We start from the raw sequence: 143,541 nt of genomic DNA on the forward strand, positions 1-143,541 counted from the left end.
GGAGCCAACGTAACCCAAGTTGCCAAGGGACGGCCCCGCACGGTGCTCTAGGTTGGACCAACACTCAGAGGAGCACTGGCCCGGGGGGGGTAAAATAAGATGACCCTTGAGTCTGCGAAACCCAAGGGAAAAGGCTAGGAGGCAAATGGTAAAACCAAGGTTGGGCATTGCTGGAGAAGTTTTATTCAAGGCAGACTGTCAAGGGGTTCCCATTATAACCCAACCGCGTAAGGAACGCAAAATCCGGGAACATAACACCGATATGAGGGAAACTAGGGCGGCAAGAGTGGAACAAAACACTAGGCAAGAGGCCGAGCCTTCCACGCTTTACCAAGTATATAGATGCATTAATATAACTTAGCAATATAATGATATCCCAACAAGTAAATAAATGTTCCAACAAGGAACGACCTCCAATCTTCACCTGCAACTAGCAATGCTATAAGAGGGGCTGAGCAAAGCGGTAACATAGCCAATCAACGGTTTGCTAGGACAATGGTGGGTTAGAGGTTTGACATGGCAATTTTGGAGGCTTGCAAGCAAGTGGTAGGCATCGTAGCAACGGCATAGCAAAAGAGCGAGCAAACTAGCATAGCAAAGATAGTAGTGATTTCGAGGGTATGATCATCTTGCCTGCACACTTGTCAGAGTTGACTGGATCCTCAAGAGCAAACTCAATGGGCTCCTCGTTAATGAACTCGTCTCCCGCTCTACCCAAACAAGACAAACAAGCAACAAGGATACAATCAACCACGTGCAAACTCAAACAACATGATGCAAAGATGATATGCTATGCGGGATGCAAAATGCAAGATATGACAGGAAATGCATGAACCTGGCCTCAACTTGGAATTCCAAGGGTGCCACTGGAAAGATGAGATGAAATTGCTTGAAAACGATATAAAGAACGCCGGAATCGGAGTTACGGTTTGGAAATGGCAAGCGATTCAAAAATGACACCGGTCTGCGATTTACAGCAAGTAGGCATCTAAATGCAATGAAATGAACATGCTACAGCACCCAAACAAGACAACAAAATACATGGCAGGGAATAATTCAAGATGCTTAACAAAAGCCTAGCACTGAGCTACAGCCAATTCATCCGTTAGGAGGTTCAAACAAGCATGGCAAAAACGCAAATGGTAAAACAGATCTCAGACTTAGTGAAATTAACACTTGTCTGGAATTTCAGATCATATAGCCCTCTTCGGAGCAACAAAACAACATGCTACAGTACCTGAACATGACAAAGAAAGACATGACATGGAGCTACTCAACAAGATTAACAAAAGTCCCTTAGTGACCTTGAGCCAAAAGGGATCACAAAATATACTAACAAGCACACGAACATAGCAAAAACATAATCAGTTTTCAGACTTAGTGAAAACTGGGACATGCTGAAACATAACTCACGAAGGCATGTTTACGAGCTCGATGCACTCACCACGGTGCAAGTCATGGCAAGACAAGCATACATCCATTAAGAAGGCACAAAAATTTAGAGACATGGCAAGAACAAAGGCATAGCATGCACGGATCAACTACAATAGCATCGGCAAAATGGCAAACAAGTTGACGATCTGCCCAGATTCACAACGAAGCAAAAGTAGAGCTCGATTGACTCAAGCTAGGGTGCTCCATAATTGCAAAAAAAGACATGGATGGATAGAGAATAACAATATTAACAAAACTCCTTTACTGATCATCCTCAAAAGAGGCACGGATCACTAGGAAACAGCAAGAACATATGACATCATGAACTAAATAATCCCAGACTTAGTGAAAACTACTAAGTCCCTGAAAACAGATTTACCGGGTGCCTCACTTTGCAAGCTTGCACAAGTCACCACACACATCCTAAAAATGCATGGGTTGCACCTCTCGAAAGATAACAAGATGCTTAACAAAACATATGAAGGACTCACAGGCATATCATGCACACAACAATCATGGCAAAAATGACAAAAGTCTAAGATGAACTAGCAGATCTGACAAATAACTCACGAAGCCTCCTACTAGCAGCATTTCGAGCATCAAGATGAACTCAAATGAAAATTATGCAATGGAATGAAATGATGTACTCGTCGAGACGAACATTTTGATATACTATATGTCCAAATCGGAGCTACGGATGCAGAGATATCACAGGTCAAAGATTGCATAAAAAATTAGGGTTCGGAGGGAAAAGTCAACCGTCAAATTTCGGATCTCAGATCTGCATGCTTCCCGAGGCTCGCCGGCACGCACTGTTCACCAGAGCACGGAAGTCGAGGAGGGAGAGGCCGGGGGCGGCGAGGCCGGGCGGTGCGGCGGCGGGGCCGGACGGCGGCGAGGACGGAGTGGAGCGGGGCGGCGCGGCGCCCGGGCAGCAGCGGCGAGGCGGCGGAGATGCGGGGCGGCGGCGGCCGGTGGCGGCAAGGGGCGGCGGCGAGGCGGCGGGGCCGGCGGACAGCGTCGGGGAAGAGAGAGGTGGCGGGCGGCGCGGATCTGGCCCGGTGGCGGCGAGGGGCGGGCCTCCCGCGGGCTCGCTGGGCCGCGCGGAGGAGGAGGTCGGCGGGGACACGTGGCGCCTCCCGGTTGGCCGCGGTCGCCGACGGACGTGTCCGGCGCGCGGGGATCTCTTTTTTTAGGGTTTCAGAGAGGGAGAGAGATTCGAAAACGGGGGGGGCTATTTATAGGCATAAGTGGAGCTAGGAGAGTCCAAATGAGGTGCGGTTTTCGGCCACGCGATCGTGATCGAACGCTCTAGATGATGGAGCAGAGTTTGGTGGGTTTTGGGCCAAGTTGGAGGGGTGTTGGGCTGCAACACACACGAGGCCTTTTTCGGTCCCTCGGTTAACCGTTGGAGTACCAAACGAAGTCCAAATGGTACGAAACTTGACAGGCGGTCTACCGGTAGTAAACCAAGGCCGCTTGGCAAGTGTCGGTCCAATCCGGAAATGTTTAATCCCCACACACAAAAGAAAGCTAGAAATGATCACCGAAGGAGAACGAAGCGCCGGAATGCAAAACGGACAACGGGGAAAATGCTCGAATGCATGAGACGAACACGTATGCAAATGCAATGCACATGATGACATGATATGAGATGCATGACAACGACAACAACACACGGAGACAAAGACCCGAACCCGAGGAAATAAATATAACTTAACGCCGGAAACGGCAAGAGTTGGAGTACAAATTGGGAAAGTTACATGCGGGGTGTTACCCGAGGGCTCCTTTGTGGAGACCTTGAAGGGGTGGCAGTCAGGGTGGTTTTACATCACCGAGCCACGCGATCCGAAGTGGATCACAGCCCCTGAATTCCGATCCGGACCCCCTACGCGGCTCACGTCCTGGAAGGAGACGAGCTTGTCGTGGGGCGACGAAGAAGAGTTAACCGGACTGCAAAAATGCATCCAGTCCCTGGTGAACAAGCAGCTCAAGCTTGTTAACATAATCCAGGTCATGCTCGTCCACCGGATCCTTCCGTGTCAAGAACGGGACTTCAATTTGTGGGAGTTCAACCCGGCGCAGCACCGCACTCTGAGCAGGCTCTTCGACATGACGTATGAAGATGTCTGGAGGGGGCTAACCAAAGGCGCCAAGGCTCCCACATCCGCCTCCGAAGACCGCGGATTCAGCTCGCAGCGTCCTGCTGGCGAGGTAAGATATTTCCATCCTTTACAGGATGTTAAGTTTTTTCATAGTTTGACTCTATGCGGGATCTAAACTCCCTCACCTTTGACAGGATTGGCGGGAGAAGTCCGGACAGATTAACTGTCCGGCTCCCTTGCCCGAAGACCCAGCCCCTGCTCTCCTAGAGAAGCTGTTGGTTCCGGTACCTTATGTGGTGCCGGAGAAGAAGTCCAAGAAGAAGAAGGCCAAGAAGAAGAAGGCCGCGGGGACTTGAAAGAGTTCCCGGCATATGGTGGTGTCGGACTCGTCGTCCGACGAGTCCGAGACGCACTCCTCACGTGAAAACGAGGAGGAGGAGGAAGAAACCTCTCCCCCTCCAGCGGGGGGAGGAGAAAAGAGGAAGGCTGCCCCAGTAGGGGAAGCCGAGGGGTCCAAGAAGAGGAAAACCCCTTCGCCGGACTACGTCCCCGATGCCGACGAGGACGAAGAGGAGTGGCCGGACAGGGCCAAGCGTCCGCCGAGATCATAAGTGTTCGGATACCAGAGTAACTCGTGATATTCCTTTTGTTGCACAGCTTTCCCTAATGTCGAATATAATCATGCAGTCCGCCCAAGGACGGGCTCGAGGAGTCGTCAAGCGGCTCCCTGGATTCATCGGACGTGAATTCAGTTCCGCCCGCTGCTTCCCCCTGTGCTGCGGATGACGATGAAGTGGCGTCGCGACAAGCTCCGGGGCAAGAGGAGGTGGTCCAGGAGGAGCCGCGAGGCGACCTCCCAGACTCCAGGAGTGAAGGGGACAAGACCCCCCTGGGCTCCAAGTATGGCTTTAAGCCGGACACTACGCCGGAATCATCAACGGTTCCGGACCGCGATAGGCGAACTCCTGCCAAGAGGAGCAAGCCTACTGCGCCGGCGTCCTCCGTCCAACCGGAGGCGCCGGACAATCTGTTGGAGGAGCTTAAGGGCACCTCCATCGACGAGGAGCACCGTGCCATCATGAGTACGGTGGTCCAGAAGGTTCGGTCTGCCAAAAGCGGACTGACTGAAGCTTGTGCTAGCCTTCTAACAGGCTTCGAGGTAACTAAAAATATGTAAAAATATTACCGTATAGACAGTAGCCCCTGATGCTCTGTTTGGTGTTCGGAAAGAAAAGCCGAATAGAGGATCTATTAAATATCGCAGGAGTCTAACTAAAAAGGAGTCAATATACGTATGCAGGCTTCGCTGCTGGCCACCGCCGCACTGACTGCGGAGGTGGGTGCCCTGAAGCAGGGCCTCGAGCGGACCGAGCAAGAGCTCGGCCTTGCCAAACGGCAGCTCGAGGAGAAAGAAGGTAAGAGATACTTTATAGAAAAAAATGCCTATAGGAAGGCGCAATTGCAAAAAATGACAGGAGTATACTGCTTATTGTAGGGGCCACAACTGAGGTGGCGAACCTCAAGCAGGCGCTGTCTGAGGCCGAGAAGAAAGCGGCCACGGAGCGCGCCGAGCGGGAGAAATTTTACGCACAGGTCGGCGAGGTGCGGCAAGAGCTTCAGGTTCTCATGCAAAAACATGAGAGTTTGGAGCTCGACTCGAAGACGCGAGCGTCCGAGCTTGCTGCGGCCCTTAAAACTGCCAAATCTGCCCAGGCCGAAGCCCAGAAGGCCCTCCAGGAATTGGATGCGGTGAAAAAGATAGCGGCGGGTAAGGCATTCTATATGCAAAGCAGACATATAAAAGTAAATTACTTGTTACTTACCCGAATCCGGAGCTCTCCAGGGGCATTCGCAGATCTTCCCCGCAGCGTATCCGATGCCGCCGCATTCTACTGAGCCGAGGAAGGCAGCTCGACGGAGAAGGTGTTCTGGTCTCAGTACGCTGAGGCCGGACACCCTGTGCCCTTGAGCGACCAGCTGAAGCAGCTGGTCGAGCTCCACAAGGCGGCCGAACAGGCCCTGAATGGCTTCATAGTTCGGCTGTGGCCTGGAGAGGCCCTGCTTGGGAGCTACTTCGGACTGGTGCGGCGGCTGGTGGAGGCTTGTCCAAGGCTCGAGGTCATCAAGCGTTCCGTCTGCATCGAAGGTGCCTGTAGGGCCCTTGCCCGTGCAAAGGTGCACTGGGGTAAGCTGGACGGTGAGAAGCTTGTGAAGGACGGGCCGCCGCCGGGGAAGGAGCATCGCAAGCCCGAGAACTATTACAAGGATGTTCTTGCTGGTGCCCGCCTTGTGGCGGATGAATGTACCAAGGATGTAATTTTTGAATGAACTCGCTCGTGTTATCCTGTGCGCTGAAAACTTGTTCATATGCGCTAAGCAATGCTTGAATTTAAAATATTACTTTCTGCGTGGCCGTTTATCAAAAAATTGAGAGATGGCCAGTCGTCGGCTTCTGCCCCCATGCCACTAGTGCTGGGGTGTTCGGGATAAACCTGAGCGCTCTTTTTCCCATGATTGGGTCCGTCGAGGGAGGTGGTCAGCACAACAAACAAGGCAATCAGACTATAATGCTTGAACACTCTCACTTAGCCATAGAACTCTATAATTTTAAATTTCGGTGAAGCCCCTAGTACTCGAAAGACCGAGTTCGGGGCGCTATCCATGCCTTGGCCAGACAAAGCCGGTTCCTCACTCGAAGCGTCATAAGCCTTTAAGGACTCAAAAAACCTCTCGAACAGCGACCGGTCTCTCACCTCATCATGACAGTCAGTTTTAGCTTTCTCCACTGAGGTGCTCGGCCCAGCTCAGCTGGGGCACAATCGCAATGGTTCTCCTAGTGCTACCTTAGGCGATATAGCGAAACGTAAGGCACCAAAACATAGGAGCCGGGCAAACCCAACTATTGACCCAAATCATGATTCGGAGCCGATGCATATAGTGCTATAAGTTCGGGGTGCTGCACTTGTGAAAGTGGACGGACTTCTCACGCCATATTGATGGGTACTAAAGCCCCTGGCGTATTTTGCCGTACCACAGTGTACGGATGCCGCATGTTATTAATAAACATATATATAAAAATAGGGTAATGCAAAAAATAGACAAAAAGCTATGCATTGTTTATAGAAAGGCTGCTATGAAAGCGGAACGATACAAATAGTGCGATAAGAAAAATAAATTGGACTATTTAACATGTCCTGGCCAGGGGCAGGCCGCGGAATTGTATTAAATAACAGGTATACTGCTCGCAATAGAGACCACCTGGGAGTTCCATAATGCGGCGTGGCTTGTCTGCTTCCCTGGATCTTGCATCGTTTGTGCGGCAGTTGAATTGACGAACGGGTCGTCCGAAGTATGGAGTCCTGAGAGTAAGAGAAAAAAAGAAGGAATCCGGCAGCCCCTGATGCGGTTTAAGCCATATTTTGGGCGTGCCGTGATAGTGCCCCTTCCCCTGTGCCCATGGTATTTCAAGAGCGTAGTTATGTACGTGAAGCGCTGGTTTCGCTATATCGCGAGGGCTAGGGTTGGGGCTGCATTGATACGCTAGCTCGGAACGTGCCAGGCGGTCTTGTTGTAGGGTACTCCGGGCGCGCTTGACAGTGTCCGGCTTTTTGAAGGCCGAACTGGAGAATTGCCTAGAGAGGCTACTTTGTACTTCTGCTGCGAGTGCTGCCATGTGCTCCTCCGTTCAGAGGGAGCGTTCAGTGTTCCCATTGACCGTGATTACTCCTCTAGGGCCTGGCATCTTGAGCTTGAGGTATGCATAGTGCGGTACCGCGTTGAATTTTGCGAATGCGGTTCGCCCGAGCAGTGCGTGATAGCCATTGCGGAACGGGACTATGTCAAAGATTAACTCCTCGCTTTGGAAGTTATCCGGAGATCTGAAGACCACTTCCAGTGTGACTGAGCCTGTACAGTTGGCTTCTACACCTGGTATGACGCCTTTAAAGGTCGTTTTGGTGGGTTTGATCCTCGAGGGATCTATGCCCATCTTTCGCACTGTATCCTGGTAAATCAGGTTCAAGCTGCTGCCGCCGTCCATGAGGACTCTTGTGAGATGAAATCCATCAATGATTGGGTCTAGAACCAATGCGGCGAAGCCGCCGTGACGGGTGCTAGTGGGGTGGTCCCTTCGATCAAAGGTGATCGGGCAGGAGGACCATGGGTTGAACTTTGGGGCGACCAGCTCCATCGCATATACGGCCCGTAACGCACGCTTCCGCTCCCTTTTGGGGATGTGGGTTGCGTATATCATGTTCACCGTCCGCACTTGTGGGGGGAATCCCTTTTGTCCACTGTTGTTCGGCGGCCTGGGCTCCTCCTCGTCGTCGCTATGCAGCCCCTTGTCTTCGTTTTCGGCTCTTAACTTGCTTGCCTGCTTGAACACCCAACAATCCCTGTTGGTGTGATTGGCTGGCTTTTCGGGGGTGCCATGTATCTGGCACAAACGGTCGAGTATTCGGTCCAAACTGGACGGGCCATGAGTTTTTCTTTTGAATGGCTGTTTCCGTTGACCGGATTTGTAGCCTCGGAATCCTGCATTAACTGTCGTATCCTCGTTGCTGTCGCTGTTAACGTGGCGCTTTTGTTTGTTCCGACGCGACCTGTCACTTTTGTCCTTGGTATTCAAATTACCAGTGTTCTTGGTTAAGTTGTTACTGCGAGCTAGCCAGCTGTCTTCTCCCGCGCAAAAGCGGGTCATGAGTGTCGTGAGGGCTACCATAGATTTCGGCTTTTCCTGTCCCAGGTGCCGGGCCAGCCACTCGTCACGGATATTATGCTTGAAGGCTGCTAAGGCCTCTGCATCCGGACAGTCGACTATCTAGTTTTTCTTTGTTAGGAACCGTGTCCAGAATTGCCTGGCCAATTCTTCTGGCTGCTGAATTATGTGGCTTAGGTCATCGGCGTCCGGTGGTCGCACGTAAGTGCCCTGGAAGTTGTCAAGGAATGCGGGTTCCAGGTCCTCCCAAGAACTGATTGAGTTTGCTGGCAAGCTGTTAAGCCAATGCCGGGTCGGTCCCTTAAGTTTGAGTGGGAGGTATTTGATGGCGTGTAGATCATCGCCGCGGGCCATGTGGATATGAAGGCGATAATCCTCGATCCATACTGCAGGATCTATTGTGCCATCGTACGATTCGATGTTTACGGGTTTGAAGCCCTCAAGGATTTTATGATCCATTACTTCATCTGTGAAGCATAGTGGGTGTGCGGCGCCTCTGTATTGGGCTATATCACGACACAACTCGAAGGAGCTTTGTCTGTTGAGTTCGGCCCGGCCGGATTCATTGTGTCCGGAGTGACGATCACCGTCACGTGCCGTGGGGCGCCTGCGCGATCCGTAGATCGATCTTGTTTGCCTTGCCTTGTCCTCCAGGATGTCGCGCAGGTCGGGTGCATTTTCCCGTGCCTTAGTATGCTTAACGCGGTGTCGGGGCATGGCTTGAGTGGAGGGCCAAGAGGCCTCTCTGTCGCGGCCACGAGGTGGCCGGTCGGCCATGTCATGCGCTGGTGATGTAGGTGCTTCCTCCTCTAGTCGGGGTAGCAGCCTGCGCTTTGGGTAACTCTTGGAGGGGCGTTCGAGTTCATACTCTTCAGCCGCAAGGACTTCAGTCCATCTGTCAGCTAGCAAATCCTGATCAGCTCTAAGCTGTTGCCGCTTTTTCTTGAGGCTGCTTGCCGTGGCCATGAGCCTGCGTTTAAAATGCTCCTGTTCGGCAAGATCCTCTGGCACGACGAACTCGTCGTCGTCGAGGCTTGCCTCGTCTTCGGAGGGAGGCGTATAATTATCGTCCTCAACCTCTTGGTCCGCCGCCCTCTCGTGAGGGCTGGCTTCTCTGTCCTCTTGTGCCGAATTTTGCTGGAGGGGGTGTTCTTCGGCGCTGTCCGGAGTAGTATTATCTCCCGTGCCGGAACCACAGTTTTTGCTTTGGCAGGATTTAGAGCGGCGCCGCAGACGCCGGCGCTTGGGCTGTTTCTTAGAGGTATCGTCCACCGCTGTTCCATCGCCATCTCCATCCTTTGGAGTGTCCACCATATATATGTCATATGACGAGGTGGCCTTCCAACGCCCTACAGGTGCTGGTTCTTGTTCGTATCCTGCATCGTCGTCCATGCCGTCGATGTCTTCGGAGTCGAAGTCAAGCATGTCGGTTAAGTCGTCGACAGTGGCTACGAAGTGGGTGGTGGGTGGGTTTTGAATTTCTTCATCGTCCGTATCCCATCCTTGCCGACCGTAGTCCGGCCAGGGCTCTCCTGATAAAGAGAGAGACTTTAGAGAATTCAGGATGTCGCCGAAGGGCGAGTGCTGAAAGATGTCCGCGGCGGTGAACTCCATTATCGGCGCCCAATCGAATTCGATCGGCGGGGGCGCGGGGGGCTCAGAGTTTGGAGAGGAATCCGGCTCCTCGGAGTCACGGGTCATGCGGAGTGCGGGGCTGGAGTCCGGCTCGATCGCCTCTGAGATCGCAGCCCCTGAGGCAGCGTCCAACCGCTGATCCTCGATTGGCGCAGAGGGCTCCGAATCAATGGTCAGAACCGATGCGTGTGCGGCCTCCAAGGCGTTGTTCGGCGGCAGAGCTATATCATGCCCATCGAGACAGTGCGGCACGCTTGGCTGTGGCTCGAATCCGTCGAAGATCAAGTCCCCGCGGATGTTAGCCGTGTAGTTTAGGCTTCCAAACCTGACCTGATGGCCAGGGGCGTAACTTTCGATCTGCTCAAGGTGACCAAGCGAGTTGGCCCGCAGTGCGAAGCCGCCGAAGACGAAGATCTGTCCGGGGAGAAAAGTCTCACCCTAGACTGCATCGTGGTTGATGATCGAAGAAGCCATCGGGCCTGAAAGCGACGACACAGAGGAACTCTCAATGAAAGCACCAATGTCGGTGTCAAAACCGGCGGATCTCGGGTAGGGGGTCCCGAACTGTGCGTCTAGGCCGGATAGTAACAGGAGACAAGGGACACAATGTTTTACCCAGGTTCGGGCCCTCTTGATAGAGGTAAAACCCTACGTCCTGCTTGATTAATATTGATGATATGGGTAGTACAAGAGTAGATCTACCACGAGATCAAGGAGGCTAAACCCTAAAAGCTAGCCTATGGTATGATTGTTGTATGATGAAGTTGTCCTACGGACTAAAACCCTCCGGTTTATATAGACACCAGAGAGGGTTAGGGTTACACAAAGTCGGTTACAATGGTAGGAGATCTTGAATATCCGCATCGCCAAGCTTGCCTTCCACGCCAAGGAAAGTCCCATCCAGACACGGGACGGGGTCTTCAATCTTGTATCTTCATAGTCCTGGAGTTCGGCTGAAGGTATAGTCCGGCTACCCGAACACCCCCTAATCCAGGACTCCCTCACACACCATTACATTGTGGTGTTCCGGGTGGCGTGAGTTGCGAAACTATTTCGCATTGTTTCAAATGAAGACCAAACTCATAACTCAAATATTCTCCTCCACGATCAGATCATAGAAACTTTATTTTCTTGTTACGATGATTTTCAACTTCACTCTGAAATTCTTTGAACTTTTCAAACGTTTTAGACTTATGTTTCATTAAGTAGATATACCCATATATGCTTAAATCATCTGTGAAGGTGAGAAAATAACGATATCCGCCACGAGCCTCAACATTCATCGGACCACATACATCTGTATGTATGATCTCCAACAAATCTGTTGCTCTCTCCATAGTACCGGAGAACGGCATTTTAGTCATCTTGCCCATGAGGCACGGTTCGCAAGTACCAAGTGATTCATAATCAAGTGGTTCCAAAAGTCCATCAGTATGGAGTTTCTTCATGCGCTTTACACCGATATGACCTAAACGGCAGTGCCACAAATAAGTTGCACTATCATTATCAACTCTGCATCTTTTGGCCTCAATATTATGAATATGTGTATCACTACTATCGAGATTCAACAAAAATAGACTACTCTTCAAGGGTGCATGACCATAAAAGATATTACTAATATAAATAGAACAACCATTATTCTCTGATTTAAATGAATAACCGTCTCGCATCAAACAAGATCCAGATATAATGTTCATGCTCAACGCTGGCATCAAATAACAATTATTTAGGTCTAATACTAATCCCGAAGGTAGATGTAGAGGTAGCGTGCCGACTGCAATCACATCGACTTTGGAACCATTTCCCACGCGCATCGTCACCTTGTCCTCAGCCAATCTCCACTTAATCCGTAGCCCCTGTTTCGAGTTGCAAATATTAGCAACAGAACCAGTATCAAATACCCAGGTGCTACTGCGAGCATTAGTAAGGTACACATCAATAACATGTATATCACATATACCTTTGTTCACCTTGCCATCCTTCTTATCCGCCAAATACTTGGGGCAGTTCCGCTTCCAGTGACCAGTCTGCTTGTAGTAGAAGCACTCAGTCTCAGGCTTAGGTCCAGACTTGGGTTTCTTCTCCTGAGCAGAAACTTGCTTGCTGTTCTTCTTGAAGTTCCCCTTCTTCTTCCATTTGCCCTTTTTCTTGAAACTGGTGGTCTTATTGACCATCAACACTTGATGCTCCTTCTTGATTTCTACCTCCGCAGCCTTTAGCATTGCGGAGAGCTCAGGAATTGTCTTATCCATCCCTTGCATATTATAGTTCATCACGAAGCTCTTGTAGCTTGGTGGCAGTGATTGGAGAATTCTGTCAATGACGCTATCATCCGGAAGATTAACTCCCAGTTGAATCAAGTGATTGCAGTACCCAGACATCTTGAGTATATGCTCACTAACAGAACTATTCTCCTCCATCTTGCAGCTGTAGAACTTATTGGAGACTTCATATCTCTCAATCCGGGCATTCTTTTGAAATATCAACTTCAACTCCTGGAACATCTCATATGCTCCATGGTGTTCAAAACATCGTTGAAGTCCCGGTTCTACGCCGTAAAGCATGGCACACTAAACTATCGAGTAGTCATCAACACATGACTGCCAGGCATTCACAATGTCTGCAGTTGCTGGTGTAGGTGGTACACCTAGCGGTGCTTCCAGGATGTAACTTTTCTGTGCAGCAATGAGGATAATCCTCAAGTTACGGACCCAGTCCGTGTAATTGCTACCATCATCTTTCAACTTTGCTTTCTCAAGGAACGCATTAAAATTCAATGGAACAACAGCACGGGCCATCTATCTACAATCAACATAGACAAGCAAGATACTATCAGGTACTAAGTTCATGATAAATTTAAGTTCAATTAATCATATTACTTAAGAACTCCCACTTAGATAGACATCCCTCTAATCCTCTAAGTGATCACGTGATCCATATCAACTAAACCATGTCCGATCATCACGTGAGATGGAGTAGTTTCAACGGTGAACATCACTATGTTGATCATATCTACTATATGATTCACGCTCGACCTTTCGGTCTCCCTGTTCCGAGGCCATATCTATTATATGCTAGGCTCGTCAAGTTTAACCTGAGTATTCCGCATGTGCAACTGTTTTGCACCCATTGTATTTGAACGTAGAGCCTGTCACACCCGATCATCACGTGGTGTCTCAGCACGAAGAACTTTCGCGACGGTGCATACTCAGGGAGAACACTTATACTTTGATAATTTAGTGAGGGATCATCTTATAATGCTACCATCAATCAAAGCAAGATAAGATGCATAAAAGATAAACATCACATAAATCAATATAAGTGATATGATATGGCCATCATCATCTTGTGCTTGTGATCTCCATCTCCGAAGCACCTGTCATGATCACCATCGTCACCGGCGCGACACCTTGATCTCCATCGTAGTATCATTGTCGTCTCACCAATCTTATGCTTCTACGACTATCGCTACCGCTTAGCGATAAAGTAAAGCATTACAGGGCGATTACATTGCATACAATAAAGCGACAACCATATGGCTCCTGCCAGTTGCCGATAACTCGGTTACAAAAGATGATCATCTCATAAAATAAAATTTAGCATCATGTCTTGACCATATCACATCACAACATGCCCTGCAAAAACAAGTTAGATGTCCTCTACTTTGTTTGTTGCAAATTTTACGTGGCTGCTATGGGCTTAGCAAGAACCGGTCTTACCTACGCATCAAAACCACAATGATAGTTTCTCAAGTTGGTGCTGTTTTAACCTTCGGAAGGACCGGGCGTAGACACACTCGGTTCAACTAAAGTTGGAGAAACTGACACCTGCCAGCCACCTGTGTGCAAAGCACGTCGGTAGAACCAGTCTCGCGTAAGCGTACGCGTAATGTCGGTCCGGGCCGCTTCATCCAACAATACCGCCGAACCAAAGTATGACATGTTGGTAAGCAGTATGACTTATATAGCCCACAACTCACTTGTGTTCTACTCGTGCATATGACATCTACGCATAAAACCTGGCTCGGATGCCACTATTGGGGGACGTAGTAATTTCAAAAAAAAATCCTACGCACACGCAAGATCATGGTGATGCATAGCAATGAGAGGGGAGAGTGTTGTCCACGTACCCTCATAGACAGAAAGCGGAAGCGTTAGCACAATGCGGTTGATGTAGTCGTACGTCTTCACGATCCGACCGATCAAGTACCGGACACACGACACCTATGAGTTCAGCACACATTCAGCCTGATGACGTCCCTCGAACTCTGATCCAGCCGAGTGTTGAGGGAGAGTTTTGTTAGCACGACGGCATGGTGACGATGATGATGTTCTACCGACACAGGGCTTCGCCTAAGCACCGCTACAGTATTATCGAGGTGGACTATGGTGGAGGGGGGCACCGCACACGTCTAAAAGATCAACTGATCAATTGTTGTGTCTCTAGGGTGCCTCCCTGCCCCGTATATAAAGGAGCAAGGGGGGTGCGGTCGGCCAGGAGAGAGGGCGCTCCAGGAGGAGTCCTACTCCCGATGGGAGTAGGACTCCCCCCTTTCCTAATTGGATTAGGACTTGGGAGGGGGAAAGAGGAGGGAGAGAGGAAGGAAGGGGTGCGCCGCCCCCTCTCCTTGTCCTATTCGGACTAGGGGGAGGGTGTGCGGCCCAGCCCTGGCCGCCTCTCCTCTTCTCCGTAAAGGCCCACTAAGGCCCATTAACCTCCCGGGGGGTTCCGGTAACCTCCCGGTACTCCCGTAAAATCCTGATTTCACCCGGAACACTTCCGATATCCAAACATAGGCTTCCAATATATCAATCTTCATGTCTCGACCATTTCGAGACTCCTCGTCATGTCCATGGTCACATCTGGGACTCCAAACCACCTTTGGTACATCAAAACATATAAACTCATAATATAAATGTCATCGAAACGTTAAGCGTGCGGACCCTACGGGTTCGAGAACTATGTAGACATGACCGAGACACGTCTCCGGTCAATAACCAATAGCGGAACATGGATGCTCATATTGGCTCCCACATATTCTACGAAGATCTTTATCGGTCAGACCGCATAACTACATACGTTGTTCCCTTTGTCATCGGTATGTTACTTGCCTGAGATTCGATCGTTGGTATCTGAATACCTAGTTCAATCTCGTTACCGGCAAGTATCTTTACTCGTTCTGTAATGCATCATTCCGCAACAAACTCATTAGTTGCAATGCTTGCAAGGCTTAAGTGATGTGCATTACCGAGAGGGCCCAGAGATACCTCTCCGACAATCGGAGTGACAAATCCTAATCTCAAAATACGCCAACCCAACAAGTACCTTCGGAGACACCTGTAGAGCACCTTTATAATCACACAGTTACATTGTGAAGTTTGGTAGCACACAAAGTGTTCCTCCGGTAAACGGGAGTTGCATAATCTCATAGTCATAGGAACATGTATAAGTCATGAAGAAAGCAATAGCAAGATACTAAACGATCGGGTGCTAAGCTAACGGAATGGGTCAAGTCAATCACATCATTCTCCTAATGATGTGATCCCGTTAATCAAATGACAACCCATGTCAATGGCTAGGAAACTTAACCATCTTTGATCAACGAGCCAGCCAAGTAGAGGCATACTAGTGACATACTATTTGTCTATGTATTCACACATGTATTATGTTTCCATTTAATACAATTCTAGCATGAATAATAAACATTTATCATGATATAAGGAAATAAATAATAACTTTATTATTGCCTCTAGGGCATATTTCCTTTAGATGTTACTAAGGAAGCAGGTGTTGTCTTGTATGGTCACACTCTCCGGACCTATTCCAACATCTGTTGCAGGGTATTCGGGATGGATACTGGTGTACTAACGCCAACACCTTCTCCCTGGTTCATTATTGAAAGTCTTGGAGGAAACTCGTTCTTCCTTGGACAAAACTATCCAATGATGGTGGAAGGCGATCCAGCTGCTGTTGACACAACATTACTACCATTTATGACAAGCAAATGTATCTATACCTCGGACATTACTATGCTTCCCTACCGTCCCAATATGGGTATTGAAATAGGCCGCTTCAGCCTGGATGATCAGTCCTGTGTTGGTCTCGAGATTGACAGTTGCTGGCCCTTCCCAGAGAATCACTTCTGGTTCAAAGCAAGTGTTTCCAACACCGACGAGTGGTTGAGCTGAAGTTCATTTCATCGCTTTGTTATTTGTTGTGTGAGAAAAACTTTACTAGAATTTTTTGTTGGAAATGATCTATAATCTAACGTGTATCCTCGTTGTCATTGTGGGTTGATGACTTGTTGTATGTAATCAATGGTACATTTGCATATGCGTCCATGAACTCACGGCTGCTAGTGGTGTCCATATGAACAGTGCTAGTGATTTTAGTTGCAAAAATTAGATAGTGCTAGTGATTTCTAGCTGCATATTTTGACAAATCGCAGTGTTACAAGGTTGACAAATGGCAATGTTACTAGATAAACAAATGTCCGTCTTTCCAGTTTGAGAAATGGCAAGATACCCAAAATGGCAGATATGCAAATCTTACCCAATTGTTTGTACGTGGTTGCACCCGGGCATGCAAAACAACCGTTTGCGTTGAAGGGATGCAGAAATCCTGTTCGGCACATTTTCCCTTGGCTTCCTGGGGAAGCTGTTGGTTTGCATACGGGTGTTCTAACTAAAATGTTTGCGATGAGTTTTATATTTAAAAACCGTTGACGTTTTTTTCAAAATAAAATTGTTTGATAAGTCCGTACATTAAGAGAAAAACGCAAGTTCGTTCAAATCATATCTTTCATTCAGTCACACTGCGAATTTATATTCATATGATCGAGAATTCGAGATACAGTATTAAACCCCAAAAAAACTATTTCCGGCAGCGACGGTCCTCCGTGACGCCGTTGTTGAAGTCTTCAAGGCAGCACAAAATGTTCTTCACTTGTAAATCAAACATCATGTCGTCGCGCAATCGATGGGCGGGGCGCGGGAGGACGGCAACTGGCGCCGCTGAGAGGTAGCGGTCGATGGCAGCGTCCCATGCTCCTGAGGGGGGCGCACGGGCACGGGCACGGGCGTGGCAGTTGCAGCCAACCGCATGGGGACCGGCGCCGCGGTAGGTGGAGAGGTGCACACAGGTGCCGTGGATGCAGCCAAACGCACGGGGGCTGGCGGCATGATGGGTGGAGGGACGCGCACGGGCACGGGCGCTGGCGCTGGCATGTACACGAGCTCGTGCGGATCCGCGGAGACCTCGTTGACGCCCGCGGCTTCCAGCTCAGCGATAGTGCTCGGCGACCAGCCCGTGAATGCTACGGGGATGGTCGCTAGCACGGGCGTGTGGATGGGAGCTGGGACGGGAATGGGGGCAGCAACCGCCGTGGCCAGCTCGTTCTGGGCCATGTCCATGAGGCCCCATTCCTCCTTATATTCTATCTCCTCCGGCTCGGAGTCGACTTCACCAAACTTGAAGACTAGTGGCAGATGATCATTCTGCGCCATGGCGGTGGAGGTCTGCGGGGGGGAGGGGAATGGGAGGTGAATGGTAAGGCCGCCCGTATTAAATAGCGGCTCGGGCGCCATTAATGGAGAGGAAGGCGGGTGGCCATGGAAGTCAAAGGGCTCGCTTCCCAGTGAGCCTGCGCAGCGTAAACCACGCTCGCTTCCCGGTGAGCCTACGCATTGGAGGACGGCTTGCACGCCTCTCAGTTAGCCTGCGCACCGGACTGCGCTCGCACGCCTCCTGTTCAGTCAAGGTCAAGCAGCTGCCCGCACGGCACCTTCTACAACCATTGAAACGAAGACATGTGGCGTCACGTGAATGGTTAACAGAACGCACACGTTTTGAATTATACAAACGTTTGAGATATTAAGTGGCAGCTATTTTTTCAAAATGCCTTTGTTGGCTGTCATTATTCGAGTGCGCCTTCTCTCAAGATGGACACGAAAAATACCACATCATGTCGGGCGCCATTCCATGATAGCATGTCAAGTTTCATGAATTTCAGACGAGTTTTGGATTTACTAGAATTAAAAACCAGACATCTCAATGTTTTGTCGGCAATCAACGGTGCCCTGGTGTTTGAAATTCATTCCCATTTATTGCATGGGACCTAAGCATGCACCCAAGGACACAGATTCAACCAATTTATATGCACTGGAGCATGTGCATGTAGTTCAAATTTTAATTATGCACATAAATGCATTGAAAACTCAGTTAATGCATAAAAATGTCCAAAAGAACCCCGAAAAATCACAAAAATTGACACAACACTCCTGTTGTTCTATGTTGACACGAGAAAATTTTGGAAGCAATAAGAGGCAGTGGATATCGTTTCATCCCCAAGGGTGGGATGTCCCCTATCGAAACCATGATGCTTGTTGTGAGAAGCTCTGGTTTGTGAGAAGCATATACCCAAACCTGCCCCAAATGGGACAAAAATTTTACCACGGCATGTTGATGCCGCTCCATGAAAGCATGCCAAGTTTCATGAATTTCAGACAAGTTTTGGATTTACTAGAATTTAAAAACAAGGCATCTCAATGTTTTGCTGGCAATCAACGGTGCCCTGGTGTTTGAAATTCATTCCCATTTCTTGCATGGGACCTAAGCATGCACCCAAGGACACATATTTCATTTTTCAACCAATTTATATGCACTAGAGCATGTGCATGTAGTTCAAATTTGAATTATGCACATAAATGCATTGAAAACTCAGTTAATGCATAAAAATGTCCAAACGAACCCCGAAAAATCCCAAAAATTGACACAACACTCCTGTTGTTCTATGCTGACACGAGAAAATTTTTGAAAGCAATAAGAGGCAATGGATATCGTTTCGTCCCCAAAGGTGGGACGTTCCCTACCGAAACCATCGTGCTTGTTGTGAGAAGCTCTGGTTTGTGAGAAGCATATACCCGAACCTGCCCCAAATGGGACAAATCTTTTAACACGGCATGTTAATGCCGCTCCATGATAGCATGCCAAGTTTCATGAATTTCAGACAAGTTTTGAATTTACTAGAATTTAAAAATGAGGCATCTCAATGTTTTGCCGGCAATCAACGTTGCCTGGTGTTTGAAATTCATTCCCACTTCTTGAATGGGACCTAAGCATGCACCCAAGGACACAGATTTGATTTTTCAACTAATTTATATGCACTAGAGCATGTGCATGAAGTTCAAATTTTAATTATGCACATAAATGCATTGAAAACTTAGTTAATGCATAAAAATGTCCAAATGAACCACGAACAAAAATTGACACAACACTCCTGTTGTTCTGTGTTGACACGAGAAAAATTTTGAAAGCAATAAGGGGCAACAGATATCGTCCCGTCACCAAAGGTGGTACGTTCCCTATCGAAACCATCATGCTTGTTGTGAGAAGCTTATACCCCAACCTACCCCAAATGGGACAAAATTTTCACCACGGCATGTTCATGCAGCTCCATGATAGCATGCCAAGTTTCATGAATTTCAGACGAGTTTTGGATTTACTAGAATTTAAAAACCAAACATCTCAACGTTTTGCCGGCAATCAACAGTGCCATGGTTTTTGAATTTCATTCCCATCTCTTGCATGGGACCTAGAAATTCACCAAAGGACACACATGTGATTTGTCAACCAACTTCGGTGCATTGGAGCATGTGCTTGTAGTTCAAATTTGAATTATGCACATAAAATGCCTAGAAAACCAGTTAATGCATAAATATGTCCAAACAAACCCCGAAAAATCCCAAAAATTGACACAACACTCCTATTGTTCTATGTTGACATGAGAAATTTTTTGAAAGCAGTAAGAGGCAACGGATATCGTTTCGTCCCCAAAGGTGGGACGTTCCCTACCAAAACCATCATGCTTGTTGTGAGAAGCTCTGGTTTGTGAGAAGCATATACCCGAACCTGCCCCAAATGGGACAATTTTTTTAACACAGCATGTTAATGCCGCTCCATGATAGCATGCCAAGTTTCATGAATTTCAGATGAGTTTTGGATTTACTAGAATTTAAAAACCAGACATCTCAACGTTTTACTGGCAATCAACAATGCCATGGTGTTTGAAATTCATTCCCATCTCTTGCATGGGACCTAGAAATTCACCCAAGGACACACATGTGATTTTTCAACCAACTTTGGTGTATTGGAGCATGTGCTTGTAGTTCAAATTTGAATTATGCACATAAAATACCTAGAAAACCCAGTTAATGTATAAAAAGGCCAAACGAACCCCGGAAAATTCCTAGATTGAACACAACACTCCTGTTGTTCTATGTTGACACTAGAAATTTTCGGAAAGCAATAAGAAGCAACGGATATCGTCTCGTTCCCAAAGGTGGTACGTTCCCTATCAAAACCATCATGCTTGTTGTGAGAAGCTTATACCCAAACCTGCCCCAAATGGGGCAAAAGTTTCACCACGGCGTGTTGATGCCGCTCCATGATAGCATGCCAAGTTTCATGAATTTCAAACGAGTTTTGGGTTTACTAGAATTTAAAAACCAGGCATCTCAACATTTTGCCGGCAATCAACAGCGCCTGGTGTTTGAAATTCACTCCAATCTCTTGCATGAGACCTAGAAATTCACCCAAGGACACACATGTAATTTTTCAACCAACTTTGGTGCATTGGAGCATGTGGTTGTAGTTCAAATTTGAATTATGCACATAAAATGCCTAGAAAACCCAGTTTATGTATAAAAAAGACCAAACAAACCCCGGAAAATTCATTCCCATTTCTTCCATGGGACCTAAGCATGCACTGAAGGACACAGATTTGATTTTTCAACCAATTTGTATGCACCGGAGCATGTGCGTGTAGTTTAATTTTGAATTATGCACATGAAATGGCTAGAAAATCAGTTTAATGTATGAAATGTCCAAACGAACCTTGAATAATTCCAATTCTTTTATGACACACATACAGTTGCATGTTCACTTCAGATAAAAGGTCTAACAATTCAAACACCATCCATTGCCGTTGTGACCCCATTATGTAATTCAAATCAAGATGAAAAATCAAGTAGATCACACACAGTTTATTATCAGCAATCGTGTGAGATGTACTACAAAATATCTTGGAGCATCGTCGGTGTATAGTATGCCTATGGCTTACGCGAGAAGGTGCGTCGGCTATAGTCCACAGCCGGCGTGTCAAGCACACTAACTCGCTCCCCCAAAACTCTCGCCTCTGCGTCCCTCTCTGCTTCAGTCCCTTGATTCAAATTTTCAGTAGCCCCGGCATTTTACTCTCGCCTCTGCATTCCTCGCAATCTCAAAAATATTTGCTCGCCCTTGATCCAAATTTTCAGTAGCCCCGCCTTGTTACTCCCGCCTAGTAAAATTTTCAGTTGCCGTAGTATTTCCTCAAACACAACCTTCGCTCACACAAACACACACAACCCTCGAAACCATTGGTAGGTCGCCGCCATCGCCGGCACCTCCATCCTCAACCTCTGCCTATGTGCCGGGGAGCTCGAGTAGGCAATGGCCAAAAGGAGGTTTATCACGGCCTTTTCGCCCAACGCCGGCGAGGTGGCCGCCAAGGTGTCCCCTCTGTCCTCCGAGGACCCGATCTGCCCGCCGCCTTGCCCCTACGCCGGTGCGAGGACTTCCCCATCCTCCCCCGGACCCGGCAACCGACGAAGTCCTACCTCGGGGTCCGGCAGCGGCGGTGGGGGACGTGGGTCGCCGAGATTACAGATCGAGAGACCCACACCCGCCGGTGGCTCAGTAGCTTCCACATGGCCGAGCTCGCGGCCATGGAGTACGACCGCTGGCAGGTCCGCTACCACGGCGCGGCGGCTAGGCTCAATTTCCCCTTCAGCACACATCCGGTCCACCTCGTTCCGCCGGAGCTAGGGGTGGTGAGCTCAGCTATGGCGCGGGAGGACCGCGAGGCATGGGAGCGTCTCGAGGCCGAGGACGCCGACAAGGCCTACATGCAAGAGCTCCACCGGAAGCACCCGGAGCTCGTGGAGGCGGAACAGGTGATCTTTGCCAGCGCGGAGGGCGGCGAGGTTATTGTGCTCTCCTCCGATGATGAGGTCGAAGGCGGCAAGGACAACGGCGCGGAGGGCGGCGAGGTTATCCAGCTCTCCTCTGATGGCGAGGTCGAAGGCGGCAGCGGCGCGGAGGGCGTCGAGGTGGGCTCCCAGGACGAGGAGATCGACGTCGACGAGTGGAGGGGTGCCTTCCACAACGACCCCGACGACAGTACTTGACCGGACCCAGCTCGTGGCACACCGTACATGACGAGGAAGGATTTGCTCGACCTCTACTTCGACCGAAAGTAATTTAGCTTAGTTTAAATTTATGTTTTATTGTTCGGTATTGGAAAACTATCTATGTTTATGTTTGAATGCATGCTACTTTTGGTTGAACCTGCTTTGAACTTGATCAAATTGAAGTTTACAACCTTAAGTTTAGGGGATCGACTAGAAAAGGCCAAAAATTGCTGGAGTATATATATATCCACTAAGGGTTTTAGTCCTTTAACTTTTTAAGGATCGCCTAGAGATGTCCTTATGACTTGTTTATTTCAGTTCTTCACAATGTGATGCTCTCTATATGTGCAACTATTTGCTATGCAGTTCAATTTCATCAATAACAGTTTCAACAATACCACTATGAATTACAATATTTGGTTGCTGTTAAGGATATTGAAGTTAATGTGCCTTTTCGTTTTCAATTGTTGTTTAGCAACATGCATTGTACCGAATGACTAAATATGCAATCCCAGGCTACATAGCAACAAGGAAGAGTGTTACCTTAATGTTCTGATGATGTCTAGATATACATGTAATAAAATCTAATATAATGGGATGGATAGAATGTTGTACTACATCATTTTTCAATTGTTGTTTAGCTTCTAATATTAACTTGGTGCTTTTAGGTACATATATCATTGCCAAAGATCCACACTTCGACCCTTTCTGCGCATGGCGCAATGAGATATTCATGAACCAGAATCAAGTGAGGAAACTGATAAAGATTGTTACTAAAATGGGTCAAAAGATGTCAATTGAACTATTTGTTTACACTTTATGCAAGACAACAGTGAACTGCAGGATGGTAAGTAAGAACCCTGTAGCCTTCTTTTTACTGCCCGTAATGAGTTCTGTTAGATGACAATATCTGAATCTTTTTTATTTTGCAGTGCATCCTGAAGCAGTTTACTCAATATTACCCCTCAAACTACATGATTGGCGGTCGGCCATCACAAGGGGTTGGACTAGAGTCCTGCATGCCTTCTGCATCCAGGAGAGCACAATAGGGCCATTCCGCTTCACCTTGTTTAGCAACTGAAATGTCTGTCGCCTCTTTCTTTACCATCTGTAATAGTACAAGTATAGAACCCTGGTACATCATTCTTTATTTGACGCTTCTATAATTCTTAAACATATGTACCTGTGAATCGAATAATGCATTGGTTGCTTGAACCTGATGGATATGAATAAAGCTATAGCCTACTTTCAAGTTTAAATTAGGTACAATTTTAAATAGCAACAATTAAATTCGGGCAAAATTATGTTGTGCAGGTCATTACGGCACACACGGTTGGTAAAACACAAACGTTTGCGATATACACCATAATTCGAGACGGTTCACAGAGAGGAAACGTGTGCAAGCATGCACACAGTTGCCGTTCGCAAATCATGTGTGATGTCAGACACTATCACATACGGTGCCGGAAAACTAAATGTGTGTGATTGTCTACCTATCGTACACGGTTTATAATCATGAACTGTTTGTGATGTGCCAGGCATCGTAAATCTCTCATGCCTAGAATCTGCCTGGAAAGCTCCCGTGCCTAGAATCTGCCTGGTTTTAGGCAGAACCACAAAACTCCGACTGCGATGGCAATGCGAGCATAGACGAGTAGCAAGTATGAAGCATTTGGGATATTCGAGATATCGAAAACAGTTATACAGGGACAACTGTATGCATCAAGGCTCCCTATCCCCGACGGTTTCTCGGTCGTGTGGGAAGGACCCCCTATCGCCAACACTCACTTGGAGACGGTTCCATATGCCGTTGCGAAAAGGGGTTAAAAATCGTTTGTTTAGGACCGACGCGCACCAGTGAAGCGTGACAGAAAAAAATCGTTCGGCCCAAAATGTCACAGATGTGTCCTTTTTTTTGTAGTGAAGTAGGGACTTATTTTTGAGAAAGATCTTTAGATACTTACAATGGAGAAGGAGTAGGGGCGGGGGTATGCTACCTCTTGAGCATGCTTTGGTTTTCCCTTGAAGAGGAAAGGGTGATGCAGCAAAGTAGCGTAAGTATTTCCCTCATTTTTTGAGAACCAATGTATCAGTCCAGTAGGAGACTACATGCAAGTCACCTAGTACCTACACAAACAATCAAGAACCTTGCAACCAACGTGATAAAGGGGTTGTCAATCCCTTTGTCAATCCCTTCACAGCCACATGCAAAAGTGAGATCTGGTAAAGATAATAAGATAAATATTTTGGTATTTTTGTTATATAGATTGAAAAGTAAAGATTGCAAAATAAATAGTAAAGTAGAATTACAGATCGGAAACTTATATGATGTAAGTAGACCCGGGGGCCATAGGTCTCACTAGTGGCTTCTCTCAAGATAGCATATATTATGGTGGGTGAACAAATTACTGCAGAGCAATTGATAGAAAAGCACATAGTTATGAGAATATCTAGGCATGATCATGAACATAGGCATCACGTCCGTGTCAAGTAGACCGAAACGATTATGCATCTACTACTATTACTCCAGACATCGAGCGCTATCCAGCATGCATCTAGAGTATTAAGTTCATAAGAACAGAGTAACGCATTAGGCAAGATGACATGATGTAGAGGGATAAACTCAAGCAATATGATATAAACCCCATCTTTTTATCCTCGATGGCAACAATACAATACGTGTCGGTTCCCTTTCTGTCACTGGGATCGAGCACCGCAAGATTGAACCCAAAGCTAAGCACTTCTCCCATTGCAAGAAAGATCAATCTAGTAGGCCAAACCAAACTGATAATTCGAAGAGACTTGCAAAGATATCAAATCATGCATATAAGAATTCAGAGAAGAAAATATTGTTCATAGATAATCTTGATCATAAACCCACAATTTATCGGATCTCGACAAACACATCACAAAAAGGATTACATCGAATAGATCTCCAAGAACATCGAGGAGAACTTTGTATTGAGAACCAAAGAGAGAGAAGAAGCCATCTAGCTAATAACTATGGACCCGAAGGTCTGTGGTAAACTACTTACACATCATCGGAGAGGCCATGGTGTCGATGTACAAGCCCTCCGTGATCGAATCCCCCTCCGGCAGATCGCCGGAAAAGGCCCCAAGATGGGATCTCACGGGTACAAAAGGTTATGGCGGTGTAAAAGTGGTTTTGTGGCTCCCTGGATGTTTTCAGGGTATAAGAGTATATATAGGAGAAAGAAGTAGGTCGGTGGAGCTCCGTGGGGCCCATGAGGGTGAGGGGCGTGCCTACCCCCCTGGGCGTGCCACCCTACCTCGTGGCCGCCTCGTTGCTTCCTTGACCTCCACTCTAAATCTCCTGGATTGCGTTTGTTCCAAAAAAGATCCTCGCGAAGGTTTCGTTCTGTTGGATTCCGTTTGATATTCCTTTTCTGCGAAACACTAAAATAGGCACAAAAAAATAGCAATTTGCACCGGGCCTTCAGCTAATAGGTTAGTCCCAAAAATAATATAAAAGTGCATAACAAAGCCCATTAAACATCCAAAATAGATAATGTAATAGCATGGAATAATCAAAAATTATAGATACGTTGGAGACGTATCAGGGTAGTCGGCTGTATAGCCACTTCCGAGTCGTCAAGGCCCGCCTGATAAAATACTCCATCACCGAACTCTATGTATATATCCGGATCCTCGCAAAAGTCAGGGTCTTCATCGCGGTTGTGATCCTCTGGCTGTGGGGCAGGACAGTAAATGTCCTCGATCATCTTCCTCTATGACTGTTTTATGACAACAAAGAACAACTTGATTAGCATGCTGTGAAAACAGTAAAGCAACACGGATAATCAAAATCTTACCCATTCAATGGGGTTGTACATGAAATAACCTTCTCGGCAGTTTAAGAGGAGGAAGTCTTCTTTTTCACCCTTATACAGATCGGCCAAGACCATGGCCAGTTCGGCCGGGGTATCCGGACCCTTGCGTCTGTAACATGATGTGTCGTCTTCTCTTTTGTGGCACCATAAAGGAGTTACTATGGACTGGAGAGGCTGGATACATCTTTTTATTGCATGGTCATGACTTCGATTATCGAGAGCTCGGTATGAGCTAATAATCTGACCTTGCTGACCAACCTTTTTATTTCCGCACTGTCTTCCTCCTTGGGACTTCAGTGACGCCAGTTGAGGCATTTCTTTAGAAGAGCGCTGGAAAATTTAGGGAGGCCGCGCTGAACTGGGTCCGGCAGTGGGACATCATCGATATAAAACCACTCCAAAGACCACTCTGGGTATACCTCTTTGGGAGTTCCAATAGGGTAGCTTGATCCGGATATACGCCATACTTCGGCGCCGCCCACTTCAAATATAGAACCTCCTCGATGGCGGGGAACGAGGCAAAAGAACTTTCTCCATAGTTCGAAATGGGCCTCGCAGCCCAGAAACAGTTCGCGGAGAGCAACGAACCCTGAGATGTGCAGAATCGAACCTGGGGTGAGGTTGTGCAGCTGGATGCCGTAAAATTCCAATAGACCCATGAGAAAGGGATGGATTAGAAATCCTAAGCCCCGCAAAAGGAATGGAACGAAGCACACCCTCTCCTCCTTATTGCTCCTCCTTATTGGGATTGGGGAAATTTCCAGCCGGCACGTCGTTGCCAATTGAGGCTAATCCTGCTCGTACAGAGACTAGATCTGCGAGGGGGAGATATCCCTGCGTCTGGAGTCGACTCAACTGAAGATGAGACACTGAGCAGCTCTACCAATCACCCTATTGAGGGCCATGGGGGCGCTGGCCATGTTTTGAAGCTTTTTCATGGCTAGTCTTGGTGTTTTTCTGCACGATGTGGATGGCACTTGGGGAATCTGACCTCTTTATATAGGCACCATCCCTGTGTGGCCGGGCGTGTTCTTTTTGATAAAAAAATATTATGGACCGTTCGCATTTGCCCAGTGCATGGAAATCGAGGCGATAGGGGACGAGTCATAAAGGAGGAACGGGGAAGCCGGGGACAAAGTATTATCCTCCCAATATATAATGAAGAACCAACCTTGCAAAAGCTGAAGACATAAGCCGGATACTGCATCGACATTTGAAGGCCGGTTCGGGGGTTACTGAGAGAGTCCTGGATTAGGGGGTCCTCGGGTGTCCGGGCTATTCGATATGGGTCGGACTGATAGGCCGTGAAGATACAAAGCAGAAGGCTTTCCCCCGTGTCCGGTTAGGACTCTCCTGTGCGTGGATGACAAGATTGGTGTCCAGATATGTAATTTCCTTCCTCCACAAACCGACTTTGTACAACCCTATGCCCCTCCAGTGTATATATAAACCAGAGAGTTTTAGTCCGTAGAGGCTATCAGAATTCTCATAGGCTAGACAATTAGGATTTAGCCATTACGATCTCGAGGTAGATCAACTCTTTTAACACCTACATAGTCAAAAAAACTCTTGTAACCCATATACTCATCAAATACAATCAAGCAGGACGTAGGGTTTTACCTCCATTAAGAGGGCCCAAACCTGGGTAAACATCGTGTCCCCCTTGTCCCTTGTTACCCTCGATCCTCAGATGCACAGTTCGGGGCCCCCTACCCAAGATCGGCTAGTTTTGACACCGACAGCGAGTACTTGTCACCCTTGTGGTAGGTCAACCTCTCTTCTCAAAACCGTGATACAGATTCCCGAACCGGGTTAACACTTAACCCAAGTTGAATGGAAATGCTTATCGAATCTGATCACTCGAGAGGGCCTAGAGAATATCTCTCCTTATCGGAGGGGCAAATCCCATCTTCGTCAACCATGTCTCGTGGCATGTCTCACAACTCACCCAAAAGCTACCTTTATAACTACCTAGTTATGAAGTAGCATTTGATAGACCCTAAGTGAGTCGATCCTCATCTCGATAACATGTGAGGACCTCAGGTCTATGACATGGCATATAGATTGTACTTGATACTAACATATGAAAATATCTCGTTGCGTCTCAAAGTGGGTCTATCCAACTCGGTGATCTCCATCCCTGAGTCCATACTATCAGCTCAGCAACTCTATGCCCATGACTTCTAAAACATAGTCATCAACCGAATCATATACTAGTCAAAGGGTATGTGTCCGCATAACTTTATCAACTAGGGACTATTAGAACAATCATCATATAATATATAGTTTCCCAAACAAGACACGTACTTATTGATACATATCATATTGATGTTCAAGGACAATACAAATGGCTCATGAATACATCAGGAAATATCATCATCATAGATTGCCTCTGGGGCATATCACCAACATTTTAATTATCTTGCAAATACTTGGTAGGGCCACTAACGTATTGCACATCCTCTCATGGGTTTTGATAACTCAGGGTCACTACTTAGGGAAAAGGCAGGAAACTTTTTTGCTATCCAAACTGGATCTTAAAGGGTGTCAAGGATTTTACTGTCACCTCAAATTACCTCAACATCCCAACCTTTACCATGATGCTTTGTGGCCATACAAGGCGGAAAATGTTGAGTGGGGCCCCTTCACAACATTCACGAAGGCTATTAAATCAAACATTCAATAGAGAATCACGTATCCTTATAAGCATTCAACACATATACATATGAAGGTTCATCCATATCCCTGAGAACTAAGGGAATTACTCACACTTAGAGATAGCCAACATCCTATGAATAGTTGTGACAAACATGGATGATAAATCAGAGTAAAACACGTAGGGATCCACTAGGGTTTAGTATTAAAACAGAGTGGAGATGGAATGGTGAGGAGGATTATGATTGTAATGGTTGATGTCGACGTTTCCTTCCATGAGATGATGGCAATGGTTGAACTCTCCTTGTCGATTCCCCCGTTGGATACCTTTCGAAGGCTAGGGTTCTACGTTCTGGAGTGGTTTCTGGCAGCTGTGGGATCTGATCCATGATTTCATTGCACGGGGACGATATATTGGACTAGGTGGTGGCGGCGATGTCTAGTACAATCGCTGGTATGAGGGTGTGTGGTCGTACTGTACATCATCAAGCGTGTTGGACTCCTTTCTGAAGCATCTCTTGCCTCTCCCAATTGCTTCATTCTTTATGGTAGTATTACATCACGTTAATTGACATGATTTTATCGGCATATATTGGCATTCTTTCTTTATACCCCCAAACACTTCCGTGAGTGGCATCCTGGCGAAAACAGACAAAAAGAGGTTCGTGAACGAAGTAAAATCTGGTAAAGCCTGCTACTAAAGCACAAAAAGGTAAAAATAACTTGTTTTTTGGAATCATGATGCACATGAGCCAAATTATCCCCGTGCGAATGGGGTGTCCAGAAGGTTGCATGCTACCCCATGCGCACGAGGTCCAAAGAGCTGATCACCAGCCCGTGCGCATGGGGTCCAGCGACCAGCAACTTTTGGGCACACACACCCTCCTTAGGCACACCGAGAGAACACGACGTGGATGGGTGTAAGGCACTTTCTTGGTGGTAGGTGTAGGAGGGCTCATTCCCACACTGTCATTCTCCCACCTTTACCCCTCTTGATAGTGTGGTTGTCCTATGACTCAAATCAAACCAAATAAAACCTTCGAGTTACCGAAAAATCACAACTTTGATAATTTTGAAATAGGGGATCAATAATCCATCATAAACATCAAGGAACCAATGACCTGATATAAACCTTAGCAACTATCATTATTTCCACTTAGCACATTGTCATCACAACAAAATACCATTAAGAGATAAATGCACCTTCAACAACTGCTTTCCTTCCTTTCCTGTATGCAACTTTATTCTCATTCACATGCAATATATATTCATTTTTGCATGGAAAAATATACTAATTTTTGTATGTAAAAATGTTTTTGCAATCACAGAAACCAGGGAGTAGATCCTCATTCACATGGAAAATTTCACACATTTTCACCATTTTCTATCTCCACATGCTCATTTTTTGGTGTTGGTTTAGATGGGGGTGTTTGCTATAATGTGGGAGGATAAATTCATGCCAAATTGTCTCCCATATTCATGGTAATTTTTCCATGTTCAAATGCTTATTTTTCTTCCAAATTCCACTACCCCCTATCATCTTGTTGACATGCCTATGACGGACCTATATCTATAAATACAGTATGCTCCCTAATTTTGAAGCTCTCTCATTCAATTGAGATGTTTAATTTTGGATTTGGTTCACGATTTTGATTGAGGTTATTTTCAATTTGGTCCATGGTTTTTATTCAACCGAGGTATTCATTTTCTCTAATTTTTGAGCTCTCTCATTCAATTGAGGTGTTCAATTTGCAGGTTTGGTTCACGATTTTGACTGTGTAAATGATTTTGATTGAGGTTATTTTGAATTTGGTTCATAGTTTTTACTCAAATGAGGTGTGCAATTTCGGATCTGGTTCACAATTTTACTGGGTCAATGATTATGATTGAGGTGTCCAATTTTCAATTTGGTTCATGATTTTGATCAATTCAATGATTTCTCATATCAATTGGCAACAACCGGCCTATAAAAACACATGAGCCCCGCGCACCCTCTCATCACCTGGCAAGAAAGAATCATCAACATATGACATTGTAGCACTAATATAGTACATGTGGTCGCCACCGTAAGAAACTTCTCCACATACATGTGGGTTTATTAGCAGATAACACATAACCACTCCTCTAGAAAGGGCCCACCAAAACACCGCATTATAAAAAAATAAGACATGCAACATCATCCCTCTCACGTGCAAAACCCAATAAAACATTTATGAAATCCCTACAACACTAATGGCACAGCAAAGTGCACACAACTCTTTTAGTGCATTACCAATTCTCATGGAAAAAATTCCCCTACCATGCATGAATTGCCCCATGGTTTTGTTTATGGAAAATCACCTTCTTTTCTTAACATGGCAAATCTAGCCTAATTTAGAGCTCTAGTTCCCCTCTAATTCCACTTGGGATTGATGGAAATTGAGAGGGGGTGGGATGTGGGGAAGGTTTTGGGTGTAGATTATTACCTCAATTTTCGTGATCCACTAGTTGACCCCCCCCCTCCACCCTCAATTCGAGCGCTTTGGTCAATTTTTCCATGGCGACTCAAGAGTGGAGTAAGAACCGAGGGGGTGGAGGACCAGATCGCAAGGGAGGGAGGAGGGGTATTTTTGTTCGCTGGGATCCCCCAACTAGCGTGATAGATCATTCGCTCAGATAATCAATAGAAGCTGCGTTTTTTTACGAACAGTAGCGAGCGCTACGTTTCATTCATGAAGAAGAAGACCACATAGCCCAAAAATCACCAGGGAAGCAAGATTAGATGAACATGTCACACTGAAAAGAAAGAAAATAACATGAGATCTACAAGGATGCAAAGAGTCGCCGGTCGCAATCACAAATCTAATGAATCAAGCAGAGGCTTGAGCTTGGCCGTCTGGTGGCCACCCGACAAACATCCTCAAGGAGAAGTGCTGACAGGGAACACGGGGATCCGAGATAGTTCGTGGTCTCGCTAGCCGGGCTTCATATGTGAGCATCAGCCTCTTCCGCAAAGCTGGTCGATCAATAAGACCATAGCGCACAAGAAACAGAAGAACACCTCCGAGCCGCTAGTTCCCACAGCCGAAAACCTGCTCCAAGACGAGGGCCTCAAGATGTGCACGACACACGGTGCCACCATCATTCGATCCGAAAAGCAACCAGATCGAGGGTTGCCCCTGGAGCATTTGATAAGGAACACGACATAGCCCTTGATGACGCCTTCAGGAGGGCGACGGTTAGGGGTGGATTAACGAGTTTCTTGGCTCGTTAAGCTCGTGCTCGTTAAGCTTAATGAGCAAAAGATCATGCTCGCCTCTATTCATTAAAAGCTCATTAAGCTTGTGAATGCTCGTCAACAGACTACAATATGTGTTAGGCCAACTCCACCGCGCGACCCTATCCTGTCCGGCCCTGTCCGTTTGGGGTAAAACGGACAAACGAGGCGGCCCAGCGTGCGGGAGCGAACGGACTTTTGTCTGTTTTGTGTCCGCTTTTGACCCATCCGCGGCCCAAGTTTGCGCCGCTTTTGGGGTGAAACGGACACCACGCGGATGGGCGGGTCGTCTGCGTGTGTCCTCCCCTGGCCCGCCCGTCGGTGGCACAGGGCGGGCCTTTTTCTATCCGCCCCCCTCCCTCCCTCCGGCCGCACCCCCTCCACTCTTCCCCACTCTTCCACTCACTGCAGTTCGGACGCGAGCTCGCCCAGCCCCTTCCCCTCGGCGCCACCGAGCTACCCAACCACGGCCACCTGGTGTGCGCACCCGCCGGCCGGATTTGGGGTGGATCCGGTCGGTCTTGAGCTCGGTCGGCTGTGGGAGGTGTTGAGGCATATCTCTCTCGAGGTAGTTTTGGTGATTGATGACAACATGTTTGTGGACTAATCATGTGCGTTGAGTAGTTCACAGATTCATCCTTGGCACGAGATGTTTTCTTCCCTTCGGAGTGTCATTCAAGACGGTGTAGCTCTTTCGCTTCTCTTTTGGTGGACTAGTTGCATCCGTACTATCAAGAGGAGGTCCGCTGGGGTATTGCATGGGTGGAATCAACACGTACACTTCAGCTTCTCACCCTCCGAGCTCTTCCACTTCATAGAAGAGATCTCTCCTCTTTTCTATGTCCTGTCTGGGTTCCAGCGGTTGTACCGCGCAACCCAGCAGTAGTACCGCTGAGGAGCCACAAGTGACAGTACCGCTCTGCAACGGTAGTACCGCCCGTGACTCCACAGTAGTAGTACCGCTGGGGTGCCTGGCACCACCGCCTCGTCCCCAGCCTCTTTGGAGAGATCCTTTCTCTCTCTCTCTTCTGTGTCCCAGCGATAGTACCGCACTACCAGCGGTAGTACCGCCGAAGGGTCACAAGCGGCAGTACCGCTCCGCAGCGGTAGTACCTGTCGGCGTTCTGGGAACGGGGGTCCCCAGACTTGCTGCCTGCGGCCTATGGCGTGGCTCAAAGGGGGGCCCAGCACGGACCATCTTCATCAACACAGACCCAAGACCCTCGCGAGGGGCCAAGCCTCACGGGGCGGACGACACGGAGCTTCCTCAGGCACGGCCTCACCAGGCTGGCTCGCGAGGAGGCGGAGAGATCAAGGCGGGGTACCTCACGAGGTGCCCGTGATGCAAGCCATGACGACCAAGGGCGCCAGGCGGGCGCCAGCCCGTGCAGTGTCCTCCTTTCCCCTTTTGTGCAAAGGGGGCAAGCGCAGCCGCGGAGTACCGAGGCATCAGGCAAAGGTTGCCGTTTCGGTGCAACAAGACCAAGACCAGGAGGACCGCAAGATGGAGGTCATCGTGGAGCCCAAGACGGCGTCACCACCAGAGCTTTGTGCAGGCGAGGACCAACTTTAGTCAGGATGAGTGTACTAGATGTTCCCCTTCAAAATGGCCAATTTTTGGCGCCCTTCCCGCTCAATATTTGGGAAGAGGCCCAGGGCCATTGCCTATAAATAGGACCAGCCACCCACAAGGATCGGGGTTCGGGTTTGAGGTAAAAAGGAAGGTTAGAGACAGAGATCGAGGATCAAGGATCGGATCGAAATCAGAGAGAGAGAAGGGTGACTGAACTCCTCCTAGCAGTTCGTCCCCCTCCAGCAAAGAGCAGACCCTCGCGAGGTTGTTCTTCCTTGTATTGTTCATCATCATTAGCCCAAGAGGCAATCCACCACACCACACACTGGAGTAGGGTATTACACCACAACGGTGGCCTGAACCAGTATAAACCCTGCGTCTCTTGTGTCATTCTTTCCATAGCTTAGATCTTAGAGAGGCGGAGGGGTGCAGGTAGGTAAGAGGCGAAATCTCCGCGCGTACCCCAGTGTTCGAACCTCAAGGGTCTGCCGGAACCCGAAATCCGACATTTGGCGCGCCAGGTAGGGGTGCACCGGAATTCGTCTTCCACCACCCCGTTCTCCTCCGACCATCGCGCCCATGTCTGACGCTCGTCGGGCCCGCGCCGAGCGCCGGGCCACTCTCGCTTCCCGCGTCGCCCAGACGGCTCCTGTCGGTGGGCGTCCTCGTCGTTCGCCGTCACCTGCCGTCAACGCCGCCACCGGCCCGGCGGGGGGACGAGCAGCAAGCATCGTCTCAGCATCCGTCAGTGCGGCAAGACGGCCGCACCGCTACTCCCTCGCTCACCCCAGCTGGTTCTTCGTCCCGCGCGCCCCGCGCACCCATGGAGGCTCGAGCTGCGCTCATCGCGGCAAACGAGCTCCTGCGCTACCGTCCCGTCGACGACGTCTATGAAGAATGGCTTGACCGCGTCGCCGAGCTCGTCCGCGCCACAGGGGGCTCTCATGCACCGTCCGTTCTGCTGCACTGCACCCCGCCCCGCGCGGGCGACGAGGCTCCGGCGGCGCCCCGGCCGCCTCCTCCTCAAGAAGGCGCCATGGCTCCAAGGCGCGTGGCCCCTGGGCGGAACCCGCTCCATCAGGTGCCAGCGCGGCAAGAGCAGAGCTGCCAAGAAGTCCCTCGCCCGCAAGAAGCTGCCCGGGCGCTCCCTGCTCCAGCACGTCGCGACCATGCTCCTGCTCCCGCACGCCAAGACCCCGCGCCGCTCCCAGCTGCAATGCGTGGGGACATGCAAGACCAAGCTCTCCGTCACCCAAGGCCTCCCATGGCCATAGCAGGCTGTCGTGCCTTCACCACCGAGCTACGCAGCGTCGCGTGGCCCGGCAAGTTCAAGCCAGACCTGCCTCCTCGTTACGACGGCACGGCCGACCCTGCGGAGTTCCTCCAGCTCTATGAGCTGGGCATCGAAGCTGCCAACAGAGACGAGAAAGTCATGGCGAACTGGTTTGCCATGGCGCTCAAGGACGGGGCCCGCACCTGGCTCCTGAACCTGGCCCCAGGCACGATCTCCTCTTGGGACGAGATGCGCACCCGCTTCATCACCAACTTCCAAGGTACTCGCGACCGGCCACCCGCCGTGAGCGACATGCGTCGCATCAAGCAACAACCCGGGGAGACCTTGCAGAAGTACATCCAGCGCTTCAACAACGCACGCCTCAAGATTCCCAAGGTGACTGAGGAGGCCATCATCTCAGCCTTCTCTGACGGCGTGCGCGATGTTAAGATGAAGGAGGAGCTGGCGATGCATGAAGACCTGTGCACTTCCTTGGAGCTGTTCAACTGGGCAACCAAGTGCGCCAGGTCTGAGGAAGGGCGTCTCTCCCTCCTCAAGCTGCCTGCCGCAGACCCAGAAGAGAAGAAGCCCAAGGCCAAGGATGTGAAGCGCAAGGGGGCTGCCGTGCTCGCGGCAGAACCAGACACCAAGCGGGGCAGAGATCTCCCGAACCTCCCAAGGGCAGTCAATACTGTGTGTACCACGACCTCCACACCCACAACACCAACGAGTGTCAAGAGATCCGAGCCATGCGAGAAGGAAGGATCGGCCGTCGCCCCGACCGCGGTGACCGGGGCTACGGTCGAGGAGGAGGAAGGAACGCAGGACGCTGGGAAGACCATGGCCCGCGCCAAGGGTGGCGCGATCAACCTCACGAGGATCGCTGGCAAGATCCGCCTTGCGAGGGAGACTGGAGGGATCAGCCTCGCGAGGATCGCCCGCAAGGCAACACAGGCCTCCCTCCGCTGCCGCCGCAGCCAAGGAGGAACGAGGATCGCCACCAGGACGAGGGGGCCGGGGGCTTCCAGGAGCCGCGCGCGATCACCTGCATCCTAGGCGGGGCTCAAGCCCCAGCCTCTCAACGCATCTTCAAGCAGTTCGCCCGCGAAGTGAATGCAGTCCTCCCCAAGCTCGAAGCCACGCGCCCTCTCAGGCGGTCGGCGTGCGCCATCACGTTCAGCTCAGCAGATCAGCTCAAGTGTGCGGCTACAGCCGGAGTCCTCCCGATGCTTTGTTCCCCAATCATCAGCAACATGGTGGTCACCAGGACCCTCATCGATGGCGGGGCAGGGCTCAACATCCTGTCCATGGAAACATTCAACAATCTCCAAGTGCCCTACAGCCAGCTTCAGCCAACCAAGCCTTTCTCCGGAGTCACCGACGGCTCCACGGTCCCGATTGGGCAGGTCCGCCTCCCTGTCACCTTCGGGGCACGAGATAACTACCGCACCGAGCTCATCGACTTCGACGTCGCTCACATTCGCCTGTCGTACAACGCCATCCTTGGGTATCCAGCGCTGGCCAAGTTCATGGACGTAACTCACCACGGCTACAACGTCCTCAAGATGCCAGGAAGTGGTGGAGTCATCACGGTGCCCTGTGAAGAGAAGGACGCGGTGTGTTCCCTGGGGCGAGCCTTTCAGGCCGCGTCACTAGAAGACTCGGATCACGGAAGCAGGAGGCTTCCCGAGACCGCCCCCAAGAAGAAGGCATCGTCTGGCCCGGCCCCTCAAGAGGCAGGCCCCTCTGGGCCCGTGCCTGCCCAGGGGGAACCTCCTTCCATCGCATAGGAAAGCGCGCCCGGGGCCCTCCTCAGGCAGGGCTCGGGGGCTCTCCCCTGGAGGGCCACCGACCTGGCTAGGGTCACGAGGGAGGCTCTTGGGCACCACATGGAGGCGTGTTTCGAAGCACGTTTCCCTCAAGAAGGAGTAAGGCAAGGAGAACCAGACCTTCAGGAGTTCGTCAGCAAGGCCATTCAGGAGCTACAGGAGTCAAGAGTCATGAAAGGCGGCGGCCGCCTACCAGCAGTGGCTCCCCATCCGGGCGAGGATGGTGGGCTGCGCGTCTGCATCGACATACCAGGGCTCAATCAAGTCGCCTCTCTGGAGCGCCTTTGGCCCTCGTGAGTGGGGCGCTGCGGAGGTCCACCCTATAGCTACGTTCGCATGCCTTACGGCTTACCGAACGCGGCTGCCACGTACCGGCGCCTCATGAGGGGCATCATGGAGGCACAAGAGGCAAGGCGTTCCACAGCCCTGGCGGAGATGGAGATGGTCCGCGAGGAGCCACCAGCGCCTCCGGAGCCTCCCGAGGCCCCTAGGCCTGGGGGCTCGTGAGGATCGGCTTCCGCAGCCCACCAGGTCTGCTACACCAACAGTCCTTCATCCTCAACATCATCAGGTGACATCTTACAAGTTTCATTTCCAGCTGGGAGCGCCCCCCCCCCAGGGCTGCATTATTCCCAGGCCGCGTGGGTCCGTCCCTGCGGCATGTATCCCTTTTATTTCATGTTGTTAGCTTACCTTGTTGGGGGCGCCCCTCAGGCTGCATCATCCCCAAGTCGCTCGGGCCTGACCCAGTGATGTCCGCCTTCCCAGCATCTATTTGAATGAATCCACTCCTTCGCGGCTAATGAGTTTGACCTAGTTTCCCGCTCAACTGACGCCAACTGACGGAACTGCTCCCAAACGGCACGACGCTTGCGCATGGGTCCATCCCTGCAACGCCGACAAACCTGAATGGCTGAGCTCTGGCCGCAACAGCCCCGCATGGCGCCACCTCGTCAAGCCTACAGTGCCTCATCGCCCCTCGGAAGCAACCAACGGCTGACTATCAATTGTCACGGCAACCCCTCGTTCTTTCTATGATGGGTTTACAGGATCTCCTAAAGGAGCCGCGTCAGGCGAGGCCCTTGTGGTGTCTCCTTCACTCTCATCTGCGCGAACCGCTTGCACGTTAAAGGGGGGTGCCTGAGCATTGCGACTCAGGGATCCTGCTGGCTCTCCAGCCCTCACCCTCTGGCCTTGTCCACGGCATCGCGACCTGGCATACCAGCGACGGCTGAGACTCGCTCGAGGGCCGGGACCCAAGGACGTAGAGCAGAAAGGGGAGAAAAGGCGAGAGGGGAGGGACATGCGAGGACCTCGCCGAGCAGCCTCACGCCTGCCGATGCACGGACCCGACGACACACCAAAGAGCGACCCCTGATTCTCGAGATAAGTCACCACCCGGAAGCGCCAGCTACCGTGGCACCATCCCCGCACCTAATGCAATCTCGTGTTAGCGATGCCGCTCTCCTTTCTCACTGAACGACGGCTGCTTGGGTGCCAAAGGGGACCTCCTGAGCATCGCGACTTAGGGGCTCTTACCGGACTCCGAGTCGCTCACCTCCTGGCCTTGACCACGACATCGCGACCTGGCATACCAGCGATGGCTGAAGCCGCCTTGGGACTGGGACCTGTCGGCGTAGAGCACCAAGCCCTCGTGAGGTTCAAAAGGGAGAACTGAGCTAAGACGGAATGAGCAACTCGCACAATTCTACGACAAGGGTTATATTAACAGAACAGGATCACATGCACCTTACAAGCCCCCACGGGACGCGTCTTTGATTCCTCGCAGGGAACAGATCCTAAAAGGACGCTAACTACGCGCGACCCTGCAAAAGACGCCATCATCAACAGTGGGCCGTCAAGCACCGGCGCCAACCCCATCCAGATCAGAGGCGGCGACGGCCTGACGAGCCCGCCCTGCTCCAGGAGCAGCGCCGGCTCGGGGGCTCGTAGCTATCGTTGCTCGTCTCCGGAGTCGCGAAGAGCTCGCCGGAGTCGCTGGAACCTCCGACGCCTCCGCCGCCTGAGGAGCCGCCAAGGGAGCAGTCAGCGGGCCCAGTCCTCGCCGCAGCAGGGTCCCGGCCACCTCTCCCGGGGCAGCACTCCAGCCGACGCCCGTTCGCATCGAAGACCTTGAAGAACATCACCGAAGCACCATCGTACTCCAAGTGGATCGTGAAGGCGCCACTTGTCCTGCAAACCCGGGCGACTTCGCTCCAGCCTCGAGTCATGAAGACCTCGCCCGGGGCGACGACCGCGACCTCTGCCTCGGTCGCGAGGGTGCTGCAACCGGCGTGCTGCAGCCAAAGCTCCAGGAGTTCTCCCTGCGGGATGATGGAGGCGAAGAAGGGAGGAAGGCGAATCCAAGACTGAGGAGGCATGGCGGCGTGGAGCACGAACTCTCAGGAGGAGCCCTCGGTGTGGACCCCAGGGGGGACGATGCACACTTTCGTGACCCGTCGGCGCCGACGGCGGCGCTGCCCGTGGCGATCAGCATCAACTCCTTCAGGGCCCTCAATGTGGGCATACAAGGGAAGCGGGAACCCTGGCGGTGCCCGCTCGCACCAGGGCCTCGACACCACCTGATGGGCCCCCTCGTCCGGGCCGCGGAGGGCGAGCCGTTTCTTCAGCGGGAGCGGGTCTGGTTCCTCTCGGGGAGCCTTTCCCTTCTCTGCCGTCGAGAACCGGCGGATCGGAGCCATCGCACCAAGACGGAGCAAGGACCGGGAAGAAGGAGAAGAAAGAAGGGATGGACTGGAAGGGCGTACGCCATTCCGTACTTATGGCCGGCGAAGGCCAACCGCCGACCTCCACGATCGCAGGTAATCATGACCCGCTTTGCATGCAGGGGCTTGTCCAATCCGTGCAGTTGCCGAGGCGCCATGGGGAAGTGGAGACGCCCACGTCCAATCAACGGCCACGCAGCGCCCAAGACCGCAGGCTGTTAGGGCCCGTGGTGCTTCGCTCTTGCCCTTCCGCCTCCCTGCACGGCCAAGTCCGGGCGCGCCTTGGGCCCGGGGGCTACTATCGGCGTTCTGGGAACGGGGGTCCCCAGACTTGCCTGCCTGCGTCCTATGGCATGGCTCAAAGGGGGGCCCAGCACGGCCCATCTTCATCAACACAGACCCAAGACCCTCGCGAGGGGCCAAGCCTCGCGGGGCGGACAACACAGAGCTTCCTCAGGCACGGCCTCACCAGGCTGGCTCGCGAGGAGGCGGAGAGATAAAGGCGGGGTACCTCACGAGGTGCCCGTGACGCAAGCCATGACGACCAAGGGCGCCAGGCGGGCGCCAGCCCGCATAGTGTCCTCCTTTCCCCTTTTGTGCAAAGGGGGCAAGCGCAGCCGCGGAGTACCGAGGCATCAGGTAAAGGTTGCCGTTTCGGTGCAACAAGACCAAGACCAGGAGGACTGGAAGACGGAGGTCATCGTGGAGCCCAAGACGGCGTCACCACTAGAGCTTTGTGCAGGCGAGGACCAACTTTAGTCAGGATAAGTGTACTAGATGTTTCCCTTCAAAATGGCCAATTGTTGGCGCCCTTCCCGCTCAATATTTGGGAAGAGGACCAGGGCCATTGCCTATAAATAGGACCAGCCACCCACAAGGATCGGGGTTCGGGTTCGAGGTAAAAAGGAAGGTTAGAGACAGAGATCAAGGATCAAGGATCGGATCGAAATCAGAGAGAGAGAAGGGTGACTGAACTCCTCCTAGCAGTTCGTCCCCTCCAGCAAAGAGCAGACCCTCGCGAGGCTGTTCTTCCTTGTATTGTTCATCATCATCAGCCCAAGAGGCAATCCACCACACCACACACTGGAGTAGGGTATTACACCACAACGGTGGCCCGAACCAGTATAAACCCTGCGTCTCTTGTGTCGTTCTTTCCATAGCTTAGATCTTAGCGAGGCGGAGGGGTGCAGGTAGGTAAGAGGCGAAATCTCCGCGCGCACCCCAGTGTTCGAACCTCAAGGGTCTGCCGGAACCCGAAATCCGACAGTACTGCCTGTGACCCCGCTGATGTACTACCGCTGGGCTGTCTGGCTCCTACCGCCTCGACTTGAGGGCTCTTTTTCTCGTGTCGGGTTTTGCGGCACTAGTTGCGGTTGTAGGGACGGTAGTACCGTTTTGGAGCGGTAGTACCGCCCTTACCATCGCGGTAGTACCGCGTTGGGTCCAGATCCCTGCTGCTCTTCTCTGAGCGGCAGTACCGCTCGCTGGAGCGGCAGTACCGCCCCCGTTAGCGGTACTACCGCCCTGTGCGGGGCTGTGGTGGGGCAACGGTTGGTTTGTTGCCCCCACTATAAAAGGGGGTCCCCTTCTTCTCCTTTGACCTACCTCTTCCCCCCAAGCTCCATTAATGCACAAGCTCCATTAAATGCTCCAAGCTCCTTTTTCGCCCGATCTATCTCTCTAGCCAATCAAACTTGTTGATTTGCTCGGGAGTGGTTGAGAAGGCCCCGATCTACACTTCAACCAAGGGATTTTCGATTCCCCCACTCATCCCTAGCGGGTCTTGTTACTCTTGGGTGTTTGAGCACCCTAGACGGTTGAGGACACCACGGAGCCATAGTCCATTGTGGTGAAGCTACGTGGTTGTGTTGGGAGCCTCCGATTAAGTTGTGGAGATTGCCCCAACCTTGTTGTAAAGGTTCGGTTGCAACCTTCAAGGGCACCAATAGTGGAATCACGGCATCTCGCATTGTGTGAGGGCGTGAGGAGAATACGGTGGCCCTAGTGGCTTCTTAGGGAGCATTGTGCCTCCACACCGCTCTAACGGAGACGTACTTGAAGGAAATATGCCCTAGAGGCAATAATAAAGTTATTATTTATTTCCTTATATCATGATAAATGTTTATTATTCATGCTAGAATTGTATTAACCGGAAACATAATACATCTGTGAATACATAGACAAACAGAGTGTCACTAGTGTGCCTCTACTTGACTAGCTCGTTGATCAAAGATGGTTATGTTTCCTAACCATAGACATGAGTTGTCATTTGATTAACGGGATCACATCATTAGGAGAATGATGTGATTGACTTGACCCATTCCTTTAGCTTAGCACACGATTGTTTAGTTTGTTGCCATTGCTTTCTTCATGACTTATACATGTTCCTATGACTATGAGATTATGCAACTCTCGTTTACCGGAGGAACACTTTGTGTGCCACCAAACGTCACAACGTAACTGGGTGATTATAAAGGTGCTCTACAGGTGTCTCCGAAGGTACTTGTTGGGTTAGCGTACTTCGAGATTAGGATTTGTCACTCCGATTGTCGAAGAGGTATCTCTGGGCCCACTCGGTAATGCACATCACTATAAGCCTTGCAAGCATTGCAACTAATGAGTTAGTTGTGGGATGATGTATTACGGAACGAGTAAAGAGACTTGCCGGTAACGAGATTGAACTAGGTATTGAGATACCGATGATCGAATCTCGGGCAAGTAACATACCAATGACAAAGGGAACAACGTATGTTGTTATGCGGTCTGACCGATAAAGATCTTCGTAGAATATGTAGGAGCCAATATGGGCATCCAGGTCCCGCTATTGGTTATTGACCAGAGAGGTGTCTCAGTCATGTCTACGTAGTTCTCGAACCCGTAGGGTCCGCACGCTTAACGTTCGTTGATGATATAGTACTATATGAGTTATGTATGTTGATGACCGAATGTTATTTGGAGTCCGAGATTAGATCACGGACATGACGAGGAACTCCGGAATGGTCCGGAGATAAAGTTTGATATATGGGATAGTAGTGTTTGATCTCCGGAAGGGTTCCGGAATTCACTGGAAGGGGTTCCGGATGTTTCCCAAAATGTTTGGGCACGAGAACACTTTATCTGGGCCAAAGGGGAAAGCCCACGAGGCTTTTGGAAAGTGCAAAAGGAAGTTTTGCGGAGACCAGAGGCTAGACGCCAGGAACCCTGGCGTCTAGGGGGTAGACGCCGGGAACCCTGGCGTCTAGCCCTGGAGTCCGAGAAGGACTCTTGCCTTTCGGGTGAAACCGACTTTGAGGAGGATTTTACTCCAAGTTTCGACCCCAGGGCTCAACATATAAATAGAGGGGTAGGGCTAGCACCAAAGACACATCAAGAAACACCAAGCCGTGTGCCAGCAACCCCGTCCCCTCTAGTTTATCCTCCGTCATAGTTTTCGTAGTGCTTAGGCGAAGCCCTGCGGGGATTGTTCTTCACCAACATCGTCATCACGCCGTCGTGCTGCCGGAACTCATCTACTACTTCACCTCTCTTGCTGGATCGAGAAGGCGAGGACGTCACCGAGCCGAACGTGTGCAGAACTCGGAGGTGCCATGCTTTCGGTACTTGGATCGGTCGGACGTGAAGACGAACGACTACATCAACCGCGTTGATATAACGCTTCTGCGAATGGTCTATGAGGGTACATAGACAACACTCTCCCCTCTTGTTGCTATGCATCACCATGATCTTGCGTGTGCGTAGGAAAATTTTGAAATTACTACATTCCCGAACAGTGGCATCCAAGCCTAGGTTTTATGCGTTGATGTTGTGCACGAGTAGAACACAAGTGAGTTGTGGGCAATATAAGTCATACTGCTTACCAGCATGTCATACTTTGGTTCGGCGGTATTGTTGGATGAAGCGGCCCGGAGCGACATTACGCGTACGCTAACGCGAGACTGGTTCTACCGACGTGCTTTGCACACAGGTGGCTGGCGGGTGTCAGTTTCTCCAACTTTAGTTGAACCAAGTGTGGCTACGCCCGGTCCTTGCGAAGGTTAAAACAGAACCAACTTGACAAACTATCATTGTGGTTTTGATGCGTAGGTAAGAACGGTTCTTGCTAAGCCCGTAGCAGCCACGTAAAACTTGCAACAACAAAGTAGGGGACGTCTAACTTGTTTTTGCAGGGCATGTTGTGATGTGATATGGTCAAGACATGATGCTAAATTTTATTGTATGAGTTGATCATGTTTTGTAACCGAGTTATCGGCAACTGGCAGGAGCCATATGGTTGTCGCTTTATTGTATGCAATGCAATTGCGCTGTAATGCTTTACTTTATCACTAAGCGGTAGCGATAGTCGTGGAAGCATAAGATTGGCGAGACGACAACGATGCTACGATGGTGATCAAGGTGTCGCGCCGGTGACGATGGTGATCATGACGGTGCTTTGGAGATGGAGATCACAAGCACAAGATGATGATGGCCATATCATATCACTTATATTGATTGCATGTGATGTTTATCTTTTATGCATCCTATCTTGCTTTGATTGAAGGTAGCATTATAAGATGATCTCTCACTAAATTTCAAGATAAAAGTGTTCTCCCTGAGTATGCACCGTTGCCAAAGTTCGTCGTGCCCAGACACCACGTGATGATCGGGTGTGATAAGCTCTACGTCCATCTACAACGGGTGCAAGCCAGTTTTGCACACGCGGAATACTCAGGTTAAACTTGACGAGCCTAGCATATGTAGATATGGCCTCGAAACACTAAGACCGAAAGGTCGAGCGTGAATCATATAGTAGATATGATCAACATATTGATGTTCACCATTGAAAGCTACTCCATTTCACGTGATGATCGGTTATGGTTTAGTTGATTTGGATCACGTGATCACTTAGAAGATTAGAGGGATGTCTTTCTAAGTGGGAGTTCTTAAGTAATATGATTAATTGAACTTAAATTTATCATGAACTTAGTCCTGGTAGTATTAGCATATCTATGTTGTAGATCAATAGCTCGCGTTTAGCTCCCTGTTTTATTTTTGATATGTTCCTGGAGAAAACTAAGTTGAAAGATGTTAGTAGCAATGATGCGGATTGGATCCGTGATCTGAGGTTTATCCTCATTGCTGCACAGAAGAATTATGTCCTTAATGCACCGCTAGGTGACAGACCTATTGCACGAGCAGATGCAGACATCATGAATGTTTGGCTAGCTCAATATGATGACTACTTGATAGTTTAGTGCACCATGCTTAACAGCTTAGAATCGGGACTTCAAAGACGTTTTGAACGTCATGGATCATATGGATGTTCCAGGAGTTGAAGTTAATATTTCAAGCAAATACCCGAGTTGAGAGATATGAAGTCTCCGACAAGTTCTATAACTAAAAGATGGAGGAGAATAGCTCAAGCAGTGAGCATGTGTTCAGATTTTCTGGGTACTACAATAGCTTGAATCAAGTGGGAGTTAATCTTCCAGATAAAATAGTGATTGACAGAATTCTCTAGTCACCATCACCAAGTTAGTAGAACTTCGTGATGAACTATAGTATGCAAGGGATGATGAAAACGATTCCCGAGCTTTTCATGATGATGAAATCGATGAAGGTAGAAATCAAGAAAGAGCATCAAGTGTTGATGATTAACAAGACCACTAGTTTCAAGAAAAGGGCAAAGGGAAAGAAAGGGAGCTTTAAGAAGAACGGCAAGCAAGTTGCTGCTCAAGTGAAGAAGCCCAAGTCTGATCCTAAGCTTGAGACTAAGTGCTTCTACTACAAAGGGACTGGTCACTGGAAGCGGAACTGCCCCAAGTATTTGGCGGATAAGAAGGATGGCAAAGTGAACAAAGGTATATTTGATATACAGATTATTGATGTGCATTTTACTAGTGTTCGTAGCAACCCCTCGGTATTTGATACTGGTTTAGTTGCTAAGAGTAGTAACTCGAAACGGGAGTTGTAGAATGAACAGAGACTAGTTAAGGGTGAAGTGACGATGTGTGTTGGAAGTGGTTCCAAGATTGATATGATCATCATCGCACACTCCCTATACTTTCGGGATTAGTGTTGAACCTAAATAAGTGTTATTTGGTGTTTGCCTTGAGCATGAATATGATTTGATCATGTTTATTGCAATACGGTTATTCATTTAAGTAAGAGAATAAATTGTTGTTCTGTTTACATGAATAAAACCTTATATGGTTACACACCCAATGAAAATGGTTCGTTGGATCTCGATCGTAGTGATACACATATTCATAATATCGAAACCAAAAGATGCAAAGTTAATAATGATAGTGCAACTTATTTGTGGCACTGCCGTTTAGGTCATATTGGTGTAAAGCGCATGAAGAAAATCCATTCTGATGGGCTTTTGGAATCACTTGATTATGAATCACTTGATTCTTGCGAACCATGCCTCATGGGCAAGATGACTAAGACTCCGTTCTCCGGAACAATGGAGCGAGCAACTGACTTATTGGAAATAATACATACTGATGTATGCGGTCCGATGAGTGTTAAGGCTCACGGCAAGTATCGTTATTTTCTGACCTTCACAAATGATTTGAGCAGATATGGGTATATCTACTTAATGAAATACAAGTCTGAAACATTTGACAAGTTCAAAGAATTCAGAGTGAAGTGGAGAATCATCGTAACAAAATAAAAGTTTCTACGATATGATCGCAGAAGTAAAATATTCGAGTTACGAGTTTGGCCTTCAGTTAAAACAATGTGAAATAGTTTCACTACTCACGCCACCTGGAACACCACAGTGTAATGGTGTGTCCGAACGTCATAACCGTACTTTATTAGATATGGTGCGATCTATGATGTCTCTTACCGATCTACCTCTATCGTTTTGGGGTTATGCATTAGAGACAGCTGCATTCACGTTAAATAGGGCACCATCTAAATCCGTTGAGATGACACCATATGAACTATGGTTTGGCAAGAAACCTAAGCTGTCGTTTCTTAAAGTTTAAGGTTGCAGTGCTTATGTGAAAAAGTTTCAACCTGATAAGCTCAAACCCAAATCGGAGAAGTGTGTCTTCATAGGATACCCAAAAGTAACTGTTGGGTACACCTTCTATCATAGATCCGAAGGCAAGACATTTGTTGCTGAGAATGGATCCTTTCTGGAGAAGGAGTTTCTCTCGAAAGAAATGAGTGGGAGGAAAGTAGAACTTGATGAGGTAACTGTACCTACTCCCTTATTGGAAAATAGTTCATCACAGAAATTTGTTCATGTGACTACTACACCAATTAGTGAGGAAGCTAATGATTATGATCATGTAACTTCAGATCAAGTTACTACCGAACCTCGTAGGTAAACCAGAGTGATATCCGCACCAGAGTGGTACGGTAATCCTGTTCTGGAGGTCATGTTACTTGACCATGATGAGCCTACGAACTATGAGGAAGCGATGATGAGCCCAGATTCCGCGAAATGGCTTGAGGCCATGAAATCTGAGATGAGATCCATGTATGAGAACAAAGTATGGACTTTGATTGACTTGCCCATTGATCGGCGAGCCATCGAGATTAAATGGATCTTCAAGAGGAAGACGGACGCTGACAGTAGTGTTACTATCTACAAAGATAGAATTGTCGCAAAAAGGTTTTCGACAAGTTTGTAAGGACATATTTATCCCTAAGTGTTTTGGTGATTGATGACAATGCATTTGCGGACTAATCGTGTGCCATGAGTATTCCAGACACTTCTTTGCTAGGCACAAGACGATTGGGTGCCCCTTGAAGACTCACGAAGACGGCATCTTTTCTATGTTTCTTTTTGGTGGATTTGAGTCGTAGGAAAGCCGTACTATTAAGAGGGGGTCCGCGTTGGAAAGGTTTGGGTGGAATCATCACGTACACGTCTCCTTCTTATCCCCTCCTTCTTCCTTGGAGCTTCCTCCGTTTTCTTGCCTCCCTTGTCTGGCTGCCGTTGTTGGTTGTGGTAGTACTGCTCCCAGGTCAACGGTAGTACCGTAGGCATCCGCGGTAGTACCGCGCGGTGGCGCGGTAGTACCGCAGGTGCCCACGATAGTACCGCTCCCCTGGAGCCGCACTACCGCTGCCCACCAGGCTAGTGCCGCCCCTTTGCGGTAGTAGGAGCGGATGTAATTTTTTACATCCGCACCTACCGCGGTAGTACCGTTTTCACCGAGCGGTAGTACTGTGCTATGCAGTCAGGCAGTAGTACCGCCCCTCGGCAGTACTACTGTGTCGGGTTTTTGCTACTTCCCTTTCTTTGCGGAAGTAGGCACGGAAGTTTCCCTTCTCCCCTGGCTGGGATTTTTGCCTCGCGGTAGTACCGCATGGGGGGCGCGGTAGTACCGCGCGTGCGGAAGTACCGCCCCCAGCTTGTGTGCGTCTGTTTATCGGTTCTGTGCTGGGGTTGCGGCAGTACCGTGGGTCGGTACGGTAGTACCGCACGGCCGTGCGGTAGTACCGCTTGGTTGCAAGCAGTAGTACCGCGCGGCCTTGCGGTAGTACCACTGGTCGCGGGCTGGTTGGTGGGTAACGGTTGGATCTTTTCCACACACTATATAAGGGGTCCCCTTCTTCCCCGTTGACTCACCTCTTCCACCACTAAGCTCCATTATTGCTCCAAGCTCCATTTTCGCCCGATCTCACTCCCTAGCCAACCAAACTTGTTGATTTGCTCGGGAGTGGTTGAGAAGGCCCCGATCTACACTTCCACCAAGAGATATTTGATTCCCCCACTAATCCCTTGCGGATCTTGTTACTCTTGGGTGTTTGAGCATCCTAGACGGTTGAGGTCACCGCGAAGCCATAGTCCATTGTGGTGAAGCTTCGTGGTGTCGTTGGGAGCCTCCAATTGAGTTGTGGAGATTGCCCCAACCTCGTTTGTAAAGATTCGGTCGCCGCCTCCAAGGGCACCAATAGTGGAATCACGGCATCTCGCATTGTGTGAGGGCGTGAGGAGATTACGGTGGCCCTAGTGGCTTCTTGGGGAGCATTGTGCCTCCACACCGCTCCAACGGAGACGTACTTCCTCTCAAAGGGAAGGAACTTCGGCAACACATCCTCGTCTCCACCGTCTCCACTCTTGGTTATCTCGTGCCTTTACTTGTGGAAGCTTATTTGTTTCATATATCTTGCTTGCTTGTGTTCCTATCCGTGTTGCATCATATAGGTTGCTCACCTAGTTGCATATCTAGACAACCTACTTTGATGCAAAGTTTAAATTGCTAAAGAAAATCTAAAAATTGTTAGTTGCATATTCACCCCCCCTCTAGTCAACCATATCGATCCTTTCAAAGTTCAAGGTGTTGACTACGATGAGAGTTTCTCACTCGTATCTATGCTTAAGTCTGTCCGAATCATGTTAGCAATTGCCGCATTTTATGAAATCTGGCAAGTGGATAAACAAAACTGCATTCCTTAATGGATTTATTAAAGAAGAGTTGTATATGATGCAACCAGAAGGTTTTGTCAATCCTAAAGGTGCTAACAAAATATGCAAGCTCCAGCGATCCATCTATGGACTGGTGCAAACATCTCGGAGTTGGAATATACGCTTTGATAAGTTGATCAAAGCATATAGTTTTATACAGACTTGTGGTGAAGCCTGTATTTACAAGAAAGTGAGTGGGAGCTATACAACATTTCTGATAAGTATATGTGAATGACATATTGTTGATCGGAGATAATGTAGAATTATTCTGCAAAGCATAAAGGAATGTTTGAAAGGAAAGACCTCGGTGAAGCTGCTTACATATTGAGCATCAAGATCTATAGAGATAGATCAAGACGCTTGATAAGTTTTTCAATGAGTACATACCTTGAAAAGATTTTGATGTAGTTCAAAATGGAACAGTCAAAAAGGAGTTCTTGCCTGTGTTACAAGGTGTGAAGTTGAGTAAGACTCAAAACCCGACCACAGCAGAAGATAGAGAGAGAATGAAAGTCATTCCCTATGTCTCAGCCATAGGTTCTATAAAGTATGCCATGCTGTGTACCAGACCTATTGTATACCCTGCCCTGAGTTTGGCAAGGGAATACAATAGTGATCTAGGAGTAGATCACTGGACATTGGTCAAAATTATCCTTAGTGGAATAAGAATATGTTTCTCGATTATGGAGGTGACAAAAGGTTCGTCGTAAAGGGTTACGTCAATGCAAATTTTGACACTGATCCAGATGACTCTAAATCTCAATCTGGATACATATTGAAAGTGGGAGCAATTAGCTAGAGTAGCTCCATGCAGAGCATTGTTGACATAGAAATTTACAAAATACTTACGGATCTGAATGTGGCAGAACCGTTGACTAAACTTCTCTCACAAGCAAAACATGATCACACCTTAGTACTCTTTGGGTGTTAATCACATAGCGATGTGAACTAGATTATTGACTCTAGTAAACCCTATGGGTGTTAATCACATGGTGATGTGAACTATTGGTATTAAATCACATGGCGATGTGAACTAGATTATTGACTCTAGTGCAAGTGGGAGACTGAAGGAAATATGCCCTAGAGGCAATAATAAAGTTATTATTTATTTCCTTATATCATGATAAATGTTTATTATTCATGCTAGAATTGTATTAACCGGAAACATAATACATGTGTGAATACATAGACAAACAGAGTGTCACTAGTATGCCTCTACTTGACTAGCTCGTTGATCAAAGATGGTTATGTTTCCTAACCATAGACATGAGTTGTCATTTGATTAACGGGATCACATCATTAGGAGAATGATGTGATTGACTTGACCCATTCCGTTAGCTTAGCACACGATCGTTTAGTTTGTTGCTATTGCTTTCTTCATGACTTATACATGTTCCTATGACTATGAGATTATGCAACTCCCGTTTACCGGAGGAACACTTTGTGTGCCACCAAACGTCACAACGTAACTGGGTGATTATAAAGGTGCTCTACAGGTGTCTCCGAAGGTACTTGTTGGGTTGGCGTATTTCGAGATTAGGATTTGTCACTCCGATTGTCGGAGAGGTATCTCTAGGCCCACTCGGTAATGCACATCACTATAAGCCTTGCAAGCATTGCAATTAATGAGTTAGTTGCGGGATGATGTATTACGGAACGAGTAAAGAGACTTGCCGGTAACGAGATTGAACTAGGTATTGAGATACCGACGATCGAATCTCGGGAAAGTAACATACAGATGACAAAGGGAACAACGTATGTTGTTATGCGGTCTGACCGATAAAGATCTTTGTAGAATATGTAGGAGCCAATATGGGCATCCAGGTCCCGCTATTGGTTATTGACCAGAGAGGTGTCTCAGTCATGTCTACATAGTTCTCGAACCCGTAGGGTCCGCATTCTTAACGTTCATTGACGATATAGTACTATATGAGTTATGTATGTTGATGACCGAATGTTATTCGGAGTCCGAGATTAGATCACGGACATGACGAGGAACTCTGGAATGGTCCGGAGATAAAGTTTGATATATGGGATAGTAGTGTTTGATCTCCGAGGGGTTCCAGATGTTTCCCGAAATGTTTGGGCACGAGAACACTTTATCTAGGCCAAAGGGGAAAGCCCACGAGGCTTTTGGAAAGTGCAAAAGGAAGTTTTGCGGAGACCAGAGGCTAGACGCCAGGAACCCTGGCGTCTAGGGGGTAGACGCCGGGAACCCTGGCGTCTAGCCTTGGAGTTTGAGAAGGACTCTTGCCTTTCGGGTGAAACCGACTTTGAGGAGGCTTTTACTCCAAGTTTCGACCCCAGGGCTCAACATATAAATAGAGGGGTAGGGCTAGCACCAAAGACACATCAAGAAACACCAAGCCGTGTGCCGGCAACCCCGTCCCCTCTAGTTTATCCTCCGTCATAGTTTTCGTAGTGCTTAGGCGAAGCCCTGCGGAGATTGTTCTTCACCAATATCGTCATCACGCCGTCGTGCTGCCGGAACTCATCTACTACTTCGCCCCTCTTGCTGGATCGAGAAGGCGAGGACGTCACCGAGCCGAACGTGTGCAGAACTCGGAGGTGCCGTGCTTTCGGTACTTGGATCGGTCGGACGTGAAGACGTACGACTACATCAACCGCGTTGATATGACGCTTCCGTGAACGGTCTACGAGGGTACGTAGACAACACTCTCCCCTCTCGTTGCTATGCACCACCATGATCTTGCGTGTGCGTAGGAAAATTTTGAAATTACTACGTTCCCCAACAGTACTTCCCCTCAAAAGGAAGGAATTTCGGTAACACATCCCCGTCTTCACCGGATCCACTCTTGGTTATCTCTTACCTTTACTTGTGCAAACTCTTTAGTGTTATTTCTCTTGCTTGCTTGTATGCTTGTTGTTATTGCATCATATATGTTGTTCACCTAGTTGCACATCTAGACAACCTACTTTGATGCAAAGTTTAATTTGGTAAAAAAAAGTTAAAAATTGGTAGTTGCCTATTCACCCCCCCCCTCTAGTCAACCATATCGATCCTTTCAGGAGGGAGCCGCGCCATGGACTGGCCGGGCACCTCGCCGGAAGGCCCTGGCAGGGCCGCAAGGCCACATGCAGGCAGTGGCTCCTCCTCTAGCCGCTCGGATCTGCACCCTCGGTGGTCCGCCGACAGATACACGAATGGCGGTCGGCCGGGCTCGGTGCTTGCCCAAAAGCTCGCTGGCGCATCGTTGCCACTCATTAAGTGCGACCACTGACCAAGGATGGTCGTGCGCCGCATGTCTACAAGGCCGGAACATCCCGGATGGGTGTTCATCAAGTGCTTAAACGACGGGGTTTGCGCTTTTTTTAGCTTCGGTCTGTGCTCTAGATTTGACTAGTTGTGCTAACTTCAAATTTTGTTGTGTAGAATGGATGCAAGTTTTGGTATTGGAAAGAAGAGTACATCGATATATTGATAGAGCGAAATTTAGTACATGTTCGTGCACTTTTAGCTAGCATAGAGGCTGTAAATGAGACAAGTGCACTTGTTGCTAGATTAGAGGCTAGACACGAGACTAGGTCTGAGAAAGCAACATCTACTTCTGGCTTGAAGAAGAAAGGAGGATGTCAGATCGAGCCTCCTCCACAGATCAACAATGAGTACATCGAGAAGGCCCTAACCCAACTCAAGGGGGCAGTCATGGAAGTTGGCTATCTTCTAAAATGTTTGTTCTTATTTTCTTTGGCCTTGTTTTACTAGTCAAAATATGATGATGTATTGTCATGTATCAAAAATGAATCATAAAAAAAATTTAAGAACTTGTAAAGAAAAATGCACGCGAACAGGATGCAGCCGGGATGCGTCCACGCGTTGGAAGCACGGCCACCGCATTCCAGTACACGCCCGGACACGACCCCAAATCCCTACCCAAACGGACAGAATCCGGACAAAACAACGTCCGTTTGGGGTCGCACGATCAAGTTGGCCTTATATCCTTTAGGACAAGGGTGACCAAGGTCGAGCCATTCTTTTGCCGGCAGTCACAGTATTCCAATCCCAAGACCGGGTGGCCAGCACCGCGCGCCGTAGACATGTGGACCCCACGCGTCCATGAGGCGCCGCCGCCGGCCACCATCGACGCCGGACGCCGGGGCCAGCCAGATCCGCCAAGCATCGCATCGAGCCGCCCCCACGGCCCATGTTCCGTGGGACGTCTGATACCCGAGCCGGCGTGCGTACGGAGCCCGACACCACCCATCCGTGTCGAGCCACACGGGGGAATAAGATTTATACCAAGATGAAGATTAACAACGATTCACGACATGCTTTCCGTGTCTCGGTCCATGGTCAGCCCAGCCAGCGCCGCTGCATGCGTCCCGCCCGCCCCCGTATCCCCCCTTTCTTTCTTTTTCCCCGTCACGTGCCCCCAGACCCAGGGCCAAAGCAAACAAAGCTGTGCTCCCTCCCCCCACGCCACCGCCGTTTCCCACGCCAATCGCTCAAACTTTCGTCCCTCCGCCTGGTCCCCTCCCCGCGGCTGGCTTGGCCGGCCCAACCAACCGAAAGAAACGGTCGCTCTGACCTCTGACCCTCTCTCTCTCTCGCCGCGCAGCGGGGGGAAAAGGCCGACGAGGGAAAGGGAGCTCGCTCGTCAGCTGGTTTGTGCGCTGCTGCAGCGTCGGGCCCCGCGCGCTGCTCCTCCGAGACAGAGACGCGCTCGCCCTCCCATGCGTCGCGCTCGGCGCGCCTCTTTCTCCCCGCACCCAACAAAAATGGAATGCCGCACCGGGGCGGGGCTATTAATCGCGCCCGCCGAGGAAAAGGCCGGCGAAAATAAATGAGCACTGCTGCTGCTACCACCAGGATTGGCAGCGGCAGCTGGCACTGGCATTGCATCGCCTAGCTAGCTAGCGCGCACTAGGGAGCGAGCGAGCTCCCTCTGTTCCTCGCCTCGGCCAGCCATGGCGGCGACGTCGCTCCTGCGCCTCTGTGCCGCCGCCGCGCTTGCGCTGCTCCTGCTCGTCGGAGCGGCGCCTCTGACAGGTCAGTCCGTCGCCTGCCCGGCTGTCTTGGCCCTTTCCAAACAGCTCTACATTGCCTTGTTCACTCTTCTCAGAATTTGTTTCTTGTTACTACTGTTTCATCGAGGGTTTTCTTGCCAGACTCCTTTCCCCCTTCTCTTTTTTCTACAAATCCGTCCTCGATCTTGATAAGTTCGCAGATTTTGCGGCCATCTGCAACGATTCGATACATAAATCTCCGTGTATTCCCGATTCATACGAGGGGAAAAAATCATGCGGGGAACCAGAATCTCGAGCTGTTGCCACTTAGAGTACCATTCACCGCCGCAGTTGGATTTGTTCCCATTTTTCAGCCATATCATACGCAGAGGATGTGGCCCTAGTAGAATCTTGCGTAGTGGTCGGTCAAGAAAATACTCGGGGAAAAGGGGCCCTGCATACTGTTCGATTGCCATCTAATCAAAGGGTCCGGATCATTCGTATCCTGCTTTATTAGGCATGCAGAGAGTATAAATTAATTAGTTCCTGTAACCACGGTCGGTAGCCTTTAATCACTAGTCAATACCGATTCCTAGTGTTTAAAGAATTTGTTAAAGTATTGAGTTGCATGCAGCTGCTTGAGCCGGGAGATCTCTACCTCGACACCCGGCTAGCACAATATATACAAATAAGAGGAAAAATCATCTAGGGAACCAGAATCTCGAGCTATTGTCACCACCGCAGTTACATGGCTGTCGGGAAATTTCAATCTTAATTAAATAACTGTGAGCTACTTCTCCCCATTTTTCAGTCACAGGAAATGTGGATAATTACATGGTTGTCGAAATTTAATTCTGTAAAAGAGAAATGTTTTTTATATCATGCAAAGACCAATGTGGCGTGTGCATATTATAGGATAGTTACAGAGTTCTTCCTCAATTTTCATTCAGCAAAGATTGGCTGCATGTAATTTGTTCTAATAGCAAGTAAATCTTGATCCGTATTGTGCTACTTTTCATACAGAGTTTTTTCGCTATTTTTATTTAGACTGGAACTTGATGTGAACAAGGGGGTGTATTGAAATGCATGTATATTAACTTGAGGTTCTGCGTATGCTTGCCTATCTCTATGCAGAAGCTTACGACCCTCTTGATCCAACCGGGAACATCACAATCAAATGGGATATCACTCAGTGGACTGCAGATGGCTATGTTGTAAGTTACCCCAACTTCTAGTACAGTAATTCAGAGTTCTGATTGAAGTTCATGCAGAAGTCGGACGCAAGTACTCCTTTTTGTAAAACTCTTCTTTGTAGTTCGACATTGCATCCTATAAAACTTCAGTTCCAATGTGTGCAATTTCTTTTTTCCTAATTGCATTTGACACAATGCAGAACAGATTCGCTGCACATCACTCGCAAAAAAAAAAGATTCGCTGCACATCACTTGGCTTCAACATTTATCTTCTTATTAAGACCTGTTACATTTTTATTGAGAAGGGAATTTTATTGACTCTAAATGCGGCATTAAGAACCGTTACATAATTGTGAAACATACAACCTCCACCACGTATTATTCTGCTGTTGATGTTCTGTACAATCTGCATTTCACAGGCTGTTGTTTCCATAAACAATTACCAGAAGTACCGTCATATCCAAGCACCTGGGTGGCATCTTGGGTGGGCTTGGACAAAGAAGGAGGTCATCTGGGGAATGATGGGTGCACAGACAATAGAGCAAGGGGATTGCTCTCAATTTAAAGGCAATATACCACACTGCTGCAGGAGAGACCCAACAACAGTTGACTTGCTTCCTGGTGCGCCTAACGGCATGCAGGTGGGAAATTGTTGCAAAGGAGGAGTTCTTAACTCATGGGTGCAAGATCCAGTCAATGCAGTGGCATCGTTTCAGATCACTGTTGGCCGATCCGGAACGACAAATAGGACAGTGAAAGCACCGAAAAACTTCACCCTCAAGGCCCCAGGTCCAGGGTATACCTGTGGAGCAGCCCAGAAAGTAAAACCTCCCACTAAGTTCATTTCGCTCGATGGAAGGAGAACAACTCAAGCGCATGGTATGTCGTTTCCGAATTCCTCTTTTCTGTTTAGTTGCTATTACGACAGAATCAAATTTCTTGGGCTTACCACAGGTCAACAGTGCATATGTTGATCACTGACTAACGAAAATGTTCTCTTCTTTCAGTGACTTGGGATGTGATATGCACATATTCACAGTTTGTTGCTCAAAGAGGTCCTGCTTGTTGTGTTGCACTATCATCGTTTTACAACGAAACGATAGTTGACTGCCCAAAGTGCTCATGTGGCTGCCAGAACAACATAACCAACCCTGGGAGCTGCGTTGAGTAAGTATTATCTCTTCAGGAGGCAGATACTTTTTGCACTCCCTGAAACTATTTCTAAATGTGTTTGCTACTTTGATAGGGTTAATTCGCCTTACTTGGCTTCAGTGGTGAATGGACCTGGCAAGGGCAGCTCGACCCCCCTAGTGCGATGCTCACCCCATATGTGCCCAATCAAGGTGCACTGGCATGTTAAGGCCAACTACAGGGACTACTGGAGGGTGAAGATCACCATTTCAAACTGGAACTACCGGATGAACTACTCCCAGTGGAACCTGGTTGTTCAACACCCAAATTTCGACAATGTCACGACAATTTTCAGCTTCAACTACAAAGCATTGAACCCCTATGGAGTAATAAGTGAGTATTGCTTTATCCCTCCATAACTAAAATGTGTAGCATGTACTAAGCTATTAACCGGCGTTTCGATGCAGATGATACCGCGATGCTGTGGGGTCTCAAGTACTACAATGACCTGCTCATGGTGGCTGGGCCAGACGGCAACGTGCAATCCGAGCTTCTGTTCAGGAAGGACCCGTCGACCTTCACTTTCGAGAAGGGCTGGGGTTTCCCAAGACGCATATACTTCAACGGTGAGAGCTGCGTCATGCCTCAGCCAGATTTGTACCCATGGCTGCCAAGCTCCTCCCCGAGACTGACGAAGACGGCATTTCTGGCCCTGGCCATCGTCGCTTGCGCGACGGTGGCGTTCTTGTACAATCATCTAGTGTTGGATAAATACTGCGGGAAGTCATGAGTCATGACCCATTGAGCGCTGACGTCTTGAGTTTGTTGCAAGTTTAGGTAGGGATGTTGCATCAAAAGCTGACTGGGGGTGTGTTGTCCTGACCCATTGGCCATTGAGCACTACTGACATCTTGTGTTTCTTGCAAGTTTGAATCCATTCAGATTTCGGGTTCTTGCAAGTTTAAGCTTGTTCACATTTAAGTTGCTTATTCTCAGATATAAATAAGTTTGAATCCATGTTTGCCCGGGGGCGGCACCGGCGAAGCAGCCTTGGAAGAGGCGATGCGGCTTGTCTTCAACTGGGCTTGCCGGAGAAGGGAAGCTGTGGACGGGGTGTTGCTGCTCGGCTGACAGAGTGTTGTGGATCTGGCGCCTGGCTCCGAATCCGCGGGTAGTGGCCTTATAGCTGGCCAAACGGGCCTTTTTTCCGGGCCGGCCCATGAGCACGCGTGCTCGGCAATAAAGGGCTTGGCCTGGTACATGACTAAGCGGGCCGTGTGTGGCCCATGGCACGACGGCGCAGATGTGTGAGGCCTGTGGCTGGCACGACATGGCCCGTTTATTGTTTTCTGGATTTTTTTCTGACTTTTTTTATCAAGTTATTGACCCAAAAACAGTCCAAAAGGCCGAAAGCACATGGGCTAACCAGCCTACGTGTCGTGCCAGGCCCGGGCTGGGCCATTGTCCACCTTGGCCTCTAAAACAGGGTCACGGGAACATGCGAGGGTTTCGCTAGGGTTGCAACCGCCGTCGCCGCCGCCCCAACGAAGTTTTTGATCCCCTCGCCTCCGGCTGCCATCCTGGCTCTCGGAGGTGGGGGGCCTCACATCTTCAAAAGTCCTATGTCTTTCATCATCACCTAGTGATTTTCGTATTTTGTGAGAATAAATTTACTCTCGTTCTTCTAGCGATGCCAGGAAATTAGAGAGTTTTCTGTCCTCGTAGATCCGATTATTCGGACCTGATGAGTTTATGTTGGTGTCAAAAAAAATTGTTGGTTTGATTCTTTATGGAGTTGAAATATTTCATCGACACAACGGTGAAGATATTATGATCTGACAGTCTGCACTTCTAGAGGATTATCCCCGTCCCAAATACATTCATCCATGAAGTCTTTCCATCTTTTTGGATGGACGACTCAAGGTGCTTTCAAAACTCATTGTTGGTAATGTTCGTGTAGGTGAAAGAATGACAACATCGTTGCTCTAATCCAATTGCAGCCTCTTTATCAAAGTCTTTAGAGTGTTTTTTCCAACAGAGATTGATACAACGAAGAAGGTGTTTCCAAAAAAAATCATTATAATTCTTAGTCATAAGAGTTACTTTATATTTTCTTAGATCTTAAATCCAAATCAGTGTATCTGTGGTTGTTATGAGTATGATATGAATAAAATTACAGGGTTTCTCAAAGAAGAAACAAGAAACTATGTCCAGTTGAAACCGCATTATAGTTTGAGGTTTCAAAAAAATCTAAAAAAATACAATATATTTCCTTAACACAGTACAATCGTAGATGCTTACAAACACACACATGCATTCAAAAAATATAATATGTTAAGAGTGTGATGTTATATTAGCATGTGAAATTTCAAGTTAAAACACATATTCTTTACGATGTAAAAACAAAATCAAAATTGAATCGTGACAGAAAACATCATTATTCATTGCTGATTTTATTGACCGTGTTTTGATCGTTTCATTTTATTTTTCTTGGCATAGCAAATATGACTAAGTGATTTTATAGTAGAGGCATATCCTGAATGTGCTTGATAGATCCCATTTTTTCATGAAAAAAAGTCTTGTATAACTTTGCTCTTTGCAGATGTGTTGGTCATATGCATCCTAATTATGCAGAGGTCGGATAAGTGCTCATTGTGTTTGTGTCCCTTGATGCTTCATTTTCGATAAAATCCATCCTTTGTCGAAAAAAAACCTTGCCCGCTTCATTTTCAATTAAATCCACCCTCGGCCTTTCATCACATCCGCTGCGTGTGGCTGGACCTTTGGATCATCAAATATTACAAAGATTATAAAGTGAAACGTCGTGTGCAAAGCAATTCCGTTGTAAATATTGGGTCGTGAAACAAACACGCCCGCGCTCACCCATCTCGCTTACCATTCGCTTATCTTCAGCTTCAGCCACGCGAATTCTCAATATTCCTTTCTATTTCTCATCAAACGAATGACATCTTCCGATTTCTCACCCAAGGTGTGAATTTTTTGCAAAAACATAATGAATGTCCACAGCATTTTACTCCACATTTACAATTGGAAAATTTAAAGCCAAAACATGACTGCACATATTCCATACAGGAATTTTTTTAATACAGCCTAAATAGACACTATTTTTTTCAAAACGGACACTCACAGTTTGATCTATTTGTACACAACAAATGAGGATACTTTTGCTCAGTTCTGCAAGTGGATAAGCTATAGCATGGTAAACATCAATGATTTTTTTTTTGCCCAAGAAGATAAGCATTTACATATTCTCAGGCACCAAGAGTCAAAGCACCAAACCGTCGACAATGCAATGCAAGCAGCACGAATTTGTTGATACAGGAGGGTTATGAGCAAAACATACAATGTTTGATATTGGTAAATTAAGCTAGTTCTGAATATTAAGGCATGCAGTTTGAACCGAGTTAAGGACTGATGGTAATTTCTATCAACAGGCAAAAATACGCGTGTAGATGCGAGCAGAACACGCGACCTTTCTGAGGTGATTCTACAACAAGGTGGGTTTCTGAATGCGAGAAAAAGAAAAACCAAGTGAGTCTTGTTGCCGCTAGTACTGCCCCTGTTCTGGGGAAGGTCAAGCAGATCCATCCCCCCTGTCCATTCTTTGTGAATCTGAAACTCAAACGATGTTGGGCATAAGTTATAGGTGAAGGAACGGTTGTGACAAACAACGTCTGTGATGCTGAAATAGCTTATAGCCAGATAAAGTACCTATGGCATGCAAAGAATATAGGAAGCCATCATCTTCTCCTTGGAGCAGCAATTGGCGCCCTTTGTGCTGGAGCTTGACCCTGCCCTCCAGCTTGCTCCTCGGGTATGTTTGCTGCTGCTGTGACGGCGTTCATGACAATGAGACCAAGAGGAATGATGTACATCCACTGCAAAGCAGGAAGCAGCAGTCAGATTCAAGGAAAAGGATACGACAACATTTCAAGTCATGCAGGCACCAGCGAAAAAAATCGAAAATATACACGTGATATTTATTACTGTACTCACATATTTAGCCCAGAAAGATTTCTCAGGTGGTTTCATCACTTCACCGAGTCCACTCTCAGTTTCTATCAATTGCTCTACAAATGATGGAGTTCTGCAAGCGCACAACTTAGTTAGAACTAGGAACCAGGTGTCATTCGAGATAGGATAGGTTTGAGACTGTTCTTTGGCAATAGGTTTGTTGCTGGAAAAGGTCACTAAGATAAATGTGAACTGCCACCTCTCTGGTGCTCTGCATATTATTTTTGTCTTAACCTCGATAAAGCAGAGATTTACCTTGGTGCTTGGTCAGCAGTCTTCAGAATAGTGTATGAATTGAATGTCCATTTTGATGGCTGGAACAAGAATTTCAGCATTGTAAATAGAAGCATTGTCTTTCATCAGCAGACACACACGGTATACTTAACGGGTGAAACATCAACATGAATCCTTCTGTGATGTTATTTTACCATAATTGCGGGAGTTTAATCTAGGCAGTATAACTCTTGAAGTTTATATGTTTATAGTATGTGCGTGCATTTTGCTGGTACGGTACAGTTAAAAGCTTATAGGTTATTTCTATCAATTATTTACCACATGCAACTCCATAAACAAGGTTTCAAGCAAGACAACTTACTACTTCCATTGGCCGGGGATATTGGCATCCACCAACGGAACCATAATTAACAGCCAAAATATTTACACCGTCCTGCAAATGACACAGCAAAGCCTAATGTGAGCCAAATACCAAAGAGACATTCATCTATAGAAAGTGAATATTCCTTCAAACATTTCATCCTGTGAAAGACAGTATTATTCTACTGCACTACCGATTTATCACATAAAAAAATATACCATTAAAGGTTTCATGCTACGTGCTAGGTACATGTGATGGTTTCTAGCAAATAAGCAACAGCCAACAAAGCCATCTGTCATTCTAAATATGAAACATGGGAACTTCCAATTTGGACGTGGAGTTCTGCCAAGGAAGAACATATGTAACATAATAAAACCAGGACGAAAGTTGCTTACTTCAGAGCTAAAAAATACTCAGGTTAACCAACCCTACTGAATATGCATTCCTAGTGCCACATGATTAAACTGTACAATGTTACAGGTTGATTTGTGGTGGTGCAAAGGTGGGGGTTGTACAGGAAAATGTGCCTTTGTACGGGATCGGAAAGGGTAGGTAGCTTGATAACTCATGCTCACCCTCCATGCACAAGTGGCAAAGAGGTTCTGACATACGGCTTCATTAGGTAAGGAAATTCTTAGATTGATGCTGAAAATTACATTAAGGCTCCTTCTAAAAACAGGTAGTTATAACTAGAAGGGCTCCTAAAACAGGTAGTTATAACTAGAAGTTAACATACAAGGGGCTGCTTCTAAAGATAGGCAGTCATATACTCATATCCAAAAGGGAACAGAAACTGCTAGCTGATTGTAATAACTAAAATGTACTCCCTCTGTACAGTAATGTAAGACGTTTTTGCAGAACGTCTTAGATTAGTGTACATAGGCAGTATCAGGAAAGGAACCTTAACCTCAAGGAACACCAATAGATATTTCTAAATACGTATACTGAAGGAATACTTAACCATCTCTAACACAATCTCTAATTTAAGACGTTTTTGCAGTTCAAATTGAACTGCAAAAAAGTCTTATATTAGTGTACAGAGGTAGTATCAGGAAAGGATAAATAGCATCCTTGAGCTCAAGGAACACCAATAGATATTTCTAAATACGTATACTGAAGGGATACCTACCCATCTCTAACACAATCTCCTAACGAAAATTGAACTAAACCATCACTGGTGTGCTATCCTAGCTGCCATTTTCCGTGGATCGGCAGCAAAGATAGATGGGGCTATAGGAAAGGTCCACGACAATCAAACAGCATCCCACCCTATTTTGTTAGTTATACAGAAAATGTAATTATGAACCGACGAAAATGCTGACAGTATTTTTAAGATGTATCAATTATACACAATGAAGTAAGCTCTACAGGAGAAGATACAAGTAGCAGTTAAGAAATCGAGAGAATTACCATGTGGATGACAATATGTTCATCCAAGCTGTCACGTGGAATGCATCTCTGAACATCGAAAAAATACACAGTTCAGCGACTGAAAACACAACTCTAGAATCACAATAATTCCTAACATAAAACATTTCATATCTGCAATTTATGCTTCTTTCATAAGCTTGAAAGTGGCCATTGCTTCATGGGAATTTCAAATCAGTATAGTTGTTGATTCTGTTGTAATAAACCTCATTCACAATAATATTGGAGTAATATCTGGTGAATCTATCTTACGATCCAGCAAGCCATAATGATAGGTTGGAGAGAAACAACATGAAGTTAGTCAACTACTCAACTTACCGCTTTGATTGAGGAATAAATATAATCGTTTCTTGTAGGATCCAACACATTAGACGGTAGCCTTATTGTGTAAAAACTATCTTCTTCCAGTAATTTCTGCAATGATAAAATTAAAATGCAGAAGCACCAGATAAGTTGGTATATAGAAAAATAATGAAATCAGGAAATAATGGAGAAAAGAAAGAACCTTAAATGCATTCTTTTCATCCTCAGTCAACTCATTCCTCGTAAATCGGAGCTTAGTGAGAGTCTGGTTCAGAAAATGAGTGGAGTCAATTAAGATAAAATTCTCCTCGCTTTAGTATAAATAGTTAAAGAAAGAACATATAGGAAACTAACATATGGTTAACTTTACTACTTGAGGGCAGCGTTGACATGGGTGATTATTCAATGAGACAACTAGTTACATAGAATACAAGCAAACAAAGCCAAGAATAATTCTGAAGCAAAAATAAATTCCTTCCTATGACTTCTAATCTAGACACCCTACGGGAGCATGCAGAAGTCAGCAAGGTACAGCAGCATGTCATGCTCAGCAAGACGCGTGGCCAGGGAGGCGCGAGGCGGCACGGACAACGAGGGGGGCAGTAGGGAGAGGGAGTGGAAGAGGGCGGCAAGGAGGACGCAGAAGCGCGGGAGAAAGCAGGTCAGAGGAGCGAGAGGTGGCGGTGGCGAGCACCGGGTCCACCTCACCATTTTCCTCCTCGACCGAGCACCGCCACAAGGCCATGGTGTAATCCCGCCAGGTGCCTCGCTGCAGCACTGCGACTGATATGTGACTCCAGTTCTGCTCAGGTGTTTTGCTGAAAAAATAACTAGTGTACAAATGAGGGGTGTCTTTTCAGGTGTCATTTAACACTCTGCTGGAAAAACGGATGGAAATGTCACACTAGGAACAAAATTCACACCTGGTGTCAAAAGAATACCAAACAGGGAAGCACATTTTTAACAGGGCCACATAAGGAATTATTTCCATATATTACCCTTGCGAAGCTAGCATATCTAGGCAAGAGAATACTAGCTGTCGGCCATGGGTTATCTAGGCAAATCCCTTCTTTGGATATTTTGCCAAGAGAAACCAATGACCAATAGATCATGTGCTAACTGGCACTTGCTCTATTCTGAAAAGAATAGACTGACGTTTGCTCTTGAGGAAATGCCAATTCTGCTCTCATCCCTTGTGACCAAACTGTATCTCTTTGCCTAGCAAAGCCAGATTTGATTGTGCTAACAATCAAACACCCAATGCTTCGTCACGCAAGGCGAGAATACGCACCCTTTGTTGCTTGCAGTTCTGTCACCCCACCTCGTAGTTGTTCTCTATGTGGCAATATGCGAGTAAGCAATGTAGAATGACTCCATATTCTTGCAAAGGATGTGGCAACTGATTTCTGTGACCACACAGAGTATGTCATGCCACTGTTGGGCAACAACAATGAAATGGTAAAGCTCATAATCATTTATCAACCTTATCAGCACTACCTACTTTGCTAAACGAACCAAACAACAAAACTGAACCCTCCTACACACGTCAAACAAATAGCAGATGATCTGGAAGAACAAACTAACCAGATCCGATCTATAGTTCACCTTCCCTAACAATTCGGACCACACAATTCACAGTATCTCCAAACCAAACAGCTAGAAACTACTGACGGGGGCACGAAATCAACCAAATCTACCCCCTGGCAAGGTCCAATCACTAGCTGCCCATAGATCACGGGATCAGGAAGTAGAGAAAACAGATCAGCAAGCAACGAGAGCTACGACGACGAGATCGGGCAACCAAATCGGGAACGAAGCTACCGATAGGGTGCGAAGCAAACCTGGGAGCCGTGGGCCGAGGACTTGAGGCGGGCGGAGAAGGACCCGGCGGGGCCGAACCCTAGGCCGGCTCCGAGGTCGTGCTCGAGGGTGAACTGGACGGTGTTGGACTCGGAGGCGCCAGCCGCCTGCGTCGCGTCCGCGGATCGGCGGCGGGAGGACACTACCGGCGGCGTCGAGGGCGGCCGGAGCGAGGGGGTGGAGGAGGCCCGGGTGCCCTCGAACTCGTCGTCGTCGTGGAGGAGCAGCTCGTCCGACTGGAAGGCGGCGGCGAGGGAGAGGAAGTGGGAGAGGAGGAGGAGGAGGGGCGGGAGCATGAGGAGGGAGCGACGCCGCGCGGCCATGGCTTTGGGTGAAGGGCTTGGACTCTGGAGGAGATCGGTGCCAGCGCCGGCCGAGGTGATGTATGCGGAGAGACGGTGATTCTCTCCTCTCTTTTTTTTTCCGCTGATGAAGAAGTTTTCTTTTTTTGACAGCTTTATTTTAGAACATTTTGAGTAGGGCTGGGCAAAAACTGGTAGCTCGCTCTATAGTTGGGCTCGTTAAACATATAGCTTGCTTTTTAATGAACAGATGCAATCATCAATTTAAGCTTGTTAAGCCAAACAATAATCCTACATTTACGTAAAGAACTACATGATATTACGTAAACTACCTAATCTAAACATCTCTGCCTCCTGATTTTAATGAGGGTGGGCTCCTTCCTCACTCCCTCTCCAATCCTGACTTGCCACGTTTGCTATTACGTAAAATACATAAAAAAACAGTTACGTAGATGTAGCATTGCTCTAAGCCAAATGAGTTTCATGAATAGCTCGTTAAACTCGTTAGTAACAACACAACATATCTTTTTTCATTTTATGTGACAAAAAATTTCATAGTACCTCGACCCATTGATTCAATCGAGTCGACATAGGAGGCAACAAAATAGTGTGATTTTCTTTTGTAGTCATCATCTTTCTTCATAACCATGCCTACACACTCATCGTATAAATGTAACACATCATAATCTGTTAACAAGCGATCTATTAACGAGCGCTCGCGAGCGCTCACAAGCTTAACGAGCGTTAAATGAACCGAGCTGAGCAGGGCTTTCTACTTGTTAAGCTTAACTAGCCTTAACAAGCACGAGCTTAACGAGCTGAACAGTGCGTTAATCCATCCCTAATTTTGAGATGCCTTTTTTTCTCAGGGGTAATTATGAAACGGCCAGAGAAGAAGGTTTTGATACAATATGATGGACTTTGCTGAGATACGAACTGGACTAATCATGGGCCGGGCATTATGACCAAAACACGAATAAATTTTTGGGAGGAATGATTTTGATAGTTGGGCCGGCCTAGGCCTGTTGTGGTTCTCAAATTATTAAAATAAGTTTATGTCTATTAAAATAATTTAAAAATACTTACAAATCATGGTCACAAACATGTGCTACAAAGTTTCAAAGACATAGCCGCCTCGAAGAAAAAAGTTTGAAAAATATGGATTGTACAATAATGCAACTAAGTAACATGGAAATTAATGATATTGAACACTATAAAACATTAATATGTTCTTTATTGAAAGGATAGTAAGCACTTTGGTGTGAGGATAACTTTTCTTAGGGGAGGTGCGAGTATAACTAAGGTTCTTCTTTGTAGCTTCGGGAGGAGAGGGTTGGACTTGGAGGACATTGGTGACACCGGTCGAGGTGATGTATGCGGAGAGACGGTGTTTTCTTCCATAAATAATTTTTTGATACAGCTGAAGAAGATTTTTTTTAAAAGGGAAATGCCTCCTCAGGTGTTATTTTATTGATCAGATGAACCAATTACATTTCTAATTGTTACATCAAACGCACAACTAGAGAAGGACGGCGATAAGTGTCACACGTGTGGACGTTAGGAGGTCTGTCCACACACCTACGTGTGGGCCAAACAAGTAATGCCCACACACCTCATTTTTTCCCTCTGGATCCCTCTCACACGCGTGCGTGTGGGTGAAATAGATAACGCCCACACGCCCCGTACGTCAGGCCTCATACCTCGTTGTCCCGCACGCCCCGCGTGACAGTCACCGTGCGTCCCACAGTTGCCATGGTCTAGACCCTCGTCCATGTTCGTTTAACTGTAGTTGCCATGTCGCTGAACTTCGGTTGTCATGTCGGACAACTACAGTTGCCATGGTTGCTCAACTGCAGTTGTCATGTATGGTCTGGTCTACTGCAGTTGCCATGATTTCAAAACTTTAGGAGTTGCCACCCACTGACACTAGGCAGTTGCCGTGTAGCACTACAAAAAGGCATGGCAAAAAAACATGTTCGGGTAAAAAAGAGAGTTGCCATGTACCATACAAAAACACATGGCAACTTGGGTAAAAGAGAGTTGCCATCTGCTTACAAGCAAAGCTAGGGCAGTTGTCATGTACCCTGCAGAAACACATGGTAACTGCCAGCTTTGGGTGTGGGCGAGGAAACGGGCGTGTGAGCGAAGTGATAAACGCGCACACACCAGCCCCCTCTGCGTGCGTGAAAACTGAGGTGTGGGCGAATTGTTAAACGCCCATACACCAGCCTTCCGTGTGGTGAAAAAAAATGTGTGGACGACCGGATGAATGCTCACACACCAATTTAGTCTTACGTGGCATACAAAAACTGCTAGAACGCACTAAGATTCGTACAGAATTGGTTGAACGAGGATCCATGCGTGTGGGCGAGTTGCCAGACGCCCGTACGTGTGGGCGTTATTGTTTTCGCTAGAGAATATGCAGATAACGGGGCAGTAAGTATGAGTTGGGTTTGTACGAGAGTGTAGTAGAGTACAAGAGAGAAGCATCTCTATCTAATTTGTCATTGGTTATATGTGTTCATAATTCATAGTTATCCTTCATCGATTTCTTCGACCAGTTCATATCTCACGGAACGAAAATTCTCATATCTCACGGATGCATATATAGAAATTCTGATTGCTACACACAACCTCCCTTTTCACTTGTGGGGTTAAACTAGGTTCCTCCAAAGAGGCATCTGGTTCATCACTGCACAGACATGCATAATCTATAACCGATATACTCCATAATATAGCCATCGGACACTATAGGTCATTATATACTGTAGCTAGCACCCAGATGAAGGAGATTGTTGGTTCTGCAAGCGAAACTAATCTTGCCTCTAAACACTGTCACATCATGAGGGAAAGCTTAGCAACTCAACAGGCATCTCCCTGCTAACGGCCTTCGAGGCTTCAGGTCCAGCCATAGAACTGGATCGGCGAATCGGAATCTCACGCAAGTGATTCATCTCGAGTCGTGGTTTGTTCCTGGTATGGTTACATCACAATATGCAGTCATAGTTGAACCGAGTATTTCTTTATAACTATTCAAGGGTTCTTCATAGTAAAATAATATGATACTATCATGTCAGCTACATTACAAATTCTGAGATGTGAATCATCGAGGACAACACAATCAGTAAAACAATGGACTGTTACATGTTTATCCATAGCATATCTGCAGGAAAGAATTACCTCGGCCCATTTGACAGCAATCACTGCATCAAATTTGCCACCCTCTGCTTTGAAATGATCTTACCTACAATCACAATCGTATATTCATAGTCTGTCAAATAAGCAACTGATAAGTGATAACTAACAAAACCCTTCTGGCAGCGAGGGACATGCAATTTTAAAAACATCCACATGCGTGTTAGGCATCTATCATTTCTCCGTGGAGACAGCAAGACAAAATGGTAGCTTGAGATTTGGGGGTGGTGGAAATGGAATTCTGGTACATAGTTAAAACTGAAGACTAATCATCAGATAGAAATTGCAGGCAACACAAAACCTGAAAGAGTGGCAATACAGACTGCAAGCAACACATGCAACTGAAAGTGAAAAAAAAATGCAAATATTGAGATTTTTTTCCCTAATTCACCATTTCTGCGAAAACAGCACAAAGTGACAAAGTATTATATCTCTAGTAACCTTATACCGAGATTCTTCCCGCCAAACTCAGCAAAGTTTATCCAAGAGTACCTGGCACATCCTGAGCAGGTCCCCATGTACTGGATTGCAGAGAATGATGTCGTTTCAGGAACCATAGCAGCAGGTTGTGCCCTCTTAGGGAGCACTGTGATGGATTAATTCCTTCTCCAACAACAGAAGTCTTTTTTAGAGTTGCGACCCTTGCATATCTGAACACACAAAAGAAAGGTGTTTTCATGTCGAACAAATTCAAAATTTACAAATTCAATCAAATAAAGGTAAGATCAATGCACTAAGGATATAATTTCCAGTTCAGCTCCCAGGAACAAAGGCAAGATCAATGCACTAAGGCTATAATTTCCAGTTCAGTTCCCAAGCCTTACATTGTTATAGAACAGGATAACAAATAACTTAACTGCGGCATATCAGACGACAGGACCAGGAGATATGCAGTTGATAAGCTTGAGAAGGAAAGGCATTTCCTTAGATACTTAGAGCAACTCCAACGCGCTGACCCATTTCGTCCGCGCGTGTCCATTTGGGTCAAAAGGACACAAAAGTCAGCTCAACGCGTCGACCCAAACGGATGCGCGTCCGCTTTTCATCCGCCGGACGACCCATTCCTAGCCCAAATTTGGGCCTCATTTGCATAGGCGCGGACACGAAGCGGATGCACGCCTACTCCTTCCCCTGGCCCGCCAGTCGGTGGCACAACGACCACCATTTCCCTCCACTTTTCCAAAACACTCCCGCCAGCTCACGCTCCCGGCCGCTCGCCATGGACGATGTGCCGACCCTCGATGCCGCCGCCGGCCTCGCGTCCCTCGCCTCGTCCGGCCTCACCTCCATCGCCATGGACGATGTGCCGACCCTCTCCGCCGCCGCACATCAGGAGGAAACCAATGCCCGAGTCGCCGTGGCAACGAGGGAGGCCCTACTCTGCCTAGGGTTAGACCCTGGCCAGCACGGGCTCGTCGGCATTTCCTCGGATGGTGCTGCCAGAGTCACCGCGCGCGTCTGCCACGCAGCCGATTCCTGGCCTCCATGTCTATCCGCAAGCCTCCCGCTTCTCCGGGGAATGCTCGCCGGAGGTGAGCGTGGTGGCGCCGTCCACGCCCGCGCCCGTGCCCATGGCCATCGACCTCAACGCCACGCCGGTGGTCAGTGGATCATCCTCTGGAGGGGCGGGGAAACGCCCGCGGGAGACACCAGCCGACATACTTCCCGACGTCCACAACCTGTTCGATAGAATGCCGACCGCCAGTGACGACGAAATGGCCAACGGTTTCATCATCGAGAACATCATCTTCAAAAGTGGTGCAGGGGTCGATCCCGAGGAGACCCAAAGCCAAGACGGCCGAGCGCCCTTCATGCCCGCCACCTTTGATCAAGCTGGCATGGACGACACCTTCATGCAAGACCAGGTCGGCATGGGCAGCACCTTCCCGCTCGACCACGAATTCCCGGAGGGCTACGACCTTGAGGAAGAGGATGAAGTGGACATCGACGGGGAGCCTTTGTTCGAGGATGAGCTCGCCAACCAAGACGGCGCAAACAAGGAGTGCAAAAGCAGGCGGACGAAGGCATGCACGCCGTCAGAGGACAAACTCCTTTGTGAGTGTTGGAGGGACATTGGGCAAGACCCCAAGGTCGGCGCCGATGTTAGGGCATGTCTCTCTCTAAGTAGTTTTGGTGATTGATGACAATGCTTTTGCGGACTAATTGTGTGTGTTGAGTATTTCAGAGATTCATTCCTTGGCACGAGACGATTCTTTCCCCTCGGAGCTTTAAGTGAAGACAGTGTAGCCTCTTTCATTTCGATTTTGGTGGACTTGGGTCGTAGGAGACACCGTACTATCAAGAGGGGGTCCGCAATGGAAAGGCTAGGGTGGAATCAACACGTACACGTCATTTTTGCACCCCAAGCTCCTTTCCTCTCCTTGGAGTTTGTTGTTTCAACGGAAGTGGAGATTGTGAGGAGATAGCGGTAGTACCGCCGCCAGCGCGGTAGTACCGCCCATGGTCCTACAGCGGTAGTACCGCTTGGGTGCATCGGCGGCAGTACCGTCCTGGTTCGGCACCGCTACCGCCTCGATTCGAGGAGGTCTTTTCTCGTGTCGGGTTGTGCGGCAGTAGTAGCGGCAGTAGCAGCGGTAGTATCGCGGCTACCACCGCTACTAGTGCCGCCCATACCCTCTTTTTCTCTCCCGTTCTCCCCCTGTTTCTTTTGCTCTATGGGCCTTTTCGCATGTTGCTTACTGAGAAGGCTTGGGAGCACACTTTTCCTGGTGTCATGCTGGAGACTGGCGAGTTGATCCCTCATGAGATCAAGCGTCTGAGGAAGAAGGAGAACTGGGGCACTTCGGTTCCGAAGTCTGGGATTTCGTCTGGAGCTGACGAGGGCGAGGCAGAGGCTGATGCTGATGATGATGAGGATTATGAGCCCTGTGGAGCGGAGCCCTCATGGGCAAAGAAGCTCAAGCACAAGATGAAGAAACTTTTCTGCATGGAGTCTGATGGGCAGTATATGGCTCACGTGTATGAGAAGAAGGCCAGGAGCCGTCACAATGAGCTCATGCGTCAGTTAGGTACAACAGTTGCCAGCGGATCTGAGGGCAAGATCACCGATGAGTGGATTCAGCAACACTGCCCATGGACAGACTCAAACACCGAGCAGCCCCCTGCTGATGACGGAGGAGCGGCCGATCACGCGGGGATGTGATGATGGAGATCATCAGTTATGCTATCACCTGTGACCGTAGCAGCACTCTTTGCCCTTTTGGTGTCTCGCTGCCAAATGGGGAGAGAGTTCAGGGATTTGTCATTGTCGTTGTCGAGTTGCGAGTGTGTCTCATTTGTCTTGTCTTTCTCTCTCGCAAACTCTTTTCTCGTCATTTGCTTTTGGTTTGGTTTGTGCTCATGAGACCTGGTACCCTATCATATGGTGTGAGACATATGCTACCCTATCCTATTATTATCTCTGTATGTCGAGTACTTTAGTAGTTTGTGAGTTCATGCTTATCTCATATGTCTACTTTGCTCACTTGCTACTCTATTGCATCCTAGCTCTTATATGTCTCATCTTTGATGCGAATGTTGTCAGACTATAAAATATAAGGGGAGTGTTGATCCTAATGCGTGTACTTTGCATCCAAAGGCACTTCTATTTAAGTGCACACATTTAGGGGGAGCCCGTCTATATTTTGTAGTCTCTGGGATTCGCTTATTCTCTTGTCCTTCCTTTGTGCAAATCCCGTGTTGTCATCAATCCACCAAAAAAGGGGAGATTGTTAGGGAATGTCTCTCTCTAAGTAATTTTGGTGATTAATGACAATGCTTTTGCGGACTAATCGTGTGCGTTGAGTATTTCAGAGATTCATTCCTTGGCACAAGACGATTCTTTCCCCTCGGAGCTTTAAGTGAAGACGGTGTAGTCTCTTTCGTTTCGGTTTTGGTGGACTTAAGTCATAGGAGACACCGTACTATCAAGAGGGGGTTCGCAATGGAAAGGCTAGGGTGGAATCAACACGTACACGTCATTTTTGCACCCCTAGTTCCTTTCCTCTCCTTGGAGTTTGTTGTTTCAACGGAAGTGGAGATTGTGAGGAGATAGCGGTAGTACCGCCGCTAGCGCGGTAGTACCGCTGTCCTACAATGGTAGTACCACTTGGGTGCACCGGCGGCATTACGGTCCTGGTTCCGCACCGCTACTGCCTCGATTCGAGGAGGTTTTTTCTCGTGTCGGGTTGTGCGGCAGTAGTAGCTGATGAAGCTATGTACCTAGGGTAGGGTCATGGACCTGTCCTAACTGCCCTACCCAAGGACATCTCTAGAAGAAATCACCTTTCAATCGACTTGGAGGTGTTCCACTCGACAGACTCGAAGACATTCGACAGAGAAGCAATCACTCGACCAAGATCCAACCACTCGACGGCCACGAGACCTGAAGTCACTCCGCACGCTAACGGTCGGTCATTAAGTAGCTTTTATGGTCATCATAGCACTTTATTACTAGCGTTACTAGTAACGCCCTGCCTTAATATACATTGAACCCTTTGTAACGTGGGCTGGCCGGGGTCCTGGCGCACTCTATATAAGCCACCCTCCTCCTCCGAGACAAGGGTTCGCACCCCTGTAATTCATACTCTCATAATCCAGTCGACCGCCTCCGGGCTCCGAGACGTAGGGCTATTACTTCCTCCGAGAAGGGCCTGAACTCGTAAACCTTGCGTTCTTACAACTTCTCCACAGCTAAGATCTTGCCTCTCCATACTTACCCCCCTACACTACTGTCAGACTTGGAACCACGACAGTTGGCGCCCACCATGGGGCAGGTGTTTTAGCGTTTGTTGGAGGAGTTGCGACCTTTTCCGACCTGAATCATCATGGTTTTCGGCGGAGTTTTGGTGGAGGGCCGCGAAATCCGTCTCGGTGCGGTCACGTTCATCGTCGACGACTCTGCTTGGCTCCAGGAGCCTCCGCTCGACGTGGACGCACTCCCTGTTCACGGGGCAATGCACTTTAGCGCGTGCGTCCGCGGCTTTCTCCTGCGGCAACCGTCGACCCCCTACCGGTCGGCTCCTGTGTTGTCCTGCCTCCCCGTCTCCCGCCGGCGCAAGCGCTCCGGTCGGTCGAGACTTCAGCGGTGGGTGAGACACGCGGTGGCACATCAGTCGGCCACCCCTCAAGTCGCGGCGATCGAGCCCGACGAATCCCTCTACGGCCTGTTCGACCTGTCGATTGGCTCCGCAGAGACCGCATCCGAGTGCGACAGCAGCGATCCGGCGGCGGAGGTTCTGATGGTCGATGGACCGCCCAGTCCTCCCGGTTTTCCCCGCACCGACGGAGGCGCGGGTGGAGGCGACCCGTCGCGTCTCCATGAGGAGTATCTTCCCGAGCCTCTCACGTCGCTGCAGAGAGAAGAACTTCGCCGCCGGAACGTGGATGCACTGCACACTCCTATCGTTGGAGAAACCCCCGAGGCTCGCGCCTTGGAGGACGCGCGCCTGGCAAACTTGGCCGAGCGCACTCGACTGGAGAACCTCCAGCGAGCACTCGACGAGCGTGCACGACAACGGGTTCCCGAATCCAGTCGACGACAGCTCTTCCCGCCCCCGCAGGTATATCGAACTCCGATTCAGAATTTAGCAGCTGCGGCCCGTATAGCGGAGTCGATTCAGCCTTCCAAGTAGGAGGCTGGCAGAGGCTTGCTGCAGATCAGAGCATTACTCCAGGCAGCAGGAGATCAGAATTCCGCTGTTTCTCAGTCGCGGAACAGGATTCATAGTAGATCCGTTGCCGCGGACACAGTCCAGTCGGCTCACAGCCCGAGATCGCCCCCGAGGCGTGAGGGACGTGGAGACCGGCGTGACCAGTATGGGAACCATGAGCAGTATGATCACCGAGTCGACCGTGACGGTCGACGTCGAGTGCCCACGCGTCCCCCGAGGAGCGGGTCGTATGTGCCTCGCCAGCAGGATGACAGACGCCCTCATAGTGGTGGGCAAAGGATTCCAGTCGACCCCAGAGGGCCAGGCTTTGACGCGAGATCCATTCTCGTCCAAGGTTTGGTCGACAGGAACAGGGCTCACCGAGAAGGTCATGACAGAGATGCACCTACCAGCAGCAGAGTACATGTTTCGGGGCCAGAGTGCTTTAGTAGAGCCATCAGGGCCACTGTGATTCCTCCCAACTTCAGGTTGGCGACTGGAGTCAGTAAGTTCACTGGCGAGTCCAAGCCCGATACTTGGCTTGAGGACTACCGAGTGGCCGTCCAGATTGGCGGCGGCAATGATGAAGTGGCCATGAAGCACCTGCCTCTCATGTTGGAGGGCTCGGCCAGAGCGTGGTTGAACCAGTTAGCGCCTAGCAGCATTTACACTTGGGAAGATCTCTCCCGAGTGTTCGTCACCACATTTGAAGGCACATGCAAGCGACTGGCAGGGCTGACGGAACTGCGGTCTTGCGTGCAGAAGCCGAATGAAACTTTGAGGGATTACATCCAGAGGTGGATCACGTTACATCACTCGATGGAGAATGTGCCTGACCACCAAGCAGTTTGTGCCTTCAAGGAAGGCGTCAAGTACAGAGAACTGAATTTGAAATTCGGTCGAACCGGAGATATGTCCCTGAATCGGATGATGGAGATTGCCACCAAGTACGCTAATGGTGAAGATGAGGATCGACTCAGGAGTGGTAAGCTCAAGTCAGTCGCCCAAGAAACCGAAGGAAATTCCAATCGGAAATAGAAGCGGAAAGCCGAACCAGCAGCTCCCGGGAAAGCCTTGGCTTTAACCCAAGGAAAGATTAAAGGGAAACCTAAAGGGCCTTGGAACCCCAAAAAGGTTAAAGACCAGGACGGAAATGATGTGTTGGTCTTACCATGTCTCGTCCACACAAAGAAAGATGAAGAGGGTAATTTCATTTACCCGAAACATACCACTCGACAGTGTCGACTCTTGATCCAGCAGTTCCAGGGCAATCAGCCCAAAGGTAAGGAAAAGGAGTCGGACAAGGTCGAGGACAAAGAAGACAGTGACGACGGATACCCTCAGGTCAATTCCACTCTGATGATTTTTGCCGATGTTGAAAGCAAAAGTCGACTGAAAGTTATTAACCGAGAGGTGAATATGGTCGCTCCAGCGACACCTAGTTACCTGAAATGGTCTCAGACTGCCATAACATTCGACCAGTCCGACCACCCAACGCACATCGCCACCCCTGGGAGGCAAGCTTTGGTGGTCGACCCAGTTGTTGAAGGCACTCGACTGACCAAAGTCCTGATGGATGGTGGCAGCGGTTTGAACATATTGTATGCTGAGACGTTGAAAGGGATGGGCATTCCGATGTCCAGACTCAGTGCCAGCAACATGAGTTTCCATGGAGTCATTCCTGGGAAGAAGGCCGAATCACTCGATGTGGTTTTCGGTGATTCCAAAAATTACCGCAAAGAAAAATTGACATTTGAAATTGTAGGCTTCCAGAGTGCCTACCACGCTATTTTGGGGAGGCCGGCTTATGCACGCTTCATGGCCCGACCATGTTACGTGTACCTCAAATTAAAGATGCCTGGCCCCAAAGGTGTGATCACTATTACGGGCAATCGGAAGAAAGCGGAAGAATGTTTTCAGAAAGGTTCGAAGATCGTTGATGCTCAGATGGCAGTAGTGGAGTTGCAGGAATACCAGAAGACTGCAGACCCGAGTGATTTGTTGAGAGCCAAGAAGCCCGCTACAGAGTCAGCTTTTCAGTCGACTGGCGATACAAAGACAGCTCACATCCACCCGACCGACCCCAGCGCTGCTCCATCTCATATCTCGACAACACTCGACTCCAAATAGGAAGAAGCACTCATCCAGTTCCTCCGTGAGAACTGGGACATTTTCGCATGGAAGCCCTCTGACATGCCGGGTGTTCCCAGGGAGCTGGCTGAGCACCGCCTAAGAGTCGACTCAAAAGTAAAACCTGTCAAGGAACATCTCCGACGGTCCGTCGTCCAGAAGAGAAAGGCCATCGACGAAGAGGTGGCTCGGCTCTTAGCGGCGGAGTTCATCCGAGAAATCTACCACTCCGAGTGGCTCGCCAATGTTGTCATGGTCCCCAAGAAGGACAAGTCACTTCGCATGTGCATTGACTTTAAACATATCAATCGGGCCTGCCCGAAAGATCATTTTCCTCTCCCCCGCATCGACCAGATAGTCGACTCAACTGCGGGATGTGAGCGACTGTCTTTTTTAGACGCCTATTCCGGGTACCATCAGATCCGTCTGTATGGGCCTGACAAAATCAAAATAGCTTTCATCACTCCATTCGGGTGCTTCTGTTATGTTACCATGCCATTCGGCCTCAAGAATGCCGGAGCCACATTCATGAGGATGATTCAGAAGTGTTTGCTCACCCAAATCAGTCGGAATGTGGAGGCGTACATGGATGATATTGTGGTCAAGTCACGGAAGGGTTCCGACCTGCTGACTGACCTTGCTGAAACCTTTGCCAACCTCAGAAGGTTTGATATCAAGCTTAACCCATCAAAATGCACATTCGGGGTTCCTGGCGGAAAGTTACTCGGTTTTCTCGTTTTCGAATGGGGAATCGACGCCAATCCAGAAAAAGTCGGTACTATACTCCGAATGAAAAGTCCTGTGCGAGTGCACGATGTTCAGAAGCTTACTGGTTGCTTGGCCGCCCTAAGTCGATTCATATCTCGTCTCGGTGAAAAGGCATTGCCTCTTTACCGATTGATGAAGAAGTCTGACAAGTTCAAGTGGACTCCTGAAGCTGACGCAGCGTTCGTAGAGCTCAAAGCTCTGCTCTCCACCCAGCCGGTGCTTGCTGCCCCAATTAGCAAGGACAAGTCTTCAGTACGGTACTTACGGTCGAGCGGGAAGAAGAAGGGAAAACCTTCAAAGTTCAGCGCCCAGTGTATTATATTTCTGAAGTCTTGACCCCATCGAAGCAAAGATATCCTCATCGTCAGAAGCTCGTATATGGGATTTATATGACCACAAAGAAAGTTGCCCACTACTTCTTTGATCATTCCATTACAGTCGTCAGCGACGCTCCGTTGTCAGAGATCTTGCATAACAGAGACGCAACTGGTCGAGTGGCAAAATGGGCGATTGAACTCCTTCCTCTAGATATCAAGTTTGAGGCAAAGAAAGATATCAAGTCCCAGGCAATCGTGGATTTCGTCGCCGAGTGGATTGAACGGCAACTGCCGACTCAGGTTCACTCGGAGCATTGGACCATGTTCTTCGACGGTTCCAAGATGCTAAATGGTTCCGGCGCCGGAGTGGTGTTGGTCTCCCCCAGAGGAGATAAATTCAGATATGTTCTTCAAATCCACTTTGATTCCTCTAACAACGAGGCAGAATACGAAGCACTTTTATATGGGTTGCGCATGGCCATTTCACTCGGCGTCCGTCGCCTCATGGTCTATGGCGACTCAGATTTGGTGGTTAATCAAGTGATGAAGGAATGGGACGTCAGAAGTCCAGCCATGACTGGTTATTGCAATGCAGTGAGAAAGCTGGAGAAGAAATTCGAGGGGTTAGAGCTTCATCACATACCCTGACTGAAAAATCAAGCAGCTGATGATCTGGCAAAAATAGGTTCCAAAAGAGAAGCCATTCCCAGCAATGTGTTTTTGGAACACATCCACACACCATCCGTCCAGGAGGATCCCTTCACTGAAGAGGCCCCGCAGCCAAAAAGCGCCACGGATCCGACTGAAGTTGAAGTTCCAGCTGTGGTCGACCTGATCATGGAAGTCTTGGTTATCACTCCCGTTTGGACAGAATCGTACATCGCGTACATCCTAAGGAAAGAACTCCCAAAAGACGAAGAAGAGGCTCGACAGATCGTCCGTCGATCCAAGGCCTTTACAGTCATAAAGGGACAGTTATATAGAGAAAGCGCGACTGGGGTCGGCCAGAAGTGTATTACACCAGAAGAAGGTCAGATGATCCTTAACGATATCCACTCAGGGACCTGTGGTCATCATGCGTCCTCTCGGACCATTGTGGCTAAAGCATACCGAGCGGGGTTCTACTGGCCAAGAGCCAATAAGACGGCAAAAGAGATAGTCGACAAATGTGAAGGATGTCAGTATTACTCCAATATGCCGCACAAGCCCGCGTCAGCCCTGAAAACCATTCCACTCGTTTGGCCCTTCGCTGTTTGGGGGCTGGACATGGTTGGACTACTGAGAACAGGCAGGAGCGGCTTCACTCATGTGCTGGTAGCAGTCGACAAGTTCACCAAATGGATTGAAGCCAAGCCTATCAAGAATCTCGATGCTTGCACCGCTATCAGTTTCATTAGAGAGTTGATATTCAGATATGGAGTTCCGCACAGCATCATCACGGACAATGGATCAAACTTCGATTCTGACAAATTTAGGGCCTTTTGCGCCTCTCAGGGCACTCAGGTCGACTATGCTTCGGTCGCTCACCCCCAGTCGAATGGGCAAGCAGAAAGGGCAAACGACCTAATTCTCAAAGGACTGAAACCCCGATTGATGCGCGATCTCAAGCACGCAGCAGGTGCATGGGTCGACGAGCTTCCATCAGTCCTTTGGGGATTGAGGACAACCCCGAATCGATCGACCGAAAGAACCCCATTCTTTCTGGTCTACGGAGCCGAGGCAGTCTTACCGAGTGACCTGCTTCACAACGCTCCCCGAGTCGAGCTCTACTCTGAAGATGAAGCAGAACAAGCCCGGCAGGTCGCAGTCGACCTCCTAGAAGAAGAAAGAGAAATGGCCTTGATTCGATCGACCATCTATCAGCAAGACTTGCGTCGATTCCATGCCAGAAACGTGAAGAGCCAAGCCTTCCAAGAAGGAGACTTAGTCCTCCGAGTGGATCAGCAGAAACCACACAAGCTCGCTCCTACTTGGGAAGGCCCCTTCATAGTCACCAGAGTCCTCCACAATGGAGCATACCACCTCTACAATGTCGATCGCCAGATTGATGAGCCACGAGCCTGGAATGCGGAGCTACTCCACCCCTTTTATACTTGAATTCTCACTCGGATGAGATGTAATAAGAAAAACTCCTGTAGTTTATTTATCAAAGACAAGAGCGTTATAATTTTCCCAGTGATTATTATTGTTTTTGTTTGTGTAACAAATCCCCCGGTGGGTGGCTTAGCTGCGAATCCGCTTCGCCTAAGTTTGTAAAAACAGTTTCCTACCGAGTGGCGAGCCAGCCTCCCACTCGGGGGCTTAGCTGCGAATCCGTTTCGCCTAAGTATTTTAAAAATCCTACCGAGTGGAGAGCAATCCTCCCACTCGGGGGCTTAGCTGCAGTCCAGTACTCGCCTAAGTTCTCTCACTTGGAGACTTAGCTGCAGTCCGGCACTCGCCTAAGTTTGAAAAAATCCTACCGAGCGGAGAGCAATCCTCCCACTCGGGGGCTTAGCTGCAGTCCAGTACTCGCCTAAGTTCTCTCACTTGGAGACTTAGCTGCAGTCCGGCACTCGCCTAAGTTTGAAAAAATCCTACCGAGCAGAGAGCAATCCTCCCACTCGGGGGCTTAGCTGCAGTCCAGTACTCGCCTAAGTTCTCTCACTTGGAGACTTAGCTGCAGTTCGGCACTCGCCTAAATTTGAAAAAATCCTACCGAGCGGAGAGCAATCCTCCCACTCGGGGGCTTAGCTGCAGTCCAGTACTCGCCTAAGTTCTCTCACTCGGAGACTTAGCTGCAGTCCGGCACTCGCCTAAGTTTGAAAAAATCCTACCGAGTGGAGAGCAATCCTCCCACTCGGGGGCTTAGCTGCAGTCCAGTACTCGCCTAAGTTCTCTCACTTGGAGACTTAGCTACAGTCCGACACTCGCCTAAGTTTGAAAAAAAAATCCTACCGAGTGGAGAGCAATCCTCCCACTCAGGGACTTAGCTGCAGTCCTGTACTCGCCTAAGTTCTCTCACTTGGAGACTTCGCTGTAGTCCGGCACTCGCATAAGTTTGAAAAAATCCCACCGAGTGGAGAGCAATCCTCCCACTCGGAGGCTTAGCTGCAGTTCAGTACTCGCCTAAGTTCTCTCACTTGGAGACTTAGCTTCAGTCCCGCACTCGCCTAAGTTTGAAAAAATCCTACCGAGTGGAGAGCAATCCTCCCACTCGGGGGGCTTAGCTGCAGTCCAGTACTCGCCTAAGTTCTCTCACTTAGAGACTTAGCTGCAGTCCGGCACTCGCCTAAGTTTGAAAAAATCCTACCGAGCGGAGAGCAATCCTCCCACTCGGGGGCTTAGCTGCAGTCCAGAACTCGCCTAAGTACGAAACACATCTCAATCCTCAAGGACGACGAGGGGCAGGTCAACTGCCACCTTCTCCTGGGGAGCTTCGCCACAAATACAATGCACGATTCATCCTGCTCTACAGTAACGAAGTGCGGGTTGACTGCCACCTTCTCCTGGAGAGCTTCGCCACAAATACAATGTGCGCTCCGTCCCGCTCTGCAGTAACAAGGTGTGGGTCGACCGCCGCCTTCCCCTGGAGAGCTTCGCCACAAATACGATGCGCACTCCGTTGCCGACCCGCAAGGGCGACAAGACATGGGTCGACTGCTTCCCTCTCCTTCGGAGCTGCGTTGCGAATACAAAAGTTGCCTCTAATGAAGAATGGGTTTACTCAGCAGGAGATTCATAAAGATATTCAACGGTAAACCAAGTTCAGATAAATTCTAAAGGTTCCGGATCACAGATCGAAGTACTCGGGCATGCAGCCCGAAAAAGTTTAACGGTTACAAAAACCACTCGGCATTCCGAGGCAAATTTAAGGTGGGACATAAGAGTTTGTTCACTCCGCGGGAGGAGGGCTGGCAGGCTCGACGAACTCATCCAGGTCGACGCCGTCGGCTATCCGAGTGGCTGCAGCGATGAAAGTCTCCATAAAGGTTCGGAAGTCATGTTTCTGGGTGTTGGCGACCTTGATTGCTGCCAGTTTGTCTTGTCGCACCTCCTTGCAGTGGACACGAACCAAAGACAGAGCCACGTCAGCGCCGCACCGAGCAGCAGACTTCTTCCACTCCTGCACTTGGTCTAGGATTTCATTTAGTCGAGTCATCAGGGACTCAAGATCATTTTGGAGCATAGCCTCTGGCCAAAGTGTCGGGTCAATCCGCGACATGGCGACCTTCAGTCGAGCCAAGTAGTCCACGGCACTGTCGATGCGAGATTCCAGACGGAGCAGATTCATGGTAGTTTCATCTTTCACGGGAGAGTTGATTGGATCCAAACCTGGTTCGATCCGCCCAGTCTCCTCTTCAAAGTTCTGGCAAAACTCTGCATTCACGATCCAAGGATAAGTCAATTTTCGTACACTGAGTCGACAAAAAAAAATCAGTCGGAACAGAATGTGCACCTTCAAGCTTGATGAACAACTTCTTGGCAAGACTTCTCAGACAGCTCTCCAGATCATCCCTCCTGCGAGCAATGCCTTCCATTTTCTCGCCCTGGACGAGATTCGCCTTCTTCCAGCGCGAGCACTCCTTGTTGGAGTCATTCAGAGCGGTCTTCAGCCTGGTATTCTCTTCTTCCAACTGGCCGACCGAAGCCAGCTTCTGTTCGGCCAGAGCGGTCCTGTCGTGAGCCTCCTTACGAGCAGCAACCAAATCCTGATCCTTCTTTGCCAGAGCTTCTCTCAGTTTTTCTGCAAAGAAATGACGATTGATTCAGAAATAGCAGAAGGGTACTCAAGCCTAAAACTGACCAGTCGACAAACTCGTCTTACCAGCGGCGCCGTCTCTGACCTTTTGCAGCTCTGTCCTGGCTAGCTCCAAGTCAAGGTTCAGTTGAATCTGCTGCTTCTCCAAGTCAACAAAGCGAGCTCCAAGATCACAAGATTTCTGAAATCAAAGGGGAGAAGTTATTTTTACAGCAAAAAACAACAAAGGCAATAAATACTAAGACTACGGTCGACTGCCCGCAGTCCACCATAGTCTCGGGGACTACACCCAATGGGTGCACTTTGCATGCCCTCACCGGTTCTGATCCCACTCGACCGGCCCGCCGAAGTCGAGTCCAAAAAAAAAGGCAGAAAGAGAGAAAGTAGAACTCAGACTACAGTCGACTGCCAGCAGTCCACCGTAGTCTCGGGGACTACACCCAGTGGGTGCACTTTGCGTGCCCACACCGGTTTTGGTCCCACTCAACCAGACCGAGTGGAAGAGACAAACTACCAGTTTGGTTTATACATTCGGCAAAATACAAAGACTACAGTCGACTGCCAGCAGTCCACCGTAGTCTCGGGGACTACACCCAGTGGGTGCACTCAGCGTGCCCCCACTAGTCCAAAATTTCAATCGACGACACCCAGTGGGTGTACAGATGCAAAGATTTTCGGAAAGAATCTTCAGGTAGCATATCCTAACAGAACAAGCGGCGACCAACTAACCTGAACGTTGCTCTGGAGAGCCGAGCTGGCATCATAGGCGGCTTGGCTGGCGTCCCGCACCGTCTTCATCTTCTCCATCATAATGCCCGCCTGGCGTATGGCTTCCCTAGCAGCATTCACCTTGTCCTCTGGGACATGATGGGTCGCAAAAACTGAAGGCGGGTCGACAGGGGCCTGAGCAGTCGACGAAGAAGGCAAGGCACTCGACAGTGGCACGGCGAAGGTAACAGAACCCCGATTGACGTCGCCAGTGTCCTGAACGACTGGTTCCGCCCTCGGCGTCGACTGTAGCGCCTCACTTACAGGAGCTCGCCTATTCTTCCTCATCAAAGGCCTCTCGGGCTCTTCATCATCATCAGGGAGGTCGATAATGTTGGGAGCTGTGCAAAGTTCAATTGCCAAAATCACGTCACCCAATGATGCACATTGCAGTTGAATCGACCGAATAAAGATAGTATGGCAGAAAACATACCCGGATTAGAAGTGACCGCATCCTCCATCACCTCATCATCATCCCTGTAAGCTGAGGTCCCGGAAGTGGCAGCGCTGACAATTCCAAAGTTCGTCCAGTTAAAACAAGAAAAACAAACAACGCGGAGCGTCGAGTGAATACAAAGAGAGACACTCACGCGGAGGCGACGGGGATATCAATCTTGATCTTCGGCAACGCCTTCCGAGTCCTCGGCTCTGCAACTTTGGGGTGCTTGTGCGCCTTCTCAGTCGGGGTTGGTGAAGAGATCCGAGGACGCTTCGAAGACTGACCAGCCTGAGCAGTTACCTTGTCGCGGGCACTCGGCCGTTCTTGGTCAAGCTTGGATCGCCTCTCCCTGCGAGGGGACGACTCGACTTCTTCTCCATCACTTGAGTCGTCGCTTCCTCCACCCCCTTCACCATTGGAAGTCCACTCGCCACTGTCGCCGCCACTCGCATCGCCTTCCAGAGCTTGCTCTTGCTCCCCGTTGGGCATTGAATACATTTCAATAATGGCCTGAAAGAAAGCAGGGAGAACAAAGTCAGTCGACGCAATATAGGCAGCTGCGCGAGTGAATTCAGATTACAAGCAAAAACTCAGAATCAGACCTGCTCTGGTGCATGAGACTGGTCGAATGGGGGAACTCTCCTGGCTCCCCTGGGATTGTCCTTGTTCCCGGTAATGCCCGACAGCCACTTCTCCAGTGTGTCGTCGTCTACCTCCTCCGGGTGGATCCGAGTGGAGTCTTCAAGACCCGAATACATCCACATCGGATGGTCTCGAGCTTGAAGAGGCTGGATGCGCCGCTAAAGGAAGACCTCCAAGAGATCCATACCAGTGACCCCATCACGAATAAGCTGGACCACTCGATTGACCAACACCTTCACGTGCGCCTTCTCCTTTGGGAGCACCTTCAAAGGGGAGGGTTTCCTCACTCGGTCCATGGTAAAGGGAGGGAGGCCAGTCGATTGCCCTGGCGTCGACTGGTCTTTACAGTAAAACCAGGTCAACTGCCATCCGCGAACTGAGTCAGGAAGAATCATGGCCGCAAAGGAGCTTTTCCCTCTCGTCTGAATGCCAAGACCCCCACACATCTGGATCACTTGGGTCCTCTCGTCACTCGGATTAGCCTTTTTCACTGTCTGGGAGCGACAAGTGAAAATATGCTTGAAAAGACCCCAGTGAGGCCGGCAACCCAGGAAATTTTCACACAAAGAAATGAAAGCGGCGAGATAAACGATTGAGTTGGGGGTAAAATGGTGGAGTTGTGCCCCAAAGAAGTTCAGAAACCCTCGAAAGAAAGGGTGAGGAGGCAAGGAAAATCCACGGTCGACGTGGGTGGCAAGAAGAACACGCTCACCTCCGAGGTTGCGGTTCAGATTCCTTCCCCGGAAGCCGCGCCGAGTCATAGGGGATCAGCCCCCCTTCGACCAGATCGTCGAGGTCTTCTTGGGCGATCCTCGAGTGGATCCAGTCGCCCTGGATCCAGCCCTTCGGCAGGCCAGTCCGCGAGGAAGATCCGCCCCGGCTGGTCGCCTTCCCCTTCGACCTCGCCATCGCCTTCTTTGCCCGCTCCAGAGCCGCCGTCTTCTCCTTCCCCATTGTCGCCGGCGAGACGCGTACGGAGCGGTGACGCTGGGGCGAGAGCGAGCGCAGCGGAGACTCCGGTCCAACGCCTTATATGAGGCCGCTTCCGAGTGGTTGACGGGTAGGCCCAGGTGGCTCTGTCAAATCCCGTAACAATCGCGCGCGCGATACGTGGCGAAAAAGGTGGCGCGGGGATCGAGGCGGCTCCGCTCTATCCCATCCGATTACTGCGGCCTCCCCCATCCCGCGTGCTTCCCAAAATTCGGATCCCACAAAATCTGCGGGCAGCAAACAACTTGTCAGACCAAAGATCTCCTCCGCACCGTCACTCGGAGCCTTACAAGTAAAGAAACTCACTCGACGAAGAATTAAGAATGGATCAAGGCGGCTGAAAAGGAAGTTGCTGTCGTCACTCAGGTCCATTGATCCAAAACAAGATACGCTCACGGCATGAAAAACGAGTCGGAGAAGTTCTCAACTCCTTCCCCACTCAAACCTCGATCCATTCGGGGGCTAATGATGAAGCTATGTACCTAGGGTAGGGTCATGGACCTGTCCTAACTGCCCTACCCAAGGACATCTCTAGAAGAAATCACCTTTCAATCAACTTGGAGGTGTTCCACTCGACAGACTCGAAGACATTCGACCGAGAAGCAATCACTCGACCAAGATCCAACCACTCGACGGCCAGGAGACCTAAAGTCACTCCGCACGCTAACGGTCGGTCATTAAGTAGCTTTTATGGTCATCATAGCACTTTATTACTAGCGTTACCAGTAACGCCCTGCCTTAATATACATTGAACCCTTTGTAACGTGGGCTGGCCGGGGTCCTAGCGCACTCTATATAAGCCACCCCCTCCTCCGAGACAAGGGTTCGCACCCCTGTAATTCATACTCTCATAATCCAGTCGACCGCCTCCGGGCTTCGAGACGTAGGGCTATTACTTCCTCCGAGAAGGGCCTGAACTCGTAAACCTTGCGTTCTTACAACTTCTCCACAGCTAAGATCTTGCCTCTCCATACTTACCCCCCTACACTACTGTCAGACTTGGAACCACGACAGTAGCGGCAGTAGCAGCGGTAGTACCGCGGCTACCACCGCTACTAGTGCCGCACATACCCTCTTTTTCTCTCCCATTCTCCCCCTGTTTCTTCTGCTCTCAATCTCTGCGGTAGTACTGCTGGTGGTCGCGGTAGTACCGCTGCTACCAGCAGTAGTACCGCTCTACTAAGCGGTAGTACCACTCTTTGCAGGCTGAAGGGGGGGGGGGGTAACGGTTGGATTGGTCCCCCCACTATAAAAGGAGGTCTTCTTCTCCAAGTTGACCTACCTCTTTTCCCCCAAGCTCCATTGTTGCTCCAAAGCTCATTTTCGCCCGATCTCTCTCCCTAGCCAATCAAACTTGTTTATTTTTTAGGGATTGGTTGAGAAGGCCCGGATCCACACTTCCACCAAGAGAAATTTGATTCTCCCCACTAATCCCTTGCGGATCTTGTTACTCTTGGGTGTTTGAACACCCTAGACGGTTGAGGTCACCTCGGAGCCACATTTCATTGTGGTGAAGCTCCGCGGTATCGTTGGGAGCCTCCAATTAAGCTGTGAAGATAGCCACAACCTTGTTTGTAAAGGTTCGGTCGCTGCCTTCAAGGGCACCAATAGTGGAATCACGGCATCTCGCATTGTGTGAGGGCGTGAGGAGAATACGATGGCCCTAGTGGCTTCTTGGGAAGCATTGTGCCTCCACACCGTTCCAACGGAGACGTACTTCCTCTCAAAGGGAAGGAACTTCGGTAACACATCCTCGTCTCCACCGGCTCCACTCTTGGTTATCTCTTACCTTTACTTGTGCAAGCTTATATTGTGTTGTATCCCTTGCTTGCTTGTGTGCTAGTTGTTGTTGCATCATATAGGTTGCTCACCTGGTTGCGTATCTAGGCAACCTATTTTGATGCTAAGTTTAATTTGGTAAAGAAAAGCTAAAATTGTTAGTTGCCTATTCACCCCCCCCCTCTAGTCAACCATATCGATCCTTTCAGCCGAGCAAAAGGCATCAACCTTTTGGCTTCGTGTTCATCGTGAGTACCATGAACACAAGAAGTTTGCACCGTACAAAATGGAGAGCAAGCGTGGGTGGGTGTCTCTCTTGAAGCGATGGAGGGTGATACAACAAGAGTGCAACAAGTTTTGCGCCACCCTTGAGAGCATCCGGGCACGCCCCGTGAGCGGCATCGACATGAAAGATATGGTATACATGCGCCCCTCTTCGTATCCGTTTTCGTTATGCTTGCATGTCCATTTGCCCATATGCTTGCATGCTATTCATTTGTAGGCATTCCAAGCTTTGGAGGCATTCAAGGCCCAACATGACGACAAGTCCTTCAACCTCTCCCATTGTTGGATGGTCATCAATGGGGAGGAGAAGTTTAAGGTGCAATATGCCGCCGCCAAGGCGCGTGGGGGGGAGGAAGCCGTCGAGGAGCTTGGGGAGGGCGAGAAGCCACGGCCGCGGGGGAAGACCAACTCCAAGAAGGAGGACAAGTGCGATGTGGCGTCGATTGCCTTGCATGCCACTTTGGAGGGCATGATGAGCAAGAAGGACACAAGCGAGGAGAAGCACCGGCAAGACAAGGAAGAGCAAATGAACGCATTCATGGAGATCAAAAGGAGGATGCTTGAGCTTGATGCGGAGAAGCAAGCCAAGATGCTTGAGATGGAGGCGGAGAAGCAAGCCAAGATGTTCGAGATCGAGGCCGCCAATGCCAAGACCAAGGCAAAAGAAGTGGCGCTCGCTAGCATGATGACGGGGGTGGAGATCATGAAGGTGGACTTGAACACCGTGTCGCCGAGGAAGAGGCCATGGTTCGAGAAGATGCAGGCCGAAATGCTCAAGTTCGACAACGGGTGATCTATGGCGGAGAGCGCCATCCTTTTTTTATATGACGGCAAGTGTGCTAGCATGACCACGACCAAGATGACGTGGTCGAACTCCCGCCCCTTTTTTGTGTGCTGGCATGTGTGTCCGCCGCTGGCAAGTGCGCCAACATGAACTGTGTGGTGGCTTTTTTGGAGACTGGCATTGTATGCCGGCCGCTGGCATGGCGTCGGCATGAACTCCGGACGATGGCATGGCCGCTGGCATGATCTACGGCCGCAGGCCTTTTAAAATTTATGGGCGGACATGAAAAGGGTCACGCACGTAAAACGGGGCGGACGCCGAGCGGGCGGCCGACCCAAACGGACGAAAAGCGGACAAAGCGCGCGTCTGTTTGGGTCGGCGCGTTGGAGTTGCTCTTAGAAGTGCTCCTTAAGAAAGGATAAGAGAATAAGAGTCGGCATGCACCAAACTACTATCTATACATTGACTAACCAATCAGAATAGTATACTTATGAACATTTAATCTGTATGTTAAAACAAAGGCAAGTGTCCTCTTATTTGGATCATAGAAAACTCGGCATGACTACCTGAATGCTATTTACAAAATGATATCAGAACTACTCTGCAAGCACATGGTAAGAAAAAAGGGAAGTAACTGGATGCTATTTCCAAAATGATGTCAGAACTACTACCCCTGTAACCAGAATATAAGACGTTTTTGCAGTTCAATTTATTAAACTGCAAAAACGTCTTATATCTATTCTGTTTTATTTCTACAAATGTACATAAAGAATCAATTATTTTGGTTCTTTTAGGTACCATCTTCCTTCTTCTGTTCACACAGAAGAAAAGCCTACTGGTCAGCCTAATCATGACCACCTTCAGATTTTTATAAAAGCACACAAGATCACTAAAAATATATTTAAATCATTCGTAACAGATAAAAGTACCCAGTTCTGATTCATACTGCTAGCCAACAAACTAACCAGTGCTTCAGATTTGTAACTATGTGAGTATGTTGTGGACCCCATGCTCATCGTATGATTAAAATAGAACCTTAGCAAACCCTGGAATAATAATGTAGTAATAAGGAAGTCCATAGCAATCAAACGAGGAGGTGCTGACTTGCAATTTAAAAATATATACAGCAGTACACCATGGCTGCTTCAGATGTTCAGTTATATTCGGAAAAGCATGATGCGTGTTCAAATGAAATGGTTACTGAAAAAGGATCTCACCTTGTTCCACCAGAACATGTAGTGATCCATAAACATAGTACATGTTCTCTGAAATAATTGGATCAGGCCTCGTGGTTCCACAGGATGGTGATGCGAAAGCACGATTTCTTTGAGAATTAAGTAGCAAACCTGCAATGCACAAAAGGGATCAAATGATTAGCAAACCTGCTGTTCGTCCTGAAGCTAGTTTAGTAAGAGAGAACATTTAGCAACAAAAATAAGAAGTTTTTTTAGAAGCTTGCAGCGAACATACAATGTGTGGCACGGAATATTTCAGAAAAGCATGAAACCTGTGTTCAGATGATTACTGAAAAAGGAATCTCACATTGTTCCACTTCCAATGGAACATGTAGTGATCCATAAACATGGTAGATGTTATCTGAATTCATTGGTTCAAATCTCATGGCTCAACAGGATGGTGCTGCAAAAAGCACGATTTTTTCAAGCAATTAGTACCAAACCTGCAATGCGCAAAAAAGATCAAATTGTTAGCAAACCTGCCATCCGTCCTGAAGCTAGTTCAGTAAGAAAGAACATTTAGCAAAATCAAATGAAGCTTTTTTTTGCGGCGTGCATGCAATGTGCAGCATTGGATAAATCATTAATTCCAAACAAAAAAGAACAAAACAAGAACACAGAAAATGTCTGACACTCAAGTAACAACTGCCTGAAAATATCATGCTGAAATTTTACATTGCCCATGAATTCTCAGTTATTACCTTTTGTGCATGGTGTCCTGCTCAAAGATGTCCTACCTGGAGCAGAAGTGATACCAAACCTGAAAAATATCACTTAGATAATGCTTCCACTAATACAAATCCACTATTACTGCAGACCATGGAATCCTGGATAAGTGGACAGCGTACCAAACAGTATGCAGTACACATGACAGATAATGTCAGGTATAAGTACTATTAGGAATAGATATTTGATGGGCAGCTTCAGGTAAAAGTTTATGCCAATAAATTGTTGAAGAGGCGATAGAAGCTCTAGATCAAGACAACCTAGAAAATACTCCATTATAATTCTTGAAGAGTTAAAGTTATTGATATATTAACTATCAACGGAATCCGGCCAAGCATTTTAAGAGAATAGCCGAAGAGCAAGAAACCAATCCAAAAAAATACCTTCAACAAACTTAAACTGCCATCCTGTGAACCTTATGAAAGGATTTGTCAGTGCTGCTTCCCATCCTTGTCAGCGCTGGACAGGAATTCCTCCGAGATGGTGGTGGCGGTGTTGATGAAATGCTACAGCTGGAGGAAGAGCTCGCCATAATCAGATGAATGTAGATGAATTGCTAAAAGAGGAAGATGACTCGTGATACCATGTGAGAATTGTGGAAGCGTCTCTACCTCCATTGGAGGCCGCGTGATGTTTATTTATAGGTGCCGAACGTGGCAAGCGATGTACAGATTGGTATCTAGATTGATCTTGGGAGGCAAGGAGACAGGTTTAAACTAGATTACAGTTCCATCTCTAATGCCTCTGGATCCTTCTAGACAGTCGCAGGTTACAGATACTGCCAAGCCTAAGTATCCTGAGATCCCTGACTTCCCAATCCGTTACCGAACCATCTTGAGCTCAATTTCTGAAGCAGGTTATCCTTGATGTCGCAATACCTTTGAGCCCAATCAACCGGTTCGACTCCATCAACACCTAAGCCGGGGGCCCGGTCAGCGGACTCAAGGTTGATTGGATCTCTCCAGTCAGCCACGTAGGCGGACACTCGTCGTTTGAACTTATGCTTGAACTCGGTCCACGCCTGGTACTTATAATGGTTCACACGTGCCTGCATGCTCCGTATACTTTTGAAACCAGCCTTCAGTGTGAAGTGGTGAATTGCATTCTCCAAAGAATGGTCCACTGCAGCAAGCAGAACGAGCGATTTGTGCCGTAGAAACCTCTTCAGACGGCATGTGTATCCTTGGATGACACCCTCCTGTGGGTGTGATGTTTGGCCAGAGGGGCCAAAATCAAAGCACCACAGATATACCTGCCCGACATCTGGATCAACCTGAACAATCTCTTCAAGCATCGATTTTGACGGTTTCTCAGATCGTTCCCAGTTGGGCGAAAAAACGAACTCGTCGACGTCAATAAAGGCCATCCACCTGCAAGAGCTCTGGTGCGTTGCAGCACAATGGGAGAAGCCGGCTTCCTGCATTTTGATCCATGGCCAGGGCACGGTAGAGATTTTGATTCCAGCGGACCTCAACTGAGCGACTTGATCTGCCAAGTCATCCTTACTTCCATTGTCATACAGGATGAAGTGGTCCACCCCGATAGCGGCATGATACAGCACCCATTCGCGAAGAAACTTTGAGACGTTGTGGATCATGGTGCATGCACAAATCAGGTTCTTTTCCGGTGCCACCAGCGAGCCACTTTCACTCTGCCGGGGACGATAAGTCACGAGTGTCGGGATTGGGTCCTCGCCCGTGGCTGCCACGGTGACACGGAACTCTGTGTTCCTAGAGTTCAGATGGATCGGTGGAGCGGGGCACCGGGTAACCTGCTGTACGGACGTGATGGCCGGGAAGGAGGCCACCACGGCATGGGTCTCGCCGCAGTAGCGATACAGGCATTGGACACCGCCAGCAACATGGTTGACGCCCTTTGCAAAGACAAGAACATCGCCACTGTCGAGTGTTGCAGAGCTGAACGCGATCCGGCCGGTCCAATTCAGCAATGCGCGGCCAGGGCAATCGGCAGAGGAAGCCGAGGTGGGGAGCAGCACGGGCGCTTGGAGCGGCTGGAGGCTCCGGGCAGGCTCAGGCATTGGGCAGATGTAGGCGTGGCGGCCCGACCCCGGCAGCCTCCCGAGCGCGCTCGCCGGGGACGACGCTCCACCCTGGAAGGCGCACGTCGCCTTGGCGCCAGGCTCAGCGTCAGTCAGGACAAGAACCTCCCAGTCCGGGAGCAAGACTGCGTCCGCGTCGTCGTGCGAGCGATCGGCTTCCGAGTCCAAGCCCAGGAAGGGTGAGGGCGGCGGCGAGCGATGGAGGGGCCGAAGGCGCCGCGGGAGGGTGGTTTCCGGCTGCGGGGGCTCAGCGTCGGACTCTGAATCTGAGACGAGGTAGGGCCGCAGCGGCGAGAGAGCGAAGGGCGGCGGGGCGAAGGACGGCGAGCGGTCGGCGCCGAGGCCGAGGGGCAGCAAGCCCGGCGAGAAGAGCTGGCCGTGGGCGTAGGTATGGCCGCCGGCGAGCAGGAGGAGGCCGGCCGACACACCGCCGGCGATGGTGAGGGCACGGCGCAGGCAGCCGCGGCGCCGGTAATGCGCCATGGCGGCGGGGCGATTCGAGCGGAGCGGGGAGCTGGAGGTTTCTTGTTCGCGCGAAAACTCTGCGATCGATTGCGCGGAAAAGCTTTTGCCAAATTAGGGCGTCGACGACCTGTATTATACGGTGTATCGGGTCCGACTACGGTACGTATATGGTAGCGTGTTCGCTACGCATACGGTAGCGTATTTTCTACGCATACGGTGTACAGGCTACCGACCGACCGAGGCAGCAAGGTTTGGAGGTTTGGGCTCGACGCCAGCTGTTCCTTCGGGTCCGCCCGTGGTCGAGTCTCGATCTTTTTTTTTTGCTCACGCTATCAAGATCAGCCTGGTTCTATGTCACGTTGCTGGATTTTTTTTTCTTTCTCAATATTTTTTTGACTAAATTCTTTCTCAATAATAAAGTCAACATTTTATTTATTCTGGACCCAAATACGTATACGGTAGGGTTCAGTACGTATAAGGTGTTCGGCATGTTTCGCCCCAATTTTCGATTAAAAACGTACTCCTATTGAGGAACAAAGCAAAAGAGCTACACTTCCTCAAAAAAATCCAAATTGATTCATGCCGATATAACCAAATCCGTCAAATCAGTGATGAAATCTGATGAAACCAAAAAACCACACTAAACGCTCAGTCAGGTGAAGGAATTGACTGAATCACGCAAAAAAGTTAGCACATTTCCATTCAAAAAAAAAACAGCAATACAAGCAGCACAGCAGGGAGAGGCGTGTACCGAAGTGGTTGAAGTCGACCACGGAACAGGGCGTGGCTCGGTCATTGGAGCAGGGCGAGGTGGTGTGGTCGCCGGGGCCGAGTCAAGCGAGGGCGGCCGATCAGGTACCTTCAGTCGCCGGAGCCGAGGACGGCCGGGGTCGCTGTACGAGGGCCGCGGAGCGAGGGGAGGGTGGCGGAGGCAGGAAATTGGAGAGAGGGGAGAGAGAGGAGCAGCAGGCCAGCGCTGGCGCCACTAGGTTCCGCGCGCGGTGCGCCGCTATGGCTGATACTTGGCAGGGAAGAGCGACTGGAAGGAGATTGGTCTCGACGGACAACGACAGAGCTAGGGATAATTTTGACAGGGGTAGTTTGGGAATACCAAAACAATGACAAGCTATTCACAGTAAGGATGGCAATGGGTCGGGTTTGGATCGGGTTGAACAATATCAAATCCATATCCATATCCATGAAGACAGTTTTTGCCCGCCCATAAAAAAATTCATGGGTGAAAAATTGTGTCCATGTCCAAATCCGATGGATATCCATATCCAGTGGATATCCATTGGGTCCTCTTAAGACATATAAATAAAACTTACCACAATATTAACATAAACTCTTCCATTCTTCACCTCGTGGCAGGCTAGGCTTCACTTATGATAAATCAACATCCAGTAACAACCTAAGATCATTTAGTATTTTTCTAACAGATGAGAATGACGAGTCATTTAATAAGGAGATAAAAATAAGGAAAGGGGTGTTGGAGTATGTTACAGAGGAGATTGACTGTCAACTTATAAAAGTTACGATGGGGATTGTGTGATTTCTTATGCATGTTTTAGATAAAAAAGTATAAAATTGTTGTGGGACATGTGAACGTGGGGCAGGGATGGCGGATTTTTTTCCCATTACGTCATACTATCGGGTCGGGTTTGGGTATATCCATGGGTACACGATTATATCCATGCCCTACCCACGAACAATCGGGTCGGGTTTAGGCGCCGCCCATGGACACAAAAGCATATCCAAACCCTATCCATTTAGGTCGGATATCCATGGATATCCATGTCCATGGATAAAATTGCCATCCTTAATTCACGGTTTGACTAACAGAAAACATGTGACCATCTAAAAAAACAGAAAACATGTGACATTTAACGGGAGTGCTATTTTCAGACGGAAATGCTACGGCTCACCCGGCTGATCTGTGTCAGCCAACATTGTGGCCGCCGGATCTGATTTTGATCGAAAGGCTCGAAAGCAACCTCTTCCGTCATCTAAGTTTGCAGCTGGGCCGCTGTTGCAATCCTTGCAGACCGGGGAAGGGGAGGCAGCGGCCAATAACCAGGGCGAGGGTAGGGTGTCGAGATGGGCGACGCTGGAGCAGGTGTTCAGCGGCTACTTCGACGACATCTAGCCGGAGGAGGAAGGAGCACTGTGAGGCAACCTCAGGGAGCGTGTCGCACGCGGTCGATTGCTGCTAGTACTCGCCAGAATCGACCGGCATAGCTGGCGGTGGAGAGAGAGGAGATGCTTTGTTTGCAACAAGGGTTATGTGCGACTGCAACAAAGCTTTTGTTGCGGAGCCGCAAATACTTTTTTTGCAACAAGGCTCTTGTTTCTGTTGAGAAATTAAGCAATTGTTTGATTAATTTTGAAGTGCTAGTGATCGACTAGAGGGGAGTGAATAGGCGATTTTTAAGAAAGTCTTCAAAACATGAGAGTTTCGAAGACAAACGATAGAAATAAACATATTACCATGCAGCGGAAGGTAGACTACACTAAGCAAGCCATAGTCAAGTATTCAATGAAGTAAAAGCACAATGACTAATAGCAGCTAGGCAGTATAGATCAGGTAGAAGATAGTATGAAGCCAATCAGAACAAGCATTCACTCAGTGAAGACAAAAGATAATGCAAACAGGCAATGACTTCACAAGGACCAACTGTAAATAAAGAGATGGGAAGGATAGAACTAGTGACTCGTTGAAGACAATGATTTGTTGGACCAGTTCCAGTTGCTGTGACAACTGTACGTCTGGTTAGGGAGGCTGAGATTCAACTCAGAAGACCGTGTCTTCACCTTATTCCCCTTGAGCTAAGGACACCCAGTCCTCGCCCAATCACTCTGGTAAGTCTTCAAGGTAGACTTCCAAACCTTCACAGACTTCGTTCACCGGCAATCCACAATAACTATTGGATGCTCAGAACGCGACGCCTAACCGGCTGGAGGATTCACAGTCCTCAAGTGTAATAAGTTTTCAGATCACAAAGACAGGAAGACTTAAGTGATGCCTAACACTCTTTGGCTCTGAGTGTTTAGCGCTTTATCCTCGCAAGGAATTCTCTCTCAAAGGCTTCGAGGTGAGTTGCTCTCAAACGACAAAAGCCGTACACTAACTCTAAGCAGCCAACCGTTTATGGTTGTAGGGGGTGGGCTATTTATAGCCACTAGGCAACCCAACCTGATTTGTCCGAAATGACCATGGGTCACCAACGAACTGACACGTGTTCCAACGGTCAGATTTCAAACACACACGGCAACTTTACTTGGGCTACAAGCAAAGCTGACTTATCCAGCTCTGGATAAGATTTGCTCTCATTGTCTTCGCTCGAAGACATAGGATTTTGGTTAAGCATCACTTCAGTCATTCTGACTGGTTCTCTTGGACCCCACTTAACAGTATGGTGGTTCCTATGACTCAACAAAGAAGAAAAAGAACGATGAAACAACTAAGTCTTCGCGCTCCATAGTCTTCACGCGATGTCTTCTCTTGTCATAGTCTTCAATGTGAATGTCTTCACATACCACGTTTGACTTCAATGTCTTCATACATTTTTAGGGGTCATCTCTGGTAGGAAAACCGAATCAATGAGGGACTTCTACCTGTGTTATCCTGCAATTCTCACAAACACATTAGTCCCTCAACCAGGTTTGTCGTCAATACTCCAAAACCAACTAGGGGTGGCACTAGATGCACTTACAATCTCCCCCTTTTTGGTGATTGATGACAAACTGGTTGAAGTTTTCAACGGGGAATAAAATATGTGAAATTGTAAAGGATAGAGTATTGTCTTCATAAGTGGCAAAGGCTCCCCCTGAAGATGTGCATATAAGTAATTTGCTCTTGGAATGCAAATGCACATGGCAGGTTGTACTTGTGGAGATCCTCTTCAACTTATAATGACAATTCATCATGCATGATTTGATGTAACGAAGATAATGACATGCATAATAAAAAATGGACGTCTACAAAATGACCATCGAGTTTAAGCGTCACAACTCGAAGAACCAAATGTATCGAAGAGCAAGAGTTGTAAGCACTTGGAAAAAGTAGCAAAAGGTAAAGCAACCACTCATATGGACCCGCTTGAAGACTATCAACTCATATGCTTCTCCCCCTTTTGTCAGTAAGGACCAAAAAGGTTTGAAGACATAGAGCGCCTACTCGTTCCCATGAGGTGCAAGCGAGGCAGCAGGGTCGTCATTGAGGTCCGGTGGTGCAGAAGAACTTGGTGCAGTGTCGACACGCACTGAACTTGGAGGAGGTGAGGTTGCATCATCTTGGTCATCAATGACTCTGGCATTCACTGTCGCAGCTGAGGACGAATAGTCAGAGTCTTCAAGTGAGGGAGTCCGACGCAAGTGAGCATTCCTGGGAGGAGTTGAGTCAAACTTGAGTCTTTCGGTGAAGCCATCGTCTTGCAGATCAGCTTCAGCACTAAGCAATGTCAAACTCTTCCACGACCTCCAACAAGTTTCATGAGTGACAAAGGCATTCTTGGTGGCAAGATTGCGAATGCGGTTGACATCCACCAAGAGGCTTTGCATCTGACGCTTGAGCCAGTTGTGATGCTTGTCCTGTTTCTGGTGTAGCGCGACGAGAAGCTCTCGGTCATTGAGAACACGAGATCGCCTTCGAGGTCTTTGCGCAATGGTGCTTCCAGTGGCGTCAGTTTGAGTACGAGGGGCACGTGTGTTGCCACCCAAGGGATAAACACGCGAGACTGCCTGAACTCCTTTAATGGGTTGGGTGAAGCTTTGGTGATCAACATTGTGAAGATAAATGGGATCCTTAGTAGGCTCTGGGTAAATAGCTTCAACAGACAGATCAACCTCTGGCAAGAAGACAAGATGATTGCGCGCAGACGGCTGATAGTTAATGGCAGAGTGAAGCTTGATAAGTTGCATTACCCATGGAGCATAGAACTTCAGACCAAAAATGTCGGAGCCAGATGCAACCAACTGCCTAATGAAGAAGTCTTGAGCATTGAAGCTGATGCCATTGAAGATGTAGAAAACCAAAGTCTTCATTGCTCCTTCAAGCTTCGCTGCAGATGAATGTCCTTTAATGGGCCATAGAGTTTTTCTGATGATATGATAAATGGTGCGAGGCAGATACTCTAGGTCTTCAACAAAGAATTCAGATGGGTAGTCAGCGTCGTGAGGAAAAGGCTTCATCATGCTCAACATTTGGCTCATGTTGGGTTCTGGCTTCTGAAAAATGCTCTCCAAAGCATTCTGGTGTTGTTGGCAATCTGGCTCGTAGTATTCACTAGGAGTAGGCAGGCCTGTGAGCTCAGTGATATCAAGAGCTTTGGCTTCACGATGGATATTGCCTGTCATCCACTCAAGGACCCAAGTCTTTGGATCCCTGTTGTAGCCTCAAATGTGAAGAGTTGCATAGAACTGTACCAGAAGCTCTTCATTCCAGTGTTCCTTATCTGTGACAAACTGCAGCAGTCCAGCGTCTCTGAAGCAATCCAACGCTTCTTCAAGGCAGGGCAGGCCAGCTATAGCTTCAGTGTCGAGAAGCATATGTGGAAATATGCGCCCTTGATTGTATAAGATGCAGGAATAGTAGCTGCGCTGCTGATAGCTCCAGAACCGATCTGATGAAATGCGAGGTTTGGTGTAAGGGTTCTTGGCACTGTTGAAGAAGGTGTTGTGTGCCACGAAGCCATTCACATTGAAGACCCAAGGTGAAGTTGCAGTGCCTGGGAATCATGGAAGTCTTGGCTTGGGCTTCTGGACGGGAGGTCTGTGCTCGATATGATAGTCAAATTGTGGACCCGTAGCAGGTGGAGGAACCAGAATGGGCCATCGGACCATAACAGGCTGACCACGATCAAATGCCAGCTCAATTGTATGAGGTCTTGGAGGGGGTATGAAAGTGCTAGTGATCGACTAGAGGGGTGGGGGGTGAATAGGCGATTTTTATGAAAGTCTTCAAAACATGGAAGTTTCGAAGACAAACGATAGAAATAAACCTATTACCATGCAGCGGAAGGTAGACTTCACTAAGCAAGCCATAGTCAAATATTCAATGAAGTGAAAGCACAATGACTAATAGCAGCTAGGCAGTTTAGATCAGATAGGAAGATAGTGTGAAGCTAATCAGAACAAGCAGTCACTCAGTGAAGTCAAATGGTAATGCAATCATACAATGACTTCACCAGGGCCAACCGTAAGTAAAGGAGAGGGAAGGATGAAACCAGTGACTCGTTGAAGACAATGATTTGTTGGACCAGTTCCAGTTGCTGTGACAACTGTACGTCTGGTGAGGGAGGCTGAGATTCAACTCAGAAGACCGCGTCTTCACCTTATTCCCCTTGAGCTAAGGACACCGAGTCCTCGCCCAATCACTCTGGTAAGTCTTCAAGGTAGACTCCCAAACCTTCACAGACTTCGTTCACCGGTGATCCACAATGACTCTTGGATGCTCAGAACGCGACGCCTAACCGGCTGGAGGATTCACAGTCCTCAAGTGTAATAAGTCTTCAGATCACACAGACAGGAAGACTTCGGTGATGCCTAACACTCTTTGGCTCTGGGTGGTTAGGGCTTTATCCTCGCAAGGAATTCTCTCTCAAAGGCTTCGATGTGGGTTGCTCTCAAACGACAAAAGCTGTACACTAACTCTGAGTAGCCAACCGTTTATGGTTGTAGGGGTGGGCTATTTATAGCCACTAGGCAACCCGACCTGATTTGTCCGAAATGACCCTGGGTCACTAAGGAACTGACACGTGTTCCAACGGTCAGATTTCAAACACACACGACAACTTTACTTGGGCTACAAGCAAAGCTGACTTATCCAGCTCTGGATAAGATTTGCTCTCATTGTCTTCGCTCGAAGACATAGGATTTTGGTTAAGCATCACTTCAGTCATTCTGACTGGTTCTCTTGGGCCCCACTTAACAGTACGGTGGTTCCTATGACTCAACAAAGAAAAAAACACAGAACGACGAAACTGCTAAGTCTTCGCGCTCCATAGTCTTCACGCGATGTCTTCTCTTGTCATAGTCTTTAATGTGAATGTCTTCACATACCACCTTTGACTTCAATGTCTTCATACATTTTTAGGGGTCATCTCTGGTAGGAAAACTGAATCAATGAGGTACTTCTACTTGTGTTATCCTGCAATTCTCACAAACACATTAGTCCCTCAACCAGGTTTGTCGTCAGTACTTCAAAACCAACTAGGGGTGGCACTAGATGCACTTATAATCTCCCCCTTTTTGGTGATTGATGACAAACTGGTTGAAGTTTTCAACGGGGAATAAAATATGTGAAATTGTAAAGGATAGGGTATTGTCTTCATAAGTTGCAAGGGCTCCCCCTGAAGATGTGCATATAAGTAATTTGCTTTAGGAATGCAAATGCACATGGTAGGTTGTACTTGTGGAGATCCTCTTCAACTTATGACGACAATTCATCATGCATGAAAGGTATGTGAAGATAATGACATGCATAATGAAAAATGGACGTCTGCAGAATGACCTAAGTGCGGAAGTTATCATCGCACATGCGATATTTATCATCGCATCATAGAATAGCAAATAAGTAGCAGACGACCATCGAGTTTGAGTGTTACAACTCAAAGAACCAAATGTATCAAAACACGAGAGTTGTAAACACTAGGCAAAATATAAAACCACCGCCCATATGGACCCGCTTGAGGACTATCAAACTCATATGCTTCTCCCCCTTTTGTCAGTAAGGACCAAAAAGGTTTGAAGACATAGAGCACCTACTCGTTCCCATGAGGAGTTGGTGAAGTAGCATGGTCGTCGGAGTTGGTTGGCGGTGCAGACAAACTCGGTGCAGTGGTGATTCGCGCTGAAGGTGGTGAAGTAGCATCGTCTTCATCATTGATGACACGTGCATTCACTGTTGCAACAGAGGAGGAGAACTCAGAGTCTTCAAGAGACGGAGTACGCCGCAGCAAGGTCCTTCTTGGAGGTGTTGAGTCAAACTTGAAGCGTTCAGAGAAACCATCATCTTGAAGATCATCTTCAGAACACATAAGCGTCAGCCCTTTCCATGTACGCCGACAAGTTTCATGGGCGACAAAGGCATTCTTGGTGGCAAGGTTGCGAATCATGTTTACGTCCACCAAGAGGCTTTGCATTTGGCGCTTCAGCCAGTCATGATGCTTATCCCGTTTCTGATGAAGGGCAAACAGAAGCTCTCGGTCATTGAGAACACAAGATCGCTTCTTGGGCCGTTGTGCAATGGTGCTTTCAGTGGCTTCAGTGAGGGCACGATGAGGTGCACGTGTAGTACCAGCCAGAGGATAAACACGAGTGACTGCTGGGTCGCCTTCAATGTGTTGTGAGAAATTTTGCTTATCAACATTCTGAGAGACTAAGGGGCTCCTTGGCAGGCTCTGGATAGATGGCTTCAACTGACATATCGACATCAGGCAGAAAAATCCGATGATTGCAAGCAGAGGGCTGATAGGTGACAGCTGAGTGTAGTTTGATCAGACGCATAATCCATGGAGCGTAAAACTTCAAGCTAAAGAGATCAGATCCTGATGCAGCAAGTTGGCGGATGAAGAAGTCTTGTGCATTGAAGCTTTTGCCGTGAAGAATATGGAAGACTAAAGTCTTCATTGCACCTTCCAGCTTTGCATGTGGAGAATGTCCTTTGATGGGCTAGAGAGTGCGCCTTATGATGTGATAGATAGTGCGTGGCAGATACTCAAGGTCTTCAACAAAGAACTCCTTAGGATATTCAGCATCTGGAGGCAAAGGCTTCATCATGCTAAGCATCTGACTCATGTTGGGTTCAGGCTTGTGAAAAATGCTTTCCATAGCAGCACTGTGAAGCTGACAACCAGGTTCATAAAGATCTCCTGGAGTGGGCAGGCCGGTGAGCTCAATGATATCAAAGGCTTTGGCTTCATGATGAACATTGCCTGTCATCCACTCAAGGACCCAAGTCTTCAGATCCCTGTTGTAGCCACGAATATGAAGAGTGGCATAGAATTGGAGCAGCAATTCTTCGTTCCAGTGCTCCTTGTCAGTGATGAACTGCAACAAGCCAGATTCTGTGAAGCAATCCAACACTTCTTCCAAATAGGGCAGACCAGTTATGGCTTCAGTGTCAAGATACATATGGGGAAAATGCGACCTTGATTGTACAAGATGCATGAGTAATAACTGCGCTACTGATAGCTCCAGAACCGATCAGAAGATATTCTTGCCTTAGAGTAGGGGTTCTTGGTGCTATTGAAGAAGGTGTTGTGTGCTTTGAAGCCATTGATATTGAATGATCCGGGTGCAGATACAGTGCCTGGAAACCAAGGCAGCCTTGGCATTGGCTTCTGAACCTGAGGCCTGCGCTCGACGTGATAGTCAAATTGGGGACCAACAGCAGGTGGAGGAACAAGAAGAGGCCATTTGACAGTGATAAGCTGACCATAGTTGTATGCTTGCTCAATAGTATGTGGCCTTGGTGGCGGAACAGGAGCAGTGGCATCAACAGAGGCGTCAGGTAGCATATCTGTTGCAGGTGCATCATTGGCTTCACTGGCTTCTGGCACAGTGTTAGGTGCAGGCTCCACATTGTCTTCAGCCATGACCACGTCATTGGCTTCAGTGGTGTTAGTAGTGGCAGCCTCAGGATTCTCAACCTCCACTTGAGGAGCTGGAGGGTCGGGCACTGACACATTCACTTCAGGAACAACTTCTTCAGTGATGGGGGAAGTAGGGACACGTTCTTCTGCTTGTTTTTCTTTGGCTGATGCAACCGGATTGTCTTCAACAACTTTAGCTTCAAACTCGGAGACGTTCACAGTAGGAGTGGCTTCGGGGAACACCTGACGTGCAACAGATTGGTGGTGCACTTCTCCTTCTGAAATGCTCGAAAGAGGGACTTGGGGCCTTGGTCCTTTGCGAAGCCTGCGTAACGCTGGCGACGCCTGTGTAGATGGAGTTGGCTGGGCCTCAAAGTCATCCTCTTCTTCTTGCACTGGTGGGGTGACTTGTTGGGGAATACTAGGGGTTTCTTGTTGTTGTGGGTGATCAGCCCATGATGCATCCTGAGCAATTGACGTTAGATAACGACCAATGCTGATGAGTTCGCTGTTCGTGAGAACAGGCGATGATACCAAGTTGTGCTCGATCTGAGGAAGAACTACATCATCTTCAACATTGTCATGGTGACCAATGTGTTCAGCAGCGGTGGGTTCAACTGCCGGAAAGTCTTCAGCTTTAGGAGCCTCTGTGGAAGCAGGCTCATGAACTATCATCCGTCGTTCTTGATGCGAAGAGTTAGGACGAGCAACCGAGATGGGCTCGACAACAAGGGGCTCTGTGGGAGCAGCCCGATCTTTCTTGGTTTTGCGCTTCTTCTTGGAGGGAGCGACATCAGAAGCTTCAGGATTTTTCCTCTTTCTGGCTTCAGCCTCGGCAGCCCTTGTCTTCTTCAGGTCTGAAGCGGTGGAAGTGACCTTTGGCTTTGAGCCGGACATGCTGCTTGGGAAGACAATGCGAGGTTCTTCCTGCCTTGAAGGTGCAGATTTGTCAGTCGATGGCTTCTTCTTCTTTGCAGCCATTCTAGGGTCGATGTTAGGACGCCCAAGAGCCTTGCGCTTCTCAGCTTCATTGTAGGCTTGCACGCACTTGTCAGCCAGACTCTTCATGCGCTCATGAGAACCTTTAGCTTCTTCTCGTTTCTTGAGAAAGGCTTCCTTGAGCTCATGCAGCATAACCTTAAAGTTTTTGACATCTTGCACGCTGAGCTTTGCCATGTGCTTCTTGAACTGAGCTTTCTCATAGTCGATCTTTTGCTCCAGTTCAATGATGCGCTGAGCTAGAGCTAGCTCAGAAGCAATGGCGCCCGTGAAAGAGACGCTGAGGCCAATTGGAAGTTGCAGATCGTCAAAGCTGAGATTGGGGGTTTCAAACCACTCATCAATGAAGTTGTGGATGATTGCCACGTCAAAGAGAGGCAAATTATTGAAGATTTCTGCTTCTTCCTTGCTCTTAATCAGTTGCTCAAGAGCGTTATCTGCAAGATCTTCATCACTAGACAGGTCAATGTGTTCGTCTCGCAGAATGGCAGCAGGGGTCAATGCCTGATCAGTATTCTTTTTCATCTCCGTCTTCTTGGAGATACGTGATAGATCTTTAGACTGCACACTGTCTTCAGGAGGTGCAGTACCCAGTGGCTTCACATGTGAAGCTTTTGGAGGAGCAGTTGACTTTGAAGCTCTAGCCTTCTTTGGCTTCTGCGACTTTGGAGCAGGAGCTGGGGCTTCACCAGTGTCAGCATCATCATCAGAATGATCTACTTTGGCACCTTGAACAGAAATGTGAGTGATAAGACCATCAAGGTTGTAGAAAGGTCCGATGATATTGGGTTCAGCATCGCGTGTGCCGTCAGCCCGTGGAGCAGAAGGACCAGGGTTGAAGTCTAGGCCCAATGACTTCTTGTTTTCCTTGGCCGATGCCTTTGTGTGCTGGAAGTTGCGCTTGAAGAGATTATCGTCATGACACCAGAGCAGTGATGATGGGTCGGCATTGTCAAGCTGTGGTCCTCGTACCATACAGGGATAGAAACCCTGAGCAATAGCTTCAGCTCTGTTCTTGGGTTGAAGGTTTTGGAAGAGAATGTCACCCCAAGGACTCTTGATGGCATTCTTCTCAGCATACTCCTGGGTCACAAACTTGTATTTGAACCATTGTTCGGCCCAATATCTTCGAATCCATTGGATTCGTGTCTTGCGCTGATTGTAATCCTCTTCTGGATCTGTCTTGTACAGCTCTGAGAGGTCATCAAGCAGATCTCTTGATGTTCCCCCTTGACGCTATCTGCCACCCTTCCTTGCTGATTTCTCTGTAGCCATGAACTTCAAACTGAATGACTTCAACACGTTCAAAGACTTCAAGGGCTTCCGCTTGCTGGTCAAACAGGAACTGGCTTCAGGAGAGTTAATGTGATGCTGTAAGAATTCTGCAAACGAATGCAGACTATGAGAACCAAGGGATTCTCCCATGGACATGTACCTATGACAGCATTAGAGATGCGAGGGAAGGGGAGAGGTCATATGCATTCTCAGAAGATTTTGAAGGTAAATCGGTTTGAAGACATTGACCTCATTAGTGCGAAGACATTCACTTATGTGTTTGGGTTGGTTCTAGATTTGTACGAATCCAGGAATAGGCACAAGTGAGGAATCTAACTCGTTATGAAGCTTAAGTGAATATACTAGGCATTATATGAGATACAGACAGGATAGATCTAACATTGAGTAGGTGTAAGTGAATCTAGTTCCACCCCTAGTTGGTTTTGGAGTATTGACGACAAACCTAGTCGAGGGACTAATGTGTTTGTGAGAATTGTAGGATAACACCGGTAGAAGTCCCTCATTGATTCGGTTTTCCTACCAGAGATGACCCCTAAAAATGTATGAAGACATTGAAGTCAAAGGTGGTATGTGAAGACATTCACCTTGAAGACTATGACAAGAGAAGACATCGCATGAAGACTATGGAGCGCGAAGACTTAGATCTTTCGTAGTTCTTTTTCTTCTTTGTTGAGTCATAGGAACCACCGTACTGTTAAGTGGGGTCCGAGAGAACCAGTCAGAATGACTGAAGTGATGCTTAACCAAAATCCTATGTCTTCGAGTGAAGACTATGAGAGCGAATCTTGTCCAGAGTTGGACAAGTCAGCTTTGCTTGTAGCCCAAGTAAAGTTGCCGTGTGTGTTTGAAATCTGACCGTTGGAACACGTGTCAGTTCCTTAGTGACCCAGGGTCATTTCGGACAAATCAGGTCGTGTTGCCTAGTGGCTATAAATAGCCCACCCCCTACAACCATAAACGGTTGGCTGCTCGGAGTTAAAGTACGGCTGTTGTCGTTTGAGAGCAACCCACCTCGAAGCCTTTGAGAGAGAATTCCTTGCGAGGATAAAGTCCTAACCACCTAGAGCCAAAGAGTGTTAGGCATCACTTAAGTCGTCCTGTCTGTGTGATCTGAAGACTTATTACACTTGAGGACTGTGAATCCTCCAGCCGGTTAGGCGTCGCGTTCTGAGCATCCAAGAGTCATTGTGGATCGCCCCTGAACAAAGTCTGTGAGGGTTTGGGAGTCTACCTTGAAGACTTACCAGAGTGATTGGGCGAGGTCTGCGTGACCTTAGCTCAAGGGGAATACGGTGAGGACTAAGGGTTCTGACCTGCGTGTTCAGGACTGGGTGTCCGGGACTATGTGTCCTCAGATTTAAATACCTAGCCGCCCTAACCAGACGTACAGTTGTCACAGCAACTGGAACTGGTCCAACAAATCATTGTCTTCAATGAGTCACTGGTTTCATCCTTCCCTTCCCTTTACTTACTGTTGGTCCTTGTGAAGTCATTGCATGATTGCATTATCTTTTGTATTCACTGAGTGACTGCTTGTTCTGATTGGCTTCACAATATCTTCCTACCTGATCCTTACTGCCTAGCTGCTATTAGTCATTGTGCTTTCACTTCTTTGGTTACTTGACTAAGGTTTGCCTAGTGTAGTCTACCTTCCGCTGCGTGGTAATAGGTTTACTTCTATCGTTTGTCTTCGAAACTTCCATGTTTTGAAGACTTTCATAAAAATCGCCTATTCATCCCCCCTCTAGTCGATCACTAGCACTTTCAGTAGGCAGAAACCACTTTCGGTGAAGAGGATGAATCTCTTAGGATCAACAAGATGGTAAAAAGGAGAGTTTTATTTACCACACGATGAACTGCTAGATGGGAAGAATAGGAGACCGAGCAGTTCAATCCACCGTGCCCTAACTTGGCGACGGAGGACACCTACGGCGGCTGTGGAGAGGACGAAGACCGCAGCCGGCGTGAGGACGGCGTTGGTGAAGTCGCGGTAGCTAAGCGCTTCATCGCCAGTGTCGTCGAGAGCTAGCGGTGACGCTAGGGTTTTGTGCGAGAGTGGAAGAAAGGATAATGACTGTGGTGAGGCATGTATTTATAGGGATAGGGACGGCATAGTGTTATTACACAGGTGCCCTTGGCGATTCACATCTGAAGGACACGTGGCTATCATGCAACGCATCGGAGGTTGTTCCACGTTCCCACGCACGCCTGGATTGTTGGGTGGTCGTTCCCACTTCTCCGGGTTTCAGGTGAAAGGATTTAGCATTGAAAACGGATTAATGTTTGTCTCTGTGTCTTCTGCTGACAAGGACGCAGAGAAGACATTCGACAGTTTCAATAGAATGCATATGACTTGGACAGATAGAGGTTGAGATAGAGAGCATAGAGAGATTAGGGTCCGATCACATTCACTTAGTTCAAAAAATTCAACAAGGAAGACATAGCTATAAGTGAATGCTGTAGAGGATAGAACACAAATATGTATATATCAGAAGACAATCAAATCAGCATAGTGAAGATAATCATGAAGACAAGTTGAAATTGAAGACAATCCAAATGTGAAGACATAGCAGATGTAACGCCATGAGTAAAACACTTCAAATATAAGAATTTGGTGGTGGCGTTACCCACCGTATAGGAAGTATTAGACCCAGACACGGCGCACAATTATCGTGGCGCTCTGAAGTCAAGTTCCACGTTAATATATTCACACTCAGAATGTAAGTCTTCATTGATTGAAGATATACTTTACTTCGTGTGTTGCACCTCTATGTCATCAACATGCTTAAGTGTTAGGATGTGTGCCTGATCACAGGACATTTGAGGATTCCAAGATATTTAGCTCACACCGTAACTTGCAAAACCTCTTCTCATCCAAGGGTTTGGTGAAGATATCTGCCAATTGCTCTTCAATGTTGACGTGCATGATATCAATATCTTCCTTCATAACATGATCTCTGAGAAAGTGATGACGAATTTCAATGTGCTTTGTCTTCGAGTGCTGAACTGGGTTGTTGGCAATCTTGATGGCGCTTTCGTTGTCGCAGTAGAGTGGCACTTGCTTCAGATGAATGCCATAGTCTTTGAGTGTTTGCTTCATCCATAGAAGTTGGGCGCAGCAAGATTCAGCAGCAATGTATTCGGATTCAGCAGTGGAGAGAGATACACAATTCTGCTTCTTTGAAGACTGAGGGAGTCCTGGGTTAGGGGGTGTTCGGATAGCCGGACTATACCTTCAGCCGGACTCCTGGGCTATGAAGATACAAGATTGAAGACTTCGTCCCGTGTCCGGGAGGGACTTTCCTTGGCGTGGAAGGCAAGCTTGGCGATACGGATATGTAGATCTCCTACCATTGTAACCGACTCCATGTAACCCTAACCCTATCCGATGTCTATATAAACCGGAGGGTTTTAGTCCGTAGGACAATGTACACATCAACAATCATACCATAGGCTAACTTCTAGGGTGTAGCCTCTTCGATCTCGTGGCAGGATGTAGGGTTTTACCTCCATCGAGAGGGCCCGAACCTGGGTAAAACTTCGTGTCCCTCGCCTCCTGTTACCATGCGGCCTAGACGCACAGTTCGGGACCCCCTACCTGAGATCCGCCGGTTTTGACACCGACATTGGTGCTTTCATTGAGATTTCCTCTGTGTCGTCGCCGTCAGGCTCGATGGCTCCTATGATCATCGATAGCGATGCAGCCCAGGGTGAGACCTTCCTCCCCGGACAGATCTTCGTCTTCAGCGGCTTCGCACTCCGGGCCAATTCGCTTGGCCATCTAGAGCAGATCAAAAGCTACGCCCCTGTCCGTCAGGTCAGATTTGGAAGTTTAAACTACACAGCTGACATCCGCGGGGACTTGATCTTCGACGGATTCGAGCTACTACCGAGCGCGTCGCACTGTCCCGACGAGCATGATCTAGCTCTGCCGCCGAACAGTGCCCTAGAGGCCGCACCCGCATCGGCTTCGACCCTTAATTCGGAGCCAACCGTGCCGATCGAGGATGGGCGGTTGGACGCCACCTCGGGGGCTGCGATCCCAACGGCGATTGAGCCGAACACCAGCCCCGTACTCTGCGAGACTCGTGACTCCAAGGAGCCGGACTCCTCTCCGGACTCCGAACCATCTGCGCCCCTGCCGATCGAATCCGATTGGGCGCCGGTCATGGAGTTTACTGCCGCGAACATCTTCCAGCACTCGCCTTTCGGCGATATTCTAAAGACACTAAAGTCTCTCTCTTTATCTGGAGAGCCCTGGCCGAACTACGGTCAGCAAGGTTGGGGTACGGACGATGAAGAAATTCAAAGCCCACCCACCACCCACTTCGTAGCCACCGTCGACGATTTAATCGACATGCTCGACCTCGACTCCGAAGACATCGACGGTATGGACGCCGATGAAGGAGACGATGAATGTCGGTGTCAAAACCGGCGGATCTCGGGTAGGGGGTCCCGAACTGTGCGTCTAGGCCGGATGGTAACAGGAGGCACGGAACACGATGTTTTACCCAGGTTCGGGCCCTCTTGATGGAGGTAAAACCCTACGTCCTGCTTGATTAATATTGATGATATGGGTAGTACAAGAGTAGATCTACCACGAGATCAAGGAGGCTAAACCCTAGAAGCTAGCCTATGGTATGATTGTTGTATGATGTGTCGGATTTCGGGTTCCGGCAGACCCTTGAGGTTCGAATACTGGGGTGTGCACGGAGATTTCGCCTCCTACCTACCTGCACCCCTCCGTCTCGCTAAGATCTAAGCTATGGAAAGAACAACACGAGAGACACAGGGTTTATACTGGTTCGGGCCACCGTTGTGGTGTAATACCCTACTCTTGTGTGTGGCGTGGTGGATTGCCTCTTGAGCTGATGATGATGAACAATACAAGGAAGAACAGCCTCGCGAGGGTTTGTTCTTGGCTGGGGCGATGAACTGCTGGGAGGAGTTCAGTCACCCTTCTCTCTCTCTCTCCGATTGATGATACTCTCTTCTTTGTCCTTAGCCTCCCTTCCTGATCTCGATCCAAAAAACTCCTCCCCCTCTGTGGGTGGCTGGTCCTATTTATAGAGGCCCTGGTCCTCTTCCCAAATATCGAGCGAGAAGGGAGCCAACAATGGCGGGCTAATTTGAAGGGGGACAGCTAGTACCAGCTATCCTGACAAAAGTAGTCTTCGCCTGCACAAAGCTCTGGTGGTGACGCCGTCTTGGGATCCATGATGACCTCCGTCTTGCAGTCCTCCTGGTCTTGGTCTTGTTGCACCGAAATGGCAACCTTTGCCTAATGCCTCGGTACTCCGCGGCTGCGCTTGCTTCCTTTGCACCAAAGAGGAAAGGAGGACACTGCACGGGCTCGCACCCGCCTAGCGCCCTTGGTCGTCATGGCTTGCGTCATGGGCACCTCGTGAGGTACCCCGCCTTGATCTCTCCGCCTCCTCGCGAGCCAGCCTGATGAGGCCGTGCCTGAGGAAGCTCCGTGTCGTCCGCCCCGCGAGGCTTGGCCCCTCGCGAGGGTCTTGGGTCTGTGCTGATGAAGATGGGCCGTGCCGGGCCCCCCTTTGAGCCACGCCGCAGGCAGGCAAGTCTGGGGGCCCCCGTTCCCAGAACGCCGACAGTAGCCCCCGGGCCCAAGGCGCGCACGAACTTGGCCGTGCAGGGAGGCGGAAGGGTAAGGGCAAAGCGCCGCGGGCCCTAACAGCCTGCGGCCTTGGGCGCCGTGTGGCGGTTGACTGGACGTGGGTGCCTCAGCAAATGCATGAGTTGATAAGGGAGCGGCATCTGCCCAGGCTTTGCTTTTTTCTTTCTCTGGTTGCTGCTCAGATCCCCTTTCTTGCGCCTCTCCTTCCTTCCTCCAGAATTTCCAGATCTACTCCGACCGCGTGACCTAGGAAGCCATGGCGCCTCGTCAGTCCTCGACCGGAGCTTGGTACTCGTCTGCCCTGGACTCACCAAACGTGTCGGAGGCAAGCCTCGCCCGGTTGCGTCAGATGGCGGCGGTGCAGGGCATCGATGGGGCGAAGGTGTTCAAGGCCGGCTCCGCCACCCCTGAGGGCCAAGGGAGCACCTTCTATCCGTTCTTCGTAAGTGCCATTGCCGCTGGCCTGGTGCCTCCCTTCTCCGAGTTCTTCTTCTCTGTCCTCCGCCATTATAAGCTACAGGCTCTGCATCTCCACCCCAACTCCGTCCTTCTCCTGGCAATCTCCGCCTATTACTGCGAGGCTCACGTAGGGGTGCAGCCCTCAGTGGCCTTGCTGTGCCACTACTTCTACCTCCGGACCTCTCGCGGTCCTGCTTCCGCGTGTGCGAGCTTCATCGCGTACGGTGGCGCCATTGCCATCTCAAACCCCGAGAAAAGGATTGAGGGCTTCAGGAGCAAGTGGGTCTTGGCGGATGCTGGGCGCATCCACCCTCGGCTGATCTTGCCCACGGAGCAGCCCACGAGCTCCAGCTATTGGGGTCGAGCGGAGCTCGCGGACCCCCGCGCGAAGCTGGTGTTGGAGAAGATGGACGCGGATCTGAGGCCGGCCAACATGGCGGCGGCGAAGCTGACCGGTGCGTCGCTGCTGAGGGAATTCCTGGAGCACCAGCTGGCTCTGCTTCAGCGGTACTCACTTCCGATGTGGAGGCCCATCCGAGCCCAGCGGCCTTGGCCGACGGAGATCTGGCTGCGGTCCTCCAATCTCTGGTCGGGGGCAATGTGGAGAGGTTGGAGGGCGCTCCTACGCCCTTGTTCCTCCGCGACGACTGGGAGCAGGTAGTGGAGTCCATGCCCGTCTTCAACGGGGATGGGCCCGTGCCCATGGAAACTCCCGAGGAACCGGTGGACGTGCCCTCCGACGACTCCAGCAAAGAGGAGGAAGGAGGGGAGCGGGAAAGAGGGCCTGACTCCGAGGCGACTGACGGAGAGTCGAGGGCTCCCCTCCCCCGGCGCAGGTCCCCCGTTCCCCGCCTCTCTCCGAGCGATGACGACGAGGATGACGACGAGGATGATGATGAGCAGGACGGCGGGAGCTTGCCCCCGATCCCGAAGAAAGACAGGACCGGGCTGATCTCCCGCGGGTCTGCCCCGGCCCCGAGGCGGACCGCAGACGCGCCTTCCGCTTCCAAGCTCCCCAAGGTTGACCCTTCCAGCCGGCTTTCAGGCTTCAAATTTGGCCGGAGGCCGCTCGAGCTCATTGGCGACGACCCATAAGCATTTGATCCTTGTCTTTATTTCTTTTCTGCTTCTGAGGCTTGACGTCCGCATCTCTTGGATAGGCTAGCGCCCGCAGCAAAGAAAATGAAGGGAGCTCCTGAGGTTCCATCCGTGGCAGCGCCTCTGCCCGCGAAGGAGGGTGACCGCGACGCACGGGCTTCTCCTGCCCGGTCGTCCTCGCGAGGCCTGGCTGAGCCAGCTGGGGCGAGCTCAGCCCCCACGGCCCATGTGACTCCCGAGGTGTCCTTGCCTGCCGCCTCCACTACAGCCGTTGGGGCGTAGCAGACTCCGCCCCAGGACGCTGTGGCCGTGCTGCTGCCTTCTCCTCCTACTCCACCAGCTGCTGTCTCTCCGACTCCTTCTGCCGTTTTGGATCATGCTGCTGCTGAGCTGGACCGACTGCGGCAGGATCTTCTTGGCGCCGACCCTCGCTTAGTGGCCAGGCGCTTGGATCTGGCTTCAGGATGGGTTCGCTCCGACGCTTCGATTCGGGCGGCGCTGGTCCAGGCCTCGACGACTTGCGATGAGGAGAAGCAGGTCGTCCTTGAGGCGAAGGCTGCTCGTGACGCAGCCCTGGGGGAGGCGGTCGACGTCCGTGGTCACTGCAAGGCGCTGGAGGACGAGCTGCAACCGCCTAGGCGCGTTGGAGCAGGAGTTGGGGGCGAGGAAGGCCGAGCTGGACGACAAGGCCCTGGTTCTTGCTGAGGACCACGTGGCCTTCACGAAGATGGAGGAGAAGGCTCGCTCCTCGCTGAGGACGCTTTACGACAGCGGCCTGGAGAGCCCGCTGGCTGGCGCCGAGGACGGCCCCGCCAAGCTGCTTCCCTTCCTGGTTCGTGCTCTTGAAGATGTCGCCCTTGGCCTTGGCCCCACGGCCGAGGCCGAGGCGCGTGTCCTGTCTTCTACAGCACTGACGCGGGTCCTCACCCACATCTACCTTCACGATCCCGGCGTCGACCTCGACAGCCTGCTGGAGCCAGTAAGCGGCGAGCGTGCCGCTGCCGCTGCTGAGGCCGTGAAGGGTCGCGCGGAGGCTCTGCTGGGGAAGTTCCGGGCCTTCAGCACCAAGCCGAAGCAAGGCGCTGCCGACCTCACTGCTCCATAAGGCGAACCCACTCCGCGTTGCTCCTCCGCCGACAAGTGACTCCGTTGTGGCTCCTGTCCTGCCTTTAATTCCTGCACATGTATCATGCCTCGGGGAGGCGTTTAAACTTGCGTTTGGCATTGATATAACAGTGTGGACTGTAATATTTGCTTTTGAATTCCTTGAAATTTGCGCTTTTCCTTCCTATTTGCTTATGTTCTACGCCGGCAGAGCCCGGCCCCGCGCATACCTCACCCAGCGTTAGTCCCGACCGGAAACCAGGACGGGGCCAAGGAGTGAGGGGCTACGTGACAAGTTAGGCTCCTCAGTCGCGATGCTCAGGAGTCCCCCTTGGCGCACGAACAGCAAGTAGGGAGGTGTGATGTGGGTGGATCTACCGTTCTACGTCTGCAGAGCCCGGCCGCGCGCGTACCTCACCCAGCGTTAGCCTTTCAGAACTAAGGAGTGAGGGGCTACGTGACCAGTTAGGCTCCTGAGTCGCGATGCTCAGGAGTCCCCCTTGACGCTCAAACGGCCTTCGTACCTTGGCTCCACTCGGGGAGAGACGCGCGACGAACCAGGCCCAGGGGGGCCTGGCTGCGCGGCGTGCGTCTGGGCGTGACCCAGGCGCAGCCCCCGTGCCCAGCCCCCTCGCGCGGCACTCCCAAGGGGAGGCGTTACGATGAGGCTAGACACCGAGCTCTGGGATCCCTGAGGTTGATGCGGCCCGGGGGCCACCCTCAGTTGTTTATCACCAGCGCGGAGCATAGCGCTTCCGTATGTGTACGGGCATAGCTGCTCCTTGGCAGTGTCATCAGCCAGCACGGAGAATGGTGCTTCCACTGGTATGTGGGAAGGGCCCCCCCTCCGGGAGGAGCCCCCGGGGCGTGTACAGCCCCGCCCTGACACGTGGCTGGCACGGTAGGGCCTGGCGAGGTGTATCTGGGCACCCGTGAGCCAGTGCGGGACTCACGGGGCCCTACCTCTAGGCGGGTTGCGCCTGACACTGGGCCTTATCTTGTGATGTGTCCCTGCAAATTTGGTTAGATGCCGGCAGTCTACGTCCTCGGGTCCCGGCCCTCGAGCTAGTCTCAGCCGTCACTAGTATGCCAGGTCGCAATGCCGTGGACAAGGCCAGAGGGTGAGGGCTGGAGAGCCAGTAAGAGCCCTGAGTCGCGATGCTCAAGTACCCCCCCCTTTAACGTGCAAGTGGTCGACATGGAGAAGAAGAGGTGCCGTGGACCGGCATCAAATAATCAAGCATGGTGGGTATAATGCATAACCGGGAATAAACGCAAATGGGATACATGCCGCTGGGTCTGGCCCGAGCGACTTGGGGATCATGCAGCCCGAGGGGCGCCCCCAATAAGGTAAGCTAACAACATGAAATAAAAGGGATACATGCCGCAGGGACGGACCCACGTGGCCTGGGAATAATGCAGCCCTGGGGGGCGCTCCCAGCTGGAAGTGAAACTTGAAAGATGTCACCTGATAACGTTGAGGACGAAGGGGTGTTGGTGTAGCAGACTCGGTGGGCTGCGGAAGCCGATCCTCACGAGCCCCCAGGCCCGGGGGCCTCGGGAGGCTCCGGAGGTGCTGGCAGCTCCCCGCGGACCATCTCCATCTCCGCCAGGGCTGCGGAACGCCTGGCCTCTTGTGCCTCCGTGATGCTCCTCATGAGGCGCTGGTACATGGCAGCCGCGTTTGGCAAGCCATAAGGCATGCAAACGTAGCTGTGGGGTGGACCTCCGCAGCGCCCCACTCGCGAGGGCCAGTGGCGCTCCAGAGAGGCGGCTCGATTGAGCCCTGGTATGTCGATGCAGATGCGCAGCCCACCATCCTCGCCTGGATGGGGAGCCACTGCTGGTAGGCGGCGGCCGCCTTTCATGACTCTTGACTCCTGTAGCTCCTGAATGGCCTTGTTGACGAACTCCTGAGGGTCTGGCTCTCCTTGCCTTACTCCTTCTTGAGGGAAACATGCTTCAAAACACGCCTCCATGCGGTGCCCAAGCGCCTCCCTCATGACCTTAGCCAGGTCGGTGGCCCTCCAGGGGAGAGCCCCCGAGCCCTGCCTGAGGAGGGTGCCGGGCGCGCTTTCCTATGCGATGGAAGGAGGTTCCCCCTGGGCAGAAACGGGTCCAGAGGGGCCTGCCTCCTGAGGGGCCGGGCCGGACGATGTCTTCTTCTTCTTGGGGGCGGTCTCGGGAAGCCTCCTTCTTCCGCGATCCGGGTCTTCCAGTGATGCGGCCTGAAAGACTCGTTCCAGGGAACACACCGCATCCTTCTCTTCACAGGGCACCGTGATGACTCCTCCACTTCCTGGCATCTTGAGGACGTTGTAGCCATGGTGAGTTACGACCATGAACTTGGCCAGCGCTGGGTACCCAAGGATGGCGTTGTACGACAGGCGAATGTGAGCGACGTCGAAGTCGATGAGCTCGGTGCGGTAGTTGTCACGTGCCCCGAAGGTGACAGGAAGGCGGACCTGCCCAATCGGGACCGTGGAGCCGTCGGTGATTCCGGAGAAAGGCTTGGTTGGCTGAAGCTGGCTGTAGGGCACTTGGAGATTGTTGAACGTTTCCACGGATAGGACGTTGAGCCCTGCCCCGCCATCGATGAGGGTCCTGGTGACCACCACGTTGCTAATGATTGGGGAACAGAGCATCGAGAGGACTCCGGCTGTAGCCGCACACTTGAGCTGATCTGCCGAGCTGGACGTGATGGCGCACACCGACCACCTGAGAGGGCGCGTGGCTTCGAGCCTGGGGAGGACTGCATTCACATCGCGGGCGAACTGGTTGAAGATGCGTTGAGAGGCTGGGGCTTGAGCCCCGCCCAGGATGCAGGCGATCGCGCGCGGCTCCTGGAAGCCCCCAGCCCCCTCGTCCTGGTGGCGGTCCTCATTTCTCCTTGGTTGCGGCGATAGCGGAGGGAGGCCTGCGTTGCCTTGCGGGCGATCCTCGCGAGGCTGACCCCTCCAGTCTCCCTCGCGAGGCGGGTCTTGCCAGCGATCCTCGCGAGGTTGATCGCGCCACCCTTGGCGCGGGCCACGGTCTTCCCAGCGTCCTGTGTTCCTTCCTCCTTGACCGTAGCCCCGGTCATCGCGGTCGGGGCGACGGCCGATCCTTCCTTCTCGCACGGCTCGGAGCTCTTGACATTCGTTGGTGTTGTGGGTGTGGAGGTCGTGGTACACACAGTACCGACTGCCCTTGGGAGGTTCGGGCTGATCTCTGCCCCGCTTGGTGTCTGGTTCTGCTGCGAGCACGGCAGCCCCCTTGCGCTTCACATCCTTGGCCTTGGGCTTCTTCTCTTCCGGGTTTGCGGCAGGCAGCTCGAGGAGGGAGAGACGCCCTTCCTCAGCCCTGACGCACTTGGTTGCCAAGTTGAACAGCTCCAAGGAAGTGCACAGGTCTTCATGCATCGCCAGCTCCTCCTTCATTTTGACATCGCGCACGCCGTCGGAGAAGGCTGAGATGATGGCCTCCTCAGTCACCCTGGGAATCTTGAGGCATGCGTTGTTGAAGCGCTGGATGTACTTCTGCAGGGTCTCCCCGGGTTGCTGCTTGATGCCGCGCATGTCGCTCACGGCGGGTGGCCGGTCGCGAGTACCTTGGAAGTTAGTGATGAAGCGGGTGCGCATCTCGTCCCAGGAGGAGATCGTGCCTGGAGCCAGGTTCAGGAGCCAGGTGCGGGCCCCGTCCTTGAGCGCCATGGGAAACCAGTTCGCCATGACCTTCTCGTCTCCGTTAGCAGCTTTGATGCCCAGCTCGTAGAGCTAGAGGAACTCCGCAGGGTCAGCCGTGCCGTCGTGACGAGGAGGCAGGTCTGGCTTGAACTTGCCGGGCCATGCGACACTGCGTAGCTCGGTGGTGAAGGCACGGCAGCCTGCTGTGGCCACGGGAGGCCTTGGGTGATGGAGAGCTTGGTCTTGCATGTCCCCACGCGCTGCAGCTGGGTCTTGACATGCGGGAGCAGGAGCATGGTCGCAACGTGCTGGAGCAGGGAGCGCCCGGGCAGCTTCTTGCGGGCGAGGGACTTCCTGGCAACTCTGCTCTTGCCGCGCTGGCACCTGACGGAGTGGGTTCCGCCCAGGGGCCATGCGCCTTGGAGCCATGGCGCCTTCTTGAGGAGGAGGCGGCCGGGGCGCTGCCGGAGCTTCGTCGCCCGCGCGGGGCGGGGTGCGGTGTAGCGGAACGGACGGCGCAGGAGAGCCCCCTACGGCGCGAACGAGCTCGGCGACGCGGTCGAGCCATTCTTCGTAGACGTCGTCAACGGGACGGTAGCGCAGGAGCTCGTTTGCCGCGATGAGCGCAGCTCGAGCCTCCATGGGTGCGCGGAGCGCGCGGACGAAGAACCAGCTGGGGTGAGCGAGGGAGTTGCGGTGCGGCCGTCTTGCCGCACGGACGGATGCTGAGACGACGCTTGCTGCTCATCCCCCACCGGGCCGGTGGCAGCGTTGACGGCAGGTGACGGGGAACGATGAGAACGCCCGCCGAGAGGAGCTGTCTGGGCGACGCGGGAAGCGAGAGCGGCCCGGCGCTCGGCGCGGGCCCGACGAGCGTCAGACATGGGCGCGATGGTCGGAGGAGAACGGGGTGGTGGAAGACGAATTCCGGCGCACCCCTACCTGGCGCGCCAAATGTCAGATTTCGGGTTCCGGCAGACCCTTGAGGTTCGAACACTGGGGTGCGCACGGAGATTTCGCCTCCTACCTACCTGCACCCCTCCGCCTCGCTAAGATCTAAGCTATGGAATGAACAACACGAGAGACACAGGGTTTATACTGGTTCGGGCCACCGTTGTGGTGTAATACCCTACTCTAGTGTGTGGCGTGGTGGATTGCCTCTTGGGCTAATGATGATGAACAATACAAGGAAGAACAGCCTCATGAGGGTCTGTTCTTTGCTGGGGCGATGAACTGCTGGGAGGAGTTCAGTCACCCTTCTCTCTCTCTCTCCGATTGATGATACTCTCTTCTTCGTCCTTAGCCTCCCTTCCTGATCTCGATCCAAAAAACTCCTCCCCCTCTGTGGGTGGCTGGTCCTATTTATAGAGGCCCTGGTCCTCTTCCCAAATATTGAGCGGGAAGGGAGCCAACAATGGCAGGCTAATTTGAAGGGGGACAGCTAGTACCAGCTATCCTGACAAAAGTAGTCTTCGCCCGTACAAAGCTCTGGTGGTGACGCCGTCTTGGGCTCCACGATGACCTCCGTCTTGTAGTCCTCCTGGTCTTGGTCTTGTTGCACCGAAATGGAAACCTTTGCCTAATGCCTCGGTACTCCGCGGCTGCGCTTGCTTCCTTTGCACCAAAGAGGAAAGGAGGACACTGCGCGGGCTGGCACCCGCCTGGCGCCCTTGGTCGTCATGGCTTGCGTCATGGGCACCTCGTGAGGTACCCTGCCTTGATCTCTCCGCCTCCTCGCGAGCCAGCCTGATGAGGCCGTGCCTGAGGAAGCTCCGTGTCATCCACCCCGCGAGGCTTGGCCCCTCGCGAGGGTCTTGGGTCTGTGTTGATGAAGATGGGCCGTGCTGGGCCCCCCTTTGAGCCACGCCGCAGGCAGGCAAGTCTGGGGGCCCCTGTTCCCAGAACGCCGACATGATGAAGTTGTCCTACGAACTAAAACCCTTCGGTTTATATAGACACCGGAGAGGGTTAGGGTTACACAAAGTCGATTACAATGGTAGGAGATCTTGAATATCCGCATCGCCAAGCTTGCCTTCGACGCCAAGGAAAGTCCCATCCGGACACGGGACGAAGTCTTCAATCTTGTATCTTCATAGTCCTGGAGTCCAGCTGAAGGTATAGTCCGGCTACCCGAACACCCCCTAATCCAGGACTCCCTCAGTAGCCCCTGAACCAGGCTTCAATGACGACGAGTCCGGCGCGTAGATTGTCTTCGGCATTGCAAGGCGGGTTCCTCCTCCAAATTCTTCATAAAAGTTTGTAAACACCAAGAGTAGTGTCCGGCTGTGCAAAAGAAGTTTCCACGTATTGCCACAGAGAGAATAATATTAACACAAATCTAATCTGCTGACGTATTCCGTAGCGTGACATCACACTACGGCCAAGCCTTTATTTGAATCGTTTTCACTTTTCCACCTCAGCGTGTTTTGCGAGGCGGTTTCCTTGGCACGTCCTGTCAAAGCAGAGATCGTGTCCCCCATTTATGGGATTCTCATCAATACGGACGTGGGTAACCCAACCACGCCATTTATCATGATGCTTGGGAGGCAAGCGAGTTTTACTAGGCTGGTGGGGACGCATAGTCGCATCCGCCCATATAAGGGGATAAGGATCCACCTTTTTACCTACGCCTTCTTCCTCCTTTGCCTATCCATCTTCTGCGCACCCGAGCTCCAGCGCCCAAGCCCGCACTTCCTACCCCAACCTTCTCCAACAATGTCCGGAGCGGGAGGCAAGTGGATGGTCTCCTCCGTCATGGAGGGCCATGTCAAAAAGCTAAGGAAGGCCGGATACTTGTCCAAAGACATCGCGCACCGGCTTCCTGAGGAGGGGCGGCTTCTCCCCACCCCAAGGCCCCATGAGAGGGTAGTATTTCTTCCCCACTTCCTCCGCGGACTGGGTTTTCCTCTCCACCCATTTGTCCGCGGGCTCATGTTCTACTATGGCCTAGATTTCCACGATCTGGCCCCGAACTTCATCCTCAATATCTCGGTGTTTATCGTCGTGTGCGAGGCTTTCCTCTGCATTCGTCCCCATTTCGGCCTCTGGCTCAAGACCTTCAACATCAAGCCAAAGGTGGTGCGCGGCAACCAGGCGGAGTGCGGAGGTGCCATGGCGGGCAAAATAGCCAACGTCCTATGGCTCGAGGGCTCCTTTGTGGAGACCTTGAAGGGGTGGCAGTTAGGGTGGTTTTACATCACCGAGCCACGCAATCCGAAGTGGATCGCAGCCCCTGAATTCCGATCCGGACCCCCTACGCGGCCCACGTCCTGGAAGGAGACGGGCTTGTCATGGGGCGACGAAGAAGAGGTGACCGAACTGCAAAAATGCATCCAATCCCTGGTGAACAAGCAGCTCAAGCTTGTCAACGTAGTCCAGGTCATGCTCGTCCGCCGGATCCTTCCGTGTCAAGAACGGGACTTCAATTTGTGGGAGTTCAACCCGGCGTAGCACCGAACTCTGAGCAGGCTCTTCGACACGACGTACGAAGATGTCTGGAGGGGGCTAACCAAAGGCGCCGAGGCTCCCACATCTGCCTCCGAAGACCGCGGATTCAGCTCGCAACGTCCTGCTGGCGAGGTAAAATATTTTCATCTTTTACAGGATGTTAAGTTTTCTTCATAGTTTGACTCTATGCGGGATCTAAACTCCCTCACTTTTGACAGGATTGGCAGGCGAAGTCCGGACTGATTAACTATCCGGCTCCCTTGCCCGAAGACCCAGCCCCTGCTCTCCTAGTGAAGCTACTGGTTCCGGCACCTTATGTGGTGCCGGAGAAGAAGGCCAAGAAGAAGAAGGCCACGGGGACTCTAAAGAGTTCCCGGCGTATGGTGGTGTTGGACTCGTCGTCCGACGAGTCCGAGACGCACTCCTCCCGTGAAGACGAGGAGGAGGAAGAAGAGACCTCTCCCCCTCCAGCAGGGGGAGGAAAGAAGAGGAAGGCCGCCCCAGTAGGGGAGGCCGAAGGGTCCAAGAAGAGGAAAACCCCTCCGCCGGACTACGCCCCCGACGCCGACGAGGACGAAGAGGAGTGGCCGGACAGGGCCAAGCGTCCGGCGAAATCGTAAGTGTTTGGATACCAGAGTAACTCATGATATTCCTTTTGTTGTGCAGCTTTCCCTAATGTCGAATGTAATTATGCAGCCCGCCCAAGGATGGGCTCGATGAGTCGTCGAGCGGCTCCCTGGATTCATCGGACGTGAATTCAGTTCCGCCCGCTGCCTCCCCCTGTGCTGCGGATGACGCCGAAGTGGCGTCGCGACAAGCTTCGGGGCAAGAGGAGGTGGTCCAGGAGGAACCGCGAGGTGACCTCCCGGACTCCAGGAGTAAAGGGGACCAGACCCCCCAGGGCTCCAAGTCCGGCTTTAAGCCGGACACCGTGCCGGAATCATCAACGGTTTCGGACCGCGGCAGGCGAACTCCTGCCAAGAGGAGCAAGCCTATTGAGCCGGCGTCCTCCGTCCAACCGGAGGCGCCTGACAATCTGCTGGAGGTGCTTAAGGGCGCCTCCATCGACGAGGAGCACCGTACCATCATGAGTACGGTGGTCCAGAAGGTTCGGTCCGCCAAAAGCGGACTGACTGAAGCTTGTGCTAGCCTTCTAACAGGCTTGGAGGTAAGTAAAAAATATGTAAAAATATTACCGCATAGACAGTAGCCCCTGATGCTCTGTTTGGCGTTCGGAAAGAAAAGCCGAATAGAGGATCTATTAAATATCGCAGGAGTCTAACTAAAAAGGAGTCAATATACGTATGCAGGCTTCGCTGCTGGCCACCGCCGCACTGACTGCGGAGGTGGGTGCCCTGAAGCAGGGCCTCGAGCGGATCGAGCAAGAGCTCGGCCTTGCCAAACGGCAGCTCGAGGAGAAAGAAGGTAAGAGATACCTTATAGAAAAAATGCCTATAAGAAGACGCAATTGCAAAAAATGACAGGAGTACACTGCTTATTGTTGGGGCCACAACTGAGGTGGCGACCCTCAAGCAGGCTCTGTCCGAGGCCAAGAAGAAAGCGGCCACGGAGCGCACCGAGCGGGAGAAATTTGAGGCGCAGGTCGGCGAGGTGCAGCAAGAGCTTCAGGCTCTCATGAAAAAACATGAGAGTTTGGAGCTCGACTCGAAGACGCGAGCGTCCGAGCTTGCTGCGGCCCTTAAAACTACCAAATCTGCCAAGGCCGAAGCCCAAAAGGCCCTCTAGGAATTGGATGCGGTGAAAAAGATAGCGGCGGGTAAGGCATTCTCTATGCAAAGCAGACATATAAAAGTAAACTACTTGTTACTTACCCGAATCCGGAGCTCTCCAGGGGCATTCGCAGATCTTCCCCGTAGCGTATCCGATGCCGCCGCATTCTACCGAGCCGAGGAAGGCATCTCGACGGAGAAGGTGTTCTTGTCTCAGTACGCTGAGGCCGGACACCCTGTGCCCTTGAGCGACCAGCTGAAGCAGCTGGTCGAGCTCCACAAGGCAGCCGAACAAGCCCTGAAAGGCTTCATTGTTCGGCTGTGGCCTGGAGAGGCCCTGCTTGGGAGCTACTTCGGACTGGTGCGGCGGCTGGTGGAGGCTTGTCCAAGGCTCGAGGTCATCAAGCGCTCCGTCTGCATCAAAGGTGCCCGTAGGGCCCTTGTCCGTGCAAAGGTGCACTGGGGTAAGCTGGACGGTGAGAAGCTTGTGAGGGACGGGCCGCCGCCGGGGAAGGAGCATCGCAAGCCTGAGAACTATTACAAGGATGTTCTGGCTGGTGCCCGCCTTATGGCGGATGAATGTACCAAGGATGTAATTTTTGAATGAACTCGCTCGTGTTATCCTGTACGCTGAAAACTTGTTCATATGTGCTAAGCAATGCTTGTTGAATTTAAAATATTACTTTCTGTGCGGCCGTTTATCAAAAAATTGAGAGATGGCCAGTCGTCGGCTTCTGCCCCCATGCCACTAGTGCTGGGGTGTTCGGGATAAACCTGAGCGCTCTTTTTCCCATGATTGGGTCCGTCGAGGGAGGCGCTCAGCACAACGAACAAGGCAATCGGACTATAATGCTTGAACACTCTCACTTAGCCATAGAACTCTATAATTTTAAATTTCAGCGAAGCCCCTAGTATTCGGAAGACCGAGTTCGGGGCGCTATCCACGCCTTGGCCGGACAAAGCCGGTTCCTCGCTCGAAGCGGCATAAGTCTTTAAGGACTCGAAAAACCTCTTGAACAGCGACCGGTCTCTCGCCTCATCATGACAGTCAGTTTTAGCTTTCTCTACTGAGGTGCTCAGCCCAGCTCAACTGGGGCACAATCGCAGTAGTTCTCCTAGTGCTACCTTAGCCGATATAGCGGAACGTAAGGCACCAAAACATAGGAGCCGGGCAAACCCAACTATTGACCCAAATCATGATTCGGAGCCGATGCATATAGTGCTATAAGTTCGGGGTGCCGCACTTGTGAAAGTGTATGGACTTCTCACGCCATATTGATGGGTACTGAAGCCCCTGGCGTATTTTTGCCGTACCACAGTGTACGGATGCAACATGTTATTAATAAACATATATATAAAAAAGAGGATAATGCAAAAAATAGACAAAAAGCTATGCATTGTTTATAGAAAGGCTGCTATGAAAGCGGAACGATACAAATAGTGCGATAAGCAAAAGAAATTGGACTATTTAACATGTCCTGGCCAGGGGCAGGCCGCGGAATTGTATTAAAAAACAGGTATACTGCTCGCAATAGAGACCACCTGGGAGTTCCATAATGCGGCGTGGCTTGTCTGCTTTCCTGGATCTTGCATCGTTTGTGCGGCAGTTGAATTGCCGAACGGGTCATCCGAAGTATGGAGTCCTGAGAGTAAGAGAAAAAAAGGAATCCGGCAGCCCCTGGTGCGGTTTAAGCCGTATTTTGGGCGTGCCGTGATAGTGTCCCTTCCCCTGTGCCCATGGTATTTCAAGAGCGTAGTTATGTACGTGAAGCACTGGTTTCGCTATATCGCGAGGGCTAGGGTTGGGGCTGCATTGCTACGCTAGCTCAGAACGTGCCAGGCGGTCTTGTTATAGGGTACTCTAGGCGCGCTTGACAGTGTCCGGCTTTTTGAAGGCCGAACTGGAGAACTGCTTAGAGAGGCTGCTTTGTACTTCTGCTGCGAGCGCTGCCGTGTGCTCCTCCGTTCGGAGGGAGCGTTTAGTGTTCCCATTGACCGTGATTACTCCTCTAGGGCCTGACATCTTGAGCTTGAGGTATGCATAGTGCGGTACCGCGTTGAATTTTGCGAATGCAGTTCGCCCGAGCAGTGCGTGATAGCCACTACGAAACGAGACTATGTCGAAGATTAAATCCTCGCTTCGGAAGTTATCCGGAGATCCGAAGACCACTTCCAGTGTGACTGAGCCTGTACAGTTGGCTTCTACACCTGGTATGACGCCTTTAAAGGTCGTTTTGGTGGGCTTGATCCTCGAGGGATCTATGCCCATTTTTCGCACTGTATCCTGGTAAAGCAGGTTCAGGCTGCTGCCGCCGTCCATGAGGACTCTTGTGAGATGAAATCCGTCAATGATTGGGTCTAGAACCAATGCGGTGAAGCCGCCGTGACGGATGCTAGTGGGGTGGTCCCTTCGATCAAAGGTGATCGGGCAGGAGGACCATGGGTTGAACTTTGGGGCGACTGGCTCCATCGCATATACGTCCCGTAACGCACGCTTCCGCTCCCTCTTGGGGATGTGGGTTGCATATATCATGTTCACCATCCGCACTTGTGGGGGAAATCCCTTCTGTCCACTGTTGTTCGGCGGCCTGGGCTCCTCCTCGTTGTCGCTATGCAGCCCCTTGTCTTTGTTTTCGGCTCTTAACTTGCCTGCCTGCTTGAACACCCAACAATCCCTGTTGGTGTGATTGGCTGGCTTTTCGGGGGTGCCATGTATCTGGCACAAGCGGTCGAGTATTCGGTCCAAACTGGACGGGCCCTAAGTATTTCTTTTGAATGGCTTTTTCCGTTGACCGGATTTGTAGCCTTGGAATCCGGCATTAACTGCCGTATCCTCGTTGCTGTCACTGTTAACGCAACGCTTTTGTTTGTTCTGACGTGACCTGTCGCTTTTGTCCTTGGTATTTGAATTACCAGGGTTCTTGGTTAAATTGTTGCTGCGAGCTAGCCAGCTGTCTTCTCCCGTGCAAAAGCGGGTCATGAGTGTCGTGAGGGCTGCCATAGATTTCGGCTTTTCCTGTCCCAGGTGCCGGGCAAGCCACTCGTCACGGATATTATGCTTGAAGGCCGCTAAGGCCTCTGCGTCCGGACAGTCGACTATCTGGTTTTTCTTTGTTAGGAACCATGTCCAGAATTGCCTGGCCGATTCCTCTGGCTGCTGAATTATGTGGCTTAGGTCATCGGCGTCCGGTGGTCACACATAAGTGCCCTGGAAGTTATCAAGGAATGCGGCTTCCAGGTCCTCCCAAGAACCGATTGAGTTTGCTGGCAAGCTGTTAAGCCAATGCCGGGCTGGTCCCTTAAGTTTGAGTGGGAGGTATTTGATGGCGTGTAGATCATCACCGCGGGCCATGTGGATATGAAGGAGATAATCCTCGATCCATACCGCATGATCTGTTGTGCCATCGTACGATTCGATGTTTATGGGTTTGAAGCCCTCAGGGATTTTATGATCCATTACTTCCTCTGTGAAGCATAGTGGGTGTGCGGCGCCTCTGTATTGGGCTATATCACGACGCAGCTCGAAGGAGCTTTGTCTGTTGAGTTCGGCCCGGCCGGATTTATTGCATCCAGAGTGACGATCACCGTCACGTGCCGTGGGGCGCCTGCGCGATCCGTAGATCGATCTTGTTTGCCTTGCCTTGTCCTCTAGTATGTCGCGTAGGTCGGGCGCATTTTCCCGTGCCTTAGTATGCTTAACGCGGCATCTGGGCATGGCTTGAGTGGAGGGCCAAGAGGCCTCTCTGTCGCGGCCACGAGGTGGCCGGTCGGCCATGTCATGCGCTGGTGATGTAGGTGCTTCCTCCTCTAGTCGGGGTAGCAGCCTGCGCTTTGGGTAACTCTTGGAGGGGCGTTTGAGTTCATACTCTTCGGCCACAAGGACTTTAGTCCATCTGTCAGCTAGCAAATCCTAATTAGCTCTAAGCTGTTGCTGCTTTTTCTTGAGGCTGCTTGTCGTGGCCATAAGCCTGCGTTTAAAATGCTCTTGTTCAGCGAGATCCTCTGGCACGACGAACTCGTCGTCGTCGAGGCTTGCCTCGTCTTCGGAGGGAGGCGTATAATTATCGTCCTCAACCTCTTGGTCCGCCACCCTCTCATGAGGGCTGGCTTCTCTGTCCTCCTATGCTGAATCTTGCTGGAGGGGGTGTTCTTCGGCGCTATCCGGAGTAGTATTATCTCCTGTGTCGGAATCACCGTTTTTGCTTTGGCGGGATTTAGAGCGGCGCCGCTGACGCCGGCGCTTGGGCTGTTTCTTAGAGTTATCGTCCCCCACTGTTCCATCGCCATCTCCATCCTTTGAAGTGTCCACCATATATATGTCATATGATGAGGTGGCCTTCCAGCGCCCTACATGTGCTGGTTCTTGTTTGTCTCCTGCATCATCGTCCATGCCGTCAATGTCTTCGAAGTCGAAGTCAAGCATGTCGGTTAAGTCGTCGATACTGCCTACGAAGTGGGTGGTGGGTGGGTTTTGAATTTCTTCATCGTCCGTATCCCCACCTTGCTGACCATAGTCCGGCCAGGGCTCTCCTGATAAAGAGAGAGACTTTAGAGAATTCAGGATGTCACCGAAGGGCGAGTGCTGAAAGATGTCCGCGGCGGTGAACTCCATTATCGGCGCCCAATCGGATTCGATCGGCAGGGGCGCGGGGGGCTCAGAGTTCGGAGAGGAATCCGGATCCTCGGAGTCACGGGCCATGTGGAGTGCGGGGCTGGAGTTCGGCTCGATCGCCTCTGTGATCGCAGCCCCTGAGGCAGCGTCCAACTGCTAATCCTCGATCGGTGCAGTAGGCTCCGAATCAATGGTCGGAACCGATGCGTGTGCGGCCTCCAAGGCGCTGTTCGGTGGCAGAGCTATATCATGCCCATCGAGACAGTCCGGCGCGCTTGGCTGTGGCTCGAATCCGTCGAAGATCAAGTCCCCGCGGATGTCAGCCGTGTAGTTTAGGCTTCCAAACCTGACCTGATGGCCAGGGGCGTAGCTTTCGATCTGCTCAAGGTGGCCAAGCGAATTGGCGCGCAGTGCGAAGCCGCCGAAGACGAAGATCTGTCCGGGAAGAAAAGTCTCACCCTGGACTGCATCGTTGTTGATGATCGAAGGAGCCATCGGGCCTAAAAGCAACGACATAGAGGAACTCTCAATGAAAGCACCATTGTCGGTGTCAAAACCAGCGGATCTCGGGTAGGGGGTCCCGAACTGTGCATCTAGGCCGGATGGTAATAGGAGGCAAGGAACACGATGTTTTACCCAGGTTCGGGCCCTCTTGATGGAGGTAAAACCGTACGTCCTGCTTGATTAATATTGATGATATGGGTAGTACAAGAGTAGATCTACCACGAGATCAAGGAGGCTAAACCCTAGAAGCTAGCCTATGGTATGATTGTTGTATGATGAAGTTGTCCTACGGACTAAAACCCTCTGGTTTATATAGACACCGGAGAGGGTTAGGGTTACACAAAGTCGGTTACAATGGTAGGAGATCTTGAATATCCGCATCGCCAAGCTTGCCTTCCACGCCAAGGAAAGTCCCATCCGGACACGGGACGAAGTCTTCAATCTTGTATCTTCATAGTCCTGGAGTCCGGCTGAAGGTATAGTCCGGTTACCCGAACACCCCCTAATCCAGGACTCCCTCAATGAAGAACCAGCGCCTATTGGGCCCTGGAACGCCACCTCGTCATATGACTTATACATGGTGGACGCACCAAAAGATGACGACAAGGAGTGGAAGGACGCACCGAAGGCTTGTCCCCTCGAAAAGCAGTCAAAGTGGCGACGCAAGCGCCGCCCCAAATCCCGCCTCGACAGAAATAGCGATCACACAGACCCAGCGTTGGAGCAAGGTGAACCGCTGCCGCACAATGGCAATCCGGATAATCAAACCGAACAAACAAATCCTATCAAGGATAATGGTCCGGACGACATAACGCCGGACAGGTACCCGGAGCAGCAGACTGCCCGTAGAAGGCTTGTTGCCACCGCGAGGAGTCTGAAAAAACAGAAGCAAAGGCTCAAGGCTGCGCAAGACACACTCCAAATCAGATGGAGTAAAATACTCAACACAGTAGCAAGGTACGGCGACAATCGCCCCTACAAGAGCTACCCAAAGCGGAAGCTGCTACCCGAATTCGATGAGGAGGCCTCAGACCCCCCACAACCAAATATCAAAGCAGCCAGCTGGTCGGATAGACGACCCCTCTACCAACACAGAGCGGCATACAACGCCGCTCACCATGCAACGCACAACCAATGCGAGGGCTCGCACCCAAAGGACGGTGCAACAAGATCCATCTATGGACCACAGAAGCGCGCCCCAGCATACAATGCAACACAACAAACATCCGAACAACGCGGTACACCCAGCTACAGGGGTGCCGCACACCCCCTATGTTTCACCGATGAGGTGCTAGACCACGAATTTCCAGAGGGATTCAAGCCCGTAAACATAGAGGCATACGACGGAACAACAGACCCTGGGGTCTGGATTGAGGACTACATCCTTCATATCCATATGGCTCGAGGAGATGATCTCCATGCCATCAAGTACCTACCCCTGAAGCTCAAAGGGCCAGCTCGTCACTGGCTCAAAGGCCTCCCCGAAAGCTCCATTGGAAGTTGGGAAGAGCTCGAAGATGCCTTTCGGGCAAATTTTCAAGGGACGTATGTCCGACCTCCGGATGCAGACGATTTGAGTCATATAACTCAACAGCCCGGAGAGTTAGCCCAAAAGCTTTGGAACAGGTTTTCTTACTAAAAAGAACCAGATTGTCGACTGTCCGGACGCTGAAGCCTTAGCAGCTTTCAAGCACAGCATCCGTGACGAATGGCTCGCCAGACACCTCGGCCAAAATAAGCCGAGAACGATGGCCGACAAACCTCATGACCCGCTTTTGCGCGGGGGAGGACAGCTGGCTAGCCAGATGCAGCACCAACGACCCCAGTACATCTAAAGTTAGAGATGGAAACGGGAAATCACGGTGCAACAGCAATAACAAACGCCGGAATAAAGAAGACAGCACGAAGGGCACCACAGTAAATGCCGGATTCAAAAGCTCTCGGCCAGGCCAAAAGCCGCCCCCTAAAGGCACCAAGGACGAGCTGTCCAGCCTCAGTAAAATTCTGGACCAAGTATGCCAGATTCATAGTACCCCTGGTAAACCTGCTAATCATACCCACAGAGAATGTTGGGTCTTCAAGCAATCCGGCAAGCTCAACGCCGTACACAAGGGGGAGGATACACCAAGTGAAGACGAGGACGAGCCCCCCAAGAAAGACACGGGGGAACAAAAGCAATTTCCACCAGAAGTCAAAACAGTAAACGTGTTACACGTAATCAAGGGAAAAAACAATGCGGCACTCCCAGGAAAGTATACCCAAGTGCCTATCACCACGAAGTCCTGCCACTGGTCATCTCAACCGATCACTTTCGACCATCGCGATTACTCAGCAAGTATCCGATACGCAGGATGGGCTGCCCTGGTATTAGACCCAGTAATTGGCGGATATCACTTCACAAAGGTCTTGATGGACGGCGGCAGTAGCCTAAACCTAATATATCAGGATACAAAATCCGCGGGATGGGGCTAGACCCAACACAAATTCGCCATAGCAATACTACCTTTAAAGGAGTAACGCCAGGCCCAGGGGCTCGTTGTACGGGCTCCCTCCTACTACAAGTTACATTTGGCTCCCCCGATAACTTCCGTCGCAAGCATTTAACTTTCCACATTGCTCCGTTTCAAAGTGGCTATCAAGCACTGCTCGGACGCGAAGCTTTCGCTCGCTTTAATGCAATACCACACTACGCCTCCCTCACAGTCAAGATGCCCGGTCCATGTGGCATCATTACAGTGCACGGAAATATCAAGCGATCTCTGCGCGCTGAAGAGAGTGAGGCTGCCTTGGCCGCCGCACACTAAAGGCGCCCGGACAAACGAAAGCATCCAATAGGTCGTCAAGACCTCAGATACAACTAATCAAGTCCGGCGCCGCTATTTATACGGAAATAAGTGGTCACACCCCTATTTGTCAATACAAGGGGCTCAACGCGCGCAGACAAGTGGCAATTTCTTATCATCTTGAATTATACATGGTTTCTTTAAAAACTATCCTTTTGCACGACAACTTTTTCACTTAACTTCCTCTCTTTTACAGACGATCATCGTGCTACACCCATCCAGGATACGGCACAACGGAGACACAGGTGCAGACGTGCAGTAGGGACCCGCTCCAAGGATTCTTTTTAGATTAAGACCCTGCGTAAACCTTTTTTACTGTCTCTTGTTGATACATATCCACCGTTGAGAAGGATGCTGACGTCTTGGCATGTGGCCACGCCAGAACAATGCACGTACCTGGACACATGGGGCTTCTTACAAAGGCCACTATTTAGGCCCGGTTTATACCACAAAGACCGAATACCTTAGGGAGTATTCGGCGTCGCGAGTTTGGCCCTATATGCATCAGCTCCGAATCATTGTCTTTGGTCAAATGTTGGGTTTGCCCGGCTCCTGTGTTTTGGTGCCTTACGTTCCGCCTTGCCGGCCAAGGTAGCACCAAGAGAACTACTATGATTGTGCCCTGGTTCATCCGGACGAGCACCTCAGTAGAGAAAGCCGAAAACTGACTGTCATGATATAGCGTGAGACTGGTCAACCACTCGATGACCTGTGGGAATGTTACAATTCCTCCACCTTAATGAAGGGCCGTTTCCCGGCCAGGCATGTACGCACCCCGAGATCGGGAGAGTGCGGAGCCACCAGGGGCTATCTAGTAGCCCCACTGTCAAACTCCTATGGCTAAGTGAAAGTGCTAAAGCATTATAGTCCGGTTGCCTCGCTCGCTCCGCTATCACCTCCTTAATAGGACCAAGACGTTGGGTTAAGTGTGAATGCGTGTTTTTGCGAGCACCTCCGCATTATATGCGTGAGGGTTGAAGCCGACGGCTGCAATCTTTCAGGTTATACACATGTATACATAAACGGCCGCCCAGGAGGCATCATATTACTTTCAGGCAAAAGTATAAAAATAGCCTTATAAAAAATTATAAAAGCATTTCACTTACAATGAGATTACATATCACTCAAACATAATATTTTTTGAGCACTGGGTCTCTATCAAACAGGCACCCTCAAGAACTTCTTCAAAGTAGTGCTCGGCAGCCTTTCGACCTATAGCCGAATCCCGCGTTGCAACATTGGTAGCATCCATCTCCGCCCAATATGCCTTAACACGGGCAAAGGCCATCCATGCGCCCTCTATGCACGCCGACCTCCTCATCGCATTAATGCGCGTCACCACATCAAGGACCTGTTGTACCAAGCTGAAATAGCTGTTCGGTTTTGACCTTCCCGGCCATAGCTGATCCACAACAGACCTCATAGAGAGTCCGGACAACCTATTTAGTTTGGCCCATTCGGCTAATTGGTCAGTCAATGAAAGTGGACGCTCGGGAGAATGAAATTGTCTCCAAAACAGCTGGTCTACTCCACGGTCTGTCTGACCCTGGAAGTACTTGGCCGCATCGGCAGCGCTCGCCGCCAAATCCATATACACATCCTCCGAACTCCACAGCCGATCTAGAGGGGCATACCGTGGATCTCCGAATTTCCTCCGCAACATAAAGGATTTCCCAGCTACAATATCCTCGGCTTCCCGCAGCTCCTCCTTCTTTGCCCTCATAGCAGAGCGGAGATCCTTTTTCGTCGGAGCAACCTTTTCAAGATCCGATGCCTTCGCTTGGTTTTCTGTTTCAAGAACCCGACAACGGTTGGTGGCGGCTTTTAATTCTATAGCCATCTTGGCCATCTTGTCTCGGGTCTCGCCATGCGCGGCCTTCTCGGCTTGCAACTCTTCGGCCGCCTTCACAGCAGCCGCATTACCCAACCTCGCTTGTTCCTTGGCTCGGGCAAGTTCTGCCCGCAAGGCTTCAACAGTGGCAGCTCCATCTGCAGTCACAACATATTAAAGATACTGGCATCATGCTGCTCTTCCTATGTGGCATTTACCAGATATTCACACTTACCCTGTGCCTCGTCAAGCCTTTTGTTAACAAGCTCGATGTCGGCGTCTGCCGCATCCAACTGCCGCTCTAAATGGGCAAACTCGCTAGTCCGGCTAGCCACCGGAGCTTCCATCACCTGCACATAGAGGTAGTATGGTTATTTCCTGGGAATATGATCCTCTGTTTGTCGTCGTTTCCGACGACAACCAGAGTCTCAGGGGCTACTATCTACACAGGGCACACCTAGCATGTGCAGGATTATCATACATTCTTTTACGCACCTCAAAGCCTGTCAATAGACTCATAAAAGCTTCATGCAATCCGCTTTCGGCGGACGATATTCTCTCCATCACCGTATTCATTATCACACGGTGTTCATCTAAGATGGCCGCTCGCCCCACCAACTCCCTCAGAACATCCGATCGCACACTAGACGGTGCCGGCCTCTTTTTTCTGCTCTCTTCGGGAGCCGGACACTGGGAGCTTCGGGGGTCAATGGGATTATCTTCTGGCCTCACCGGACTCGGAGAGGTCCTTTGCGACGACACTTCAGGGTCGCCCGCTTCTGGAGCGGAGGAATCCGGAGGAGGCGTTTCGCTCTCCATCATCTCTGGAAGAAGATCCCCCGAAGATGAGCTCATTTGAGAGGGGCTAAGGCCCGAACTGAAAATTTATATGCGGTGGTTATTTCCTCAGAAGAAAAAGATGGCATATCTGTACTATTAAAAGTATTTCGGGTCACTTACGACTCAAGGGAGAATTAATCCCCCCGCAGACTTTGTGCGGCAACAGCGCCCTCCAAGGTAGGACCCTCTATGGGAGACTTCTTCTCCCGTTTGGAAGCTTCGGCTTCCGAATCCCTGGGCGCAGTCCTTTTCCTCTTCTGGTCGCCTTCCCTCATGGAGAAGCTCGCTCCCTCGGCTAGAATGGGCAGCGTTGGGGGCCCGCGTCCGCCCGCATTATCCTCCACAGTATCTTCCTTCAAGGGCTCCGGGCAAGGTGCGGTCTGGAGCATCTTTTCCAATACCGGATTTTCCAAACCCTCAGGGAGGGGGGCCAAACACCGAATCAACTTCGCCTTTGTTAGCCAGTCCTGGTAAAAAAGCGAACTCTCAGAAATAACTTCGTAACGAAGTAGAGAGAGTATGTTCGGCCGAAGGATGCCTTACCTGTTCGACGGTGCGGTTACTACTCAGGCCCACGTCCTCGGTGATTTCCGGACACTCCACCTGAGGTCCGAAGAATGACTTGTACATCTCCTCGTGCGTCAGGCCGAGAAAATTCTGAACGGCACGCGGTCCCTCGGGATTGAACTCCCATAGGCGAAGGGGCCGGCGTTTGCAAGGCTGGACTTGACGAACCAGCATAACCTGTGTTACCGCAACCAAATTGAAATATCCATTGAAGAGACCTTGAATGCGGCCTTGTAGTATAGGCATGTCCTTGACTGGACCCCAGCTCAGACCTCTGCTGATCCATGACATCAGCTGTGGTGGAGGGCCTGAGCGGAAAGCAGGGGGGCCGCCCACTAGGCACTTCTAGGAGCCGTGATGTAGAACCACTCCTGTTGCCACAATTCAGACACCTCTGGGATGGAACCTTTGGGCCACGGAGCTCCCGTCATCTTGCGTATTGAGGCACCTCCACACGCTGCATGTTGCCCCTCGACCATCTTCGGCTTCACTTCAAAGGTCTTAAGCCATAGGCCAAAGTGAGGGGTAACCCAGAGGAAGGCCTCGCACACGACAATAAATGTTGTGATATGAAGAAAGGAGTCCGGAGCTAGATCATGAAAATCTAGCCCGTAGTAAAACATCAAACCCCTGTCAGGGTAAGGCCTAGACCTCGGAGGAAGTGGGAAACGAACACGACGTTCTCGTTGGGTTTGGGGGTGGGGACGGCCTGCCCTCGGGGAGGTAGCCGAGGCAAAATCTCGGCGGTCAGATATCTGGCCTCCCTCAACTTCTTGATGTCTTCTTCCGTGACGGAGGAAGGCATCCATCGGCCTTGAAGGCTAGATCCGGACATGACTGGAGGTTCGGAGCACTTGACCTGAACTTCGGGCGTTTGAGCTTGAGGTGGGGGAAGGATTCGATTGAGCACGGGAGGGAAAAATAAAAGCCTTGTCCCCTTTATAAAGAGGGTGAATATCAAGCGTCATCTCCGTGTCCGTTTGGACTTGCCTATAATCTAGGAGTCCTAGAAGCAGTTGGTCTACCCACGCCCATATTGATGAGAATCCCGGGATAAGGGGACACGATCTCTGCTTTAACAAGACGTGCCAAGGAAACCGCCTCGCATAACGCGCTGAGGTGGGATAATGAAACTACTCGGATAAAGGCTTGGCCATGGTGTGTCATGCTACGGAATACGTCAGCACATTAGATTGGTGTAAATATTGTTCTCTATATGGCAATATGTGGAAACTTATTTTGCAGAGCCGGACACTATCTTTGTGTTCAAAATCTTCTATGAAGTACTTGGAGGAGGAACCCGCCTTGCAATGCCGAAGACAATCTGCGCACCAGACTCGTCGTCATTGAAGCCTAGTTCAGGGGCTACTGAGGGAGTCCTGGGTTAGGGGGTGTTCGGATAGCCGGACTATACCTTCAGCCGGACTCCTGGGCTATGAAGATACAAGATTGAAGACTTCGTCCCGTGTCCGGGAGGGACTTTCCTTGGCGTGGAAGGCAAGCTTGGCGATACAGATATGTAGATCTCCTACCATTGTAACCGACTCCATGTAACCCTAACCCTATCCGGTGTCTATATAAACCGGAGGGTTTTAGTCCGTAGGACAACGTACACATCAACAATCATACCATAGGCTAGCTTCTAGGGTTTAGCCTCTTCGATCTCGTGGTAGATCTACTCTTGTACTACCCATATCATCAATATTAATCAAGCAGGACGTAGGGTTTTACCTCCATCGAGAGGGCCCGAACCTGGGTAAAACTTCGTGTCCCTCGCCTCCTGTTACCATCCGGCCTAGACGCATAGTTCGGGACCCCCTACCCGAGATCCGCCGGTTTTGACACCGACAAAGACCAACATACAAGTGATCGTCCCAGAAAATGACATGTGCCTGATGTAGACTTGCGATCCACCTTGTCACGAGCATAATCAGCATCCGAGAATCTAACTAGATCAAACTCTGAGCCCTTTGGATACCATAATCCTAGTGTTGGGGTGTGAGCCAAATATCTTAGAATTCGCTTCACAACTAAGTGATGCGATTCCTTTGGTGCCGCTTGGAACCGGGTACACATGCAAACACTAAGCATGATATCTGGCCTAGATGCACATAAATAAAGCAGGGAACCAATCATGGAGCGGTATACCTTTTGATCTAACTCTTTACCATTGTCGTCGGGACCCAGATGATGTTTGGCTGGCATTGGCGTCGTGAAGCCTTTGCAATCTTGCATCCCAAATTTCTTCAGGCAATCTTTGAGGTATTTCTCTTGAGATATAAAGATGCCGTTACGTTGCTGACGTACTTGAAGACCAAGGAAGAACTTCAACTCACCCATCATGGACATCTGATATTGCTCTTGCATCATGTATCCAAACTCGTCAGTGTATTTCTGATTGGTGCAGCCGAAGATAATGTCATCCACATATATTTGGCACACAAACAGTTCACCATCATATGTCTTCGTGAAGAGAGTGGGGTCGAGGAAACCAGGTTTGAAGCCTTTGCTCTTCAGGAAGTCTTTGAGTGTGTCATACCAAGCCCGAGGGGCTTGTTTGAGGCCATACAGTGCCTTGTTGAGCTTGTATACCATGTCAGGATGTTTTGGATCTTCAAAGCCAGGCGGTTGTGCAACATACACTTCTTCGTCAATCTTGCCATTGAGAAAAGCGCTCTTCACATCCATTTGATGCAGAAGAATGTTATGATGATTTGCATAGGCCAGCAGTATGCGTATGGCTTCAAGTCTAGCCATAGGATCAAATGATTCATCGAAGTCAATCCCTTCAACTTGAGTGTATCCTTGAGCAACGAGACGAGCTTTCTTTCTGACAACTTGACCATGCTCATCTTGTTTGTTGCGATATATCCATTTAGTGCCCATTATATTGTGCTTACGAGGATTAGGACGCTTAACTAGTTCCCATACATTATTTAGCTCAAACTGTTGAAGCTCTTCTTGCATAGCTTGAATCCATTTAGGTTCCATGAAGGCTTCATCAGCTTTCTTAGGTTCAGATATTGAGACGAATGCGAAGTGCCCACAGAAATTTGCTAGCTGTGTTGCCCTTGAACGAGTGAGTGGACCTGGTGCATTGATGCTATCAATTATTCTCTCAATCTGTACTTCATTTGCAACACGAGGATGTACATGACGAAGATTTTGCTCTTGCTGATCATTGTCATCGTTAGAAGGATTGTCTTCAGGCTGAGCATTGTCTGCAGGTTGATCAGGTGCGGAGATGATAACTTCCTCTTCAGGCCGAGCTTCAGATGGTATGATTTCTCCAGTTCCCATAAGTTTGATTGAGTCACTGGATGGAACTTCATCTAGCACATTTGGCAGGTGCTCTCTTTGCGAGCCGTTAGTCTCATCGAACCGCACATCCACTGTTTCAACTACTTTATAGTGAAAGAGGTTGAAGACTCTGTAGGAGTGTGAATCCTTTCCATATCCAAGCATAAAACCTTCATGTGCTTTTGGTGCAAATTTTGAAGTGTGATGTGGATCCTTGATCCACCACCTGGAACCAAATACTCTGAAGTAACTGACATTTGGCTTATTTCCAGTAAGGAGCTCATAGGATGTCTTGTTGAGAAGCTTGTGAAGATAAACACGGTTGATGATATGGCATGCAATATCAATGGCTTTAGGCCAGAATTTTCTTGGAGTCTTGTATTCATCAAGCATCGTCCAGGCCATCTCAATAAGTGTTCTGTTCTTGCGTTCGACGACGCCATTCTGCTATGGTGTGTACGGAGCTGAGAATTCATGAGTGATGCCCAAAGTATCAAGATATGTATCTAGCCCAGTGTTCTTGAATTCAGTGCCGTTGTCACTCCTGATGTGCTTTATCTTGATGCCATAGTTGTTCATGGCTCGATTGGCGAAGCGTCTGAAGACATCCTGCACTTCAGTCTTGTAGAGGATTATATGCACCCAAGTATATCTTGAATAATCATCAACAATGACAAAGCCATAGAGACAAGCAGTAGTAGTAAGAGTTGAGTAATGAGTGGGACTGAAAAGGTCCATGTGGAGTAGTTCGAAGGGTTGAGTCATTGTCATGATTGTCTTCGAGGGATGCTTGGCCCTCGTCATCTTTCCTGCTTCACAGACACCGCATAAGTGATCCTTCTTGAACTTGACGCCCTCGATGCCTATGACATGCTTCTTTCTTGCAAGAGTATGCAAGTTCCTCATGCCAGCATGACCTAGCCTTCGATGCCAGAGCCAGCATTCTGAGGCTTTTGCTAGAAGACATACAGCAAGTTGTGGTCCTGCTGAGAAATCTACCATGTAAAAATCATCTTTCCGATATCCTTCAAAAACTAGAGACTTGTCAGATTCCATTAGAACAAGGCAATGATATTTTCCAAACACCACAATCATGTTTAAATCACAAAGCATTGAGACAGACATTAAGTTGAAACCAAGGGATTCAACAATCATGACTTTATCCATGTGTTGATCCCTTGAGATTGCAACTCTACCTAGACCCAATACCTTGCTTTTACCAGTGTCAGCAAATGTGATGTGACTCTTGTCAGATGGACGTAAGGTTGAGTCTATAAGAAGACTTCGCTTTCCAGTCATGTGATTAGTACACCCACTATCAATAATCCATTCTGAAGCAGCTGGTGTCATACCCTACAATGCAGTTAGGGGGATAGGCTTCACGAAGGGAATTGTGAAGCAAAAACATTTGATGAGCAAGTGGATTATGAAAGCTTAGATCAAGGTTAGGACTGATAGGGCAAGTAGCAAGCGACTCAGGAACAAAATACATAATAAGACCATTTGGGCATTTGATCTCGCGCCCTGCAAGATGTTTAAGGTCACCAGCAATAGCTTCAGACGATTTTGGTTTTCGGCTGGAGACCTTTCCCTGCAGAAAGAGAGTTAAGCTTTCTTAGCCACCCACATCTTCAAGGGTGGCTTTGAAGCAATGAGTCTAAGTGCAACATCTGAGAACTTTGGCTTTGGATCCCTAGCAAGAAGTCTTGCAGGTGGACAATAGTACTCATAAGAATAAGCAGAGTAGTTCTTGGTCTTATGAACATGGCGGTTTGATGAAATGCGCTCATATTCATAGGCCTGAGTAAGGTTTCCCTGCAAAACATTTGCGTTAGTGCGACTTAGGTGAGTCCTCTGTCTGTATGAAGAAAGCCTGTGGTTTGGGGTTTGTCTTCTTCATGTGTGGTGTCATGACGACATTCACAGGAAGATTCTCCAAATATCTTTTTGGCACCCAGACTTTCTTCATAGGCGGCCCATTCCTGCAGTTAGTACCAATATACCTGGCAAACACTTCACCATTCTGATTCTTAAACAATTTATAGTTTGCATCAAAGGATTCATCAATAACAATGGGATTAGCACAAGTGAAGCCAGATAGGATGGATGGATCCGCTGAAGGTTCCTTTGCAGCAACCCATGTGGTTTTGGGGTACTGCTCAGGTTTCCAGTAAGAGCCATCAGCATTCATTTTCCTTTCGAACCCAACACCCTCTTTCCTAGGGTTTCGGTTCAGGATCTGCCTTTCGAGAACATCAAATAATATCTGATGCCCTTTGAGACTTTTGAACATCCCTGTTTCAAGCAATGTCTTCAACCTAGCATTCTCATCAGCAATTGCAGTGGCATCCTCAGCAGAGGGGTTAGTTACCACATCAGCAGTTGAAGATATTGCAACAGTAGCAGTAGTAGAACATTCAGCAACAGAAGTAGCGTTATCACGCTCAATGCATTTAAGACATGGTGGTTCAAATCCTTCCTGAGCGGAACTGATTTGTTTGGCGCGAAGTGACTCGTTTTCCTTTTGAAGATCTTCATGAGCCGCTCTCAATTTCTCAAGATCTTGCTTCCTTTGAAGATAATCATAGGAAAGCTTTTCATGAGTGTTTGAGAGCGTTTCATGATGACTTTCAAGTTCCTCATACTTAACATGAAGATTTTTTATGTCTTCAATTAAGGACTGAGATCGAGTCATTTCAGCGTCTAACAGGTCATCGCTTTTGTCTAATAGTTTTTGAATATGTTCCATAGCTTTCTGTTGTTTAGTTGCAATTTTAGCAAGTGTTTTGTAGCTGGGTTTGGAACCACAATCAGAGTCATCTTCACTTGATGTTTGATAGTGAGTGGCGCGTGAGTTTACCTTGGCACCGCGTGCCATGAAGCAGTAGGTGGGAGTGGAGTTGTCCTTGTCATTAGCATCGGCGTTGGTGACAGAGTCATTGTCTTAAGTGTTGAAGATGGACTTGGCAACGTAGGTTGTAGCCAGACTTGCCATGCCAGAATCAGACTCCTCCTAAGACTCCACCTCCGCCTCCTCAGAAGCAGACTCCTCCTCTGAATCCATTTCCTTGCCAACAAACGCACGAGCCTTGCCAGATGAGTTCTACTTGTGTGATGAAGACTTTGAGGAAGACTTGGAATAAGACTTTGAGTATTTCTTCTTCTTCTTGTCGTCAGAATCATACTCCTTGCTCTTCTTTTTCTTCTTGTTCTCATTGTCCCACTGTGGACACTCAGAGATGTAGTGGCCAGGTTTCTTGCACTTGTGGCATGTTCTCTTCTTGTGGTCATGAACAGAAGCTTCATCATTCCTTGAGCTTGATCATGAGGACTTTCTGAAGCCTTTCTTCTTGGTGAATTTTTGGAACTTCTTCACAAGCATAGCAAGCTCCTTTCCAATGTCTTCAGGATCATCAGAACTGCTGTCAGATTCTTCTTCAGATGAGGAGACATCTTTTGCCTTCAAGGCACGATTTCGCCCATAGTTGGGACCGTAGATGTCTCTTTTCTCAGAAAGCTGAAACTCATGTGTGTTGAGCCTTTCAAGTATGTCAGACGGATCGAGTGTCTTGAAGTCAGGACATTCTTGAATCATCAGGGCTAGGGTGTCAAACAAGCTGTCAAGTGATCTCAGGAGTGTCTTGACGACTTCATGCTTGGTGATCTCAGTAGCGCCGAGGGCTTGAAGCTCATTTGTGATGTCAGTGAGTCGATCAAACGTGAGCTGGACATTCTCATTGTCATTTCTCTCGAAGCGGTTGAAGAGGTTGCGAAGGACACTGATTCTCTGATCTCTCTGGGTTGAGACGCCTTCATTGACCTTGGAGAGCCAGTCCCAGACTAGCTTAGATGTTTCCAAAGCACTCACACGGCCATACTGTCCTTTGGTTAGATGACCACAGATGATGTTCTTGGCAGTGGAGTCCAGTTGAACGAACTTCTTGACATCGGCATCGGTGACACCTTCACCAGCCTTGGGAACGCCATTCTTGACGACATACCATAGGTCGACATCAATGGCTTCAAGATGCATGCGCATCTTATTCTTCCAGTAGGGATATTCAGTTCCATCGAAGACTAGGCACGCAGCGGAGACTTTGATTATCCCTGCAGTCGACATAGCTAAAACTCCAGGTGGTTAAACCGAATCACACAGAACAAGGGAGTACCTTGTTCTGATACCAATTGAAAGTGCTAGTGATTGACTAGAGGGGGGGGGGTGAATAGGTGATTTTTATGAAAGTCTTCAAAACATGGAAGTTTCGAAGACAAACGATAGAAATAAACCTATTACCATGCAGCGGAAGGTAGACTACACTAAGCAAGCCATAGTCAAATATTCAATGAAGTGAAAGCACAATGACTAATAGCAGCTAGGCAGTTTAGATCAGATAGGAAGATAGTCTGAAGCTAATCAGAACAAGCAGTCACTCAGTGAAGTCAAATGGTAATGCAATCATACAATGACTTCACCAGGGCCAACCGTAAGTAAAGGAGAGGGAAGGATGAAACCAGTGACTCGTTGAAGACAATGATTTGTTGGACCAGTTCCAGTTGGTGTGACAACTATACGTCTGGTTAGGGAGGCTGAGATTCAACTCAGAAGACCGCGTCTTCACCTTATGCCCCTTGAGCTAAGGACACCCAGTCCTCGCCCAATCACTCTGGTAAGTCTTCAAGGTAGACTCCCAAACCTTCACAGACTTCGTTCACCGACGATCCACAATGACTCTTGGATGCTCAGAACGCGACACCTAACCGGCTGGAGGATTCACAGTCCTCAAGTGTAATAAGTCTTCAGATCACACAGACAGGAAGACTTCGGTGATGCCTAACACTCTTTGGCTCTGGGTGGTTAGGGCTTTATCCTCGCAAGGAATTCTCTCTCAAAGGCTTCGAGGTGGGTTGCTCTCAAACGACAAAAGCTGTACACTAACTCTGAGCAGCCAACCATTTATGGTTGTAGGGGGTGGGCTATTTATAGCCACTAGGCAACCCAACCAAATTTGTCCGAAATGACCCTGGGTCACTAAGGAACTGACACGTGTTCCAATGGTTAGATTTCAAACGCACACGGCAACTTTACTTGGGCTACAAGCAAAGCTGACTTATCCAACTCTGAATAAGATTTCCTCTCATAGTCTTCACTCGAAGACATAGGATTTTGGTTAAGCATCACTTCAGTCATTCTGACTGGTTTTCTTGGACCCCTCTTAACAGTACGGTGGTTCCTATGACTCAACAAGGAAAAAAACACAGAACGACGAAACTGCTAAGTCTTCGCGCTCCATAGTCTTCATGCGATGTCTTCTCTTGTCATAGCCTTCAATGTGAATGTCTTCACATACCACCTTTGACTTCAATGTCTTCATACATTTTTAGGGGTCATCTCTGGTAGGAAAACCGAATCAATGAGGGACTTCTACCTGTGTTATCCTGCAATTCTCACAAACACATTAGTCCCACAACCAGGTTTGTCGTCAATACTCCAAAACCAACTAGGGGTGGCACTAGATGCACTTATAGGGTACAGGAGCATTGACATTGTCGTTGATCTGGGCTTCAGGGGCCACATTGGCTTCAGGTGCTTCAGTATTGGCTTCGGGCACTGCAGTGGCTTCAGGTGCATGCACTTCTGGCACCGCAGTAGCTTCAGGCGCCACATTAACTTCAGCCATGACAACGTCATTGGCTTCAGTGTTGATGTTGGTGGCTGCCTTAGGATTGTTAACCTCCACTTCAGAAGCTGGAGGGTCGGACACGTTCTCCTCGAGAACAACATCTTGGTGGGACGGGGGTGTAGCAAATCTTTCTACTTCAACTGTTGGTTATTCTCTTTCATCGGCTGATGCAGCCGGAATATCTTCAGCGATTTTGGCTTCTGACTCTGACACGTGCACAGTGGGAGTGACTTGGGGCCTCGGTCCTTTGCGAAGCCTACATAATGCTGACGACGGTTGCGGAGATGGAGTTTGTTGGGCCTCAAAGTCATCGTCATCTTGCACGGGTGAGGTGACTTGTGGTTGGGGAGAACTTGGGGTGTCTTGTCGTTGTGGGTGATCAGCCCATGATGCATCCTGAGCAGTTGGCGTCAGAGGACGACCAATGCTGATGAGTTCGCTGTGCGTCAGCACATGCGATGATACCAACTGGTGCTCGATCTGAGGAAGGACTTCATCATCTTCAACATTGTCGTGAGGACCAATGTCTTCACCTGCAGTGGGGTCAACAGCTGGATTGTCTTCAGCTTTATGAGCCTCTGTGGAAGTAGGCTCATGAACTATCATTTGACGGTCTTGATGTTCAGACGCAGGACGAGCCACTGAGATTGGCTCGACCTCAAGGGGCTCTGTGGGAGCAGCCCGGTCTCTCTTCTTGGTTTTGCGTTTCTTGGTTGGAGGAGCATCATCAGTGGTGGCCTTGGTTTTGCGCTTTCTGGCTTTAGCTTCAGCTACCCTTGTTTTCTTTAGTTCTGAAGCCATCGTGGGGACCTTAGGCGTCGAGCCTGTCATACTGGCTGGGAAGACAATTGGATGTACTTCCTGCCTTGGTGCTTCGGGTTCTACCACAACTGTCTTCTTCTTCTTCTTGGCCGCCATTCTGGGGTCGATGCCTGGTCGCGCCAAAGCCTTGCGCTTTTCAGCTTCATTGTATCCCTGAACACATTTAGCAGCAAGATCCTTCATGCGCTCACGAGAACCTTTGGCTTCTTGGCGTTTGGTTCGGAATGCTTCCTTGAGCTCATGCATCATGACCTGGAAGTTCTGAATGTCTTCCACATTGAGCTTGGCCATATGCTTCTTGAACTGAGCCTTTTCATAATCTATCTTATGCTTCAGCTCAACAATTTTCTGAGCTAGAGCCAGCTCAGCAGCAATGTGTCGGAGTAAATAACCATGGGTAGCCTAGCCGGCTCCCCCTGGCCCTTCTGAAAAAATTACGAGCCGATCCGGCCCTCAAGAATCCAAGACATTGGGCCGCCTTCCCCTTGCCGGCTGTCTCCCAGGCCGGCTATCGGAAGGCAATCCGACTTTAGCCCTCATGAAGAAAGCCGCGGGAGGGCCGGCTCCGAGAAGCCGGCCGCGGGAAGGCCGACTCCAAGAAGCCGGCTCCCATAAAGCGGTCAAGATCGTACCCTCAAAGTCTGCATCCACATAACGGCGATGTGACGGGGCGTGCCTACAGTAAAGCCCGCCACCCCCGAATCCCAGAGCACGCCTGGCACAGTGCGCCGTTGTAAGTGCATCTAGTGCCACCCCTAGTTGGTTTTGGAGTATTGATGACAAACCTAGTTGAGGGACTAATGTGTTTGTAAGAATTGCAGGATAACACAGGTAGAAGTCCCTCATTGATTCGGTTTTACTACCAGAGATGACCCCTAAAAATGTATGAAGACATTGAAGCCAAAGGTGGTATATGAAGATATTCACATTGAAGACTATGACAAAAGAAGACACGTTATGAAGCCTATGGAGCTCGAAGACTTAGATCTTTCATAGTTCTTTTTCTTTTGTGTTGAGTCATAGGAACCACCGTACTGTTAAGTGGGGTCCAGGAGAACCAGTCAGAATGACTGAAGTGATGCCTAAACCAAAAACCTATGTCTTCGAGTGAAGACAATGAGAGCGAATCTTGTCCAGAGCCGGACAAGTCAGCTTTGCTTGTAGCCCAAGTAAAGTTGCCATGAGAGTTTGAAATTTGACCGTTGAGACACGTGTCAGTTCCTTAGTGACTCAGGGTCATTTCGGACAAATCAGGTCGGGTTGCCAAGTGGCTATAAATAGCCCACCCCCTACAACCATAAACGGTTGGCTGCTCAGGTTGAGAGTACGGCTTTTATCGTTTGAGAGCAACCCACCTCGAAGCCTTTGAGAGAGAGAATTCCTTGCGAGGATAAAGCCCTAGCCACCCAGAGCAAGAGAACATTGGGCATCACTTAAGTCTTCTTGTCTGTGTGATCTGAAGACTTATTACACTTGAGGACTGTGCATCCCCAGACGGTTAGGCGTCGTGTTCAGAGCATCCAAGAGACATTGTGGATTGCCAGTGAACGAAGTCTGTGAAGGTTTGGGAGTCTACCTTGAAGACTTACCAGAGTGATTGGGCGAGGACTATGTGACCTTAGCTCAAGGAGAATACGGTGAGGACTTGGTGTCCTGAGCTGCGTGTTCAGGACTGGGTGTCTGGGACTGCGTGTCCTAAGGTTTAAATACCTAGCCACTCCAATCAGACGTACAGTTGTCACAGCAACTGGAACTGGTCCAACACATCATTGTCTTCAACGAGTCACTGGTTTCATCTTCACTTCCTTTTACTTACTATTCACTCATTGTGAAGTCATTGCGTGTCTGTTCTGTCTTTTGTCTTCACAACGTGAGTGTATGATCTGTTTGGCTTCATAGTATCTTCCTACTTGATCCTAATTACACTACAGCTATTTGTCACTGTGCTTTCACTCTGTTGATACTTGACCATGGCTTGCCTAGTGTAGTCTAACTTCCGCTGCATAGTAATAGGCATATCTCTACTG

The 143,541-nt window shown here is 49.7% G+C and overlaps 3 protein-coding genes across 8 annotated transcripts; 1 reads left to right on the forward strand and 2 right to left on the reverse strand.

The window, feature by feature from the left end:
* The first annotated feature begins 53,147 nt into the window (after positions 1–53,147).
* Positions 53,148–56,951, forward strand: LOC125553603 (COBRA-like protein 2). The gene is made up of 6 exons (XM_048717364.2): positions 53,148–53,707; positions 54,799–54,878; positions 55,277–55,736; positions 55,865–56,024; positions 56,104–56,381; positions 56,456–56,951. The coding sequence occupies exons 1-6, from the start codon at positions 53,626–53,628 to the stop codon at positions 56,776–56,778; spliced, it is 1,383 nt and encodes a 460-aa protein (XP_048573321.1). The 5' UTR covers positions 53,148–53,625; the 3' UTR covers positions 56,779–56,951.
* Positions 56,952–59,274: 2,323 nt separating this feature from the next.
* Positions 59,275–64,634, reverse strand: LOC125550695 (ER membrane protein complex subunit-like protein). The gene is made up of 9 exons (XM_048713762.2): positions 64,191–64,634; positions 62,552–62,614; positions 62,365–62,460; positions 62,029–62,076; positions 60,619–60,690; positions 60,279–60,337; positions 60,006–60,096; positions 59,721–59,887; positions 59,275–59,621 (listed from the first exon to the last, which is right to left on the reverse strand). The coding sequence occupies exons 1-8, from the start codon at positions 64,530–64,532 to the stop codon at positions 59,750–59,752; spliced, it is 909 nt and encodes a 302-aa protein (XP_048569719.1). The 5' UTR covers positions 64,533–64,634; the 3' UTR covers positions 59,275–59,621; positions 59,721–59,749.
* Positions 64,635–67,005: 2,371 nt separating this feature from the next.
* LOC125550694 (uncharacterized) lies at positions 67,006–91,734 on the reverse strand. 6 transcript variants are annotated; one of them, XM_087517803.1, is made up of 11 exons: positions 89,573–89,737; positions 89,345–89,473; positions 88,937–88,995; positions 88,526–88,678; positions 88,218–88,346; positions 82,672–83,030; positions 82,515–82,588; positions 82,043–82,422; positions 81,380–81,494; positions 81,011–81,298; positions 80,290–80,931 (listed from the first exon to the last, which is right to left on the reverse strand). In XM_087517803.1, exons 4-11 carry the CDS (start codon positions 88,619–88,621, stop codon positions 80,447–80,449), a joined length of 1,926 nt encoding a protein of 641 aa, XP_087373929.1. In that variant the 5' UTR covers positions 88,622–88,678; positions 88,937–88,995; positions 89,345–89,473; positions 89,573–89,737; the 3' UTR covers positions 80,290–80,446. The 6 variants fall into 6 exon arrangements, 2 of the variants coding, with proteins under 2 accessions (XP_087373929.1, XP_087373930.1); XR_015600322.1 differs by lacking the exons at positions 80,290–80,931; positions 81,011–81,298; positions 81,380–81,494; ... (1 more) ...; positions 82,515–82,588; positions 82,672–83,030 and adding exons at positions 67,006–67,484; positions 67,692–67,755; positions 68,199–68,356 and having other exon boundaries at positions 88,508–88,678; positions 89,573–91,734; XR_015600321.1 differs by lacking the exons at positions 80,290–80,931; positions 81,011–81,298; positions 81,380–81,494; ... (1 more) ...; positions 82,515–82,588; positions 82,672–83,030 and adding exons at positions 67,008–67,755; positions 68,199–68,356 and having other exon boundaries at positions 88,508–88,638; positions 88,973–88,995; positions 89,573–91,734.
* Positions 91,735–143,541: the final 51,807 nt, after the last annotated feature.

Source organism: Triticum urartu, chromosome 4A (genome assembly GCF_056163025.1).
Source record: "Triticum urartu cultivar PI428250 chromosome 4A, HENAU_Tu73, whole genome shotgun sequence".
NCBI classification, from domain to species: Eukaryota; Viridiplantae; Streptophyta; class Magnoliopsida; order Poales; family Poaceae; genus Triticum; species Triticum urartu.

Bases quoted from the DNA above. Each gene is read 5' to 3' on its own strand.
- LOC125550695 (XM_048713762.2), bottom strand. From the start codon at position 64,532: ATGGCCGCGCGGCGTCGCTCCCTCCTCATGCTCCCGCCCCTCCTCCTC. The intron at 62,461-62,551 runs GTTCTTTCTTTT...TTATCATTGCAG, and splicing joins ATGAAAAGAATGCATTTAAG to AAATTACTGGAAGAAGATAG. The intron at 60,338-60,618 runs GTAAGTTGTCTT...TTCTTGTTCCAG, and splicing joins ATCCCCGGCCAATGGAAGTA to CCATCAAAATGGACATTCAA.
- LOC125553603 (XM_048717364.2), top strand. From the start codon at position 53,626: ATGGCGGCGACGTCGCTCCTGCGCCTCTGTGCCGCCGCCGCGCTTGCG. The intron at 53,708-54,798 runs GTCAGTCCGTCG...ATCTCTATGCAG, and splicing joins CGGAGCGGCGCCTCTGACAG to AAGCTTACGACCCTCTTGAT. The intron at 54,879-55,276 runs GTAAGTTACCCC...TGCATTTCACAG, and splicing joins GGACTGCAGATGGCTATGTT to GCTGTTGTTTCCATAAACAA.
- LOC125550694 (XM_087517803.1), bottom strand. From the start codon at position 88,621: ATGAGATTTGAACCAATGAATTCAGATAACATCTACCATGTTTATGGA. The intron at 83,031-88,217 runs GTGAGATCCTTT...GCTTTCTTTCAG, and splicing joins ACATGTTCTGGTGGAACAAG to GCCATTATTGAAATGTATTC. The intron at 82,589-82,671 runs GTGAGTGTCTCT...TGGAATTGTCAG, and splicing joins GATATCCCCGTCGCCTCCGC to CGCTGCCACTTCCGGGACCT.